Here is a 121896-nt window from a genome sequence, read left to right as displayed (position 1 = left end):
GTTAGTTACGGCCCTGTTAAAATAAAAGTGAGGTAAGGTTTCCAGAGAAATATACCTCAAATTAAATGAAACCGATTTTCAGACATTTCAATTATATTTAAATTATAGGACTATTCGCAACTTATATCTTTTGGAATTTTGTATACTCAATGCTCTTCAACTTTTTACTTGTTTGGCTTTATAAATATTTTGATATGAGCGTCACTGATGAGCCTTATATAGACGAAACGCGCGTCTGGCGTACTAAATTATAATCCTGGTACCTTTGATGACTATTTATATATATTCCTTATTCGTTATTTTACCTATTTGTTACTTATTCCTTGTTCCTTATTTGTTACCTATTTCTTATTATTTGTATTCCATTGGAATATTCTTTAATCGTAACTTAATCGATTTTAGTATGTTTCCACCTTTTCGTGCTTTACTTTCGTATTTATCTTGGTTTGTAGAGGTGAAATTACACTTTTGGCGCGAATCTATACTACTTTTTGCGCTTGACTGATACCCTGCTCAGTACTTATTCAAGTTATTGGTTCCTTAGATTCTCTCTCATAAATTCGTCCGAATCTAAAACATTAATAATCTATCTACATGGCTTAATAAGAGACAAGACGTCAAAATATAGGCTTGCATGTTTGTTCGCAGTAACGTCTACAAACCACAGTTACTAAAAATAGAAATAGATATAACGGAATAGAAATTATTTTTTTTGCGTGAAAAACGTATGTTCTTAACAATGTATGTCTTGTTTCTGTTCTTAGAGCTGAGCACAATACAAAGATTTTTTTTACTTCCAATCACTAACCTTTGAAATGCTGTAACTTTCTTATGAATGCATAGAAAATAATAAAAGAGGTATATATAGATAGATAAAAGATTAATCTTTTAAATGAATGCAATATTTTTATTATGCAATTAATATGTAATCCATTATTATGTAATTAGTGGCAAAATCTGGGTAAATTCACTTGAATGAATTGAGCTCTATCATCTCTTTAACTATACAGAAAATTTTAACGAAATCTTAAACTACACTTCATGGGCTTCAAAAGGGTGTCTCCGATTGTCTCTATGGTATTTCATTCTCTCATAAAGCTCTAATTAGTGTAAACATCCTAACCACATTAAAAGAAGATAATGTTTTATAAGGTGTAAAATTTGTTCTTTATATTCTATCTAAAATCTGAGACACTCTTTTGTAGATAATGGCCATAGGAACAACATATGATAAATTCAACTCTCTAGGGATACCTTTGCAGAAGCTAAATTCATTGAAAAGTGAAAATTTGGTGAAAAATATTTTAGAAACAGTTAACATTATAATTGGTTACATAATTGTTGCATAATACTAACATTGCATTAATTTGAAAGAGTAATCTGTTAGCTATCTAAAACTACCACTTTTGTAAATTTTCAAGCGTTATTAAGAAAGTTACAGCATTTTAAAACTTTGGAGTTGGAGTTATAAAATCTTTGTATTGTGCTACAAAAAAAACCAAAATTTTAGCAAATGAGGTATATATAGAAGAAGAGCGATAACTCTATTTAAACTTGTAGTATTCAGGGCTGCAATATAGAATTCTGTAAGATTGATTTAATAGTTTGATATGGGCGTTTTAAATGTTTCACTATACAATTTCATCCTCGAAAGAAATGTCACTTGTGATTACTTTAAAACTCACATTTTTGTACTATTTCTACCTTTACTGATCTACAGTTAATACACCAAGATTGTGTCAATGAGGGTTGGTTAAGAGCTATATTTTACTGACTAAGTCACTTTGTTTTGCAATATCATTGACTTTCAGGTACACAAAGTAAAAATAAGGAACAAACGCATTTGAAGATGTTTATGTCAGAACATTCAATATATATATATAGTTGTGTAGCAACATTCCGGCAGCAACTGCACATATGGTGTATATTTCCAAGTTGATAATATTTCTTGAACCAGCGTTTTCCATCGAGTTGTTTTGAAAGGCTCATGGTTGAGTCATAACACTTGTAAGGAGAAATGTTATTCACTAAATGAGAACAGTTATATGACTGCTTCGGATGGTCATACGGATTAAAAACGTTGTACAGTGAAGTGAATTCTGTATTCTGTAATTCAGTATATAACAATTCGCCATTATGTAATGAAAGGTTGAAATGAATCCATGGAATCAGTAATCATTGATTTTCTTTTGTAATTTCGGACTTCATCTGTTTCAATAAACACCACACATATGTGAAAGTAACAAAAAAGCAGGCTCCTCAGAACGGTCATTTACCAAAATTTTTAAAAAGATTCTTGATTTTCTTTCTGGTTTGAGATCCAAAATATAATGCAAATATAAGGGGTAAGTCCTAGTCATTCTTTGCCTACCATATTTTACAAATCAAATATCTCGAAAAGGTCAGCTCCATGACATATCAATATTTTTAGCTTATTTGGATCCATATATAGCTAATGTTCTTCCGTATCTAAAGTATCAATTTTAAATTCTTAATGCATTTCTAACATTTCACTTAAGGATGTATCATCTTCTGACGTTCCGTGCAGTCTCGTTGAAATCTTGAACATGTGATACACTGAGTGGAAAATATCAATGAATTTTAATAATATTATAAAAAATCAAACATAACTTTGTGAAAAAATTGTGTATTTACAATGAAAAGTGTTTCAGTAATCCAGTTTTCATATTTTAAGACCAATCAAGTTAGTCTTTTTAGCAAAATTTTGTGAAAATGGGTGAGGGGTACACAAAATGATTTTATAAGAATCATGTACATCCTATGTCATTGTTGTTTCACATTTCTTAGATATGTATTTTTTCAATCGTTTATAACTGATATGCATTTTGTTCTTAAAACTGAGAAAAATTCACGCATTTACAAAATTGATAGAACGGTAAATGACACAAAAAAATTTGTAAGGGTTCCGCGGAACCCAGTGTCTCGCCTACTATTGCTGTAAAAAAAAAAATCGCAAACTCAACAAAATTGAGGAAAAAAATCAATAAAAATATTCCTCTTGATACTATCTTTTGATTGTAAGAAGCTTCTGTCCAAGTTTGGTAAAACTCTAGGATAGTTAATGAATCTAATAAATGTTTTGAAAACTTTAACTGCAGACTGTATGTAATGTTAACTGGAAGCAAATCTAAGTCCATTTAAAAGTAAAATACAGAAAAAATGGAGTTATCTTTTTACAAAATTTACTTCTGAATACTATCTTATGATCATAAATAAGCTTCTGTCCAAGTTTGGTACAAACCCAGGATAGTTTAAGAAAGTTATTAAAATTTTAAAAACTTTAACCACAGAGTGAATGTAATGTTTCCCCGCAGAATAACTAAGTCCATTTAAAAGTAAAATATGGAAAAAATAGATTTATTTTTTTGCAAAATTTAGTTCTGGATACTGTCTTATGATCATAAGCATGCTTCTGTCCAAGTTTGGTACAAACAAAGGATAGTTTGAGAAAGTTATTAAAATTCTAAAAAACTTTAACCACAGAGTGAATGTAATGTTTCCCTGCAGAAAAACTAAGTCCATTTATAATTAAAATACGGAAAAAATGGAATTTTATTTTTACAAAATTTACTTCTGGATACTATTTATTGATCACAAACAAGCTTCTGTCCAAGTTTGGTAGAAATCCAGTATAGTTTAAGAAAGTTATTAAAATTTCAAAAACTTTAACCACAGAGTGAATATTTGTGGACGCCGCCGACGACGACACCGACGACGACGGAAAGTAGGATCGCTTAGTCTCGCTTTTTCGACAAAAGTCGAAGGCTCGACAAAAAGCATCAAAATATGATAAAATTTTCTTATATTAACACCTACATATAGTTTTGTTTATGTTAAATTTATTTAGATTGGTTCACTTTATCCTTCTTAAAATAAAAGTATGAAAAAAAAGTTTAATTGTGGAATTGTGTGTTTTTTTTCACAAAATATAACCCCAAAAAAGGTTTGAATTTGGGAAAAATGGAAAATATCATCAAAATGAGTATTTTCAAAGGGCCTTAGCAAAAAAAGAAGTGCACCACCATATGATCTTTCTTCACCAATTACTTTTTTACAGTCTTATATTATAAACCTCAAATTCAGGTAAAGAACAAAAGTTTACCTCCAGAAATTGTTTGCTCCTCAGAGGTGTACATCTTTCAAGTACATCCATAAAGTATTGTATTCTTTGTCTTGTAGCGTTAATTGAATATTGTAATTATGCTGCATTTATGAGTGTACTAACTTTAAAAGTCAGTTTTGAAGTGTTGAAAATTTTATTTATTAGTTCCTCTCTACTCGTGGTATCTTTTAGGTTTTGGGCTAAACCACATACTAAAAGAGGAAAATTAAATCTTTGCTGTTGATTGGTGGAAATTATAATACCGTGTGAGCGCCTCCATCTACAATTGTAAAATTAGTGAGACCCGTTCAAAACAAGATAAACATGTCATCGGAAGGAACTATAGATCGAAAAGAGCCAGAATTTGTTGCACCAGAACCCACAACAATGACGATAAAGGTAAAACATTCACCGTTTGTTTCGTTCTATGAGTAGATTCGGTGCAAAAAGTGATCTTTTTTCATCATTTTTTTTGGTTATATTTTTCATTTCTTAGGCATTTAATAATTTCCATGTTAGAGTTATTTCTTTCCACACGAGTTATGATGTTTAAAGAGTAAGTGAGTAATATGTTAGGTTGAGGTCATTCTGATCATCATTTTGTAGTGTATCAACACTTATTTCTCAAGTCAATATTGTGGAATTTGGAAAAGGTTTTACATCACAGCAAGAAATATACAACATCATCTTTGTAACTCCACAGTAACAGGGGGCAGTCTAGTCCAAATAATTATGACGTCTTGAAAGGCTATTATAATTTTTTTCTTTGACGCCTAAAGTCGAAGTAAGGCGTCAAAGAAAAAAAATATAATAGCCTTTCAAGACGTCATAATTATTTGGACTAGGGGCAGTCCAGTGTTCTCACATGAGAGTTTAAACTCGACAAAATAGAGAAAGCTGATGACATCTAGTACATGTACATTTACATGATGTAATTACAATAAAATGACAATATGTTTGCCTTGTTGATAAACAATTTTACAATCTTGATGTACTTTTACCAGTTTTGAAAATGATGAGTTGAACAGATTTTCATGGATTAGCTTCAGTTTCAAAGGACTGTTAGAACCTGAATTGGCAAGATACATAATTTTCTTGTTTGATGTGAGGATTAAAGGACAGATGGGCAGAGTTTAATTGGGGAATATTCTGTTATATTTTATTAGAATTCTAAAAGTTTTTATATTATAATTATTTTTCAGGTTCACAAAGTAGGTAAAATTTCAATCTGACAAGAAAGATTGCAAATTGGTCATTTCATGTACATGTCTAATGATTATTTTGGGAGCCTGTTACATGTATGATTGTTGTTTTTGTGTTCAGACAGATTAAGTCTTTATCACTTTCTAAAGTTGTTGTTTGTACTACATGTAGTACGTATCAGGATTGTAGGAAAAAGTTGGGCTTCCAAATTTGAATATTATCAATGTAATATGTATGTATTTATTTGTTCTTGCACTTTTATCATAATTATTACTAGTTTTATCCTGTTAATAAAACTTGATTTTTACACTTAAGTTTATTCATGTTATACATATATTGCACTTGCTTGATTATTGTGCCACAAGATAAATGTATGTGATTATGAATACCTGCTGTAAATTCATGCTAAGACAAAAAATGTTAAAACTATTTATTTTGACAATTCAAACAGTTTTCCTAATTTAATATTATCCATTTTATGTAAAACTAGATAATCTCTTAGTAGTCAAATTGGGTCTAAGGCTGTTGTGGCATTATGCCATATTTCTAAAAAAAAATTAAAAAATACGATTATCACAATCTTTAATCACACAGATACAATGTAGTACATATAAAAAAAAAGATGTGGTATGCATATGACAATGTATGATTGCAAATGAGACAACTCTTCACATAAGAGACCAAGTGACACATACAGAAATAAACAACTATAGGTCAATGCTCAGTCAGCATGCAAATATGAGCATAACCCATATATACTGTTTAATGAACTGTCAGCTATAAAAGGCCTTGAAGTTGAAATGACAAATGCAAAACAATTCAAACATTTAACAAGAAAACTAACTTAAGTTGACTTAAGCTATTTACATTTACTTGCATTAAGTGAGGACTTCCATTTTCTTGACCATCACATATAATCTTTCGAAATCAGCTTAAAATTACATACCAAAACGAGAAACATGATTAATAACTAACATAAATTATTTAATTTTGATAGGAGAAAATGATGATGGAAGAAGCCAAATTAAAAGCTAAATATCCCAATGTGAAACCAGGTGGACCATCAGGACTATTGGCCAAAAGATTACAGAGAGGGGTAAGTAGAACTATTCAAAAGCAGATGGACTATTGTCAAAATAATACCAAAAAACTGTAGCATTGAAAAACAACTACCTAAATGCGTAGTGCTGTACAAAATAAGTAATGTTCAGGCATTCCTTACAAACAGGGTTTCCCGTGGGTCAATTATTTTTTTCGCCACCTCTTTCGCCAAAACAATGTATTTTTCGCCACTCTATTTTTTTTTCGCCAAATAACATTAATATATTTTTTATTTAAAATTTCCATTTTTTTCTAACCCCCCCCCCCCCCTTTTTCCCTTGAATAGGATGATTTTGCCCCATTGTGTCTATGATTATTCGCTAAAACTTATTTTAGAGTTAACATTTTAATGAACATAATGAATAAACACTAAACATTTACTTTAAAAGCAACAGAATTTTTTTAACTTAAAAGGAAATATTCATTGTATTTTAAACAACTATTCTAAATGACGGGGCCACTATACTTTTGAATAATAAAGAATATATATGTCCTGGAATATAACTAAATTCGAGGACATGTTTTCATCATATAATACCAGTATAGTTCGTTGGGAAAGTTTCTTTTAAAGATAAATATTGATGTGCCCTTTTGTACTAAGAAGTGGTTTTTACAACAAAACAAAAGCTTTTATCACATTAAATTGATCCCTCATTTCATTTGTTGTCATTACATTGAAGGATTAATTTCATTAGAGGGGTTGTTCACAACCTTTTTGATAGATTTTTTCTTAACGAAAGTTTTCTTTTCTTGACCATCGTAAATGAAAAAGTTGAGACGTAAACCTATTCTTGAAACACATGTTTCTCCCTAATCAATTACCCACAGGGTATATCAAAGTGAAAGAATAATTAAAGTTTTAAATCGGAGATTTTTCTTGCTTTTGAACATTTTTCGTCACAACAACAGCTTTCTTTTCTAAACTATCTTTAAAAGGAGACTGAGGAGACGTCAAAAGTTTTCTTCAAACACGTGCGTCGCAAAGTGGTAAATAAATTCTTTATGTTACTTTTAGCCGAAGCCATTTAACTATATTATTTTGTCAAACAATTCAATCAACACCTTTATTAATTAGTCCTTAAAGTTTGTTGTCGATAGCTTAAAATGCAATCAGCTGATTATTGATTTTCTGTTCAAATCTTAATGAGGTCAAGATGAATTCCGAGTATTGTCTAATCGGATAAAGTCCGAGAAACTTGAATAAAAGTAAATAAACAAGATGAAGGAAAATAAACAGTTTTTTATATTTCTTTCGCCAAATTCTTTCGCAAATAAAGAATTTTTATCGCCATAATTATTATTTTTTCGCAAATTGCGAAAATGGCGACCGCCAGCGGAAACCCTGCTTACAAAGACTGAAAGAGATGGGCAAATTAAACTTAAGTTGAAAAAAGAAGTTATCTTTTTTAAGTTCCCTACCGACGAAGTTTTAGGGCACTCTACATGCTCTAGGTTTTCACTGTGTCTGTCTTTAATCATGGAAAATTTTAACTCTAATTTGCTATAGAAAATGATAGATATGTTTATATCTATTTAATAAGATGTATTTGAATTCTTTTTCAGCAAAAATATTTCGATTCCGGCGATTACAATATGGCCAAAGCTAAGATGAACAACCCAAAGACCCCTTTGGCACCCACAGAAAAGATGATATTACAGGAGTCCATTGGCGATGCTATCCCTACACCAGAATCCTTACCTCCCAGAAAACCCTCAATCATACAGAGTAAATTAGCAGAAGGAGAATTGTCATAGATGTTGAATTCATCAAGAGTCATAGAAATCAGGGATGCCACAATATTGGTAGATTTAAGTGATTGACAGTAACGGCACACAAAGTGTATTGTCTGACTGCTTCCACTGTATGCTTGCCAAGTTGTTCACGAGCATCACATTTCTTTAAGGTCCCTGTATACAGTATTTCTGGTGTAAAACAAAAATTACAAACATATGTTCAATGTTTTTTGAGAAGTAAAATAAATTTTTGGGGTATATATATATATACATGTACATTTTGATCAATTTTAGTTTTTCATTTTCAGAGAAATAGTATGACAATGTTGAGTGACTAATATAAGGCAAAACAAGTTGTGTCAGGCCTATAGAAAAGTATGATTAGTCAACAGTTCTAGCTTCTTTAATTTTTCTAATCAGAGAAACTGGTTTCTTGATTGCCATTACTTTTGGTATCTTTTACTGAGTCATATTCTGGCTTGAGTTTTAATTTATTATTTGATATAAGTACCATTATATACAGAATATATATATACTACAAAAAATATACTTTTGAATGCAACACATACATGTAATACTATCATATTTAATTGAGAACTGATTAAATGAAATGTAATTGAAACTATAACTGAACAATTTAATTTGTCTACCATCATTGTGTTCCTGTTACCATGGTAACTGGTCAATTTGAGACTCTACCAATGCTTTGTTAATGTTACCATGGTAACAGAACAAGTTAGAAAATCTGCCATCATTGTACTGATGTTATTCCTCTGACATTGACTAACAACTGACAGAATAGTGCAATATTTATTGAAGATAAAAATTGTCCCCAAGCATTTGCCAAGATATGATATTGTTACTGACAATAGCATACAATTAAAAACGAAATATGAAATGGGTGAATGCTGAAGTGTGCAAAAGTATTTCATATTTTTATAAAAAAAAAAAAAAGTGATTGTTTTTGCTGTTAAATGTAGTTTTGCTTTAAATTAAGCTTTGAATCTGATGCTCACAGTCAACTAGTTTTTAAAAGTAATTTTTCTTGACCAAAAATTCAATAACTAAGTTACTATTTATCAATTAATAAAACATTAAATATTGTTATTTTGTATTGTTTGTACATGTATTTATAGGGATTGTGTTTCAAACAATACTTTTATACTGGGAATTATGTATACTTCTCTTTATTTTTTGGTAAGAATTCTTAACTTTTCTGTTTTCATTTTGTTCAAGGACATGAAGGAGACAATATGTTTTTGTTTTTAATAATGTATGCATATATGACAGACAGTGGTTATTAATTGTCATATCATGATAATGGGACACTACTTATACAATGTAAATGTTTGTTGTGGACTGAACATGCTGAATAACAGACATAAACAAAAGCTTTCATACTTTTTATACTAATGATTATTGCTTTTTAAGAGTTTTAAGTACACATGTAATCACATACAAATTTCATCAATTGAAATGATTTTTACTGCGAAGATATTTTTGTTTTATTTGCTTTAAAAACACTTACAAATATACAAACACTTAAACAGATAAAGAATGGAGAAAATGAAGTTTGCAAATTAATCAAGAAGTAACTTGTAATTGTTTTCAAAGTCCTGTAGCGTATATATATTTGGTATTCCAAGCGTTATTCAAATTCTCAGTTGATATACAAAATAAACTTGAAAAGGATAAAAACATTCCACAAACCATGACACTGAAAACTCAATATTGATAAGTAAAACTATTATATCAATGACCTTGTTCAAGATATTTTTGACTCAAATAAGAAAACAAAAAAGAATTTGTGAAGTTTTGTATCTATATAATAGATCAACACCTTTGGGCTTGAAGCAGAGAATATTATTTATATGACCTTGTTCTCTTGTTATTTATGTTTGTATGTATTTAGAGTATGCATGGTTATGTTGTAAATTGATAAATCATTTCTTAGTCCATTTATAAATTTACCAAGCAAATGGTTGACTTGCAATGGCATTTCCTAGATGAGATCAAAATGTATTTGTTTGACTAATCTTTTTATACATTGATGGTTACATAACTATTTTGCAAAGGATTAGAAAATTTAAAAAGCTGACGGTTTGTAGGTATTGAAGACTAATACGATCTTTTGATGTGTTGACTGTATTTGCCATTCATCAAATTTGTTCTGGTAGAAATTTCAGAGTAATTGGTTAGTGTAAGTGCTATTATTTCTATTCTTGAAAAAAGCCATTTTTTTGCAAAGACCATTGCTTATTGTGTTTATTTACAAACATTATATATATATTTGTTAAATTTAAAAGTCATGTTTGTTTTATGTACATACAGAGTCATATTGTAATTATAAATATGAAACTTATTTTAGTTTTCTTTGCTTTTGGCCATGATGGTGGAAAATGACATAGGTTTCTTATATTGTTCAAAACAAATGATATGTTCATTATCACTGAACTGGTATATATATTTGTCTAGGGGCCAGCTGAAGGACGCTTTCAGGTGTGGGAATTTATGATTGGTGACCTTTTGCTGTTGTATGTTTTATGGTCGGGTTGTTGCCTCTATGACACATTCCCTATTTCCATTCTCAAATTTATTAAATGGTTTTCATCAATTGAAGTTAACCTTTTATATTGCTTATACATTTGTAGTGTGAAATCAGACTTTACCACAGTGTTAGTCAGATTTCTTCTTATTTTGACCTTATTTCCATGGTGTGTTTGTAAATGACATTATGTACAGTCAACTGCCTCAGTTAGCTTATGTTATTGTACTCAATTCAAGTGCTGCAAGTTCTGAGTTTGATTACCGGCCTGGTTAAACCAAAAACTTTAAAATTGATATTTTGATGCTTCTTTACTATGCAATCAACAATAAGGAATAAGAGCAAGTATTATAATCAACAAAAAAGTAATAAACTCCAAATCAAACATCAAAAAAGCAAAACTCAATCAAATTAAACAAAAGCGTGAGAATAAAACAGATGAAAAATTCTACTCAGGATTGATAAGGCCACGATTTTTTTTATTATCTGTTTAACGAGATCCGCCGACTCCACATTGTCCGATTTCAGAATAAAAATAAAAGTAGTGCTTCCTACTTTTATTTTTATTTTTTCCGCCGACTGTTACGAAATCCTCAAAAAAACAACAAAAAAAACGATTTCGGGTCTGCAATTATTAATTTATCTCTTGTCGCATGGTCAAACAAAACGGCGACTTCCGGGAAGGGACCGTTTTTTTACATTAAACTTTAAGTGCGATCACTAGAGAGAAGTTCGTGTTCACTCAAATTTGTTAAGTGTAATAGAGATGAGACAATCGGGGTCATGTTGTCCAATGAGTTACCGGAAGATGTTGGCATGAACCACATTATAACCAACGAGGCAGATGTTGAACCTGACATGCCGGTCAACGTTTTGGAAGAGTTTGGGTTTATATTTCTCCTTTGAAGTAGTATCGTAGTATGCATATTAAAATAATAACTAAGATATCAATTAAAATTAATAATGCTTTTTGAATTTTGAGTATGGATGGGACCAAATCATTTGAAAAACCACTTTTTTGATTCACGTTCACCCCTTTTCACTTTTGCAACCTACACGGATAAAACTTGTGAAACTCAAGCTGGTAGCCCAGACCAAATTATTCCTAAATGATGTTTGTATTTTGAACTAAATTTTATCAAAATTTTAGTAGCCCAGCTCAAAATCTAGAGGTCTGTTTTCTTCCATTGTTCTTGTATTTTGATAAATTCTTAAAAAAAAAAAAAAAAAAAAGGGTCACTTAGATTGGTTTTATTTTTAGTGTCCACTGGACCAATTTTGCACCTTTTTTTTTTTTTTTTTTCGTCCCCTCGACCCTATTTTTTTACAAATTTTCTCGTTAAACAGATAATAAAAAAAGTCTGGCCTAAAAAACAAAAATGCAATGTAAGGCTCCAAACAAACAAAAACAGGAAAACAAAAGGTTATAAAACTTACAATAAAAAACAAATAAGCTCTGAATTAAAGAACAAAAAAGCAAAAGCTCCAAATTACACTGGAAGATCAAAATGTTTATAATGAACAAAAGGCTCATGGTCAAAAAGTAAAAGCGCCAAATAAATTAAACAGAAATAACAGGCTCTGGATCAAAGGTACATGTTACAGAAGGAGAGTAAAAGGTGCAGTAACAAATAATAGTTTCAAGAAACAAGGAAGGTTTTTTTTAGGAATCAAAAACCAATAGTACCAAAGTCACAGAAGGCATATTTAAAGAAAAGAATATCTAAACTATGATAGTACAGAGGCATTTTGTTTCTGGTCTCTGTGTCCGTCTGTCCTGCTTCAAGTTAAAGTTTGGGTGGTGCTAGTTTTTGATGAAGAAGATGTACGATCAACTTGAAACTTAGTACAGATGTTCGCTATGATATGATCTTTCTAATTCAAATGCCAATTAGATTTGTAATCCCAATTTCATGGTCCACTGAACTTAGAAAATGATTGTGTGATTTTCAAGCTAAATGGTTAATGTAGCTTTTAATAAAATTGGAAGTCCAATCAAAATGAAACTTTTTTACTCCAATTCCACAATCCACTGAACATAGAAAATGATAGTGCGAGTGGGGCATCCGTATACTATGGACACATTCTTTTTTAAGCTTTATTTTAAATAGGGAATCAAACAATTTCTAGAAATCTAATTGCATGTGCCAACTATCTATTTATCTATAATGTTTAAATCTGGTTCTGAGACAATCGGCTTTCTATAGAGGTCACCTCTAGAAAAAATATGTAAGAAAAACTGACTTAAATTATAGAGAACATGACTTTTTTATAATTTGGATATACATTTTAAAAGTATGTTATAAATCAAATGTGATACTTTAGTCTAATTGGTGAACATGAATTTAACTGCTTATGCCCCAAAAACCAAGATGTTCAGATTAAATGGACATGAGAGATTAATGAACGAAAAAGTAAAGGTTTTGAATCCAACAACATCATATCCTAATGTGGACTTTAACCCTTTGTAACTGAATTAAAATCTAAAATCATTTTGAATACTAGTAGTTAAAGTACGATGTTGGATCAAACTGAGAAAGTATGTAGTTGAAAACAATATTCTGCAATGGCTGGTGTGAAATAAAGGAGTGGTTTGGACACTTTCTAAAATGTAATTCGAATTATATTATGATTAATTTATTGATACTGCAGATGAAAAGTTAACAGATGTCGCTTTGACCAGCGAATTTTCGAACAGTGCAATTCGTATCAAAATTTCCGTTCGGACGTTAAAAATAAATTTCGATCGAAAATCGAATTAAACTAATTCGAACTACGTGTCAACGTATATAATTAGTTAACTTGATAGAGGAAGAGTTATATGTATCATTTAGCGGGCTTCTCATATAAAAGACTTGAACAAAGATACGTCAAGCATACAAGAAGAGGACTTAAGTATGCCCTTTCGTCTTACAAGAGTTCCTTATGTCGGTCGTGTCAGATCACTTCATGTTTCTCTATTCACCATTGACATTGATACATGTATGTAAAAAAAATTAACCTACTTTTTTCACATTTTTGTAATAATAAAAAGCAAACATATAGTTATAAGTTCACCTTGCTGAAAAAATAAATTTAAAAAATGTCATTTAATTTATTGTAGACTAGTTCACACATTTCTTTTATCTGCGTCTTATTTGTCTTGACGTCTACCCTACTTTTGAATATTAGTAAAAGATATGATGTGCATGGTGTATATGTTATAATATTGAATCTACAACCTAACAACAGGTTACGCAAATAGCCAAGGACATCTATAGAGAGCAACACACATTTATTGGCTACTCAAGTTTAACAGAAAACTGAAGGTTTACATATAAATATCGTTTCATCTTAACTTCAACAAAGGTTCAACAACTAAGACTTTCTGCTCCCTTGCTAGTACTAGTATTATAAGACTTGGTAAAGAAGTCTTCAGTTGGACATAATAGTCCTACGATTCTCAGATTAACGCATATATATAAACAATAGTGGACTAATTTACTTTTATTCAGGTATATTAATCTTTTTTTAAATGATTCAATATTTATAGATTGAGATAATTGAAACAATCATGGCCTTCGAAAAATCTGAAAGCGTTATTTTCTGTAATTCATTTATAAACTTTTTTTGTGTGATCATCCTAGCTAGACTGTGGCGTACTTCACATACGCAACCGTGATTCGTGTTAGTATGGAGTCAGACCTTTACTACTTTAATAGTATTTTTTGAAAGTGTGGACATCTGCTATTGATACATGTATGTTTAACAAAAGTTTTTAGTATATTTATTGTACATGTATAGGGGCAGAAACATACGTATCTCTGGTATATATTTTTTTTCGTATAAACGTATATTTCTCACAAACTTAAAGGGTAAATGTGCACATTTATATTATTAATTTTAGAAATTCAGTTTGATGACATCAGGGAAGATTAGCTTTATTTTTGTCGATTGAAAATTAATATCGGATACCCTCTGAGAAATGACTATTCACCTAAAAAAATGCTGTATTCGACGGCAATTTATTTTTTTATTTTTATTGATCTTCCGTAGAATATCTCCAGAAGAGGTCCAGATCCATTTTTTTTTAACTCTTCACTAGAAAAAAGTAAAAACACAAAAATACTGAACTCCGAGGAAAATTCAAAAAGGAAAATCAAAAATCAAAAGGCAAAATCAAAAGTCCAAACACATCAAACGAATGGATAACAACTGTCATATTCCTGACTTGGTACAGGAGACATTCTGGAGATGTACAGAAGAGACCAATAAAACACGCCCCTATTTATTACTAGTAACTTCGTGACGTACTAAACTTACTCCTGCATTGTTATGGTCGAACACAATTATTTTTTAAACGTTCGCCTGAATTTCGTTTGAACATTTTCAGTAGTTTTACACAGTAAATTGTACACTTTTAATTTTATGGGGTTAAAGAAGGTGTTGGACATTTCGTTTCTTATCAGTGTTTATTCCAACTAAAGAGAATGGAAAGAAGATATCCGAAGTTATCTATTGAACATAGTCAAGCTTGTTTCTTGTTTAACAGTATGGTGGCCTCTATACTTAACTATGCGTCTGAAATTTGGGGATTTCATCGAGCCAATGAAATTGAACTCGTTCACAATCGTTTTTGACGTTTTATATTATAGCTTGGATATATAAAAATGTGCCAATCACCTCAGTTTTGTGTGGTGAACTTGGTCATCTACCTTTGTTCATTCTAAGGAAACATAGAATTATAAAGTTTAGGTTGCATATAATATATCGGATAAACCTAATATGGTGTATATGATATTTATAACCTCCTGCGCATTGATGCCTCAAATGGCAAGAGAAACTGGGTATCACATGTTCGTGATTTATTATTTAGTCTAGGTTTGCCGGAGTATCGGCAGTGGAATGATCAAGAGAACACTAATGTTGACTCAGATTTTGAATATATAAAATGCCGTATAAATGATCAATACTACCAGAACTGGTTTACTACTTTAAACGGTTGTGAAAAATTGTGTTTATATAGAAAATTGAAAAGTGAGTTTTGTTTAGAAGATTACTTAAAGTATGATTTTGATAATAGCTAGACTGCGTAGTGGAACATTAAAACTAAATATTGAAGTTGGTCGTTTTGGCAATATTGTTAGAGAAAATCGTATACGGTTTATGCCGTCATATGAACTGTATTGAAAACGAGTACCATTTTGTTCTGGTGTGTCCTGCCTTTAGATCATTGAGACTACAGTTTTTACCAAAATATTATTGTTCGTGGCCAACTAATAGAAAACTGTTATTTCTTTTACAGGCCAGCTCAAAAAGTCTAACTAAACAATTGTGTAAATTTCTTAATGCGACATGGAAGTAAAGATAACAAATAATCATTGCATAACATGTGCTTATTATGACCTTATTGTGTTGTTCTCTGTGTGTTTACTGTATTGTAATTGAATATTATGTTATTTTGCTATAGCATTATGTTTGCTTCTGCAATAAAATATATTCATTCATTCATGCAGTGCTGAACAAACAAGAATTAGAAGTTCAATAACCATAACCAGACAGAAAAACAAAAATAACAAACAAAACTGTTGTAAGTGACGCCCTTGTTATATCCCCCCTTTTTACCTTACGGTATGTGAGGTTTTCTCGATAATTTTTTTGTACTCAAATAAATAAGGTCCGTTTTATTTTGCCTGTAGGAAACATTTTTAATATCATAAGATACTGAGTCAGGCTAGTCGTCAAGAAGGTTTTTTCCGGCTTTCGAATTCGAATCATTAGAATTCGGTTTATTTTCCTATTTAAGGTTTCTGCAAAATATAAAGTCATTCCGTGCAAAGTCAGTTTTATATACAAATTGTAATTAATTCTAAATGATCGTTTTGTGAAAACTAATTCGTATAATAATCCATCTTGGTTCGTATCACATTATCATTCTGAAAATTGTATGGATTTTAAATGATTGTATCACGTGACAATAAAGATGGCAGACGAACGAGAACCACCCCCGATGGAGGAATCGAACGAAAACAACGAAGATGACATTTTTTCTGAAGCTATAGAGGTTATTTAACGGATGCAAATCTTAATCCTTTTAATCATGAAAATGAAATCTTCCTTTTACTTCTAATTGACATTTAAACACAGGAAATAACACCCTAAAGTTTTCCTCATAGTCAAACCGGCTCCGTTGACGTCTAAACTATTTTAGGGTGTTACTCATAAGCACATCATGCATTAACGACATATATTTATTTTTATAAGAAAAAATAATATCTGTTACCATTTATTAACATGACACAGTTGTTTGTTTGGAATGACAGTAATTGGCAAGGTTGTTTCTCAAGTTCCTGGTATCAAAATAATATGAGGCAGGCATTACCTGTTAAAGGGGACGATATATGTATGATTTTTTTTTTAATTCAGACATAGTTTAACTTCAAAATCTGTTTAAAAAGAAACGGTTATACTGTAACGTTTCCGATTTTGGTTTTGTTGTTTAATAGGGATTCTAGTTGTAATGCGTTATTTAAGTTTAATATGACATCATATGCAATGTAAACAAAGAAACGCGATCATCAGTTAAATTCTCCCTCGCCATGCTCGTCTGAATTTAAAACATTTCTTAACTAATTCCTTGGTATAATAAATAAAACAAAACTCTAGATATAGGTTTAATTGCTCGCAGTAACTTCGTTTTTCTTTTCTAGTAAGCAATGTTTAATAACATTATAAACCAACATATTACAAATACAAACACATTTGTCCAATACATTTAAATGGACTATAATTAAACAATTCATAATCATATATATGTACACATTCTTATGACACAATAAACTGCAAAAACTGTCGTAGTTACTGTGAGCGAGCACTTTCGATAAATGACACCCGTAAATTTTCTTTATATAATATAACATATAACGGGACCCCACCTTTTAAACCGCCAAAGTATTTCACGAGCATATTTTACCCATCTATATTTATAACCAAAACAAGAACTTGTTATACAACCACTCTCACTAACCAACCTTGAACTTATAAATAGTATCACAGGGGAAAAACCCCAAGTCTCAACGAAAAGAAATTTAAGTAACGTTTATTAATATCAATCACAAAAAATTATTAAAAATGAAATTGGTAGTGTGTTCCTCAGTTCCTATTTTTTACCAGACTACTTCACGTCTCAGACTTATATGACAACAGACCAGAAGAAGGAAGTAGAAAGTCATGATAGTGGGTAAATGGAAAGCCTGAAAAAAAGTTAAAGATTTCAAGTTCATTAGTGGACTAAGTCTAATAATTTCTGGAAATTTTCCCCAATTTTTTTTTTCTATTTTCGTCACCTTAAATAAGTTAGTCTGCAGGTGCTCGATAGAAAAACACCTTATGAGATAGTGCATTTGCATTGGCAAGTAATTATAAAAATAAAAATTGTACATTTTGTACCTGTTCAAGTGAATTTAGTCAATTGCAGGTGTTATCCTTAAGTACTTGTAAAATGGTATTTCATGTATTTGATATTAAATTGCCAAATTGGTCGGAGAAATAACTTGAGAAGGCTTGATTTTTTCCATTTCAAATGTTGATATGTTGTCTCTCAAGTCCAAATGAGGGTCAGGATAGGTTTTAATGATTTAAAAGTTTTGTTGATGAGTTGTTTTGGTCCTTGATAGCTTTTGATAAGCAAACTTATAGACATGATAGATGTAAGAAAAACCCATGTTTGCTTCTATTTTGACAGATTATTGTCTTATTGATCATGTTGATTTTTGATAAGACATGTATTGATAAATTTGACATATATAATTATCAACAAGCTGTTTTCCACAAGATCAAATTATGATATGATGTCTCTTTTTCAGACCAGTTTTTTCTTGAAGTAGTGGATCACTTTATTATACTTGATAACTTGAAGAGTTCACTATTCTTCCCTTTGTTATTTTAGCCAATAAACATGAAATATACGTATACTGATTTTAAGCTTTGATTTCAGAAGAAAACTACTGATGAATCAAAAACTGAGGTATGAAAAATCTGCACTCTCAAATATTCCTCTCAATACCAATCATGCCAATCAACCATTGCCAACAGTCCATATATCATATGTATATAAAAGTCTATGCAAATTTTTAATTACTTGGCAATCATACCACATCTTCTTTTTTATATTGATCTATATCATGTATATGTAAATTATTTATTTGATTTCATTGGTGAAACTTATAAACTATATTCCTATAAATATATAATTGTATACTTAAATAAATAACAGCATGCTACATTACAGCTGCAGTTATTTAATCATGATAAATAACATGCAGGTAAAAATCATAAATCCCATTGCTATACATACATTTGTACAATGACGTATACACATGCACAATAATGTACATGTGATAAGGAAATAGATAAAAGAATATGTGGTATGAGTTTCAATGAGACAACTCTCCATCCAAGTCACAATTTATAAAGGTAAACCATTAAATCAGATGTTACACTTATCACCAACAATTACCATGATTATAGGAATCAAAATCAGATACTTCCAATTTTTAAAAGTTTATTTTCACGTTATTAAACACAACTTATTAATTACTGATATATTTTGAAACTATCTTGAACATCATGAACATGTTGAAGGTTAAAGCCTCAGATATATACTAAATTTGATATGATTTTTAAATTTAATATTATATTATGATTAATGTCTCATTGGCACTCATACCACATCTTCCTAATTCTATAAACATCAGTCATATAAAGCTTCTAAAGCCTGGTTGGTATTAATATACCTATATTTTGACTATACATGTACATGTTATGATGTATGTTTTACAATGTTAAAGTTTTTAGAATTGTAAAATATTGTATTTCCTTTATATGTACATGTACACAGTTTTACATGTTGTACTTTACAATAAAAAAATCTGACTATATATCTGTTTCTCCAATATGCAGCTACTGTTAATCATGTTAATTGACTTGTGTTAGTTGTCACTTTGATACACACACTCAACATTATAATTTCTACTCAATTGGTGTTACTATGATATCCTGACATTGCTTTACCCATGCATACCACCAGAAGTCATTTTCATGTTATTTCTTTTCTTTTACGTTATATGATATACATATTTATATAATAATAATTTAATTTTCAATGTAACACTTCTTCTGATTGGCTGACGTTCTTTTGTCATCAGCCCATAGACATAATTTAGTCGTGTGACTGTAAAGTCATCAACGCTTTTTCATGGTTATCAACGGTTTAAAATGAAATCTAGAATTAGATTATAAGAAATGACTTAATATTGTTTCTGTCTCGATTTGAAATAACATAAAAAATATAAGTCATTCCTTAGTCCACACCAATTTGATTCCTTGTTTGACGGACCCGCCCGCACCTATTTTTTTCAAAACAGATTTTTTTTTATATTCCCGCTTCCCGCATCCGGATATGTAATCATGTCCATTTCCCGCACCGTTTTTTTTTGTAAATATTATACAAGGATATCAACATCTGTTTTTAAAATCACAGTCTAACTTGTATATAACGATTTTAAACATAAAAGCACCCCACCACACTGTGTAAATATCTGTGAGAATATTTGTTTTAGCATGAAGCCTATTTGTCCAAAGCGGGAGTGCTCCGATATAAATTTAGAACAGCAGAAATATCTTTTAAGAACAAAAAAATGGTTTTTTTCCCCCTTACTTATATTCCCTATCAACAAATGTTCGTTGTTAGAATAAAGTACAAAGAACTTCTGAAGGATTTGCCTTCAACTGCAGTTATATTGTATGCTGTCGAAACAAAACTATTCATAGCCGCTGCATGTTTATGCACCTGTCCTGATTGATTTATGGGCCTGTCGTTCAGTTATCGTTTGTTGATGTTGTTCCGATGATTGAACGACAGGCCCATAAATGATGATTGGTATTTTCCCGTTCGGATATATAAATTAGATCGTTGGTTTTCCTGTTCAAATTGTGTACGCTAATAATTTTGGGGTCCTTTTAAGCTTGTTGTTTGGTCTGTGTCAAAGCCCTGTGTAAAAGGCCGTACTTTGACCTGTGTTTGCTATTATCAGGTTAATTTTGAGAACAACCCACCCTCAGACAAGGGGTCATTTTACTGATGTAGAAAAGAAAAACAAACATCAACATGACATGACCAAGTATTTGTTTAGTTCTTATAGATCTATATACAAAACCTTTGAAAACTTAGAATTTTGTACTCAAAAAGAGGAGAGTTACATAATATTTTAAACAACTTTTTCTAGCACATTTTTCTAAAACAGTTTTCTAACACTTATTTTGAATAATTATTAAACTGTTAAATAAAAGTAATTTGTGTTAACATGGTTAAAGTCCAGAAATATTACAAAAAATCTTGGACATGTTTTGACCATTTAGTTCCAGATAGATATATAGTTCTTTGAGAAAATATGAGCCCTTTTGTACAAACAAATATATTATAACTTATATTGATCCCTCATAAAACATGTAAAAGGGATAAATAGACAACATTAAGGGTTGCCCCCAAACTAGATATGACTTGGATGGAGAATTGTCTCATTGTCACACATACATGTAGCTGCGGTATCAAGAGCTACCGCAGCTAACATACATGTAGACCAGATTTAATTATTTCTTGGTGAATAGGGAAAGAATACTTCAGAAATTAAAGAAATGTCAAAGTACAAGTGATCAATCAAGTTTTAATATTGTCAAAACCTACTAATTTATGTTTACAACAAAAATTATTATCACTCGCCTCTACTTTTCAAGCTTCGCCTAAAAAATTTGCAAATTAAATATTTTTTTATTAAAATTTTCAAATCGCTCGCTCGCCCCAAATTTTTTAGTCCAAAAATCTGTAGAACAAGAAATTAAATTGATGTGGCCTTAATTATTAATACTGACTTGTGAATTAAACATGTACATGTAAGTTTCATGATTTGTGGAAAAGTTATAGGTTCAATTAATAGTATTCTAAATTATTTGCTTTTCTTCAAGTCTTTGGGATTGATAAAGAAACAAATCAGTGTGCAATTCATTAAACTTGGGGTTGAATGGAACAAGAGATCCATGCTGATTGCGTAAAGACACATAATGCAAATATTATATGAGTAGATACTAGTTTTACATTATTATATGGTTTATTGAATTTAGACGTTTGAATTAACTAATTCATTGTGACAGAATATAACAGGTATAGAAGTAATTTGTAACAAAAATCTTCATAAACTGACAAATGAGTTGTTAGCTGTTAAAATGGAGAAAGTAGCACATCTTTATACTATTAAGTCATTAACATACTTAGGTCAGTTTTTTTTTTTATTACAGGAACAACCAGTTGAAGATTCAAAACAAGAACCAACAAGAGTGCCAATTAAAGCAGATATAAACACTGATGATTTGTTTAGTGGTAAATTGTTACATTATTAAGATATTTTACAAACTACAAAGAAATAAGTCTTGATATGTGGCACCAAAACAACTTTTATAGGAACCATACATGCTATAAGACATAAACAATGATAAAATTCAATAAACAAATGTCAAGCAGCTTTACATAGTTTTTACTCAATTGATATATATCACATTGAATATCATGAACATTGTATTTTACAATCTGTCCTAGTTATTGACAAAAGACTGAAAGTAAAGTTTATAAAAGATATGGATGTTATGATGCCTGTTTTTGGGCTTTGTTGATAACTGTAGTTTAAAGGTAATTTTTGGAGGGGAATGATATAGGGTTGATAATGCATTGCTGTTAAGTTAAGTTGTAATCTGCTTCACTCCATATGTAATGCTTGGTGTTACTGATTACAGATATTGTACATGTACTTCCCTAGCTCAACTGCTTAAGGCTGGCTAAGTATTTTGAAATAGATATTTCAGTTTTAATGCCAAAAAGGGCATTTGTTTGAATCAAAGGGAGATAATTGGGAGCTTTTTCAAATGATATGTATATTTTCACCTGGGCCAAAACAAATTCATTTTTTTGGGTAGATTATTGACCATATCATAAAGTAACAATTAATAGTGTAAAAAAACAAAATTTAAAATATAAAAAAAATATTTAATTTTTTTTGAAATTTTTGTACCCTAGAGCCTCCTTAAATTCAGTATACATGCATTGACATGTATTTATTTATAAAACAGGTGAAGGTGATGAGGTCAAACTTGATTCAGAAGAGGAAGAAGAAGAGGAGGAGGAGGAAGTCCCTGAACCAGAACCTTCAAAGAAGGATGAGTCCAACCCTTTTAATTCTGTAGAACCTCCAAAGCCCACAGAGGAACCAACACCTACTCCTCAAATATCTGTGTCCTCACATAGCTCCTCATCAGCAGTTAAAGTAACAGCTTCTAAACCTTCCAAGGAAGAGGCGAGTGTTGTATAGATATATATACCATGAAAACACTTCCACATGTTTTCTTGTTACAAAAAAGGAACATTTTCTTTCACCAGCATAGTTCTGCCATATCAGCTACATTACTACATTTTTGGCTGTTGAACCATAGTGTTTTACAATTCAAAACCTCTTCTCTTCAAGTCATATTTAGTTGGGCACAAGTCAGGAAGATCTTAAACCATACACGATTATCGATTTCAATTTTTATTTTTTCATTTATTACAAAACAACTTAAGAAAATATCCAAATGAAGTATGTACAGTCTTAATACATGTATATTCCCATTATGAGAAGTGAAGTATTTCATATTAACAATTAGACAGTGAACTTCTTTATTTAAATGAATTTGGTTAGAAATAGAATCAAACACTACGGTAAGTGCAAGATATGAACATTTTCTTCAGAAAGCTTAAGATTAATTCATATGCACCAATCAAAATAAAAACAACAATTACTACAAAAACATGTAAGTGTATGTCTTTTTCTGTGCAATGTCACAATGGAGTATCTATAGATACATTTCTTGTTGATAGTTCAGCCTCTTTTAACACTTATATAGTTTACCTGAGACAGTGAAGTGTCTTTCAAGTGTTAAATCCTCCATGGTCAAGTTGTTCAAAATATTGTAATCCATAGAGCGTTCATTTCTTTTTCAAAATAAAAGAAAAGAGAGAAAAATATGGTTGCTTAAATATATTTGTATACCATGTATACTGAGCAGTTTAGAGATATCATTTGAAAATATAATTCTTTTGAACACTCCACAACTGATCAGCCTAAATTCAAGACATATACATTTTCACACTTATCATGCATACATCATTATGTATATTGGTCTGAAAAAAATTAGTATAAGGTTTTATTGAAAACAATAGCATTGACAAATATTTTGGTTTTTTTTAGGAGGAGGAAGAAGATGAATTCACAATAGATATAAAAGTATCAGATCCCCAGAAAATGGGAGATGGTATGGGTGCTTATATGGTGTACAGAGTGAGAACTAAGGTAAGAATGTGATTTTATGTACATAAACTTAGAATCTTAATATATGCTCACTTTTCTCATTTAAATTTGGGATGGCAGTAGTTTCTAAATCCAGTTTTATTTTCTTTCAATATTTGATAAGATAATGAACACAATATATTGCTTTTACTAAATATATATATGGAAGTGTTTAACGACCTTGACTGGCTTTTCAGCCCTCGCACGGTCGGTATTTTTTTTTTTTTTTTTTTTTTTTTTTTTACTGAACACGCTATACAACAACATTTATACCCCTGCTTAAAAGGAGGGAGTTTAAAAGTTTCCCCCAATATGCCAGTTACATTTTCTCAGCAACTACAAGTCATATATATTCTGTTTCTCTAATTCTATGGAAATTTATCCCTTTCCGAACCCATTGTATAAAAAAATTTAATCAACGTGGTTGCTGGTGATCTCAAAAGATCATTGGATGATTTTAAGGGTCATGACCTTTTTAGCTAACTGGATGAATCAAAATATGATAACAGGTGTTAATGAAATTGACAACTTCGTGCAATGTGAAAGGCACTCGAAGGGGATTTTCGGTAAACAAAACAAGAAAATGTCTTTTTAATCATTAGAGAAACAGATTCTTACATATTTACTCGTGGATTATCGGATTTATCCAATCTCGATAGTTAAATTATAAATTAAAAAGTCCTCGCTGAGGCGGCTCAGAATTTAAAATTGATAATTTAACTATCTCGATTGGATAAATCCGATAATCCACTGGTATCAATGTAAGAATCTATATATATACATGATATATGACACCAAGCTCATATGGATATATATCTGAGACAGTTTTCAGTTTCTGGTGAAATTTTATTCTAGTAAAATGCAATGCACAAATTAAATATGCACTTTACTTTATATATTAACCAGTAACTAACCTACATGTGATACCTTTAATATATATTGGACCATGGAAGTAATATTGGAAGGAATAACATCGTCGTCACTTCAAAGGTTTCATCTGCGTTACCGCCCATCTTTCAATAGCTCGTTAATTGGTTCAATATCTAGCATGGAAGTTTATTCTCCGCATGTGATCGATCAAATCACAGACACTTATCAGTTATTTCGTGTTCACGGAGAACTACGAACAGACAAGTTTTTGTCGAATATACGTGCGAAGTAACCCGAATAGTCCATTCGTTACATTCCGTTGATGTACACTGCCGAAAAGAGTCATTCGTTCAATTTTTATTTTAGTCCAATTTTTCCATATTTTTGGTTAGTTTGATCTTAATAGTTAAAACCGACAGCTATCACATACAAAATTGGAGAACAATTAAAGTTGTGTCATTTCAATTTTAATATTTACAGACAATTAAAAAATCATTTCCGTATAAAGTTAAGAAGATGATTGTACAAAAATACGTTTGGACCCCCTTTATTAAATACGAAAAATCTAAATCTTTTGTGTATTTATAGTCAATTAAAATATTCACAATTCTTAACGGTTCTATCCTTCAATTTAAGTTCTTGATACATTTTACATAAACTAATTTGTGTAAATAAAGGTAACAGTAGTATACCGCTGTTCAAAACTCATAAATCCATGGACAAAAAACAAAATCGGGGTAACAAACCAAAACCGAGGGAAACGCATTAAATATAAGAGGAGAACAACGACACAACACAGAAACGGACCAAGCATCAGACAAAACACCATGAGAATAACAAATATAACATGATTAATTTACCGTAAGACAGATAGATTCAAGCCCATTTCGTCGGTTTGTTATATTTTTTGCTGTATAGCTTATTATATTAATACAAGCATTCCACAATAAACACTTTTTAAATATATTTTTACGAAAATATTATCCCCATTTTAGTTGTACAGTTTAAATAATGCAATCAATGACATTTATGACATATACATAAATTTAGAATACTTGAAAGTAAATATTATTTTATTCAATCTCGATAAACTTTGCACATTTCATTAGTAAAAAAATCTAAGCCTACATTTGCTTACATTATTTTGTTAAACATCTTGTGAAACCTGATCGATTCATCGGTATTTAACTGTTAAACTCGGGATCCGCTTTTAACCGGAAAATACTTTTAGAACAGTTTAAAACAAACCGTAAAAAGCAAAAATATGCTAAATTAAATACAATTTTCCATGTTAAACTGCTGTAGGTTGAACAATTCTCGTCCGTTTTTCAAGATTTTTACATCATACGACTTCATCTGAAGGCAGAGGTTTTATGTGATACAGCGCCACCTTCTTATTAATCAACCTCGGATTTCACACAGGTACTTTAAAATTACCGGACTCGATAAAATCATGTGACTGATAAGAAATTCCAGATGCCTTTTACAACCGCGGTAACGCAGATAGTAACCAAAGGGGTCTTACCGCTGAGACAATAATTGGATGAAATCGTATGACTTTAGTACAGAGCTCAGCATGCTATAAATACATGCTAATTAGTCGTTGTTATTCCTTCTAAGTATTACTTCCATGATTGGACAAAGTGAATAAAAGCAATATAGGGAACTGTAAGTTTATAAAAAACATTTATAATTTATTGGGAAAAAAACATCATTTTACTTTGTATGATAGGCAAAGTTTAAAAATTAATTTACATTTCAGACAACAGTACCTGCCTTCCGTAAAGCTGAGTTGAGTGTGTTACGTAGATTTAGTGACTTTTTAGGACTGCATTCTAAGTTAGCAGAAAAACATGTATCAAAAGGTGTTATAGTACCTCCCGCTCCAGAAAAAAGTGTAATAGGTAAGAACATTATAAAAACTGAGTATACAGAATCAGATTTAAAATGTCAGTTATAAGGAAAAGACATATGTGTAGTCCTTTTGTAGGGAAATGAAACTGGAATATATATGTATGATAAAATATGGAATGAAAAAAAAAACATTTTGCATGAGTTTTAGGAATATTTGCATAGATATTAAAATTGCTAAGAAACCAAACTCCCTCAACATGCTCAGGCAAAACTGATCTTAGCTGAATTTTGCTAATCCTTTTAAGTTTCATTCTGGTCATTTAGCTGCTAACATTTCTACAAATTCATACATCTCTTGCTGTGAAAAATTAAGGCATTACAGATGAATGTTAATCCTGAAAAGCTTTTAGAGCATGAAATCTGTTGAGGGTATTTTACTCTTTTTGATATGTTCCTAAGCGATGCTATTTCATTTATTTCAAGGTATGACCAAAATAAAGGTGTCTAAAGATGATTCAGGGTCATCAGATTTTATAGAAAAGAGAAGAGCTGCTCTTGAAAGGTGAATATTTTCAGAAAAATCCTCTGGGATCAAGGCTAATAGCCTGGATAATGTTCTGTATAATTTCAACTATGACTTCATTTTCATGGTTCATTGCATTAGTCTGTTTATCAGATGCTATAAACAATATACGTCAACTTCTTTGGATTTTGTATGATTTTAAGAGAGTTATGTCCATCTGGCAAGGTTGATCTGAACTTGAATCTATTTAAATAGATAATTGTGCTTAGTTCATGTAAAAGAAGATTTTTTTTTATCTAAATATAAAAAAGAAGATGTGGTATGATTGCCAATGAGACAACTATCCACAAAAGACCAAAATGACACAAACATTAACAAATATAGGTCACCGTACACTATAAAGACTTTCAACAAAAATTTCATCATGATTAGTAAAGAAAATGAGACATGATTTAAGCATGTGCACTATTGTGAAATGATATCTTTTTGAATATGATAATAACATTGTATGTTTTATTGGACTATAGATTCCTAACCAGAACAGCATCCCATCCTTTATTGAGGATGGATCCAGATTTCCGTGATTTCTTAGAACGTGAGGGAGATTTACCCAAGTCTACTAATACATCAGCTTTAAGTGGTGCAGGTGTGATGAGATTGTTCCATAAAGTAGGAGATGCTGTCGATAAAATATCATTTAAAATGGACGAGTCAGATGAGGTAAGGATAGGTACAGCCAATATCAGTATAGGGTAGGGGGACATGTATGTATATCCTAGTGATAAAACAATTTTGTTTATGACATCTTTACAATGTTCTCTCTATAAACTTTTCATTTGAAAACTCCAGTTGTCATGGTTTTGATTTGTTATGTCTTTGATAGAGATAACAAATAGTAGAAGTGCCTCAAAAAACAGTAATTACCCAGCTGTCAATCACCAATATGTCTGTCAAGAGTCAAGAACCTTTTATTGGATGTTGATACCTTTCCATTTTTGTCCTTCTTGGAAATTTTTTTTGTTACTGAAAGTTTGTTCAAAACCAACACAACTAACAACTAATAAAAAATTAGTCATGTTCTCCTAAACTAAAGGCTTATGTCAGATTAAAGACACAAAGACTGGTTATCCAGTTATAAACATGAACCCATATTGTGTCACTGATTTTGATTAGATTTTGATTTTGTTTTTATCTGAATATTTTTAAAGTTAGAGAAAACTCCATGTCCAACTTGGTAAATAATTGTATCCTATAAATTTATTTTGTAAAATTTGTTATTGTCTGTATAAAATGTAGGAATCCATATTCGGCATTGTTCTTTTAAATATGTTTTTATGAATGTGTCTACTTAGAAACATCCTTTAGTTGAAAGACCATATTTGTTGATCACTGTTTTCTTTGGACAACTTCAATGATGCCAGCTTATGACATTGTAATGTTCTCAATCTACTGGAACCAGAAAAACAGTTATTGTTCCAGTAGCTTGAGATGAAAATTTATCATAGTTTAAAATTAGATAATATTTTGTCCCATGTCATACTTCTGTCCATTCCGTAGATGATGAATATGCTAACATATTTGTCTAAGACATATTTCTGTCCATTTCTGTCCATGGATGACCAGTGTAATAAGGATATGGAGGTAAATCTACCTGTTGTTTTGTGTGTTTGCTGTAACCATACTTATGTTGCATTTATAGTCAACACTATTTTTTTATATAGAATTAAGTAGATTTTGTCTCGCCTGTGCAGAATGGAAACACAGAAAACCTTAGGGATTTGGCTCTTTGTATAAAACTTCATATGACAGTTGTTAGAAAGCTGGATATTCCATGTCTGGTATACAGAACCCTTACGGTCTGAAGATTTGGTCTGGCATATGTCTATTGTACTTCATATCCTTTTCATGGTTCAATGACCACTTATTTTTTTTATTTCAACTCACCTGGTCCTAAGGACCATGTCAGTTTATGCCATCATAGTGCAGTTATCATTTTCATTTATTATTCCATAGTCAGTCATCAACATTGAAACGATAAAGCAACATATTTTTAAACTTAACAGTACATGAAATGATTTATGGCATGTCTTCTAAAAAAATTGTCATTTTCTTTATATTGAATAAAAAGCATGGCCTCCATAGGTAAAGGTGAAACAGTCTGTTTCTCAGGTATGATAAGGCATAGGTCAACCATATGGGGTGTATAGAATTATTGTAAGTTGTACATTTTAATCTGACCTCTTTTTAAAGTTAAGTTTCTGTTATGCATGTAGGAATACTCTTAATCTTAAAGATTCTTTATTAGGATTTCAATCATAATCATTAAAGCAGGCGAGACATTTTATGCCGTGTGCACTCCCAATGTATTTTTTTTATATTTATTTTGGTAATTTTATTTTTTTTTGGTATTAAAATATTTTTAAACATTTGTAAAACTAGTCTTTGTATTGACATAAAGTTGAGAAAATCTTAAGAAGGTATGTTGGTAATCAGATATGTATAGTCAATAAAGTGTCCAAAGTAGAATCTACATATATTTTATTTATTTCCTAGTTGCACATTATATGTTGTTACAGTCTGTGAATATATATGTACATTATCCATGACCATATCATATGGTTTATAGTGCATGTCGATAAAACATACAGTGAAGCCTGCACCAAAAGGGTTGAATAATAGTCCTTTGATTCTGGGACTAGCTGATCACAATGTTAAATGATAATTTATAAGGCATTGATACCCAGAGTGGTCAATGTTCCCTATTATAATTTGACCTGTGCAGATCACATCAATCAACCTCAATTCTATATACCGGTACTAGTACATGTATTAAGTCTTTTCCCTACCTTTTTTGGTTTATTTGATTATACACTTCTTTCATCTTTTTATTTAATGTTCCCCATTTATTTGGTAGTTCATGCAACATACAAACAAGTTAGTATAGGTCTGGTATGTCTTAAATATTTTGTCTTAATTTACAAGAAGATGTTCATTTTTGTTTTCTTTGGTTTGAACTTCCCTTAAAATTGGCCCGAGAACACAGTTATTTCGTAGTGCATTTCTTGTAGACAATAAATTCAAATTAAAAAAATTGCACCTGCTCTTTCTCCAAAAGATATTTATAGTGTAGTGTACTACCAGTGGGACAAATAATATCAAAATTATAGAAACTTCTACCAGCTCTAACTCAAAATATTGACAATTCTGTGTTAAGGGGGTGTAAAATTCAGTTTGACAGCTTCAGACGTGATAAAATTTGACCTTTTGGAACTGGACCAAATCGCTACTTAACATAAAGAATCAGCACCCAATTTTTTTAAACATGTAATTACATCCCCCTACTTAATATTTCATGCATTTAATATCAAGAAATAAATTGGGAAAGTGTATCAAATAAAACATGCAAGTTACAGACTGTTTACACTAGGGACTATAGCTGTAGACAACGAAAAACCAAAGGACGATAACTGTGTCCTTGGACCTAATCTTATCTCATTGGAAAAGTAAGGACCATGGGTCCCAAGATGGTAATATTTGTCAGACATGACCCACAGTGAACAGTCAATGCCTGAAATGGTAAATTGGGATTTTGGTTAAAAACAGGGTGTTTTTTTAGAAATAATTTAGGCATTTTATAGAAATCAGCTATCACCATTTTGCACTTATTAGCTCACCTAGCCCAAAGGGCCAAGTGAGCTTTTCCTATCACTTTGCGTCTGGCGTCCGGCGTCGTCGTCCGGCGTTAGCTTTTACAAAAATCTTCTCCTCTGAAACTACTGGGCCAAATTAAACCAAACTTGGCCACAATCATCATTGGGGTATCTAGTTTAAAAATTGTGTCCGGTGACCCGGCCAACCAACCAAGATGGTCGCCATGGCTAAAAATAGAACATAGGGGTAAAATGCAGTTTTTGGCTTATAACTCAAAAACCAAAGCATTTAGAGCAAATCTGATATGGGGTAAAATTGTTTATCAGGTCAAGATCTATCTGCTCTGAAATTTTCAGATGAATCTGACAACCTGTTGTTGGGTTGCTGCCCCTGAATTGGTAATTTTAAGGAAATTTTGCTGTTTTTGGTTATTATCTTGAATATTATTATAGATAGAGATAAACTGTAAACAGCAATAATGTTCAGCAAAGTCAGATTTACTAATAAGTTAACATGATCAAAATGGTCAGTTGACCCCTGTTCAGGACTGTGTTCATTATACGTTCGCGGTACCGCTATGTATGTATTGTAACGTCATGCTACTTATGACGTTGAGATTTATGTGCAAATGGAGTTTAGAATCAATACAAGTAAAACCAGCTAGTATTTCTTATTTGTGCCTAAAAAGTCTGATTATACCACTCTAAGATATTGGTGCCGTAGGACCAGGATGAGTTCCAAACTACGTTCTATACGTGCAGGACACAGAAGCGTTATTTCCCGACTTTTGAAGAAATTTGAGGACATCCGAGACGACGGAGACGAGCCCGTGAACACTGAAGAGTTAACTAAAATTGTGAACAATCTGTTGAAGAAACAAGAGACACTACAAAAACTTAATGAGGACATTCTAGAAAATCTTGACGAAGGAGAAGTAGAAGCCGAGATCGTCGATTCAGATGAGTATGCTTACACATTAGATGGAAAAATAACGCAAATACAAAAGCTCATTCTTGTCAATACATCCACACTCAGTACTAATGCAAAAGATTTTGTCAGTTATAGCGGCCCTTCACATTGCGCCTCTGCTCAACCCGCCTCTGCTCAGCCCGCTCATGCTCAACCCGCTCATGATCAACCAAGTTATGCTCAACCTGCTCATGATCAACAAAGTTATGCTCAACCCGAGATATACAATAAACAGAATACATGTAATTCAAACTTCCGTGTACCGGAAACTCAGTTTTCACGTAGTAACACTAGATTAAATGAGTACAACAAGTTGCCCAAATTGAATCTTCCTACCTTTGATGGTAATATTATGCAGTGGCAGTCATTTTGGGATTCATACGAGACATCCGTTCACGAAAACACTACTCTTGGAAACGTTCAGAAATTTAATTATTTGAAGTCACTACTCCATGATGAAGCATTGAAAACCGTCACAGGGTTTGCGCTTACACATGCAAATTATGAGAAAGCTATTTCTTTACTGCAAGAAAGATATGGACAATCACATGTAATAAGACAGAAGTATATGCAAGCACTAGTTGATATACCAGCCCCTAAATACACGATATTTAGCATGAAAAACTTCTACGATGAAATTGAGATACACATTAGAGGATTGGAGTCATTAGGTCAAAGTGAAGACACATATGGAGCGTTTTTAGTGCCCATTATTATGAACAAACTACCTGGTGAAATCCGCAGAAATCTTGCCAGACAATATAGATCTACAGATTTACAACTGAATGAATTACGCCGTGGAATTTTCGATGAACTTTATATTATGGATGCAGGCAAAACTTCAGAACAGTTAGAACACCCTACAGCTACCGCCGCCTTTCTGACAAATACAAATTATAGTAATCGAAATAGAGGTAACAAGAATACAAACGCAACTAACACTAAACCCAAGCCACTCTGTGCGTACTGTAAGGAGCCACACTCGTCTGTTAATTGCACTAAAGTATCTGATTACAATGGCCGGATGTCAATCGTGAAAAAAAATCGTTTATGCTTTAACTGTCTAGGACACCATAGCTTGTCCGCATGTAAATCTACAAAAACTTGCAACAAGTGTCACAAACGTCATCACACCAGCATTTGCAAAGACAATGTTAAAACAAATGAAGACAACAAACCAACAGGGGATATAACCGTAGGCACAATTCAACACAACGCGGAGGAACCAGACACTGTTTTACACTCGCAATCGACAGATCGTGTTCTTTTAAAGACAGCAATTAACCCAGTAAGTGCAGGACATGAAATACTTGATGCAAAAATATTGTTTGACGAAGGCGCACAGCGCTCATTTGTCACAGAGGAATTAGCCGAGAAATTGAAACTCAAAGCTACTGGAACTGAAAGCGTTAACCTATCCGGATTTGGAGACAATGCAAATAGTACTAAAGTTCGCCATTTGAGAACAGGATTGGTATATCTCATAACTACAGAGGGTAAACTTCCGATTCGAGTCTTGATCGTTCCAGAGATCGCAGCACCGATGAGAACCTATGTACGCCAAGCAGCAAAACTTACATATTTGTCAGGAATCAAATTAGCTCACCCAGTAACAGCAGGTGAACATTTTGAAATTTCTATTCTAATTGGAGCTGATTACTTCTGGTCAATTGTTCAGAATGATATTATCCGAGGCGAAGGACCGACAGCTGTTCAATCAAAAATCGGATACCTGTTGTCTGGAACGCTACATTCACACAACTCTGACATAGATGGATACAAGAGAGCTTCAATGATGAACGTGATGATCGCAACAAAAACCGATGAGTACGACTTGGAGAAATTTTGGAAAATAGAGTCACTGGCTACCGAGAAAATTGACACCACAAAGTTAGAAGAACAGATGGATATTCAAAAGACTTATGAAGAGAAACAAATTCGTTACCATGACAACAGATATTTTGTAACGTTACCATGGAAAGAGGATCACCCTACGCTACCGACAAATAAAGCCATTGCACAACGAAGGACAGAAAGTGTAGTAAGAAGACTTAGCAAAGAACCCAAACTATTGGAAAAATATGGAGAAATAATGGCTGAGCAGGAGAAAAGGGGCTTCATAGAGAAAGTGCATACTACTAATGAGGCCGATGAAAAGAGCAAAGTACACTATATTCCGCATCATGCTGTGAGAAAAGATTCAACTACAACACCAATCAGGGTCGTATTCGACTGCAGTTGTAAAGAAACACCAGAATCGTCTAGTCTTAATGATTGTTTGATGACCACTCCACCCAATTTAAATGACTTAGTCGGCATTCTTTTAAGATTTCGTTTACACCAATTTGCCGTTACTACTGATATAGAGAAGGCGTTCTTGAACGTTGGATTAGAGACACAGGATAGAGATGTCACACGTTTCTTTTGGTTCGATACACCAACAGACCCATCAACTCCACTATCAACTTACCGATTTAAGTCTGTATTATTTGGAGCCACTTCATCGCCATTCATACTGAATTCCGTTCTACAAAAACACTTGAGAGAGAACCGTTGTGAATATACTGACACTTTAAAGAACGATTTGTATGTTGATAATATACTGTCGAGTTTTCCTACAGAGAGTGCATTACTGAAATATTTTGATACATCAAGAGACTTATTCATTAGAGCAGGATTTAACTTGCGCTCATGGGCTTCAAATTCTCAACTTTTGCGAGACCGCGCAAATTCACACAGCGTATTAGACAAAGATGAACTCATAAAAGTGCTTGGATTGAGATGGAACACTTGTAACGACACACTTACTTTCGCCAAACCGGAATACACCGATATTGAAGATACACGTATGACAAAACGAGAGATTTTAAGACAATCGTCAAAAATCTATGACCCACTCGGACTTATTGGTCCAGTTACTGTGCGTAGTAAGATGCTTATGCAGACTTTGTGGGAGAAAGGATTAAATTGGGATGAACCTTTTACATCTGAAATTACAACAGAATGGAAGCGTGTACTAAAAGATATTAATGAATGTTCACATTTGGAAATTAATAGACCGTATTTCAAAGAAAAATCAGACAATGTAGAATTACATGTGTTTACGGATGCAAGCTTGAAAGCCTATGGAGCATGCGCATATTTAGTCAGTGGAAAAGAAACCGTACTTATCATGTCAAAGAATCGAGTGACACCACTGAAACAGTTAACAATTCCGAAGTTAGAACTCAGTTCAGCTTTGATAGGCGCAAGACTCGTCAAGCATTTGAAATCGCACTTGGATGTTACAAGCGTCACATTATGGAGTGACAGTCAGATAACTTTAAGTTGGCTTACTACTGAGAAACAATTACCCGTTTTCGTTAGTAATCGAGTGAAGGAAATTAACGAAATTACGCAAGAATACACATGGAAGTACTGTCCGACAGATTCAAATCCGGCAGATATGCTATCGAGAGGAGTAACTGCAACCAAATTCTTAGAATTGGATCTTTGGATGAAAGGACCCGAATGGCTCACTGACAAATCAAAGTGGCCACAGTGGAAGAATAAAGAATCACACATTCTTAGCACTACCATTGAGCAAGGACAATCAACTAGTGAACCGCAACAGAAAATCAGATCTTATGAAGGAATAAGTAAAATTATGGATATACAACGCTACAGCTCATACCAAAAACTTTTGCGTATAACTGCATACATGTACCGATTCATAAACAACTGTAGAAATAATGACAAACTAACAGGAAATCTTAGTGTCAATGAAATTCAGACTGCTTCGACTTCATGGATTCGAGATTCGCAACTGCGTAAATACCCGGATGTTATTGAGAGTTTAAACAACAAATCAGAGAAAAATGCGCTAGTGAAGCAACTTAGATTGTACATGGATAAAATGAACATTATCCGTTGTGGCGGGAGAATTAACAATGCACCTATTGATGAATCAGCTAAATTTCCAGTACTAATACCGAACAAAGACAGATTTTGTAAATTAATTGTGATGGATGCACACGCAAAGAATTTTCACTCTGGATTAGAAAGTACAGTGACATTTATTCGCCAGTCTTACTGGATTCCGTCGATTCGACAATGTGTGAAATCAATACTCCGTAATTGCGTTACTTGCCATAAAATTACCGGAAGACCATATCATACACCCGACCCACCACCACTGCCGTCCGACAGACTTAATGATTCACCACCGTTTACCGTAACCGGTGTCGACTTCACAGGAGCATTGAATGTGAGAACAAAAAGCAACAGTATTAGTAAAGCATATATTTGTCTATTCACCTGCGCTAACACTAGAGCTGTGCATTTGGAAATCGTTGAAGACCTTACAGAACAAACATTCATTCTAGCGTTTAGGAGATTCACCAGCCGCAAATCGTTACCAAAAATCATGATGTCTGACAATTGTACAACATATACCGCAGCAGCGAAGGAAATTGAAATGCTTACAAAATCTACTACTATTCAGGAACAACTCAACATATATGGAACTCAGTGGAAATTTATTCTGAAACGTGCACCATGGTATGGTGGTTGGTGGGAACGATTGATGGGCTTGACCAAGAATTGCATAAAGAAAGTGTTAGGACGAGCACTAGTTACTTTTAGAGTGCTAGAGACAATTGTGATCGAGATAGAGTCTATATTAAATGATCGTCCGTTAACCCACGTATCAACGGACCTTACCGATGATGAACCGCTTACACCGTCTCATCTTCTCTATGGAAGACGGGTTAACACTTTACCGTATTCAGGAACAATTAATTTCAGCAGTGAGAAGAACGTACAAAACTTAACACATTACACAGCAAATAGACAATCTAGTGTTCAAAAACGCATTATTCACGACTTTTGGAACAGATGGCGACGAGAATACCTCACTTCACTTAGGGAACAACATAGAAACACCGGAATTAACACTCAAATCATTAAAGTGGGCGACATTGTACAGATTCATGATGATACCCCAAGGACAGTGTGGAATATAGCGATTATCGTTAAGTTAGTTTATGGGAGAGATGGACTTTGTAGGTCTGCCATTTTACGCACTAAAAATGGCACGACATCTAGACCAATAAGTAAGCTATATCCACTTGAACTCTTATCAACAGATAGTCCGTGTGATTCCAGTGACAATACTATTACTTCAACTAGAAAAGCAAAAACTGATGCCAAGGAGAAAATCAAAAGTTGGATTCAACCGTTCCGTAAAACATAAAGACTGTTTAAGTGTAAAAAGTTAAAGTTTTATTTCATTTGAGAGACAATAGTTATTTCATTTTAAAGTTTCTTTTCTTTATTTATTGCTTAAATTATCATTTGCGGGCCCCCAGGATGTTCAGGACTGTGTTCATTATACGTTCGCGGTACCGCTATGTATGTATTGTAACGTCATGCTACTTATGACGTTGAGATTTATGTGCAAATGGAGTTTAGAATCAATACAAGTAAAACCAGCTAGTATTTCTTATTTGTGCCTAAAAAGTCTGATTATACCACTCTAAGATAACCCCTTTAGGAGTTATTGCCCTTTAAAGTCAATTTTTAACCGATTTTCGTAAATCTGAGTAATCTTTTACGAAAATCTTCTCCTCTGAAACTACTGGGCCAAATTACACCAAACTTGGCCACAATCATTATTGGGGTATCTAGTTTAAAAATTGTGTCTGATGACCGACCAACCAACCAAGATGGCCGCCATGACTAAAAATAGAACATAGGGAAAAAATGCAGTTTTTGGCTTATTACTCAAAAATCAAAGCATTTAGAGCAAATTTGACTGGGTAAAATTGTTTATCAGGTCAAGATCTATCTGCTCTGAAATTTTCAGATGAATCGGACAACCCATTGTTGGGTTGCTCCCCCTGAATTTGTAATTTTAAGGAAATTTTGCTGTTTTTGGTTATTATCTTGAATATTATTATAGATGGAGATAAATTGTAAACAGCAATAATGTTCAGCAAAGTCAGATTTACAAATAGGTCAACATGACCGAAATGGTCAGTTGACCTCTTTTAGGAGTTATTGCCCTTTATAGTCAATTATTAACCGTTTTTTCGTAAATCTTAGTAATCTTTTACAAAAATCTTCTCCTCTGAAACTACTGGGCCAAATTAATCCAAACTTGGCCACAATCATCTTTGGGGAATCTAGTTTATAAAATGTGTCCCGTGACCCAGCCATCCAACCAAGATGGCCACCATGGCTAAAAATAGAACATTGGGGTAAAATGCAGTTTTTGGCTTATAACTCAAAAACCAAAGCATTTAGAGTAAATCTGACGTGAGAGATAATTGTTTATCAGGTCAAGATCTCTCTGCCCTGAATTTTTCAGACAGATCAGACAACCTTTTGTTGGGTTGCTGCCCCCCGAATTGGTAATTTTAAGGAAATTTTGCAGATTTTGGTTAATATCTTGTATACTATTATAGATAGAGATAAACTGTAAACAGCAATAATGTTCAGGAAAGTAAGATCTATAAATAAGTCAGCATGAACAAAGTAGTCAGTTGATCCATTAAGGAGTTATTGGTCTTTATAGTCATTTTTTTACAATTTTCATAAAAATTTTAGAAAATATTTTCCACTGTAATTATTCAGCCAAGTTCATTATAGATAGAGATAATTGTAGCATCAAGAATGTTCAGCAAATAAAGATCTAAAAACACATCACCATCACCAAAACAATTTTGTCATGAATTTATCTGTGTCCATTGTTTGATATGCACATAGACCAAGGTGAGCGACACAGGCTCTTTAGAGCCTCTAGTTTTTGTTTTCAAATACTTTTTTCGTAACTATTATTGAAAGCCTTACAGTCCCTATAATTGCTTTAATTAACATCCTTTGTTTTCGGGTAGATAGTGTCTCATTGGCAATCATACCACATTCCCTTGTGTATATGTAGCCTCAGTGTAAAAATTGTTGCTACTGTGTATTTACTACAATAAATCAATAATGATATCATGGTTCTCATGTAGAATTAACAGACCGTATAAGTCACCATAGAATTAACTTTCTTATAAAATATGTGAATGGATTTGACTTTATTCCAAATTTATGTTTGCAATATTGATATCAAATTGATATGTAAAACGTGTATATGTACTGATAGCATCAGATGTTTACTTCTTTTTAGTGGTTTGATGAAAGACACCAACAAGTAGAAAACTTAGATGTACAGTTGAGAAAATTACATTCCAGTATGGAGACTTTAGTGCATCATCGGAAAGGTAAGAAAACTAAGAAATATACTTGAATTCATCTTATAGATATAAGAAGATGTGGTATGAAGTTAATGAAACAACTTTCCATCCAAGTCACAATATTTGTAAAAGAAAAACCATTATAGGTCAAAGTACATTCTTCAACACTAAGCCTTGGCTCACACTGAACAGTAGGCTATAAAGGGCCCAAAAAATGACCATCATAAAACCATATAAACGTGAAAACCAACTGTCTATTCTATATAAAAAAACAAGAAACACTGATAAATCACATCATCAAAAACAAGTTCTGAACATCAGGTTCCTGACTTAGGACAAGTGCAAACAAATACAGCAGGTTGAAAAGTTTTATTATGTCTTGTATAGTGCATTCAACCAACTATATTGATCATAATGAAATATAGAAGTGTATTGTATTCTTTGAAACAGACTATGGTAATCATTTTGTCTCTATCCTCTCACTTTAAATATTTATTTCTAACATGACAAATACTGATATAAATGGAAACAATGGCCAATATCTTATAGCAAGAAAGCTCTTTGTTAGAGTTGTCAATATGGTAAAACTATGTATATGGTTATGAGGGTCATTATGGGGGTACCTTCATAAGTAAAAAGTAAAAATTTAATCAATTTGACGCTAATAGTAGAGGAAAAAGACAGTAAAGGGCATTCCTACCCTCAGCAAGAGCCAATTACAATAGCTAACAATTTATTCTTATTTTTGACAGAGTTAAGTCTAACCACAATGCACTTCTCCAAGAGTGCAGCAATGCTAGGGAATGCTGAGGAGCATACTGCATTATCAAGAGCCTTATCACAACTAGCTGAGACGGAAGAAAGAATAGAAATAATACAACACGACCAGGCTGATAATGATTTCTACCAAATGGCAGAGTTACTGAAAGATTATATTTCTTTGTTAGGTTCAGTAAAAGTAGGTATAATTAAGGGTGACATACATCATTGTATATGCATACTATTAACATATGCTATGCATATTTTAAAATTATACATATACTTTATAATAAATGAAATTAGTAAGAATGTTCATTATACACATATATTCAGATTTAGAAAAATGTCATAAAATTACATAAATGATAATGTTAGTGAAAAGATATAAAATATAGGTAAAAAAAATATGATATAGATATAGAAAATGTTGATGTTGGGTAAAAGTCAGTGATAAAGCAACCCCAAAAAGTTTTTTACTAAATTAGATATCTAGATTTCACCATGGAAGTAATATTTAGAAGGAATAACAACGACTAATTAGCATGTATTTATAGCATGCTGAGCTCTGTACTAAAGTCATACAATTTTATCCAATTATAGTCTCAGCGGTAAGACCCCTTTGGTTACTATCTGCCTTACCGCGGTTGTAAACTGGCATCTTGAATTTCTTATCAGTCACGTGGTTTTATCGAGTCTGTTAATTATAAAGTACCTGTGTGACATCCGCGGTTAATTAATAAGAAGGTGGCGCTGTATCATATAAAACATCTACCTTCCAAAAGAAGTCGTATGACGTAAAAATCTTGAAAAACGGATGAAAATTGTTCAAACTACAGCAGTTTAACATGGAAAATTGTATTTAATTTAGCTTATTTTTGCTTTTTACCGTTTGTTTTAAACTGTTCTAAAAGTATTTTCCGGTTAAAAGCGGATCCCGAGTTAAACAGGTAAATACCGATGAATTGATCAGGTTTCACATGATGTTTAACAAAATAATGTAGGCAAATGTAGGCATATATTTTTTTACTGTTGAAATGTGCAAAGTTTATCGAGATTGAATAAAATAATATTTACTTTCAAGTATTCTAAATTTATGTATATGTCATAAATGTCATTGATTGCTTTATTGAAACTGGACAACTAAAACGGGGATAATATTTCGGTAAATATATTTTTAAAAAGTGTTTATTGTGGAATGCTTGTATTGATATAATAAGCTATACAGCAAAACATATAACAAGCCGACGAAATGGGCTTGAATCTATTTGTCTTACGGTAAATTCATTTTTACACAAATTAGTTTATGTATTAAGAACTTAAATTGAAGGATAGAACCGTTAAGAATTGTGAATATTTTAATTGATAATAAAGGGGGTCCAAACGTATTTTTGTACAATCATGTTCTTAACTTTATACGGAAATGGTTTTTTAATTGTCTGTTAATATTAAAATTGAAATGACACAACTTTGTTCTCCAATTTCGTATGTGAAAGCTGTCGGTTTTAACTATTAGGATCAAACTAACAAAAAATATGGAAAAATTGGACTAAAATAAAAATTGAACGAATGACTTTTTACGGCAGCGTACATCAACGGAATGTAACGATTCACTATTCGGGTTACTTCGCAAGTATATTCGACAAAAACTTGTCTGTTCGTAGTTCTCCGTGAACACGAAAATGACCGATAAGTGTCAGTGATTTGATCGATCACATGCGGAGACTAAACTTCCATGCTAGATATTGAACCAATTAACAAGTTATTGAAAGATGGGCGGTAACGCAGATGAAACCTTTGAAGTGAAGTCGTTGTTATTCCTTCTAAATATTACTTCCATGATTTCACTATACGGCTAAGAACCATTCTCATATAGCAGACTCTTGACAGAATCTAGACAAGTTGTTACTGAAATTAATATGAAAGTAAAGTTTGTTAAAAGAAATCCAATAGAGGTTATTATTTCATTCTGTATTCTATTTACAGGAAGTTTTTCATGAACGATTTAAAACTTACAAAGTGTGGAAGGAAGCAGAAGCTACATTAACCAAGAAAAGAGAAAATAAAGCCAAGTTAGAGTTGGCTGGTAAAAATGATAAAGTACCGCAGGCACAGAATGAAATTACAGAGGTAAGATCATACACAAGAAAAAGAAAAATAATACTAAGAGAGAGTTGGTCATTAGAAATGATAAAGTACCTCAGGAACAGAATGAAATAATGTAAGTAATGGCAGGGAAGAGACCAATTTAAAATCTATGGAAATGAGGGAGGGAAGGTCATATGCTTATGTACATGGTAGCTGTAATAACTATGCAAGCTACTGGGTACCAGTGTTAGTTTCACAATAGTGGGTGTAAGTGATAACTAGTTGACAGTCACTTGGTAGCAATGCTGACTTGGCACCAGTAATTTGATAACTGTGATGGCTAGACAAAGGCTAGTGGGTGTGTGTGGTGACTGGGCAACAGTCAAAGGGTGACTGTGGTGACTAGACTACAGCTAGGGTAGGGAAAGACAACTAGTTGAATATAGAAAAGAAGATGTGGTATAATTGCCAATGAGACAACTGTCCACAAGAGACCAAAATGACATAGACATTAACAACTATAGGTCACCGTACGGCCTTCAACAATGAGCAAAGCCCACACCGCATTGTCAGTTTTAAAAGGCCCAGACATGACAATGTAAAACAATTCAAAAGAGAAAACTAACTGCCTTATTTGTATAAAAAATAAGTAGTTATAAGTTACATTGTGGCAATAAGGCAACCCTTACTTTTGAATAGTTCATACTTTTCAGCTAAGGAATGCTGTATAATAGTGCATTAAATTAATGGAGTAAAACAAACAAAAACTGTAGTTATAAAATGCCTTACTCTAAAATTATCTTTTTTCATTTTCTTACTCATATATATATATATATATATATATATATTAAAAATTAAATACACAAAAAGAGTTTTAAAAGCAGCACTGTCTAGCGCTTTCATCCATGTTATATATATATATATATACAACTCGTCTAAACATCAACCCAACAATGTAAGATCTGTAAATTTGCTTTCGTATATATATATGTATGTTGCTTTATATTTAGTGGTCAGAAAAGGTTGAGAAAGGAAAGGAAGATTTTGAAAAGATTTCACAGACAATAAGGAAAGAAATGGGAAGATTTGATAGACACAGAGTAGAAGACTTTAAAACAACTGTAGTTAGATATCTAGAGCAGCTTATGGAAAATCAACAAAAGGTAACTGCCTTATCAAATACTGGGGTCTTTAAAAAATTTATGATGAAAAATGGTCTTTAGTTATACAGAAATCTTCATGACTTGTAACCATATTTTTTCTCTGAAGATTTTTTTTTGTGAAACCGAAAAAAAAAAAAAGGGACGAAAGATACCTAAGGGTCAAACTCATAAATCCTAATTAAACTGACAACGCCATGGCTAAAAATGAAAAAGACAAACAGACAAACAATAGTACACATGACACAGCATAGAAAACTAAAGAATAAACAACACCAACCCAACCAAAAACTAGGAGTGATCTCAGGTGCTCCGAAAGGGTAAGCAGATCCTGCTCCACATGTGGCACCCGTCGTGTTGGTTATATGATAACAAATCTGGTAAATAGTCTAATTCAGTAGGTCACATTCATGAAAGGGAAGAGGATTGTAGTTACGACAATACAGGCATCAAGACATTGATTAATTGATTGTTGATCATTTTAATTTGCATCACTCAAAAAAAGCTGAATTGTGATGATTGACACATAAGAAACATGTGCTTTACCATGACTTGATTTATACATGTAAACAAAGCCATTTATATACAGCAAACAGGTTTTAATATTTATTTTAGATAAAGATTTAATATTTTAAACCCAGTTTTAAATATACATAAATAGAAAGTAAATAGTTGAATTTATAAAATACTGTTAAAAAAAAAATCTTTTACTTTGTTTTTGCTTTATTTTACAGTTAATCAAATGTTGGGAAGCCTTTTTACCTGAAGCAAAAGCCATAGCATGATAGTAACCAAGGCAATGGGAAGTGCAAAGGTCACTCATGCAGGTCATGAACTATTGTGAACAAAAAACAATGATAAACTTTTTTTATAATTTAGTTTTTCAATTAGTTCATAGATGAACCCGTCTCAATAATTATGGGCATGAACTGTAAATTATGGGTACATTTGGGAAAGATGAAAAAGCTAATATTTCTGAATAAAAGATATTGTGATATATAATATATATGTTAGTCTTAATAAACTAGTTGAAAAAAATATGTTCAAATCATGAAATTTTGCATTCAAATAGTTCTCCTAAAGCACTATATTACAATAATTGGATATTGCTTTAAACATTGATGGTATTATAATGGACCAAGAGGCAAGGATATGTCAGTTTGTACAGTTTGTGCAATTACCTATCTGATGTCACTAGATAATTATATCCTTATTTGCATATTTCCGTTTGTTTTTTTTTAAATTGTCATACTTAAGTCGTGAAAATGAAAGTATAAGTGAGATTGATTATATTTTTCCTTACTTCATAGATTATTGCACTCAATATACCTTATTTATAATATTCTGTACAGATTTCCTGGTATAATATTGTGATCTTACTGCTCATTAGAAGAACCATACATAACACAATATGTATGATACAGAGTGGGTGACCTTGAATAATACAGATTGCTTTAGTTGTAGAAATATTTTGTCAGCATTAATAGGCACTTATTCAAAGTAGTAACTTATAAAAAAAAATATTACACCAAACACTGTGATTAGATTGTCATTATATTCATATAGATGCATTAATTTAAAGCTTTAGAAATAGAGCAAATAAAAGCCAAAATCATCATATAATATATATATATATGTTAAATTTACAGAAATGAATAAAGAGAAAAAGGTATGAATTCAGTTAGATGAGTAAAAAGTGTGATCAAGAAATCATACCCAATCATATTTCTGTGAAATAGCAACTCATTTTAAGAACTGTTTAAGGCATGTAATTGGGACATGAGTTATACTGAAGATATCCTACACTTTAAGTTTTGTTAAAATCATGCATTCCTTTAAGTATATTAATACAATTTTTAGAAAACTTTTTATCATGTTGAAGAAAACGAAACATGTTTAAAATTTGCATATTTTATGGATTTAAATGAAATAGATCATTTGCTGTTTGTTCAGTCTGACTTTAAAAATTGTACTATTTTGTACCATTATTAAGGGAGATTGTGTTTATTTTTACTGTTTGTTAAGTGATGTTGACTTTGTTCTGAATAATATTAGTATAATCATATTGTCAAGGAACCAATAAATGCAGTGTATGTTATGTATTTTTACTGTGTGTCTGAAAACATGAAGAATTTATTCAGTTTGGTTCCCAAAGGATAATAAACGTGTGACATCATAAACTAGATAGTAGTAGATATTGAAAACTTCATAAAATTATTATTAATTTATTATATTGTATATTTCTTACTTCATTTGAGTAAGAAAACAAAAATATTAGCCTACATTTATGTCTAATTGATTTTTTGAAGAATATTTGATGAGTTGAGTCCTGCCATAATAATCCTTTATAATACTCTGTCATTAATGGACATCTTATTTTTTTCTTACAAATATCCAGTTAAACAGAAAAGCAAATTGTTGTAGTCTAGGGCTATCAAATATATTGTAAAACCAGTTTAAAAGTAATAATTTTTCTTTCTCTTTAAAATATTAACATTTAGAATTAAGATCTCAAATATTCATATTAAAATAATTTCATACCTTGCATTTTTATTTTGTTTGCAGCTAAACATTTTATATAGAGTAAGATAAAATACAATATCATGTCTAACAGATGTTTTATAATTTTATTGCTATAATGCAAGAGTTAGATAAAATATAACATCATGTCTAACAGATGTTTTATAATCTTATTACTATAATGCACATGTAAATATGGTGAAATAGATTAAACATGCATCCATTAAGTGAGGATCTCTAAATTATATTTTGTTTTAATTTTCTTAACTAAGGTGAAAAAAAGTTTGAATGTTTGGTTTTGTTTTGTAATTAATTAAATCATAGACCCGAAAGTACTTATGAACAAGTAGTTGGTGTCCAACAGATGTCCAGCAGATGTTTAAAGTGCTCACAAGATACAAATCTTCAGCTGCTGACCAAAGTTAAAGTCTTTCTGTTTAGTACCTGATAAAAGTGCTAGAATTATTAGTTGGACAAACGTAGGGACAGGCAAGGTGAATACAATATATGCCAGACTCCGCCCTTACTCCTAGAGTGGGAGTACAATATGTAGTCCACTTAGGTATTGTTATAAGAAAATCATGCACAGTTTTTAGTGTTTAATGATTTGTTTTTGTTTAAGTGCACAAGATAAACAATAAGCTCTGCAATATAATAAATAAAAGTAGGTTGTATGTTCATAACACAGATTTGAACCAAAAGATCCAGCCTTCAACTATCAAATTCTGTAATCTCCACTACAGATGATAGTAACTGCATATATGTAATGAGGTATCTTCACCAAGAGATTGATAGATTTTCATTTTATACATGTTGAGTTGTGACTGTGACTTATTCTTATTTTATAATCTTATATACCTTATGTTAATATTATCTGCCAAGACAGAATGCCATTAATGTAAAAATTGATAAAATTTTGCAATTTTAACCACATCTGCTAAAAGTGTATCAGAAATATGGAATTCCAACTTTTATCATATTTAAACAGAAAACACGAAATTCATAAAAGTGTTGTATTCAGACAGAATTGATAGATTAAAAATCATCACTAGATTGTGTTTAATATGGCTGTTTATTTAAGAAATGTAAAGTGTTCATTTATATGTGTATTTAACAATTTACAATAAGAAGAACTTTGCAAATAAATTGATTATTTTATTTATCCCAATCTTTGTATTTTTTGTATGTTTTAAAATTGCATATATAAGGTGTGTACATTTCAATGAATATTACATTAAAATAGGTATAACATTTAATGTGTGCTTCTAAAGCAGGCATAAGTAACATTTCATGGTGCAATGAGCATGATGAAGGGATATTTAAAGATGATGTAGAAGAATGAAAACCAAACAGAGCAATTATATAAATGGTTATTCAATGATCAGGGGCGGATCCAGACATTTTAAATGGGGTTCCCAACTCATGACAAAAAGGGGGTTCCAACTATATGTCCTCATTCAATTGCATTGATCATCCAAAAAAAGAACCCTCCCCCTGAATCCACCACTAATGATGAAAACTGACAATATTCTGACCGAGTGTTAAAAAAAAGGAATAAAGAAAGAAAGAAATATTTTCAAAATATACAGAAAACTAGAAAAAAGCAAGCTTCATCCTACTTAAAACCAGGAGTCCTCTTTATGACAAGCTGTATATGTAAGTCACATGACTAGTGACATGATGAAATCGTGTAGGTTAAATTAAGTGATGTCACAAAGGTACAAGGATTGCTACTTTGAAAAAGATTACACATCAGCGAAAATATAAAGGATTCAGGGTTATAAAATATATCAGTTGATTGATTGTAGTTTGTTTATTGTCCAGTGGCAACTAGTGGACCTCGGTGTCAGATGGATCTAAGTGGTTGAACTGCTGTATCAGTTGCATGTCAACAATGAGGTTGTAAGTTTGAATCACACACAACTTAGGTACACTCGACTCTAATCATAATTGACGAAGATTTTCTGATTTCCTACCAAAAGGTCTGTTGTTTTCTCTTGGACTCTGGCTTCCTCTGCCAAAAAAAAACTGTAATAAAAGGCTGAAATTTCGACTACCCATAGTAAGGGCATGTTGAATAGGGGGGAAGAAATGTTGTCTTGAAACAGGACACAAATTGGTCCCTGAAAGGAGATCTTTATTTTGTAGAATGAGGCACTCCTTAAAGTGCACAAAAATGTCGAAGATGCCATGGAAATATTCAAGACTCATTACTTGAAGAAAAACTGACCACGAAAAGACAAACAATGCACTACATATAACAGCCTGAGCACTATAAACCACACCAACAATAGGGAGAGATATAGTATTGCTAGTTTCTGTGTCATTTGGTCTCTTGTAGAGAGCTGTCCCATTGGTAGTCATATCACATCTTAATTTTTGTTTAGTCAAGCAAAATAAATGCATGAAATATCCAAAAAAAAAATAATTGTAAGAATTATTCCAGAAAATAAGCACAAATTGTAAATCTCTTTTATAATAGTTCCATACCTTACTCCTTTTGTTCAGAATCTAGCATTGTATCCTACACTTGTTTATTGACTACTAATACTAGTAATCGAAATAATGAAGCCAATCTGCATAGAAGCTGTTTGAAATAGCCACAAACATTTTAATTCTTTCATTTATTACAAAATTTAATAAAATATCACAGATTATGCTAGATCACATGAGAGCAATACTAGGTTCAGATGAGTATTTTAGTTGAATCCTGTCCATGAGAATATGATGATACTCATACAATAGATCTCCAATGACATATTTGAATAACATTGGACATTTGACACGGATTTCTTCCTCTATTTGAGTGTATGTCTTTGTACCTTTGTTCTTACTGTGGATTTTCCAATCAATAGAAACTAAAAATAAAAACGATACATGGGTCATATGTTTATCATTGTAAAGTGCTAAGTTATATTACTTTACATTTTTTAGTATGTGTATGTTGGAATGTCGTGTCAAATAAACTAACAAGAATAAAACAAAACTTCACAGGATAATGAACATGTAACCTAGTTTCAACTGCATACGACTATAACTACATAGGGATCATCCTTAACAAAAACTTTAATCTGATTTACACCAACACACAATTCCATTCAATGGATTATATGGCGACAGATGAATCCTCTAGGTTTAAGAAACAACTGAGCAATCATCGATACCTACTGATTAATTGACACAAGAACACCTCAGCAATCCTCTATACAAACTGTTTAAATGATTTGGGAACGACTGATAAATCCTCTATACTAACTGTTTAATGGATTCAAGAACGCCTGAGCAATTGTATTTACTAACTTCTGTATTGATTTGGTAACGACTTAGCAATTTTATGTACGCACGTTTACTTTAATTTAGATACGACTGAGCAATTATCTTTACTAACCTTTACATTAATTTGGAAACGACTTACCAATTTCATGTACTCTCTTTTACATTGATTTGGAAACGACTGAGCAATTATCTTTACTAACCTTTACATTGATTTGGAAACGACTTACCAATTTCATGTACTCACTTTTACATTGATTTGGATACGACTGAGCAATTATCTTTACTAACTTTTACATTGATTTGGATACGACTGAGCAATTATCTTTACTAACCTTTACATTGATTTGGAAACGACTGAGCAATTATCTTTACTAACCTTTACATTGATTTGGAAACGACTGAGCAATTATCTTTACTAACATTTACATTGATTTGGAAACGACTGAGCAATTATCTTTACTAACCTTTACATTGATTTGGATACGACTGAGCAATTATCTTTACTAACTTTTACATTGATTTGGAAACGACTTACCAATTTCATGTACTCACTTTTACATTGATTTGGAAACGACTGAACAATTATCTTTACTAACTTTTACATTGATTTGGATAAGACTGAGCAATTATCTTTACTAACTTTTACATTGATTTGGATACGACTGAGCAATTATCTTTACTAACTTTTACATTGATTTGGATACGACAGCAATTATCTTTACTAACTTTTACATTGATTTGGATACGACTGAGTAATTATCTTTACTCACTTTGACATTGATTTGGAAACGACTGCGGAATTCTATTAACTAACTTTCACGTGTATTTTGACACGTCTGAGCAATTCTAGCTGCCTACTTGGCATTCAGGTGTAGTTCAGTAATCTTTTATTTAAATAGCAATCTACAGATTTCACAGTTATATTACACTTTGAGTTACTGTGTTTTGAACTTGAGTAACAACCAGACAACTGGATTCAACTAGTGTTATCAAAATAACAATACACATGTATTTGTTAATGTTTTTGGTTATGAGTTCATTTATATGTTTTGGAGTTTAATTTGTGTGACGTCCATTTTCACCGAACAAGCACGTAATTTTAGCTGAGGACCACCTCTGGGTGCGGGATTTTCTCGCTGATTTGAAGACTCATTGGTGACCTTGGACTGTTGTCTGCTCTTTGGTCGGGTTGTTGTCTTTTTGACATATTCCCCATTCCCATTCTAAATTTTATTGTTAAATATACTAACTGTGTAATAGATCGAGGAATGTATTGACTTTGAGAGACACTGATCGATCGACAGGATTTGCCACCATATTAACCAGAGTTGTCGAATTTCCGAAGGATAACTGTTCTGTCATGTAAAACTCTGCAAAGTCCAGAGTCATCTGGGAATGTCTGTCTAGTATCTGTATTTCAACTCTAAAAAATGTACAGTAAAGTGCATGTTATACATTAAGAAATCCGAACAGATAAGATAAGATAAGATAAGAAAACTTTATTTTGATTCGGCATAAGTACAAATAAGCAACACAAGCTCTAAAGAGCTTTTGACCTAATATATATATAGATCAAACGAAAGCACTTCTAAAAAGATAGTTCAATTAAATATTTAAATTGTATGAAACGTCGCACGATACTGGTGTCACCTAACGTTACACATTCAAAGACGTAAGACAAAATAAAAACGTTGGAGTGCATGTTGTTCAGATGGCTTTTTACAATAAATTTTAAAGGATTGATTTGTTTTCCTAAGAAAAGATTATTTTTCTTAGATAAAAGATTTTAAGCTTTAGTTTTATTAACAAATTAAAAATAAACCAGATGCTCCGCAGGGCGCAGCTTTATACGACCGCAGAGGTTGAACCCTGAACGGTTGGGGCAAGTATGGACACAACATTCAAGCTGGATTCCGCTCTAAATTTGGATTGTGATTAAATAGTTGACACAGCATAGGTTTCTGACACAGAATGAATGTATTCAAATGAACTTAAAATTTTTGTTTTCTCTTAGAGCAATTCACTATGCTGTTGAATATTAATCCTCTCAAAAAAATGTTTGAAGAAATTTTCTTTTTATTTATGAAATTTCAAATGAGAAAAATTTAATCCAATTTTTTATTCACATCCCCCTTTCCCTTATTCCAAAACTAATTTCAATTAAAATATTCTAATGGAGTTTGCAACAATTACTACTCATTTAAATACATGATGTAAAAAAACTGCTTGTTATCACTGAATGGTAAAGATTATTTAAATTTATCAGTTGGTAGTAAAAAGTGAATATACATTGTATATTGTATATAACAAAGATTTAAGTTGATTCTGGACAAAGAAAGATAACTCCAATTAAAAAAAATTCTTGCAGATATTTCTTGCTTACTATACTGGACAAAGAAAGATAACTCTTAATTAAAAAAAATTTTGCTATTTCACAATATTGGGAAATTAGATATTTCTTGCCATTGCACAATACTGTGCAATTGAAAAGACTTGCTATTGCACAATACTTAATATAATAATTTTAGATCCCGATTTGGACCAACTTGAAAACTGGGCCCATAATCAAAAATCTAAGTACATGTTTAGATTCAGCATATCAAAGAGGCCAAAGAATTTAATTTTTGTTAAAATCAAACTTAGTTTAATTTTGGACCCTTTGCACTTTAATTTAGACCAATTTTAAAACTGGACCAAAAATTAAGAATCTACATACACAGTTAGATTTGGCATATCAAAGAACCCCAATTATTCAATTTTTGATGAAATCAAACAATGTTTAATTTTGGACCCCGATTTGGGCCAACTTGAAAACTGGGCCAATAATCAAAAATCTAAGTACATTTTTAGATTCAGCATATCAAAGAACCCCAAGGTTTCAATTTTTGTTAAAATCAAACTAAGTTTAATTTTGGACCCTTTGGACCTTAATGTAGACCAATTTGAAAACAGAACCAAAAATTAAGAATCTACATACACAGTTAGATTCGGCATATTAAAGAACCCCAATTATTCAATTTTGATGAAATCAAACAAAGTTTAATTTTGGACCCTTTGGGCCCCTTTTTCCTTAAATGTTGGGACCAAAACTTCCAAAATCAATACCAACCTTCCTTTTATAGTCATAAACCTTGTGTTTAAATTTCATAGATTTCTATTTACTTATACTAACGCTATGGTGCGAAAACCAAGAAAAATGCTTATTTGGGTCCCTTTTTGGCCCCTAATTCATAAACTGTTGGGACCGAAACTCCCAAAATCAATACCAACCTTCCTTTTGTGGTCATAAACATTGTGTTTAAATTTCATTGATTTCTATTTACTTTAACTAAAGTTATTGTGCGAAAACCAAGAATAATGCTTATTTGGGCCCTTTTTTGGCCCCTAATTCCTAAACTGTTGAAAATAAAACTCCCAAAATCAATCCCAACCTTTATTTTGTGGTTATAAACCTTGTGTCAAAATTTCATAGATTTCTATTAACTTAAACTAAAGTTATAGTGCGAAAACCAAGAAAATGCTTATTTGGGCCCTTTTTGGCCCCTAATTCCTAAAATGTTGGGACCAAAACTCCCAAAATCAATACCAGCCTTCCTTTTATGGTCATAAACCTTGTGTTAAAATTTCATAGATTTCTATTCATTTTTACTAAAGTTAGAGTGCGAAAACTAAAAGTATTCGGACGACGACGACGACGACGACGACGACGACGACGACGACGACGACGACGACGACGACGACGCCAACGTGATAGCAATATACGACGAAAATTTTTTCAAAATTTGCGGTCGTATAAAAAGTAACTTGAATTGAAACCTTTTAATTATATACATTTTAATTATAAGGGCAATCGATTTCTTTTTTTATGGATAAACTATGCACTGCAAATGCATTAATTTTTGCACTCCAGAATGTCAAAGCAAAAGGACTACGGCATATCTAGCATGGCAGTTCTGCACAAATATATGCAAGGGAATTAGCGGGAACAAATATTATAGCTGTTGTTTTCTATTAATTTGTATTATAGCGGATCCGACTATTATAGTCCGGAAAACACGTCAGTTCCGCGAGGAAATCTCTCTCCCCATCCCCTTTTTGTGAATCGGCAGAGCTTCAAAATAAAACATTAATTTGAAAGTTTTCTTATTAAGCAACACAATAAAATAGCCGTATTACAAATCATCTGTGAAACCGTAATCATGACAATTAGACGGAACGTTAGAAGCATATTTTATTAAATAACGTCAAAATCGTATGTGGGGACATTGTATCGGACATTTTAGTTTTATCTGATATCTTGTATATTAGATTTAATTTATGGGAATTTAATATCAAAATAGAGAAAAAAATATATACTTTTATCCATTATATAAAAAATTATGTAGCGAATGGCACTGTATTAAATAAACATCATGAAAACACAGAAAACGTAACTCTACGTTTAATTTGGTTTGAAGGGGACAAAATGTCGGACATTGCTAATCAACTCGAATAAAAAGAATTTGTTTTAAAATTTTCTGATTAGTGCATGAGGCGAAAGTGTGATCTTTGGACAAAATACTAGTATAAGAATTATTTACTTTCGACATGGGGATTGCTCTGGAATTCCCTTTTTTGGGACAAATAATTTTTTTTTACGGCAACCTTTCGTGCATGGGACACATAATTTGTATCATCTTGATCCCTTTTTCTTATATTTCCGTCTTTTCGAGAGAGAAAATCGACATTACGTAATCGCCCACTTATAAATTGCTTGTTCTAGACAAACTTTTATATCGTCTGGTAAAAAAAGATTATATGTTTTTTACGTTATTCAGAATTTCACAAAACTAAAAGTGTAACGCGGGACAAGGAAATAATATTGCAAAATAAAGGTTTTATTGAGTTTTAATTAATGAAAATGGTCTGTTACATATATACAAAATTGCAATAATCTGAAACAAGAGTTTAAAAGCTTTAAAATGATATACAACACTTTATAATATCATTGTTAATGTTTAAAAATTAGCAAGATGAATGTGTCTTGTCCGTGATTTCACCAAAGTAACACCATGCAGTAGCGTGCGACGTTTCTATACTAGTTTTATTCAGACGAAATTTGATTTTGGTCTAACAAAACAACTCTCTGATTCTGTGATTTGATAAATAAAATCCTCATGAATAGACGAAGATGCATTTTTTAATAGTTCCTGATGGTCATACATGTAGAAAGTGAAATAACAAAAATATCGAACTCCGAGGAAAATTCAAAACGGAAAGTCCGTAATCAAGTATAGATCTGTGAAATGGCAAAATTGAAGGCCCAAAAACATCGAACGAATGTACAACAACTGTCACATTCCTTACTTGATAAAATGAAAATTAAAAAAAGATAAGAGTGCGTCAGTAGAATTATTCAGTATCAAATCAACAACTTTAGGAAATTTTCTACTAATGAGTTGATGCACATCCTCCTATTAAGCATGTTAAACTTTGTTTTCGTTGGGATTGAAATTAAAGAAAGAAGATGGACATAATAGATGATACAGCAAGTCATAGCAGTCAAGTACACTCCGAATACAAATATATAATCACGGTGTAGTTGTAGAGAAGAGAGATTGGTTCAACGCAGCCCTAAGTTTAAATCTTTTGATAAAATGTCACGGCGACTATTTATTAACGCCATATCGTAGACTTCATCCAGTTACATGAGTTCTGGACAGAAAAGAGTGTTTCCACTTGGTTGTCCGGTCCTGTGGCTACCATTGACCAATTCCAGCATGATATATGATAAAACATGGGAATGGTGTTAAATATTTCAACTCAATACATTTTTAAAGCAGTCAATCTCATCATTATGGGTATTATAACTAAAGATGCATGCATATGTAACATATAGAGGGCAGGCTCGAAGCCAGAAATTTCCCAAAAAGGGGGGGGGGGGGGGGGGGGGGGGCGTTGGATACAATCATACTCAACTGTTACCATGTTTACAGTTACAATTCAAACAGAACGTCGAATTTAACAGTGATTATTTGTATTCAAAATGAGGGGGGGGGGGGTCAAACAAACCCCTCGATCCCCCCTCAGGCTACGGTTGTGGAGTATAGTTTAGATTCATAGAAATGTTTAACAGCTATATGATCATTATAGAGTTTATATATAAGAATACGTTTTCCTATAGAAGATAGTTAAGATTCTTTTAATGTTCCCCACAACTATAGGATCATAAAAGAGGTTATGAACAAGGAAGTTATAGGTCTTTGTCAATTTAAAAACTTTAAATAACTTAGGTAGAGTCTAAAAGAGGGTGTCTACAAGGTAGGTTCTGTAAACTTTCCTCAGCTTTCCGCTTGTCATAAATCTATAATGAAATACTTACACTTTAGGATGCAAAATGAGAAGGTTGACTGGATCTTTGAGGAGGTAGAAAACATCGTTGGGATCAGCTTCAACGAATCTAGACAAATTTTGGACATCAACAGATAGATGGAATAAATAACACACAACAGATACACTAAGAATCCAATACAAAGTTTTCCGAGTTATAATTGGCGATCGTTTATGACTTTTTGGCATATTTCATAGTCCTTTTTATAATAATTGATATCATTTTAAGTCGTTCCCTCGTGTTTACTATACTATATTATCGTCCGTACTATGTGAACTTTGAACCTAATTATCATGTTTGATAACAGTATTTTATATACCTTTGTACGAAGCTCTCTTAGATTTCAACTTTATGACACAGGTTTATAGAATCCATGTTTAACAGGTAAATATCATTGTTCGTGTGTATTGCTTTGCACAACTATTTGCTTTCTGGCTTATCTTAATACTAGCATATACCTTATTTGAAGTTTGTATTAAAATTCATCACAAAAACGTGACAGATAAAATGTAACGCTTCTATATGCATTCATTCTAACATTTTATATTGTTACTCATGTTATATGTTAGACATGATCGACACATGCATTTCAAACATGATAAAAAGTTTACAGGAACCTGTAATTCAGTGGTTGATGTTTGTTTATGTGTTACATATTTGTTTTTCGTTCATTTTTTTACATAAATAAGGCCGTTAGTTTTCTCGTTTGAATTGTTTTACATTGTCTGATCGGGGCCTTTAGTAGCTCACTATGCGGTATGGGCTTTGCTCATTCAGTGTTGAAGGCCATACGGTGACCTATAGTTGTTAATGTTTGTGTCATTTTGGTCTTTTGTGGATAGTTGTCTCATTGGCAATCATACCACATCTTCTTTTTTTTTTATATATAACTTGGTAGCTTACCGCGCCCGTACATTGAATCTCTAGATTATTATTTTGATGCGTTAATCGAGATATCAATGTGCTGCCGTTCCAAAAATGTTTGCCTTATATCTGTATATTTATGACAAGATATTAAAACATTTTCTTCTATCTCTACTTCAGTGCAGAATAGGTAAAAACGTTCTTCTCTTGAAATGTTGGGTTTATTATATATACCCCGTACGCATTCTATATGATCCTATATGTTAATATCATAATGACCAATGACTTATACATAGTTCTGTAATCTTGGTAAGATTGGTTTCAAGATTTAACGGAACACCATTGGAATAAAAATGTTACTGGAGATCTTAAAGTCATATGAATTCGTATGATTTTTCTTCAGCAAGATATACGAGGACTAAACTTGAATCAAAGTCAGATTTATTATCCTACAGTTTACCTGATAATGACTTCTTTTTTGTTTCTGCTAGTTTGTTTTACGTTTTGTTGTTGTTGTTTGTTTTTCTAGGGAGGGTAATTTCTCTATCTAAACAGAAGGTGTATTACTTTTTCCCTGGCTTACCTCCTCTTTTGGGGACTGCTTATTGCCGGTTTGATTAAAAAAAACCTACGAGGCAGGTAAAATGCATGATTATTAGGTGGCGTTAGTCATTTTAATTTCCATAATATTAAGTGTGCTGATAAGGTAAACATATTGGTGATTTTGAAGCAAATTCTTGCAATATATCTGGCGTCTTCTTTTTACCTAAGTCATACAAGACTCTCATATATGGTTGGAACAGGAAAATGTGTTTCAGAAGATGCAATCGCATATTTATTGAATATTTAGAGTATACACCCCACCCCTCCCGAAAGTCGCATTCAGTCGAAAGAGGGTTTTTTTTAATGCATGATCTAAATCGGTGGAATTTCGAGTATTGACCAATACGATTGTACATTATTATACTATATGAATGCCATCAAATTGGTGACCATCTCAACATCAAAACCATTGTTATTGTATTTTTCTATTGTCCTAAAAGCCTGAATTACTGGGATGTATCAATTAGTAATTCAAGCTTTTTGTCGAGCCTTCGACTTTAGTCGAAAAAGCGAGACTTTACGCGATCCTACATTCCGTCGTCGTCGGCGTCGTCGGCGGCGTCAACAAATATTCACTCTGTGGTTAAAGTTTTTGAAATTTTAATAACTTTCTACCAAATTTCTGGATTTCTACCAAACTTGCAATTGACAGAAGCTTGTTTATGATCATAAGATAGTATCCAGAAGTAAATTTTGTAAAACTAAAATTCTATTTTTCCGTATTTTACTATAAATGCCATGGACTTAGTTTTTTCTGCGGGGAAACAAAACATTCACTCTGTGGTTAAAGTTTTTAGTTAAAACAAAATTCCATTTTTTCCGTATTTTACTTATAAATGGACTTAGTTTTTCTGCGGGGAACCATTACATTCACTCTGGTTAAAGTTTTTAAAATTTTAATAACTTTCTTTAACTATCCTGGGTTTGTACCAAACTTGGACAGAAGCTTATTTATGATCATAAGATTGTATCCAGAAGTAAAGTTTGTAAAAAGATTACTCCGTTTTTTTCTGTTATTTACTTTTAAATGGACTTAGATTATCTTAAAATCATAGAATAGTAACAAGAGGAATATTTTTATTGATTTCTTTCCTCATTGTTGTTGAGCCTGCGATTTACAGCAAAAATAGGCGAGACACTGGGTTCCGCGGAACCCTTACAAATTTTTATTGCAAACCAGTCCACCAGACTATAACAGTCGAAAACATTGATTCTCCAGTGAAATATTTATTCAGAAACATATATACCACAAATATACATATTTTAAGTGGTATATGATTTTAAATGGTATATTTTAAAGATGTAAATTGTTTTATCTGGTTCTGTCCTGGCCTTTTATAGCATTTTTAATAGTATTAAACAATGTTGTTTTCTTATATGATATGTCTCTAATTTATGTCTAATCTTACGTACTTGCAGTATGTATTGTCATGAAAGCTCTTTATAGGGCCCTTTAATTGGAAATAAAATATTCTTATTCTTATTCTTATTCTTATTCTTATTCTTATTCTTATTCTTATTCTTATTCTTATTCTTATTCTTATTCTTATACCATTTGCAATTAATCCTTGCTTTTATGAAATTTCACTTGATCATACCATATGTTTAGGGATAACTTAAAAAACAAAACTTTATAGACACTGAAAAAGAAATAAACTGATGCTTGAATACCATTCAGAAGTAACAGGCCCCTTCTTTTTCAAGTATTTAAAAAAAAAAAATCTTTCATACAGTCAAGGATTTGTACTATTCAAATCATGGCATAGTGATGATTATATACAATTAAAACCGTGAGTAACTGAAAAAATGTTAAAAAAAAATGTGATCATAAAAATGTACGGAAATTTTAGTTGTTCCGTCTAGGATAAATTTTGTAAATATTTATTGACTTCCGGTCCTAGAAAAGGGGGCGTGCTTTCAAAAAGTAAATATGAAAATTCTAGTCACATAGAGTTCTACTCACTGAGGGCAAGGCACTAAGGCGTTAATACACAAACAATATATATTAAAGTTACCAAGACATCATATAACTATTTTACAGTTAATCATGAGATGAGGTCATAATGTAGGACGTGAAAGGTTATTGTTTTCCAAAATGTAAACAAAGATTTTTTGATAGATTTTAATTGACATAAAAACAGGTGTTTTATTCTTAAAAATGTAAAACTATTAGATTACAATATGATTGGACACTGAAACTAGTATCTGTATCGTTACTCTAAGATATCAATTCTGCTTTTTATTTGACTAAATATAGGTAAACAAATTCAACACAGGTAATATGCGGTCACAATGTAGACCTACCTGTACACTACAACTGTACAGTGCACGTTCATATGATAAGTCAACATGTCTCTCATATAGTCATCGATTAGGACATTTAGGCTAACAGTCGAGTAAGTTTTCATATTAAAGGTAGGATTTCAAATACGAGCAGATGATTGTGTTGTCCAAATAATTATGACATCTTGTAGATGTCTCAGATATCAGATATCAGATATTTCTGTTTTTCTTTTATTATAATAATTATACCAAAATGCTTTTAAAAAATATCCCGACAAGGCTATGTGATGGTTTTCCTCACCTATTAGTGAATGTGTGTTAACTTAGGGTTCACTGCTGATTAAATCAACACAGTGAGGAATAATGGGAATAACATTGCCAGAACACAATCTATACCATTTAGTGTCTACATTTTGTACACGAAGCTAGGTAGCTACCTGCCACATAACTGGCTTTAGATGACATTACAAGCAAAATTAAATAATAAAAATAAATTTCAATATGAACTTATGTTTTTTTCTGTAAAATTTCTATTTATTTTTGTAGATAGTATAATTGCTTATGGTAAAATAAATACAGACACAGCTAAGGATTGACAATGCCGCCAACAGGAAAAGAGGCAGCTTTGTTGGGAGTAGGAGGAATAGTAGGGGTATCATTGGCGGCCTGGAGAACTATGTTCCCATGGATTGGCTATGATTTACCAATATTGAAACTAGGAAGAAAATATGGAAAGAAAACAATGACAGATGCACTAAGTGGAAACTTTCTTGTTGATCTTTTTGAAATCTCTGCAAAAAATAATCCAAAAAAGCCATTTATAATATTTCAAGATAGAATTTTTACCTATGAGTTTATGAATGAACAGGCATGTAGAGTTGCCAATATAGCTTTACAGATGGGATTGAAGCTAGGAGATACTGTTGCTATTCTTGTATCAAATGAACCAGCATTTGTTTGGACATTTCTGGGTTAGTTTGGTGCAATTTTATTTTATAGACTCATGAACAATGAAGAAAGTTATAAAGATATTTTTAGGTCTGTTATAAAGTAAAACATTGTCATTCATTTTGTGGGTCTTTCAATGTAAACCAAACTTGTTGTGTGGACCTTTTGGTTGACTTATTAATCATGATTAAATATGTTTGATGTAAAAAAAACAAAAACAGAATGATTGATAATTGATATATATGTATTAATCTGACAGCACACTATGGGACCTTTGTACAATGTACTGTAGTAATAGTCTCTGGTTAATATGTCATGGTGTGCTATTTGGCTTATATTTGTGTAAGTGTTATTTTGGATAAAAAATATGTTTTCTTTAGAGATAGGAAATTTAACGTTTGTATTTTGTAAAAAAAATATTGATCTGTTTATTTTTTTTTTTAAAATACAGAGCATCCATATTTTATCCATTTTTATGCCCTATTTATGGGCATTATGTTTTCTGGTCTGTGCCTCTGTCCGACTGTTTGTTCATCTGGCCATTTGTCCGTCTGTCCTGCTTCAGGTTAAAGTTTTTGGTAGAGGTAGTTTTTTATGCCCCACCTACGATAGTAGAGGGGCATTATGTTTTCTGGTCTGTGCGTCCGTTCATCCATCTGTCTGTTTGTCCGTCTGTTCGTCCGTCTGTCCTGCTTCAGGTTAAAGTTTTTGGTCAAGGTAGTTTTTGATGAAGTTGAAGTCCAATCAACTTGAAACTTAGTACACATGTTCCTTATGATATCATCTTTCCAATTTTAATGCCTAATTAGATTTTTTATCCAATTTCATGGTCCATTGAACATGGAAAATGATAGTGCGATAGGGGCATCTGTGTACTTTGGACACATTCTTGTTATGCAGCTGAAGTTCTGTGAATCAACTTGAAACTTAGTAGACATGTTCCCTATGATATGATCTTATGCCAAATTAGAGATATACGGTCCACTGAACATTGAAAATAGTGTGGATGGGACATATGTGTACTTGAGACACATTCTTGTTCAACATATTTGATGCATTGTTGTCTTTATTAGATACATGACGTGTTTACTTATCATTAACTTTTACAGGTTTCTTGTATGCAGATATTTTCATTACTAGTATTATGTTGTTTTTGTCATGTCAACATGTACAAGTGAATGCAAAGCTTATCTCTGTCATCTATTATTGTCTTTCCACAGGTTTGCAGAAAATTGGAGTTGCCGTTGCTTTGCTGAACACAAATAACAAACATAAGCCATTACTACATTCCATAGAAATCAGTGAAGCTAAAGTACTGATTGTTGGTCAAGGTAATGTCTTTACAATGACATCAGTTTAAGCTAAAGTACTATTTAAAGCCAACCTAGGGCAAAAAAGTGAAGAACAGAAACAGTTGAGGAGCTATATCAACAAAAAGGACCAAATCCATCTTAGGTCAACACAAATTCCTTAACAAATCAATCAAGTTAGAATTGTTGAACAGACCAATAGACCAAAGAAAAAAAATATTTTCAGAACAAAGTGCTACATGTTTAAAAATGTGGTACTTAAGTCATATATAAAAAATCAAAATGGTTGCCCTCTTAACAAATTAAAGCAGACAAAAAAATAACTCCATAAAAAATTACATCAATGAAAATCATCTTTTAAGAAGTATCATACTTTTATCATGTTTATGGTAATCCAGATCTTTTTCAGCAATGTTATTTTGAAATAGTTCAAGAAGTAAAGAAATTTAACCATATTTTTGACAAATATTTAAAAATCAAAATACTTTTCACCTCAGGAAGTGATCTGTTTCATAATGTTGACGATATAAAACAGGAACTGCCCATCCCAGTCTACCTAATGGGAACAGGGATAGGAGAAGCACCAGTAGGGTACCAGTCATGGGACCAGTTGATGTTATCCGCTCCCCATGTAGAGATAAGCCGTACGGTGAGATCAGCGATGAATCTAATAACTCCCTGCTGTTACATCTACACCTCAGGAACTACTGGTAGGTTTTTGTGTGAAGATTGCATGAAATTCAATCAAAACCCTATAGGACTGACTTGATATAAAAATCATCCATTAGACTTATCACTACTTTTGAAATACAGTACAAAAACATAGTGCATTGATAATAATAGTGTAGACATTCTACTAACCATGATAATTTCAGATATTTATCATTGAAATATATGTTAAGATTTTCAAGTCAAAAAATAATATTTTGGTACTTGTCATAAAAATTACAATACTTTTGCAAGGTGCAGGAATATAAAATATCAGTAATGTCTGAGTGTAAAAATCCTGGATTTATCTTACTTTGTCCACAAAACAAGAAGAAACACTTGATGTTTGTATAAATAAAAGCATATGTAGGGATATAAAATGTAAATAATTGAGTAAACAGCTCTGAGTCGTAAAAAAAAGTTGAAATAAGCTACAAATCTAGTAGTCAACATATAATTCTGACAATTAAAAGTCAATTAACTTTTGTTCTTCAATTGAAAAAAAACCAACAGTATCTGTGTTTGTCTTTTAGGTCTACCAAAGCCAGCTATAATAAACCAAACAAAAGCTATAGGAATGAGCAAGTTTTTATACCTTGGTGGACTGGAACATGATGATATAGTGTATACTGTTACCCCTCTCTATCACAGTGCTGCTATACTAGCCTTGTTTACAACCATGGATTGTGGTAGGTATCACAACAATTATACACTGTTACCCTTCTCTATCACAGTGCTGCTATACTAGCCTTGTTAACAACCATGGATTGTGGTAGGTATCACAACAATTATACACTGTTACCCCACTATATCACAGTGCTGCTATACTAGCCTTGTTTACAACCATGGATTGTGGTAGGTATCACAACAAATATAAACTGTAACCCCTCTCTATCACAGTTCTGCTATACTAGCCTTGTTTACACCTATGAATTGTGGTAGGTATCACCACAATTATACACTGTTACCTCTCTCTATCACAGTGCTGATATACTAGCCTTGTTTACAACTATGGATTGTGGTAGGTATCACAACAACTATACACTGTTACCCCTCTCTATCACAGTGCTGCTATACTAGCCTTGTTTGCAACTATGGATTGTGGTAGGTATCACAACATTATTTATACAGTGTTACCCCTCTCTATCACAGTGCTGCTATACTAGCCTTGTTTACAACTATGGATTGTGGTAGGTATCATATTCAATTAAATTGTTATCCCTCTCTATCACAGTGCTGCTATACTAGCCTTGTTTACACCTATGGATTGTGGTAGGTATCACAACAATTATACACTGTTACCCCTCTCTATCACAGTGCTGCTATACTATCATTGTTTACAACTATGGATTGTGGTAGGTATCACAACAATTATACACTGTTACCCCTCTCTATCACAGTGCTGTTATACTATCATTGTTTACAACTATGGATTGTGGTAGGTATCACAAAAAATTATCTTCCCAGACAAACCCCTTATACTTTGAGGAATGAAAATAACACTCTTCACCCGCCTCTTGCTAAAACTAGCTCTTATTTTAATAGTTTCATTCCTTCCACTATAAGACTTTGGAATAGTCTTCCTTTGAGTTTACAAAAGTCACCAAGTTTGGGAATATTTAGAAGTGGAGTGGATAAGTTTTATAGGACTGATGATATATTTAAACCTTTCAACTATGGGATAAGGAAACTTAATATAAGTCATTGTCAACTCAGAAATAATGCTAGCAACCTTAAATCTCATTTATTTAATCAGTTCTTATCTGAGAACACTTTTTGCACAAACTGTAACCATCCTGTTGAGGATAACAAACATTTCTTTTTTATTTGCCCTAAGTATAATGATGTAAGACAGATCCTTCTTGATTCCATTTACTCCATTGTTGATAATGTTGACATAATATTGAATTACTACCTTTTGGAAACAGATTATTATCATATGATATGAATATTGCTATTTTTAAATCTGTTCAGAAATATATCAGTGACACTCAACGTTTTGTTTGAAACTTACTTAATTTATGTTTCATCTAGTTTTATTTTATTTTTTTCTACACTCCAATGTTAATTCATTTATTACACTAAGCAAGCTTAGTGTCTCCTTCAAGCCATATATATATTTCTAATGACTTATAAAGGATATTTGCATGTTTCAAGGTAATTTAAATAACTGATGATTAATTGCCTACATATTTATATATACTTTGCATTTATTAAGTAACACTGTTAACATATTTTGCTCGTGTGTGCTCACAAGTAGCATGCATGTTCCACTAAATTGCATTATTTTAAATACAGTTGTTGTAATTGAATCATACCTTGTACATGTATTATGGAGAGAGCTTTTATAGGCTGTGCCTGTTGCTCAATCCTTTTCATATCTTAATGAATAAAATATGTTTAAAATCAAATCAAAAAAATTATACACTGTTACCCCTCTCTATCACAGTGCTGCTATACTAGCCTTGTTTACAACTATGGCTTGTGGTAGGTATCATATTCAATTAAATTGTTATCACACTCTTCTTTAGGGATCTTTGACATTATTTTTACAACTATCTTGAATGAGATTAGACAATATAAAGAGATATTTGTTTCTGACTGTTGTTCAATGAGACCAGACAATATAAGGGTGATATTTGGTTTTAACTGTTGTTTAATGAGACCAGAGAATAAAATGGGACATTTGGTTTGACTCTTTAATGAAATCAGACAATATAAAGGGGATATTTGGTTTTGACTGTTGTTTAATGAGATCTTAAAATACAAGGGTGATATTTCATTTTGACTGTTGTTTAATGAGATTAGACAATATAAAGGGGATATTTGGTTTTGACTGTTGTTCAATGAGATCAGACAATATAAAAGGGATATTTGGTTTTGACTGTTGTTCAATGAGATCAGACAATATAAAGGGGATATTGGAATGTTATTGACTGTTCAATGTGAATTGCAATTGGAAAATGCTATTTGATATGATTGACTGTCATTGATGAGATTATTGGTATTTTTGACAATGTTTCCTAAGATTAGTAGATGTTAATCTGTTATATAGAACGTTAATCACCATTCTATGGTAGGATTAAGTGAATGGTAACCAGATATACTTTAAGTCAATGCCTAGACATTGTTTGATGAAATCCCCAGATATTTCATGTCATTGACTATTTCTAATGGATCACCAGGTATATGGTGACATGGAATGCTTCAGCTGGATTATATGTAAAGTTCTATCATTTTTTTTCAGGTAGTACAATGTTACTGCGGACAAAGTTTTCTGCTCATCATTATTTTGAGGACTGTAGAAGACACAATGTCACAGTCATTCAGTATATAGGAGAACTTTGTAGATATCTACTAGCTGTACCTGAGGTATGTTTGATTCACCTTTAAGAGTAAATTACTTTGGGTTTAATCCCAAAATCAGAAAGTTTTGTATCAAGGTATACAATTATATAAAGTTTTTTAGGGTTTTAAAGAAGATCCATTTTTTTTTTTTTTAATGTATGATGGAGTTGAAGTTCAAGCTGTATTTTTGTACAAGTGAACATAGTTTTTAGATTGATGAAGATATTTCTTGTTTTCTTCCAGGTGGTAAAAACTGTTTAGTTGTTGCATTAAGGTGAACACAGTCAGTGATATATGGTGTCTGCAGTTAATTTAGATCAATTAAAGTAATTATGATCAATTATTTCATGTTAATCATTGTCTTTAAAATTAAGGAGATAGACATTGTTCATGGCCTCATATCGTCTTATATTTGATCAGAAAATATTTGCCAAGTTACAAAAATTTACATTTTTTCTGTTTTCAGCATCCAAAAGATAAAGTCCATAAGATAAAGGTAGCTTTGGGCAATGGACTTAGGAAAGACATTTGGGAGAAGTTTAGGGATAGATTTAATATACCACAAATTGTAGAATTTTTTGGTGCCTCAGAAGGAACAGCTGCTACATTCAACGTTAACGGTAGAGTTGGTGCTTGTGGAAGACTTTCTCCACTTCTTGTAAGTATGTCTTTTCATGACCCAAATAGGACAACAGAATAATGATTTAAGTAAATACAAAAACAAAAACTTTTCTATTACATGTATTACATGCTGGTTTTTGATTTATTTCTAAATTGTTTTAGACCCTCAAATAAGTATGTCATGCACTTACCAACATAAACATTTCATAGTTTTATGAGCATTAACACCTTTCTTGCATATATTTCTCTTAATGAATATGAATACAGACTATGTATTGTTGTTTATCCTTTTTTAAGAACATGTTATAAATGATTTCTTTTACCCTACAAATCTTAGCAATATAGTATGTTTGAAAGTTTTTTTTAAGTTAAACCCATGCACATAAAAAAAAACAACAGATTTTTGTAATAATATATATTTTTTTGTCAACAATTATAAATTAAAAGATATCTTATCTCATATATAGTTTATAATAAACTCTTTTTTGGTTAACAATTTTCAGTCCAAACTACATCCCTCTGGAATGGCTATTATTAAATATGATCGTTTGAAAGATGCTCCATACAGGGATAAGAATAACAGATGTCTTCCTGTGGAATTTGGTAAGAATTATACATCAGATATCGTAGTTCAAAATCTGTATTTTGTTTTAGGTCAACTTTTGCTTCACATATTAAAAATAAATGTAGGTTTGTGTTGTTCTACGTGTTGATTGTTACAAACCAAGATATACGGTTTCAAGTATTTTTGCTTTTTCTTTTGATATGTCATAAGCCAAGCTATTGTGTGAAATGTTATAATGATGTTCTGTTTGCTGACATGTCATAATATAGGCTGATCCAGGGGGCTTGGAGGCCAACTGGAGTGGGACCCCCTTTAGGTCAGTCAGTCCCCCCCTCACCCCCTTATGAAAAGTTCTTGATCCAACACTGCATAATATACACTTATATATTGGTGATGAGAGAATATCAAGTTTATTGTTCCTGAGACATTAAATGGTGGAGGGAACTTGGGAACTTAGGGAAGTATATATACAGTGGATGTCAAGGGAAAAATAAACTTACTATGGTTTACATAGTCAGTATTGAGTCTTTTATCTTGCAGATAGAACAGGAAATTGTTTAACTAAATAAATAGTTTTTAAAAGTTTCAATTTTTACTTGTCTTTAATTTTGTACAAAAAAGTATGCAATGAGGTATACTTTGAGCAAACTATTGTGTTACATGGTATATATTGTGTTGATTTCTGTCTGTTGAAATATCACAATGAAATTGAAAATGGAACTGGGGAATGTCTAAAAGAGACAGCAACCCAACCAAAGAGCATAAAATAGCTTAAGGCCAGCCAACATGAATGGGGTAGTGGTTACAATTTTTGTGTTGTTTTCTCCTTTTAAGGTATCAATCAAAATATTATGTTGCAGGTTATTTTGTTATTTTGTATTTTGAAATGTCATAAAGCAAGGAATTGTATTACAGCGTAGTGTGGTTATTTTGTTGTTTTGTATTTTGAAATGTCATAAAGCAAGGAATTGTATTACAGCGTAGTGTGGTTATTTTGTTGTTTTGTATTTTGAATTGTCATAAAGCAAGGAATTGTATTACAGCGTAGTGTGTTTATTTTGTTGTTTTGTATTTTGAATTGTCATAATGCAAGGAATTGTATTACAGCGTAGTGTGGTTATTTTGTTTTCTGCTGATACAAGATATTTTGTGACAATATTTTGTTTTTACTGTTGACATGTCATTATCTAAATATTCACTTACTGGAATGAGTAGATGTTGTGTTGAACATAATTATAATAATTAAGATGTTATATAAAGTATGTACATTTTATATTAATTATTTGCCAGATAAATATTTTATATTTTTTAAAGAGGGTCAAAAGATACCCGTCAAACTCGTAAATTGAAAATAAAGTGACAACACCAAGGCTAAAAATGAAAAAGACAAACAATAGTACACACAACATAGAAAACTAAACAATAAGCAACACGAAACCCCATTAAAAAACTAGGGGTGATCTCAGGTGCTCCTGAAGGGTAAGCTGATCCTGCTCCACATGTGACAGCCATCATGTTGCTCATGTTATAACGTGATTACAAGCAAAGATGTCAAAGAAGTTGTATTGACAAGCTATATATAAATAGATGAATATTTTAAGTTATTTATGTAGTTGTCTATTTTATGTAAATGGATTGTTTTTACTAGATGAACCAGGATTGTTTATAGCAGGAATACCAGAATATTATAAAGATAAATTCTACAAAGGTCCTCAAGAAGTAAATGAGAAGAAAGTCCTGAGAAATGTGTTTAAAGATGGTGACTCATTCTTTAACTTTGGTGATTTGATGTACATGGACAAAGATTACTTTATTTACTTTCAAGACAGAGTTGGGGATACATTCAGGTATTTTTATCTATTTTGACCAAGCAAAGATGTGAATGTCTGTTTTAACATGAAAGTAAAAAAGTTGTAAGTGATACATGATTTGTATCCAGTATATATTAATTTTATTTTAACAGGAAAATGTGGTATGAGTGCCAATGAGACAACTCTCCATCCAAGTCACATTTATAAAAATATACCATTATTGGTCAAGGTACGGTTTTCAACACATTAAAGCTCTTGGCTTTAGTTTTTGCGTAAAATTCTTTTATATTATGACAGTAGATGTCAAAGGATACAAGTTTGCCATGCTATTGGATGCCCCTTTATTTTTCAGGATTTTTTATGGTGCTCAAACAACAAAATTTTGAAATAGGGTGGGGGGAGGGGTATTTTACCATTGTCAGTTTCTTCTATCTGTCAATATTTCGGTCTGTCTATATATTGAGTATATGGTTTTTACAGCCTTCCTCAGTTTATGTTTTACATTTCAGATGGAAAGGAGAGAATGTGTCCACCAATGAAGTAGCCAATATTATAACTTTCATGGACTTCATTCACGATGCTAATGTTTATGGTGTTACTGTTCCAGGTAAGTGTCAGTTATTCTGATGTCATAAATTGATAAATGCAGGGTTAAATGCATAATGTTGTCTCTTTGACACATTCCCCATTTCCATTCTCTTTTTTATTTTATAATGATAATACATAAAATGAACAAGGTAAAAATACCAGTATATATGATTCAACAGACCACACAAACCAACAAATAACTCCTGGGCAAAAAATAACAAACTTACAAAGACAAACATCAACTACCATTTCACGGTACAGATAGCCAGATTTGGTACCAATCTGAAATTACAATAACAGAAATACTGATCTCCAAGCAAAGTTAAAATTAGAAAGTCCCACATCAAATGGCAAAATCAAAAGCTCAAGCACATCAAACAAATGGAAAACAATGGTAGTTTCCTTGACAGGGTACATGCATTTATTCATGTGGAAAATGGTGAATTTAACTTATTTTTATTGATAGCTAACCTTTCACATGAATGACAGTGGCATACGATACTACAAAATTATAATGTGATATTGTTGATCTGGTTTACGTGAACACAATTATAGCTATTGTCTATCTAGAACATATGTCACTATATTCATTACTGTAAATAGATCCAATATTGCCATTCATAGTTAATGCTATAGGGTTTTGGTTTTGCTCATAGTTAAAGGCTGTACTATGACCAATAGTTGCTAACCTTTCAAGTCATTTAGTCTCTGGTGGAGAGTTGTCTTACAAGAAATCATACAACACATTCTTATTTTTATATTGAGGTCAATTCATTATTTAAAGCTTAATATAAAGTGCAGATATTGCACAATCTCTCGCCAAATAAATACCTAGGATTGGACTCAAACTAGAGTTGATGGTAGCATGTAATTGGAGGATGATTCTTGATTTTAGCTCAATGTTATGGCAATTTATGGTGTGGTAAATTTTAATCTTGATCATTTAGATACTTCGTGTCCAGTTGTTAATGTCCATTCTTGATGTTAGTTATTGAGATTATTTACTATTGTAAGTTTTTCAGGTTGTTAACTGTGGTATGTATTTGTTGTTGACATTGACATTGTTCCAGGTTTAGAGGAATCCTGCTTACATACTTAACCCTACCACATTCTGTATGTATGTGCCTGTCTCTAGTCACAAGCCTGTAATACATGTACAGTGTTTGTCGTTTGTTTATCTGTTACAAAAATTGTTTTTTGTACATAAAATAGGCTGTTGGTTTTCTCGTATGAATTGTTTTACATTTGTCATTTCAGGCCTTTTATAGATGATTAAGGGGTATGGGATTTGCTCATAATCAAAAGAGGCACAATGACCGATAGGTATTAATTTCTGTGTCCTTTTAGAATCATACCACGTCTTCTTTTTTATATTGAAGTAAAAAACTGAGATGCGTCTTTTCATTGCAGTCAAATACTGAGATTCATCATTAAGGTCAAATATTATGGTCAGTAAATGAGGTCAGTTGGTGATCTAAGTTAATGTTGTCAGTTAATCGGATTCATCACTATATATATATAAATATATATATATAACTGCGGTGCTGCATAAGGGTCATTGGGATGCCTCATTGAGTTCAGTTGTGGAGGTTATTAAAGTAAGATTTTTCTCAGGTGACAAGAATACAGTGACTTGATTAATTCAACCTTATAGGAAAAGATCAGATATATAATAGGCTTATTTTTAAAATCAAGATTTATTTTGTAGGTCATGATGGAAGAGCAGGCATGGCAGCATTGCATTTAAATGAAAATGAAAAGTTAACTACAGAAAGACTGAAACAAATTCATGACCATTGTTCTGAAAATCTACCTAGTTATGCCAGACCACTGTTTCTACGATTGGAGGAACAAACAAGAGTCACAGTGACCTTCAAACAACACAAGGTTGACCTTGTCAAGGAAGGTTATGACCCTAGGATCATATCTGAGCCATTGTATTATTTGTCAAATGAAGCTAAGACTTATGTCCCATTAGATGCCAGCAGTTTTGGAAGTGTGCTCAAATCAAGGCTTTGATATATATAATTTACTGAACAAAAGTTGTTTAAGTGCTATTAATCAGGAAGTAGATTATTTTGAATATTAAGCTTTATAATGAACAGTCATGTTGTAAGGGTAAAGTTCTTGGATATGTTTTATTTTTTTAATAATAAGCTATACAATGTATAATGAATGGTCCTCTTGTAAGGGAAAAGTTCTTGTGTTTTGAGAATTTTGTAAAAAGAAATCAATTGTGTTGTTAATTGATGTAGTTCAGGAATTATATTTTTATTAATTTTTATAATATGACTATAGGTGAGTCTTGCAATAATACCTTGCATAATGATATCTGATACATATATCTGTATGGTGCTTTACCTGAAACAACATTGCTTAATACTATCACAAATTTGGTCAATATTGAAAAATCACAACGATAAATACACACAATAGTTTATTAATATACAATACATACATGAAATTGATAACAAATTCACATTTTATACAAAGTTTTTTTTTACTGCTGAAGCAGGTTAAGAAATCCTTATTCCATTACATGTTTACTTTATACTAGGGCTGTTCTTGAGGTTATTTTTGTTTTAACCAAAAAATCCCAACAAATTGGATATGCCAGTCATTTAAAAATAATCTATCAGACGCAGATGTACTTATTATATCATTATGATTGTGTCGACTATAACTCCATTTTAGGAGAAGACTAGAATTTTTATTTAAGTTATGAGAACATTCTAGAAATATAGTTTACATAAATTTATTTAATATTATATATAACTTTTATTGAAGAAAAAACATGTGAAAAAATTGCAGGATAATTTATAATATTTGTATGGTTGTATATGTTTATACTATTGGTACATTCCTTTATTTTGATCAGTAAGACTCACTGCATGTCAGTTGTCTGACTGTGAAAACAACTTTTACCTCATATTTTTCTTACTACCATGATAAAAAAATCAGTATTTTCTGTTATTGCTTTGTTTAATCAGTATTTTTTATTAAAATGTAGAATTTGAGTATTTTATTATATAAAAATGTAGAAAATCATTACCAGTCACGTAGCTTGGAATTTTCAAGGGGGGTTCGTTGGACTCACAAACTCGACTTTAACAGTCACAATTCGAACAGAACATTGACTTCAACAGCGCTTATTCGTTTTCAAGGAGGGGTTCGTCTGAACACCCCAAACCCCCTCGCTATGGGTATGATTACTGTATATAAAGTCTCTTTTATCAATAAATAAGCAGAATAAGGTGGTTTATTTTAACATGTCGGACAGGTATAATTTAGAACGATCAATTTTAATACCTTCCAAATTAATCTAGACATTTCTTGAATTACCAGAAAAACAGAAACTGAAAACCTACCATTGACAATGCAAACGTTTACTACAAATAGAATGGTTAGTTAGGTCTGGTTTTTTTTCCATCATTTTTTTTTCTTCTTACAAAGCATGGCACTTATTTGACCTGTTTACACCTTTAAAAGGAAGTGATGGGTGTTTTCTATAATGAAGGGGAGATAATAAGACGAGAGCAGATACATAAGTGTATTGAACAAAATATACACTTATCTGTGTGGTAATAACTTTAATTAAATCAGATTTACACCTTTGAAATAAATGGTGCCATATTATCTTTACATTCTATAAGCATGAACAATATTATGTATAAAGCAGTATAACTTATGACTAATTCAGGGTTTTATTATATTGTTGGTCTTAATGTAAGTTGTTGATTTTTATAGATTATTTAAAATAAATTTAAACAAATAGTCATGTTCGTCTTATTAGTGAAGCATGTGTAATTTAGTATACAAGTATGACAGCTGCATGCTAGATATTAATACTCCTTACAAAAAATATTATTAAGGGCATACGATACAGTTTCAGGGGAGGTGATGATGTTGCTAACATAAAATGTTCTCTCTTCTTTTTCTTGAATTGTAGCACCGAATAAGAAGTAGTACTGAATTCGTCCTTACCATGGACAGCATGGTATATGCTGGTAATGATACAGGATCTATTTACCCCATTATATTACCAGTCTGAGGGGTTACCACCAGTTTATAATTGGTTTGATATAATTTTTACTCCATCTTTAGATTTCTGTAGGGACTTTGTGTTTTCGTTGTATATTTGTTTTTGCCATGTTGTCAGTTTCTCTTTATTTTACTTATGAGTTTTTTTGATTTTCCACTGGTTTCCTTTGTATATTTTCAATGCTCTTAAGGAAAAATATAGAAATCATTTCAACATTTATTGAAGTAAAGTATGTATAGTTGTATATAGCTACTGGTCACTGATTAATAGTATGGAAGGTGTTTGAAAAAGATCTTCAATACACAGCTAAAAGAGCATGCCTTTTTTGTTTGTTTTTTTTTATCTTCGTGTGGCATAAAATTCAGTTTTACTATAATGGCAACCTTCAAAATATTGGAAAGTATTGTTAGCAATTACATTTATACTCTCCAACAGTGAGGGCTTTGGGAATTATATGAATGATCCCAATTCGAATATTTATAGAAAATTTTAGCACCAACAATCACCAGAAAAAAAATTAAAAAAATATGTATATGTACACCTCTTCCCGTCAGTGATAATTTCATGGCTTAAATGGGTCTCGAAATTGAGATCAAATTTCCTACTAAATCCAACTGATTTTCTTTTTAGAGAAAACAAAATGCCAGCAAGAGCTGATTGACCGTTATGGAATATATGTGTCACATATGATCACTGATATTTCCATATTGTCATGACTACAATTCCATCTTAGTTTCCTCGATTGTGACATTACAGAATTCAACTAATCACTGGATGTTCAATAAGCAACACGACGGTTTAACTTACTTACCATTTAAGCTTGTCTTAGATATCCTGAAGGTGAATATAAAAACACATATTTTTTATGATGTATAACTACATTGATACGTAAGAAGTTTTATAACAAACAAAACAAGGAATAACATTAAGCATCATGGATCATGTACATTTAAAAATGGATGAACTTTATATGTTTACTATGATAATTGATGCTTTTGGTGATTGGTGATTGATGATGAATTAAGTTTGAGATTTTATACTTTCTGATAAACGTTACACATACCATTTTACAACCCTTTATTCACACTATTCAATTTATTTTACCCACTAATTATTAATATTTCAAGTAACCTTTAAAAAAAATGATACACAAAGCAACAAAATTTCTCAAGGTCACGTACAAAATCATAAAATGTAAATAAAAAAGTTATTTTTATTGAACTATTTTTTGTTGATTTGTCTATTGTAATATGATTGTAAAATATAAAATAAAATTGAGAATGGCATTGGGGAATGTGTCAACGAGACAACGACCCGACCACAGAACAGACAACAGCAGAAGGTCACCAACAGGTCTTCAATGTAGCGGAACATTCCCGCACCCGAAGGCGTCTTTCAGCTGGCCCCTAAAGAAATATATATTGACTAGTTCAGTGATAATGAACGCAATACTAAACTCAAAAGGTGTACACAAGAAACTAAAATTAAAAATAACACAAGATTAACAAAGGCTAGAGGCTCCTGACTTGGGACAGGCGCAAAAATGCGACGGGCTTAAACATGTTTTTGAGATCTTTACTCTCCCCATATACCTGTAGCTAATGTAGAAAAGTAAACGCATAACAATAGGCACATTATAAATTCAGTTCAAGAGTTGTCCGAGTCTGATGTTAGAAGATGTAACCAAATAAAATAAACAAAATGACAATAATACATAAACAACAACAGACTACTTGCAGTTCACTTACCTGCCAGCTCCAGACTTCAATTAAACTGATTGAAAGATTATGTTTTTATCATATGAATATCAGACACAATCCTTCCCGTTAGGGGTTTAGTATCATACCATCATAATATATATGAAATGAACATAACCCGTGTCATGCCAACAACTGGTTTTTAAATAAATGTGTTTAGTTCCGATGCAAAGACGCTATAAGTGAATCAATATAAAAGCCAAAAAATGCAATCTTTAATGACCTGTCAACAGTTTCGTAACTATATCCCTTCTTAATAAGTTTATTTAAAGGTTTTGTAAGCTTCTAGGGTAAATACGGACATTTTTGTGCTTTATAAATAATATTTCCATAAAAGATTGGATGTGAAATTCCTGAACGTATAAGAAATCTGGATCTTGAGCTATATATTTTCTAATGATGTCCTTTTACCAATGATAAAATTTAGCAAATGTTTTGACTTTTTTAAGATATCGGAAACCCTGGTGTAATAATTGTTCAGTTATACTAAAATTTCTCTCGTTAAAATCTAAAACATTGTTACATAAACCAGCGAATACTACAAGTTCAGATATATAAACACCGTAAGATGGTGACAAGGAAACGTCACCATCCAAAAATGGATAATAACGAATGGAAATGAAAAATCATCTCTTTATTATAAATTTAAGTATGTTATTTCTATTATTTGATTGACAAAAGAAACGTGAAACTAATATAAGATACTTCGATACCTGTTATCACATTTCAAGATATTTAAACAACTTTTAAAGTACAGCTCTTTATAACAACCAGGCAGTGTGCCATATACATGTGATACATGGGGGTTTCAGATTTTATCTATAATTGGCCTAGTGAAAGCAATAAATAAAAAATGCTCAAAAAATAATTTTGAGTGGGAAAATATGAGTGGTTGCCATGGTAATGGACACACAATTTTTCGGTTGTTAAGCGTTATAAAATCTTTCAAAAATCAGCTAAATCACCACATTTCAGAGCCTGATTATGAATAGAATAATGCATTTTTCATTGATTTTCATATGTAACATTGATAGAACTTGGTTCAAGCTTCATTTTAGTGAAGATTGCATGTTAACCAAATTTGTAATTTTTTTGAAAAATTTTGTGAAAAAATGCAAATTTTCAACTTTTCTGAAATTGGGATTTTTGCTGAATTATCACATTTTCTCTGGTGTTTTTTAGAAAAGTGCAAATGTGTACAGAATAGTTAGCACTGTAGTTATAATGTTTGGATACTACTTTACCAAATTTAATAGAAAAATGTGTGGGATTTTTTTTAGTTATATCACCATAGCAACCGATTTTTTCCTTGGAAACAGAGATTTCATTTGCAGAATATTGCAGTTTAAGAGCTTAAGTGTCCTGAATTTTTCATAACCGATAAGAAAATTACATAAAAGCTAACGCAAACTTAAACTACAATCGATAAGTGTGGTTGACTTCAATTGTTACCACGGAAATACATATTATCCATAGCAACATCAACTAAAAAACTGCATAAATAGAAATTTATACCAAAAAATATATAAATAAAGGGTACAAATTGGAATATGACATCATTCTTTGCTTCACTCACAGTCTTGTCTGGGATTTTTTCTTCAGATTGTTCAATAAATGTAAAATGTCATGAAACATTAGGGTTTAGGGGGGGGGGGGGCGCTTGGAAAAAGGGGGGATGGGGGTAAGTTGATTTTTTTAAATATTGCATACAAGTAGATTCTTGAAAAGATAATTGCGTTTCGTCGTCCAAAGAAACATTGGTTTTCACACTTTAACTTGAGTTTAAGTTAATATTAAATCTATGAAATCTAAACACACAGTTAATTACCACAAAAAGAAGGTTGGGATTGATTTTGAGAGTTTTGGTCCCTAGGGGCCAAAAAAGGGCCCATTTAGACATTTTTCTTGGTTTTCACACAATTACTTCAGTATAAGTAAATAGAAATCTATAAAATTCAAGCACAATGATTAAGAACACAAAAGAAAGGTTGGGATTGGTTTTGGGAGTTTTGGTCTCTAAAGTTTAGGAATTAGGGACCAAAAAGGGCCTAATTAAGCATTTTTCTTGGTTTTCCCACCATAACTTTAGTAAATAGAAATCGATGAAATTTTAACACAAGTTTATGACTATAAAGAAAGGTAAGGATTAATTTTGGGAGTTTTGGTTCCAACAGTTTAGGGTATGCATCATTGGGGTATGTAGTTTGAAAAATGGGTCCGGTGACCCAGCCAACCAACAAAGATGGCCGCCATGGCTAATAATAGAACATAGGGTTAAAATTCAGTTTTTGGCTTATAACTCAAAAACCAAAGCATTTACAGCAAATTTGACAAGGTGTAAAAGTGTTTATCAAGTCAAGATCTATCTGACCTGAAATTTTCAGATTGCTTCCCCTGAACTGGTAATTTTAAGGAAATTCTGCTGTTTTTGGTTATTATCTTGAATATTATTATAGATAGAGATATACTGTAAAGTGTAAACAGCAATAATATTCAACATAGTAAGACCTACATATAAGTCAACACGACCAAAATGGTCAGTTGACCTCTTGAGGAGTTATTGCCCTTTATAGTAAATTTGTAACCGTTTTTCGGAAATCTTAGTTATCTTTTACAAAAATCTTCACCTCTGAAACTACTGGGCCAAATATAATCAAACTTGGCCACAATCATCATTGGGGTATTTAGTTTAAGAATTGTGTCCGATGACCTGGCCAACCAACCAAGATGGCCGCCATGGCTAACAATAGAACATAGGGGTAAAATGCAGTTTTTGGCTTATAATTCAAAAACCAAAGCATTTAGAGCAAATCTGATAGGGGTTGATATTGTTTATCAGGTCAATATCTATCTACTCGAGGTGTGTTTGGTTAACAAACCATATTTTTGTAATCAGAGTAATATAGCTGTTATACAAAAAGTTGTATTTCCAATGATGTATTGATTGTTCCTATCTTATCAATAACATGTAATGTGTATGTCCTGTTACGATTGCGGATAATACACCAAGTTTCCGACTAGTGATAATAAGGTGATACTATGAAGTGAGTTAAAAATACGAGAATTGTCGTACGTTAGGCTTAACTAAAACTTTACTGATTCAGTAAAAAATATATTAAACCTGAGTCTCAGATTAAACTACAATATATTTCTATGAACTATTTTACTACATACATCAAAATTTAATGAAAACTTTGCGGAATTGTTAGACCAAGGTTTATTCTGTAATACAAAACATAACGATTTCATTTTGTAGTCAGTTCAGATTAGCAAATGTTATCAATGGCATTTGACTACGATTACAAATAACGACTATTCCACCTCTGTGTATTACACAATTTAAACTCATCTAAATTATACCTCGTTTTTTTATCAATATACTTTTTTTAAAATTTACATGTGTATTTGATGATAAGAGTAATACCTTAACTAAAAAAAAAAAGGATAAAAGATCTTGGGGTGATTTACCCCAAATTACTTGTTTTTGCATTGAACTAATATATATTAAAAGAAACTATTTGTGGTAGTCTGAAACCACATTCAATGGATAACTACTTACTGACAACCTGAAGCTTTGCCCGACCGAAGTCATACATATCACATGTATATAAGCCTTTGTCTTCAAGTGTAAGATTGTAAATGTGAAGATCTACATGTAATGTAAAATTGCTGAATCTTCGGGACTTGTCTCCTAGAAAGGGTCCGTCTCTTATATTGCTATAGTAAAGAGGTCCTCCGAATATAAATGTTAATACTGATGATGATCCCTCAATGGCACACACTTGTTCAATAGCACGAAGTGGACAGGAAGTTTCTACAAATAAAAATAATGGTACCAGTATACAAGTCTATGTTCGGGTCAAGTAGGATAAACGGTACTGTAGTTCCTTTCGGAAGAACAGAGTTATAAATCGGTTTAACTTTAGAAGTAAATCGGTTTATATGAACATAAATTGACAGACTGACAGGTCGACAGATTGACACTATAAAGGTCGACAGGTTGACAGGTTGACAAATGTTAAGGTCGACAAGTTGACAGGTTGACAAATGTTAAGGTCGACAGGTAGACAGGATGAAGGGTTTAATTTTACAATTAAACAAGTAAATAAAAGTACATCTTCATTAAGTAAAATAAAATTAACTTCAGTTTTTAACCTTTTTTACAAGTATTAACTTATAACTTTTATATCTGTTCGCTGTCAATCTGCTTACCATTTGTACATTTTACATTTCTCAAAATGAATTTGTCAACCTGTCGACTTGTCGATCTGTCGACCAGTCACTAATACTACTATTTTACACTTTATAAATGCTCTCAAGTTGACAATCTGTCATTTTGTCAACTTGTCAACCATAACTTACTTGTTATTATATTAAATTATCAACTTATCAACCTGTCAACCTGTCGACTTGTCAACCTGTCAACCACTTATTTCAACCATAACATTTTTTAAATTGTCAACCTGTCGACTTGTCAACCTGTCAACCACTTATTTCAACCATAACATTTTTTAAATTGTCAACCTGTCGACTTGTCAACCTGTCAACCACTTATTCCAACCATAACGTTTTTAAAATTGTCAACCTGTCGACTTGTCAACCTGTAAATCACTCATTTATTTCAGTTTAATGTAAAACTATAGTACCGTATATCCTACTTGAGCCCTTTTTTGCTATCAAAAACGAAAATTTCCAACAAAATCATTTAGCATGAAATGAACATGATAAATAAAAACGAGAGTCTTTCATAACTTCGTTGTCATTTCAGACACTTTCGTAGTCTTTGGTGGATTTCTAAGTTATGTTGGGTGAAACATATCAATCAAACATTTTGATAAAAATGCTTGTTTGTCTTTTTTAACACGACGGTGACGTGTCGGTCGTATTGTAAATTTCATCGAATTTCCATGTCTATTTTTTACTGACGAGTCCTACATCAAATATATCAGTAGTGCATAGCTTTGGATCATTACTATCATTTTATGATAGACAATTAATAGGGAGAATACAGCATAAAAAATGTCCAACCCTTACACTTAACATCAACTATAAAATATACATGCCCCAAGCCAGGAACCGTTTAAATACGGTGCATATTACACTTATTTTATGTTTTTTTAGTCCCAAAAAAGATCCAAAATTTTTTCGCATCGCTCCGCTCGGCAAATTTAAAATATTCGCACCCCCTTTTCCAAAATCCTGGATCCGCCCCTACCAATGAGGGGTGTCTCATGGTGACAGTATGTATTTATGTAATATATTTTTTTAATATTTATTGTTTGACGAAAAGAAAAAAATGATGGGTACTGTTCCCTTACACTCAAATTCAGTTTAAAATAGCCTTTTTTCAATGACATGTACGCGTTAAATTGCCCTTTTTTCTGACTAGCACACTGCCCTTTTCAAATCCTGACTAGAACACTGCTATGTATGCACAAATCATATATGTGGCTATGTTTCAATAACCTTTTAGTCTTTGTCTTGCCTTCCTGGACTTGGTTTATTCACTCTCATTAAATCACATGCCGACATGCAAGTGACCTTCATAAATTGGAGACGACAATTTGTTCGACTTGTTTTAATTATATATATTTTCAATTCAATTTAAATATTATTGCCATATAAACTATATCAACATTAAGTTTGTGACAAATACAAAATAAGTAGATGATTATAAAACTAAAATTCACATAATAATATATATACACAATCATTTAATTACAGTAAATACTCCAGTGTTGTCTGTTCTCAGTTCTAATGACTTTTTGATACATTGGACCCCAATTTATTTACTTGTGACTGATGAAGTTGATAGATTGAGTATATAAATCATCTTTTTTTATCAGACAAATCTTTTAAAGAAAAGTTTAGTTTCACTTTGTCAAAAAAGATGTTTCTAAGTTCCCTATTTAATATACAATTTGCGTGGAATGGGTGGATCATATATTCAAATTTATGACAATACGATATGTTGTCAACCATTTAGCAAAAAGTAGGCATACTATTGTAGATTTATCCATTTATTCTAGCATTAATATAAAAGTTTTAGAATAAGTGATACGAATTGAGAACAATGTATATAAAATTACATGCATGCCATACACGAAATTTCTAAGCTCCTCAATACCCCCTAAAAATGATCCTTTGACAATTATAGAATTTTCGAATGTAGAATTTTAGCATGTTACATTGAATAGCTGCTATGGAAACAAACATACTAGAATGGCAATAATTTTTTTTTATACATTTTTGAATAGTGAAGTGTTTGATATTGTATATTTTAACTTTCCCTTTTTTAATTCCAAAGACATTTCATATATTACTCTCCACATGATTCTTACAAAGACCAACTAAAATGCATTGGTCAATATTACATGTATATATGCTCTATGGTCGGGTTGTTGTCGCTTCGACACATTCCCCATTTCCTTTCTCAATTTTATTTATAGTTTACAAGAGTTTAATGCAGGTTCTCGGGGCCTCGTGATTGTAGGTTTACGGCTGTCTTACATGTAGATTAAAACTTTTACTTTAGGGGTATGCTTTAATATCTGAACCAAAGTCTGTTACATAATTTAACCAAATTCTGTTACATAATTTGGTGAAATACCTTTGTCAGGTAAAATTATTTTTGTACACAGCCAGAGTTACTCAAGTGTGAAGTGAGTAAATGTGAGTGAACAGATTTATTACTAATATGAACATGTGATCGAAAGGCTAGAAGATGGCTCCATTTTAGTTTGATCTTTACTTGGACAATAACTGAGATATGCATTTCATATTAAGAGTTTTTTTAGGAGTTAAAGGTAGTTACAATGTAAAAATAAAATGAGTGGGTTCAAGTTAACTGTTAAGAATTTTAACTTGTTTAGTTTGAAAAAAAAAATGCTTTTGAAGGAACAAAATATTTCACAATTTGCCTTGCCCCCATTACGAAACTACATTTATGGTTAATGATAACTTTTTGACAGTTCTACTCCAATTTTTTCTTGTTTTTGTAGTGGTTAAGAACAATCTACTGAAAAATATTTTGGCCTTTTTCAGTAATATTAAACACAGTGGCGGATCCAGGGGGAGGGTTCCGGGGTTTGGAACCCCCTTTTTTGGACGATCAATGCATTTGATTGGGGATATATAGTTGGACCCCCCCCCCCCCCCCCCCCCCCCCTTGTCCTGGGTTGGGAACCCCCTTCTTAAAATGGCCGGATCCGCCCCTGAAACATTTCTGTAAAGGATATAAGCCAATTACAGTCCATTCTGTAAAGAAAATGATTTAAGAATAAACTTTCTATCCTACATGTTGGCCCCTTTAAACACAGTAGCTCGTCTTAACCAATATATGAAAAGAAAGTACAGCTGAGAGTAAACAACATGAATATATACGCCTAATGCTATGTTACATATAGGTAGATATCCGAACACGCCCTAAGACACAAGGTATGTTTATATTTCTGAGTGCGCAAGGACCTAAATATTTTCAGTGAAGACCTTTACATGCGTTTTATGTTTTAGAATGGATATAGACAATGGAATTATATTCTTGGTGCAAAAAAAGTAGAAAGTGATGTCGTTATTAGTGATTGTGTTGCTTTAAACTGTGGATTAAAATCAAATGTGTGTTCAGATATATTCGATTTCATTGTGGATTACAAAAAAGGATATAGTTCTAGCAGCTAATAATGGTAAGTTTTATCAATTTTATATTAAAAAATGCAGTCCTCTGCTTGTTTACTCGGGGTTTATTTCTGACAAGGTGAATGAGTGACAAAAAAAAACCACCGTGAATACATGTTCACGTTTAAATCATATCGAGTGCACCGCATTGTTTTTTCCCCATTTCAAATAATTATGCACAAAGAAGAGATAACAAGTTGCAATCATTTTGAATTGTTTTGCTGTTCATCAAAATTTTCGAGAGAATGTTATTGTTTTCAAAAACAGATCCAACTCAATAAACCCCATTTTTTTTTTAGCTCACCCTCACCTGTCCTGCATCCGTCTGTCGTCCGTAAACTTTAACAAAAATGGCCCCCATTTTCCTCTTGGTTGTGAGGGCTATGTTGGGCCGTACAAGGTATATATGTTATTGTTAAGGTCGTTGTGTATGCTGATGTGTCCCTATTTGCCCAACATTTTCCTCTAGGTTGTGAGGCCCAGGCCGTGCCGTACCAAGTCCTATTTGCCCCCAATTTCTTTCCTTTAGGTTGTGCAGCTCAGGACTTGGCCATACCAGGTATATATGTTATTGTTAAGGTTTTTGTGTATGTCTCATGTCCTCCTTGCCCCCATATTTTTTCCTTTAGGTTGTGCAGCCCAGGAATTGGCCATACCAGGTATATATGTTATTGTTAAGGTCTTTGTGTTTGCCTCATGTCTTTTTTGCCCCCATTTTTGCCCTTTAAGGTTGTGAAACCCAGGACTTGGCCATACCAGGTATATATGTTATTGTTAAGGTCTTTGTGTATGCCTCATGTCTTTTTGCCCCCATTTTTGCCCTTATAGGTTGTGCAGCCCAGGACTTGGTCATACCAGGTATATATATGTTATTGTTAAGGTCTTTGTATTTGCCTCATGTCTTTTTGCCCCCATTTTTTTCCCTTTAGGTTGTGCAGCCCAGGACTTGGCCATACCAGGTATATATGTTATTGTTAAGGTATTTGTGTTTGCCCCATGTCTTTTTTGCCCCCATTTTTTTTTCATTTAGGTTGTGTGGCCAAGGACTTAGCCATACCAGGTATATATGTTATTGTTAAGGTCTTTGTGTTTGCTTCATGTCTTTTTTGCCCCATTTTTTTTCCTTTAGGTAGTGTGGTCCAGGACTTGGCCATACCAGGTATAAATGTTATTGTTAAGGTCTTTGTGTTTGCCTCATGTCTTTTTTGCCCCCATTTTTTTCCCTTTAGGTGGTGCGGCCCAGGACTTGGCCATATCAGGTATATATGTTATTGTTAAGGTCTTTGTGTATGCCTCATGTCTTTTTTGCCCCATTTTTTTCCTTTAGGTTGTGCTACCCAGGACTTGGCCATATCAGGTATATATGTTATTGTTAAGGTCTTTGTGTATGCCTCATGTTTTTTTTGCCCCCTTTTTTTTTCATTTAGGTTGTGCGGCCCAGGACTTGGCCATACCAGGTATATATGTTATTGTTAAGGTCTTTGTGTTTGCCTCATGTCTTTTTTGCCCCCATTTTTGTCCTTTTAGGTTGTGAAACCCAGGACTTGGCCATACCAGGTATATATGTTATTGTTAAGGTCTTTGTATTTGCCTCATGTCTTTTTGCCCCCATTTTTTTCCCTTTAGGTTGTGCAGCGCAGGACTTGGCCATACCAGGTATATATGTTATTGTTAAGGTATTTGTGTTTGCCTCATGTCTTTTTTGCCCCCATTTTTTTTCATTTAGGTTGTGCAGCCAAGGACTTAGCCATACCAGGTATATATGTTATTGTTAAGGTCTTTGTGTTTGCTTCATGTCTTTTTTGCCCAATTTTTTTTCCTTTAGGTAGTCTGGTCCAGGACTTGGCCATACCAGGTATATATTTTATTGTTAAGGTCTTTGTGTTTGCCTCATGTATTTTTTGCCCCCATTTATTTCCTTTAGGTTGTGCAGCCCAGGACTTGGCCATATCAGGTATATATGTTATTGTTAAGGTCTTTGTGTTTGCCTCATGTTTTTTTTGCCCCCATTTTTTTCTTTTAGGTTGTGCGGCCCAGGACTTGGCCATACCAGGTATATATGTTATTGTTAAGGTCTTTGTGTATGCCTCATGTTTTTTTTGCCCCCATTTTTTTATTTTAGGTTGTGCGGCCCAGGACTTGGCCATACCAGGTATATATGTTATTGTTAAGGTCTTTGTGTATGCCTCATGTTTTTTTTTGCCCCCATTTTTTTCTTTTAGGTTGTGCCGCCTAGGACTTGGCCATACCAGGTATATATGTTATTGTTAAGGTCTTTGTGTTTGCCTCATGACTTTTTTGCCTCCATTTTTTTCCTTTAGGTTGTGCGGCCAAGGAGTTAGCCATACCAGGTATATATGTTATTGTTAAGGTCTTTGTGTTTGCCTCATGTCTTTTTTGCCCCCATTTTTTTTCCTTTAGGTTGTGCAGCCCAGGACTTGGCCATATCAGGTATATATGTTATTGTTAAGGTCTTTGTGTATGCCTCATGTCTTTTTTTGCCCCCATTTTTTTCTTTTAGGTTGTGCGGCCCAGGACTTGGCCATACCAGGTATATATGTTATTGTTAAGGTCTTTGTGTTTGCTTCATGTCTTTTTTGCCCCATTTTTTTTCCTTTAGGTAGTGTGGTCCAGGACTTGGCCATACCAGGTATAAATGTTATTGTTAAGGTCTTTGTGTTTGCCTCATGTCTTTTTTGCCCCCATTTTTTTCCCTTTAGGTTGTGCGGCCCAGGACTTGGCCATATCAGGTATATATGTTATTGTTAAGGTCTTTGTGTATGCCTCATGTCTTTTTTGCCCCATTTTTTTCCTTTAGGTTGTGCTACCCAGGACTTGGCCATATCAGGTATATATGTTATTGTTAAGGTCTTTGTGTATGCCTCATGTTTTTTTTGCCCCCTTTTTTTTCATTTAGGTTGTGCGGCCTAGGACTTGGCCATACCAGGTATATATGTTATTGTTAAGGTCTTTGTGTTTGCCTCATGTCTTTTTTGCCCCCATTTTTGCCCTTTTAGGTTGTGAAACCCAGGACTTGGCCATACCAGGTATATATGTTATTGTTAAGGTCTTTGTATTTGCCTCATGTCTTTTTGCCCCCATTTTTTTCCCTTTAGGTTGTGCAGCGCAGGACTTGGCCATACCAGGTATATATGTTATTGTTAAGGTATTTGTGTTTGCCTCATGTCTTTTTTGCCCCCATTTTTTTTCATTTAGGTTGTGCAGCCAAGGACTTAGCCATACCAGGTATATATGTTATTGTTAAGGTCTTTGTGTTTGCTTCATGTCTTTTTTGCCCAATTTTTTTTCCTTTAGGTAGTCTGGTCCAGGACTTGGCCATACCAGGTATATATGTTATTGTTAAGGTCTTTGTGTTTGCCTCATGTATTTTTTGCCCCCATTTATTTCCTTTAGGTTGTGCAGCCCAGGACTTGGCCATATCAGGTATATATGTTATTGTTAAGGTCTTTGTGTATGCCTCATGTTTTTTTTGCCCCCATTTTTTTCTTTTAGGTTGTGCGGCCCAGGACTTGGCCATACCAGGTATATATGTTATTGTTAAGGTCTTTGTGTATGCCTCATGTTTTTTTTGCCCCCATTTTTTTATTTTAGGTTGTGCGGCCCAGGACTTGGCCATACCAGGTATATATGTTATTGTTAAGGTCTTTATGTATGCCTCATGTTTTTTTTTGCCCTCATTTTTTTCTTTTAGGTTGTGCCGCCTAGGACTTGGCCATACCAGGTATATATGTTATTGTTAAGGTCTTTGTGTTTGCCTCATGACTTTTTTGCCTCCATTTTTTTTCCTTTAGGTTGTGCGGCCAAGGAGTTAGCCATACCAGGTATATATGTTATTGATAAGGTCTTTGTGTTTGCCTCATGTCTTTTTTGCCCCCATTTTTTTTTCTTTAGGTTGTGCAGCCCAGGACTTGGCCATATCAGGTATATATGTTATTGTTAAGGTCTTTGTGTATGCCTCATATCTTTTTTTGCCCCCATTTTTTTCTTTTAGGTTGTGCGGCCCAGGACTTGGCCATACCAGGTATATATGTTATTGTTAAGGTCTTTGTGTTTTCTCATGTCTTTTTTGCCCCCATTTTTTTTCCTTTAGATTGTGCAGCCCAGGACTTGGCCATATCAGGTATATATGTTATAGTTAAGGTCTTTGTGTTTGCCTCATGTTTTTTTTTGCCCCCATTTTTTTATTTTAGGTTGTGCGGCCCAGGACTTGGCCATACCAGGTATATATGTTATTGTTAAGGTCTTTGTGTATGCCTCATGTTTTTTTTTGCCCCCATTTTTTTCTTTTAGGTTGTGCCGCCTAGGACTTAGCCATAGCAGGTATATATGTTATTGTTAAGGTCTTTGTGTTTGCCTCATGTCTTTTTTGCCTCCATTTTTTTCCTTAAGGTTGTGCGGCCAAGGACTTTGCAATACCAGGTATATATGTTATTGTTAAGGTCTTTGTGTTTGGCCATGTCTTTTTTGCCCCCATTTTTTTTCCTTTAGGTTGTGCAGTCCAGGACTTGGCCATACCAGGTATATATGTTATTGTTAAGGTCTTTGTGTTTGCCTCATGTCTTTTTTGCCCCGATCTTTTTCCCTTTAGGTTGTGCGGCCCAGGACTTGGCCATATCAGGTATATATGTTATTGTTAAGGTCTTTGTGTATGCCTCATGTTTTTTTTTGCCCCCATTTTTTTTTTAAGGTTGTGCGGCCCAGGACTTGGCCATACCAGGTATATATGTTATTGTTAAGGTCTTTGTGTATGCCTCATGTTTTTTTTGCCCCCATTTTTTTTCATTTAGGTTGTGCGGCCAAGGACTTAGCCAAACCAGGTATATATGTTATTGTTAAGGTCTTTGTGTTTGCCTCATGTCTTTTTTGCCCCCTTTTTTTCCCTTTAGGTTGTGCAACCCAGGACTTGGCCATATCAGGTATATATGTTATTGTTAAGGTCTTTGTGTATGCCTCATGTTTTTTTTGCCCCCTTTTTTTTCATTTAGGTTGTGCGGCCCAGGACTTGGCCATACCAGGTATATATGTTATTGTTAAGGTCTTTGTGTTTGCCTCATGTCTTTTTTGCCTCCATTTTTTTCCTTTAGGTTGTGCGGCCAAGGACTTAGCCATACCAGGTATATATGTTATTGTTAAGGTCTTTGTGTTCGCTTCATGTCTTTTTTGCCCCATTTTTTTTCCTTTAGGTAGTGCGGTCCAGGACTTGGCCATACCAGGTATATATGTTATTGTTAAGGTCTTTGTGTATGCCTCATGGTTTTTTTTGCCCCCTTTTTTTCCCTTTAGGTTGTGCGACCCAGGACTTGGCCATATCAGGTATATATGTTAATGTTAAGGTCTTTGTGTATGCTTCATGTTTTTTTTGCCCCCTTTTTTTCCCTTTAGGTTGTGCAACCCAGGACTTGGCCATATCAGGTATATGTGTTATTGTTAAGGTCTTTGTTTATGCCTCATGTTTTTTTTGCCCCCTTTTTTTTTCATTTAGGTTGTGCGGCCCAGGACTTGGCCATACCAGGTATATATGTTATTGTTAAGGTCTTTGTGTTTGCCTCATCTCTTTTTTGCCTCCATTTTTTTCCTTTAGGTTGTGCGGCCAAGGACTTAGCCATACCAGGTATATATGTTATTGTTAAGGTCTTTGTGTTTGCTTCATGTCTTTTTTGCCCCATTTTTTTCCCCTTTAGGTAGTGCGGTCCAGGACTTGGCCATACCAGGTATATATGTTATTGTTAAGGTCTCTGTGTATGCCTCATGGTTTTTTTTGCCCCCATTTTTTTCTTTTAGGTTGTGCGGCCCAGGACTTGGTCATACCAGGTATATATGTTATTGTTAAGGTCTTTGTGTTTGCCTTATGTCTTTATTGCCCCTTTTTTTTTCCTTTAGGTTGTGCGACCCAGGTTTTGGCCATATCAGGTATACATGTTATTGTTAAGGTCTTTGTGTATGCCTCATGTCTTTTTTGCCCCTTTTTTTTCCTTTAGGTTGTGCGACCCAGGACTTGGCCATATCAGGTATATGTTATTTTTAAGGTCTTTGTGTATGCTTCATGTTTTTTGGCCCCTTTTTTTCATTTAGGTTGTGCGGCCAAGGACTTGGCCATACCAGGTATATATGTTATTGTTAAGGTCTTTGTGTTTGCCTCATGTCTTTTTTGCCTCCATTTTTTTCCTTTAGGTTGTGCGGCCAAGGACTTAGCCATACCAGGTATATATGTTAATTGTTAAGGTCTTTGTGTTTGCTTCATGTCTTTTTGCCCCATTCTTTTTCCTTTAGGTAATGCGGTCCAGGACTTGGCCATACCAGGTATATATGTTATTGTTAAGGTCTTTGTGTTTGCCTCATGTCTTTTTTGCCCCCATTTTTTTCCCTTTAGGTTGTGCAGCCCAGGACTTGGCCATATCAGGTATATATGTTATTGTTAAGGTCTTTGTGTATGCCTCATGTTTTTTTTTGCCCCCATTTTTTTCTTTTAGGTTATGCGGCCCAGGACTTGGCCATACCAGGTATATATGTTATTGTTAAGGTCTTTGTGTTTGCCTCATGTCTTTTTTGCCCCCATTTTTCCCCTTTAGGTTGTGCAGCCCAGGACTTGGCCATATCAGGTATATATGTTATTGTTAAGGTCTTTGTGTATGCCTCATGTTTTTTTTTGCCCCCATTTTTTTCTTTTAGGTTATGCGGCCCAGGACTTGGCCATACCAGGTATATATGTTATTGTTAAGGTCTTTGTGTTTGCCTCATGTCTTTTTTGCCCCCATTTTTTTCCCTTTAGGTTGTGCAGCCCAGGACTTGGCCATATCAGGTATATATGTTATTGTTAAGGTCTTTGTGTTTGCCTCATGTCTTTTTTGCCTCCATTTTTTTCCTTTAGGTTGTGCGGCCAAGGACTTAGCCATACCAGGTATATATGTTATTGTTAAGGTCTTTGTGTTTGCTTCATGTCTTTTTTGCCCCATTTTTTTCCCCTTTAGGTGGTGCGGTCCAGGACTTGGCCATACCAGGTATATATGTTATTGTTAAGGTCTTTGTGTATGCCTCATGGTTTTTTTTGTCCCCATTTTTTTCTTTTAGGTTGTGCGGCCCAAGACTTGGCCATACCAGGTATATATGTTATTGTTAAGGTCTTTGTGTTTGCCTCATGTCTTTTTTGCCCCCTTTTTTTTCCTTTAGGTTGTGCGACCCAGGACTTGGCCATATCAGGTATATATGTTATTGTTAAGGTCTTTGTGTATGCCTCATGTCTTTTTTGCCCCTTTTTTTTCCTTTAGGTTGTGCGACCCAGGACTTGAACATATCAGGTATATATGTTATTGTTAAGGTCTTTGTGTATGCTTCTTGTTTTTTTTGCCCCCTTTTTTTCCCTTTAGGTTGTGCAACCCAGGACTTGGCCATATCAGGTATATATGTTATTGTTAAGGTCTTTGTGTATGCCTCATGTTTTTTTTGCCCCCTTTTTTTTCATTTAGGTTGTGCGGCCCAGGACTTGGCCATACCAGGTATATATGTTATTGTTAAGGTCTTTGTGTTTGCCTCATGTCTTTTTTGCCTCCATTTTTTTCCTTTAGGTTGTGCGGGCAAGGACTTAGCCATACCAGGTATATATGTTATTGTTAAGGTCTTTGTGTTTGCTTCATGTCTTTTTTGCCCCATTTTTTTCCCCTTTAGGTAGTGCGGTCCAGGACTTGGCCATACCAGGTATATATGTTATTGTTAAGGTCTTTGTGTATGCCTCATGGTTTTTATTGCCCCCATTTTTTTCTTTTAGGTTGTGCGGCCCAGGACTTGGCCATACCAGGTATATATGTTATTGTTAAGGTCTTTGTGTTTGCCTTATGTCTTTTTTGCCCCTTTTTTTTTCCTTTAGGTTGTGCGACCCAGGTTTTGGCCATATCAGGTATATATGTTATTGTTAAGGTCTTTGTGTATGCCTCATGGTTTTTATTGCCCCCATTTTTTTGTTTTAGGTTGTGCGGCCCAGGACTTGGCCATACCAGGTATATATGTTATTTTTAAGGTCTTTGTGTATGCTTCATGTTTTTTTTGCCCCCTTTTTTTTCATTTAGGTTGTGCAGCCCAGGACTTGGCCATACCAGGTATATATGTTATTGTTAAGGTCTTTGTGTATGCCTCATGTCTTTTTTGCCTCCATTTTTTTCCTTTAGGTTGTGCGGCCAAGGACTTAGCCATACCAGGTATATATGTTATTGTTAAGGTCTTTGTGTTTGCTTCATGTCTTTTTTTCCCCATTTTTTTTCCTTTAGGTAGTGCGGTCCAGGACTTGGCCATACCAGGTATATATGTTATTGTTAAGGTCTTTGTGTTTGCCTAATGTTTTTTTTGCCCCCATTTTTTTTCCTTTAGGTTGTGCAGCCCAGGACTTGGCCATACCAGGTATATATGTTATTGTTAAGGTCTTTGTGTTTGCCTCATGTCTTTTTTGCCCCCTTTTTTTCCTTTAGGTTGTGCGACCCAGGTCTTGGCCATATCAGGTATATATGTTATTGTTAAGGTCTTTGTGTATGCCATATGTTTTTTGGCCCCCTTTTTTTTTTCATTTAGGTTGTGCGGCCCAGGAATTGGCCATACCAGGTATATATGTTATTGTTAAGGTCTTTGTGTTTGCCTCATGTCTTTTTTGCCTCCATTTTTTTCCTTTAGGCTGTGGGGCCAAGGACTTAGCCATACCAGGTATATATGTTATTGTTAAGGTCTTTGTGTTTGCCTCATGTCTTTTTTGCCCCCATTTTTTTTCCTTTAGGTTGTGCAGCCCAGGACTTGGCCATATCAGGTATATATGTTATTGTTAAGGTCTTTGTGTATGCCTCATGTTTTTTTTTGCCCCCATTTTTTTCTTTTAGGTTATGCGGCCCAGGACTTGGCCATACCAGGTATATATGTTATTGTTAAGGTCTTTGTGTTTGCCTCATGTCTTTTTTGCCCCCATTTTTTTTCCTTTTGGTTGTGCAGCCCAGGACTTGGCCATATCAGGTATATATGTTATTGTTAAGGTCTTTGTGTATGCCTCATGTCTTTTTTTGCCCCCATTTTTTTCTTTTAGGTTGTGTGGCCCAGGACTTGGCCATACCAGGTATATATGTTATTGTTAAGGTCTATGTGTTTGCCTCATGTCTTTTTTGCCCCCATTTTTTTCTCTTTAGGGTGTGCAGCCCAGGACTTGGCCATATCAGGTATATATGTTATTGTTAAGGTCTTTGTGTTTGCCTCATGTGTTTTTTTGCCCCCATTTTTTTTCTTTTAGGTTGTGCCGCCTAGGACTTGGCCATAGCAGGTATATATGTTATTGTTCAGGTCTTTGAATTTGCCTCATGTCTTTTTTGCCTCCATTTTTTTCCCTTAAGGTTGTGCGGCCAAGGACTTAGCACTACAAGGTATATATGTTATTGTTAAGGTCTTTGTGTTTGCCTCATGTCTTTTTTGCCCCATTTTTTTTCCTTTAAGTAGTGCAGTCCAGGACTTTGCCATACCAGGTATATATGTTATTGTTAAGGTTTTTGTGTTTGCCTCATGTCTTTTTTGCCCTGATTTTTTTTTCTTTAGGTAGTGCGGCCCAGGACTTGGCCATACCAGGTATATATGTTATTGTTAAGGTCTTTGTGTATGCCTCATGGTTTTTTTTGCCCCCATTTTTTTCTTTAAGGTTGTGCGGCCCAGGACTTGGCCATACCAGGTATATATGTTATTGTTAAGGTCTTTGTGTATGCCTCATATTTTTTTTGCCCCCTTTTTTTTTCATTTAGGTTGTGCGGCCCAGGACTTGGCCATACCAGGTATATATGTTATTGTTAAGGTCTTTGTGTTTGCCTCATGTCTTTTTTGCCTCCATTTTTTTCCTTTAGGCTGTGCCGCCAAGGACTTAGCCAAACCAGATATATATGTTATTGTTAAGGTCTTTGTGTTTGCTTCATGTCTTTTTTAACCCCATTTTTTTTTCCTTTAGGTAATGCAATCCAGGACTTGGCCATACCAGGTATATTTGTTATTGTTAAGGTCTTTGTGTATGCCTCATGGTTTTTTTTGTCCCCATTTTTTTCTTTTAGGTTGTGCGGCCCAGGACTTGGCCTTACCAGGTATATATGTTATTGTTAAGGTCTTTGTGTTTGCCTCATGTCTTTTTTGCCCCCTTTTTTTTCCTTTAGGTTGTGTGACCCATGACTTGGCCATATCAGGTATATATGTTATTGTTAAGGTCTTTGTGTATGCTTCATGTTTTTATTGCCCCCTTTTTTTCCCTTTAGGTTGTGCAACCCAGGACTTGGCCATATCAGGTATATATGTTACTGTTAAGGTCTTTGTGTTTGCCTCATGTCTTTTTTGCCTCCATTTTTTTCCTTTAGGTTGTGCGGCCAAGGACTTAGCCACACCAGGTATATATGTTATTGTTAAGGTCTTTGTGTTTGCTTCATGTCTTTTTTGCCCCATTTTTTTTCGTTAAGGTAGTGCGGTCCAGGACTTGGCCATACCAGGTATATATGTTATTGTTAAGGTCTTTGTGTATGCCTCATGGTTTTTTTTTGCCCCCATTTTTTTCTTTTAGGTTGTGCGGCCCAAGACTTGGTCATACCAGGTATATATGTTATTGTTAAGGTCTTTGTGTTTGCCTCATGTCTTTTTTGCCCCCTTTTTTTTCCTTTAGGTTATGCGACCCAGGACTTGGCCATATCAGGTATATATGTTATTGTTAAGGTCTTTGTGTATGCTTCATGTTTTTGTTGCCCCCTTTTTTTTCATTTAGGTTGTGTGGCCCAGGACTTGGCCATACCAGGTATATATGTTATTGTTAAGGTCTTTGTGTATGCCTCATGTCTTTTTTGCCTCCATTTTTTTCCTTTAGGTTGTGCGGCCAAGGACTTAGCCATACCAGGTATATATGTTATTGTTAAGGTCTTTGTGTTTGCTTCATGTCTTTTTTGTCCCATTTTTTTTCCTTTAGGTAGTGCGGTCCAGGACTTGGCCATACCAGGTATATATGTTATTGTTAAGGTCTTTGTGTTTGCCTCATGTTTTTTTGCCCCCATTTTTTTTCATTTAGTTTGTGCGGCCAAGGACTTGGCCATATCAGGTATATATGTTATTGTTAAGGTCTTTGTGTATGCCTCATGTTTTTTTTGCCCCCTTTTTTTTCATTTAGGTTGTGCAGCCCAGGACTTGGCCATACCAGGTATATATGTTATTGTTAAGGTCTTTGTGTTTGCCTCATGTCTTTTTTGCCTCCATTTTTTTCCTTTAGGTTGTGCGGCCAAGGACTTAGCCATACCAGGTATATATGTTATTGTTAAGGTCTTTGTGTTTGCTTCATGTCTTTTTTGCCCCATTTTTTTTCCTTTAGGTAGTGTGGTCCAGGACTTGGCCATACCAGGTATATAAGATAAGATAAGATAAGATAATTTTTATTAACCAATCATGGTGCCCAAAATTTGAGCTATACAATCAAATGAATGAATTACAAAATAAAGCACAGAAAATGATTAGAATGATTAAAGTACATTTAGACAACAAAAAACAAAAACAACACATGAATACACATTTACAGTAATTAACCTGATATAAACCAAGTTATTAACAAAACATAGTTGTTATGGGTGCCACTGTGACCTGGAGAAATAACATAATTCTTTATAGTACTAGGTCTATGGGAGACAACTCCTGATCAATTTTATTTCCTATAATTATATATCTATCTATATTTTTCTTCTATTTATTTCTTTTTTTGTTTTTGTTTTTTTAAACAACAATATTTTCTGTAATTTTCTTTCGTTCTTCAAAAAGGGAGTGCAATAAATTAGATAAGTTTGAAGTTACACACAAATCTTCAGATGAAAGAATCCAAACAAATTTCATTTCATCAGATAATCTTGAAAAATTTTTGAATTTTGAATTTAAATTAGATAGATGTTGAGATCGAGTATCTTTTAGAACAGGACATTTTAAAAGAAAATGTAGTTCGTCTTCAACTGCGTTCTTACATAGCTTACACTTTCTGTCTTCAGCTTTAATCCCAAAATACCTCCCTCTTTCGATTTCAAGATCATGACAGCTAGTTCTAAATCTTGTGATTATTTGCCTGTCTTTTTTTGAATTCATTTTTAAATATGGTTCAAACATAAAAATATTTTTAAATTTTCTGTAAGTTCTTAATTTATTGCCAGATTGTAAATTAGTACACTTCCCAGAATTGCTTTCTAAACTAGCTAACCAGCTTTCTTTAAATTTAATAGTTAAAGATGTTTTTACCTTTTTTTTATATATGTTATTGTTAAGGTCTTTGTGTTTGCCCCATGTCTTTTTTGCCCCCATTTTTTTCCCTTTAGGTTGTGCAGCCCAGGACTTGGCCATATCAGGTATATATGTTATTGTTAAGGTCTTTGTGTATGCCTCATGTTTTATTTATTCCCCCATTTTTTTCTTTTAGGTTGTGCGGCCCATGACTTGGCCATACCAGGTATATATGTTATTGTTAAGGTTTTTGTGTTTGCCTCATGTCTTTTTTGCCCTCATTTTTTTTCCTTTAGGTTGTGGAGCCCAGGACTTGGCCATATCAGGTATATATGTTATTGTTAATTAAGGTCTTTGTGTATGCCTCATGTTTTTTTTTTGCCCCCATTTTTTTATTTTAGGTTGTGCGGCCCAGGACTTGACCTTACCAGGTATATATGTTATTGTTAAGATCTTTGTGTATGCCTCATGTTTTTTATTGCCCCCATTTTTTTCTTTTAGGTTGTGGGGCCCAGGACTTGGCCATATCAGGTATATATGTTATTGTTAAGGTCTTTGTGTTTGCTTCATGTCTTTTTTGCCCCATTTTTTTTTCCTTTAGGTAGTGCAGTCCAGGACTTGGCCATACCAGGTATATATGGTATTGTTAAGGTCTTTGTGGTTGCCTCATGTCTTTTTTGCCCCCCTTTTTTTCCTTTAGGTTGTGCGACCCAGGACTTGGCCATATCAGGTATATATGTTATTGTTAAGGTCTTTGTGTATGCCTCATGTTTTCTTTGCCCCCTTTTTTTTTCATTTAGGTTGTGCGGCCCAGGACTTGGCCATACCAGGTATATATGTTATTGTTAAGGTCTTTGTATTTGCCTCATGTCTTTTTTGCCTCCATTTTTTTCCTTTAGGCTGTGCGGCCAAGGACTTAGCCATACCAGGTATATATGTTATTGTTAAGGTCTTTGTGTTTGCTTCATGTCTTTTTTGCCCCATTTTTTTTCCTTTAGGTAGTGCGGTCCAGGACTTGGCCATACCAGGTATATATGTTATTGTTAAGGTCTTTGTGTTTGCCTCATGTCTTTTTTGCCCCAATTTTTTTTCATTTAGGTTGTGCGGCCCAGGACTTGGCCATACCAGGTATATATGTTATTGTTAAGGTCTTTGTGTATGCCTCATGTCTTTTTTGCCCCCTTTTTTTCCATTAGGTTGTGCAACCCAGGACTTGGCCATATCAGGTATATATGTTATTGTTAAGGTCTTTGTGTTTGCCTCATGTCTTTTTTGCCCCCTTTTTTTCCCATTAGGTTGTGCAACCCAGGACTTGGCCATATCAGGTATATATGTTATTGTTAAGGTCTTTGTGTATGCCTCATGTTTTTTTTGCCCCTTTTTTTTTCCTTTAGGTTGTGCGGCCCAGGACTTGGCCATACCAGGTATATATGTTATTGTTAAGGTCTTTGTGTTTGCCTCATGTCTTTTTTGCCTCCATTTTTTTCCTTTAGGTAGTGCAGTCCAGGACTTGGCCATCTCAGGTATATATGTTATTGTTAAGGTCTTTGTGTATGCCTCATGGTTTTTTTTGCCCCCATTTTTTTCTTTTAGGTTGTGCGGCCCAGGACTTGGCCATACCAGGTATAAATGTTGTTGTTAAGGTCTTTGTGTTTGCCTCATGTCTTTTTTGCCCCCTTTTTTTCCCTTTAGGTTGTGCGACCCAGGACTTGGCCATATCAGGTATATATGTTATTGTTAAGGTCTTTGTGTTTGCCTCATGTTTTTTTTGCCCCCTTTTTTTCATTAAGGTTGTGCGGCCCAGGACTTGACCATACCAGGTATATATGTTATTGTTAAGGTCTTTGTGTTTGCCTCATGTCTTTTTTGCCTCCATTTTTTTCCTTTAGGTTGTGCGGCCAAGGACTTGGCCATACCAGGTATATATGTTATTGTTAAGGTCTTTGTGTTTGCTTCATGTCTTATTTGCCCCATTTTTTTTCCTTTAGGTAGTGCGGTCCAGGACTTGGCCATACCAGGTATATATGTTATTGTTAAGGTCTTTGTGTTTGCCTCATGTTTTTTTGCCCCCATTTTTTTTCATTTAGGTTGTGCCGCCAAGGACTTAGCAATACCAGGTATATATGTTATTGTTAAGGTTTTTGTGTATGCCTCATGTCTTTTTTGCCCCATTTTTTTCCTTTAGGTTGTGCGACCCAGGACTTGGCCATATCAGGTATATATGTTATTGTTAAGGTCTTTGTGTATGCCTCATGTTTTTTTTGCCCCCTTTTTTTTCATTTAGGTTGTGCAGCCCAGGACTTGGCCATACCAGGTATATATGTTATTGTTAAGGTCTTTGTGTTTGCCTCATGTCTTTTTTGCCTCCATTTTTTTCCTTTAGGTTGTGCGGCCAAGGACTTAGCCATACCAGGTATATATGTTATTGTTAAGGTCTTTTTGTTTGCTTCATGTCTTTTTTGCCCCATTTTTTTTCCTTTAGGTTGTGGGACCCAGGACTTGGCCATATCAGGTATATATGTTATTATTAAGGTCTTTGTGTATGCCTGATGGTTTTTTTGCCCCCTTTTATTTTCATTTAGGTTGTGCGGCCCAGGACTTGGCCATACCAGGTATATATGTTATTGTTAAGGTCTTTGTGTATGCCTCATGTTTTTTTTTTGCCTCCATTTTTTTCCTTTAGGTTGTGCGGCCAAGGACTTAGCCATACCAGGTATATATGTTATTGTTAAGGTTTTTGTGTATGCCTCATGTCTTTTTTGCCCCATTTTTTTCCTTTAGGTTGTGCGACCCAGGACTTGGCCATATCAGGTATATATGTTATTGTTAAGGTCTTTGTGTATGCCTCATGTTTTTTTTGCCCCCTTTTTTTTCATTTAGGTTGTGCAGCCCAGGACTTGGCCATACCAGGTATATATGTTATTGTTAAGGTCTTTGTGTTTGCCTCATGTCTTTTTTGCCTCCATTTTTTTCCTTTAGGTTGTGCGGCCAAGGACTTAGCCATACCAGGTATATATGTTATTGTTAAGGTCTTTTTGTTTGCTTCATGTCTTTTTTGCCCCATTTTTTTTCCTTTAGGTTGTGGGACCCAGGACTTGGCCATATCAGGTATATATGTTATTATTAAGGTCTTTGTGTATGCCTGATGGTTTTTTTGCCCCCTTTTATTTTCATTTAGGTTGTGCGGCCCAGGACTTGGCCATACCAGGTATATATGTTATTGTTAAGGTCTTTGTGTATGCCTCATGTTTTTTTTTGCCCCCATTTTTTTCTTTAAGGTTGTGCGGCCAAGGACTTGGCCATACCAGGTATATATGTTATTGTTAAGGTCTTTGTGTTTGCTTCATGTCTTTTTTGCCCCCATTTTTTTTTTCCTTTAGGTTGTGCGGCCAAGGACTTAGCCATACCAGGTATATATGTTATTGTTAAGGTCTTTTTTGCCCCCATTTTTTTCCCTTTAGGTTGTGCAGCCCAGGACTTGGCCATATCAGGTATATATGTTATTGTTAAGGTCTTTGTGTATGCCTCATGTTTTTTTTTGCCCCCATTTTTTTCCTTTAGGTTGTGTGGCCCAGGACTTGGCCATACCAGGTATATATGTTATTGTTAAGGTCTTTGTGTTTGCCTCATGTCATTTTTGCCCCCATTTTTTTTCCTTTAGGTTGTGGAGCCCAGGACTTGGCCATATCAGGTATATATGTTATTGTTAAGGTCTTTGTGTATGCCTCATGTTTTTTTTTGCCCCCATTTTTTTATTTTAGGTTGTGCGGCCCAGGACTTGACCATACCAGGTATATATGTTATTGTTAAGGTCTTTGTGTATGCCTCATGTTTTTTTTTGCCCCCATTTTTTTCTTTTAGGTTGTGCCGCCCAGGACTTAGCCATACCAGGTATATATGTTATTGTTAAGGTCTTTGTGTTTGCCTCATGTCTTTTTTGCCTCCATTTTTTTCCTTTAGGTTGTGCGGCCAAGGACTTAGCCATACCAGGTATATATGTTATTGTTAAGGTCTTTGTGTTTGCTTCATGTCTTTTTTGCCCCATTTTTTTTCCTTTAGGTAGTGCGGTCCAGGACTTGGCCATACCAGGTATATATGTAATTGTTAAGGTGTTTGTGTTTGCCTTATGTCTTTTTTGCCCCCATTTTTTTCTTTTAGGTTGTGCAGCCCAGGACTTGGCCATATCAGGTATATATGTTATTGTTAAGGTCTTTGTGTATGCCTCATGTTTTTTTTTGCCCCCATTTTTTTTTTAAGGTTGTGCGGCCAAGGACTTGGCCATACCAGGTATATATGTTTTGTTTAAGTCTTTGTGTTTGCCTCATGTCTTTTTTGCCCCATTTTTTTTCCCTTTAGGTTGTGCAGCCCAGGACTTGGCCATACCAGGTATATATGTTATTGTTAAAGTTTTTTGTGGTTGCCTCATGTCTTTTTTGCCCCCTTTTTTTTCCTTTTAGGTTGTGAGGCCCAGGACTTAGCCATACCAGGTATATATGTAATTGTTAAGGTCTTTGTGTATGCCTCATGTTTTTTTTTGCCCCCATTTTTTTCTTTAAGGTTGTGCGGCCCAGGACTTGGCCATACCAGGTATATATGTTATTGTTAAGGTCTTTGTGTATGCCTCATGTTTTTTTTTGCCCCCATTTTTTTATTTTAGGTTGTGCGGCCCAGGACTTGACCATACCAGGTATATATGTTATTGTTAAGGTCTTTGTGTATGCCTCATGTTTTTTTTTGCCCCCATTTTTTTCTTTTAGGTTGTGCCGCCCAGGACTTAGCAATACCAGGTATATATGTTATTGTTAAGGTCTTTGTGTTTGCCTCATGTCTTTTTTGCCTCCATTTTTTTCCTTTAGGTTGTGCGGCCAAGGACTTAGCCATACCAGGTATGTATGTTATTGTTAAGGTCTTTGTGTTTGCTTCATGTCTTTTTTGCCCCATTTTTTTTCCTTTAGGTAGTGCGGTCCAGGACTTGGCCATACCAGGTATATATGTAATTGTTAAGGTGTTTGTGTTTGCCTTATGTCTTTTTTGCCCCCATTTTTTTCTTTTAGGTTGTGCAGCCCAGGACTTGGCCATATCAGGTATATATGTTATTGTTTAAGTCTTTGTGTTTGCCTCATGTCTTTTTTGCCCCATTTTTTTTCTCTTTAGGTTGTGCAGCCCAGGACTTGGCCATACCAGGTATATATGTTATTGTTAAAGTTTTTTGTGTTTGCCTCATGTCTTTTTTGCCCCCTTTTTTTTCCTTTAGGTAGTGCGGTCCAGGACTTGGCCATACCAGGTATATATGTAATTGTTAAGGTCTTTGTGTATGCCTCATGTTTTTTTTTGCCCCCATTTTTTTCTTTAAGGTTGTGCGGCCCAGGACTTGGCCATACCAGGTATATATGTTGTTGTTAGAGTCTTTGTGTTTGCCTCATGTCTTTTTTGCCCCCATTTTTTCCCCCTTTAAGTTGTGCGGCCCAGGATTTGGCCATACCAGGTATATATGTTATTGTTAAGGTCATTGCGTTTGCCTTATGTCTTTTTTGGCCCCATTTTTTTTCTTTAGGTTGTGCGGCCCAGGACTTGGTCATACCAGGTATATATGTTATTTTTAAGGTCTTTGTGTTTGCCTCATGTCTTTTTTGCCCCCAGTTTTTATCCTTTAGGTTGTGCGGCCCAGGACTTAGCCATACCAGGTATATATGTTATTGTTAAAGGTTTTGTGTTGGCCTCATTTCTTTTTTGTCCCCATTTTTTTTCCTTTAGGTTGTGCGGCCCTGTCCCCTCAGTCATAGTCTATTGACTTCGATTGGTTCCATGGAGATTATATAGCCCCAACCCCTCTTCATGCTTCATTGACTTTGAAATTTTTACATAGTTTTCAAGTTAATTTTCGTATTTAGATTTGGGAACAACTTACAAGTCAATGGTATTTGGTATGCAGTTGTGTTAGCATTGGCACATCTCATTTACATGGAGATTGTTTAACATGATGATGTTACTCAGTCATGGTTCATTGACTTTGAATATTTGCATAATTTGTTAAAGATGCTAATTTAGTATTGCTACATTTGTATAATCAAAATTACAAAAAGGCGAGACATATCTCTGGGATACTAGTAACAGTTTATTAACACATGTCTGTTTCCATAACATATCTTTAGTATTAACTATGACCTGACAATAAAAACAGCAACAATTGGGTAGTGTCAAGTCCCATCAACATATATGTTCCTAATTCAACCTATAGTACCACTGTAGATTTTTCATGTTATAACTGTATATAATTTTGAAGGAGGTATCAAGATAAAAATTAAGGATACTATATAAATAACACATAGATGAGAGGGTGATAGAGCAGATTTGGTACCCTGAGAAAACATTGTCAACCGCGGCGAAGCCAAGGTTGACAATGCCTTTTCGAGGGGTTCCAATCTGTTCTATCACCCTCTCAGCTATGTGTTATTTAATTTATTATACTGTATGTCCTATCATTATTGGCTTTTACAGATTACTTTTATTTTAAAAGTATTTTCTATGACGTCACGTTCATACCAACGTTACGGGCATTAGAAAAAAACAACAAGAGTCAAGCAAGATGTTTTATTTTATTTATTTTAACGGTCGATAATAAAATAAAACATCTTGCTTGACTTCTGTTTTTTTTAAGCTAAAACGTAGAACTTAAGCATTGTATTTAATTCCTTGATGTAAATTCAATTCATTGTTCTTTTATTTATCGATTTCTGATTGGTCTAGATGAGTGGGTAACATTCAAAAACATTGTCACCCGCTCAGCCATGTGATAGAGTAAATTGACACCCTCGTCTTAATTTGTTCCCTTATATATAGAAATTAAGAGGTATGGTATGATTGCATTTGACATTTATCAAGCAGAGACCAAATGGCAAGGAAAATAACAACTAAAGATCACACAGTCTTCTACAGTGGGCAAAACTTATACGGTATAGTAAGCTGGGTAAGTCCCCAACATGACAAAAATATGAAACAGTTCATGCCAAACTCCAATGGCTTGAGATATGATCAAATGAAAACCATAACAAATATGATAAACACTGACAAACAATGACTTTTTCCATCGTTTTGTGCTAACAAAGACTGGTAGTTTAAAAGATATGTCAACATGTCACTTAAAGCATTTAGTAAAGAAATGATAAATTGTATATTTACTCAGTTTATTATTCTTTTGCATTAAATATTGTTTCAATTATTTTTCATCTAGATTTTCCATGTCGCAGCCAGCAGAGCAATTCCATTGAAGATGGTTAAAGAAATCTTCAACCAAGTCAGAAATTACTCTACAGCTTTATCTAGAAAATAAGGGAGACAAGTTTATCTAAGCCTTACAATTTCTATACATGTACCAGGTATATCAACAAGATTTACTATTAAAAGTATAAAAAGTAAGCCTGCAGATTGGAATATTACATCCAAGGGGAAACAATTTCAACAAAGATTTGTTATTTCAATAAGAGATATTAACTCAGTAAAATATTGAGATTTTTGTGCAGTTGAAATTCAAGTCATTATTCTTTTACTACTTTTTTGTATATACATCGTTATATGAATTTTACAAACTTCAGTGTTGATATAATAGATTATTCTGATTATGTATTAAGAATTCAAAACAATATTTAGTAAATATTATGTTGACAAGTGAAATGGATTTGTAAAATATTTAATGTATCCATTTTATTTTATTTTTAGGTTCTTTCAGTAAGATGTTTTCATGGTGTTGGCAATAAACTTGGTAGTCTTATACAGCTAATACAAAGGTACGTACAGTGAGTTTGTTATTTTGTTAAAAAAACCAAATATATAGTTGGTCAGAAGTTTTACTCTCCATTATATGAGTAAATTAAAGGATATCTTCTAATTGCATATGTAATTGCTGTGTTGCTGGATAGCTGTCTAATCCATATATTCTCAACAATTATTACACATTTATATACACAGGTACTTGTCTCAGAAAAAAAATGTCCTATATACCTTAATATAACACAAGGTACTTAACTAAATTTTTTGAAAAATGACACCCAGTCCCGAATTCCCGTTATTTTTCAATTTCTCAATTTCTCAGTTGTCTAACCTACTTAAACTTATTATACCATAAAATCTAAATTGATTTATCTACACCAGAAAAATCAACCATGGATGTACTGACAGAGAATACTTACACCTCAATAATCCTGAAGATCAAGATCGCAATGTAATATGTGATAGAACCACAGGATTGCATAAATACAGTATAAACCACTACTGCTATTAAGTGGAAGAAGAACAAAAATACCAGACTACCAATAGTTATAAAACATACAAGGGACCAGTTCAAAGCTCAAGCCCGAAACAGTATGCAGAGATAACTCTCCAAGGATAATTGGATGACACATTAGTAAATTAACAGTATGAGGAATATATAACACCTTCAACGGTGGAAAACAGTGCATGGACAATAACATTTTAATTTCTAAATTATTTTATTTTGAAAACTTTGCAACTTTATTAACATATTCTTTTAACTGAATACATTCAACACATAAGTAACCCATAATAACAGAGACAATAGATAGCACATTATGATGTAAAAAACTTTATACCATTTTTATAGCTTTAGATTTTATAATAGACATTTTTACATTTTGTATTTAATATGCATATTATGTTTGTCATTTTTATTACACATGTTACTGTACATATGTTTATTTCATATCTTTTTTTTTCAATTTGTCCCTTTATTTGTAAGTAAACAAACTAGCATCTTTTCTCATATTAATTTTATTTAATTTTATCAAATTATTTCTCACAATATCTTTTGATTTTTGCTTTAAATCAAGTACCAATTGCTTTTATTTGTTTTAAATTATTCCACATTTAGTAACCATTCCGTGAAAAGTAATACAAGAAAAAACTTTCAATAAAACTAGACTACATTGTTCTTTAAACTCTGGAAATCTCAAGCAGGTAGATGTAAACTACAACAAATTATGTACATTCGAATTACCCGATGATGTCAAATAACATATTAAAGTTACCTAATTAACTACAGAATATAATCCTTTTCCTTCTCAAATCACAGTATAATCTATTTAAAACACAAATTACGCAGAATGTAATATAATTTTTAGTTCCAAAATTTTCCTGCCACTTCTAACTGGAACTGAAGCACCTTGTGAGGTCATATGACATGATCAGGGGGAGGTATAAGTTAGTATTTGCGTTTCTCCCAAATAAGGACAAAGAGTTATGCCGCTTTCCATGGCCTAGTTTGCTAAAAAATCATTTTTAATAAAAATTAGCATAATACTATCAAGCTTCAGTTTCCACAGAACTTCCTTGAAATTTGATCTCTGTACCATTTATTACATCTCTATTTTTGGCATCATGTCAGCATTAATTAAAATCTGACTTCCCCTAAAAAAACTGATTGTCCATCATGCAAAAATTGAAGTTACTTGCATTTTTCATAATAATTTATTTAAGATAAAACTATGCCTTTCAATGAAATAAAAAAGATTGGTCATTATTTAAAAAAAAACATGTATAAAAAATTCTGCTTATTTTTATAAAAAAATTATAAACTGACTACCAACAATCTAAAACTTAGGACAATCCTATCAATTAATACATGTAATTAGAAATACATTGTACTAAGGAACAAACTTATTATTATCAAACATAAAAAGCTATAACCATACAAAATCAGAACCTTTATCATATTTATAGAGTCTATTATCTTTTGATCAGTTAGCAGTAATATTCCTTCAAAGAAAATTTGAATTATTCTAATCATATAATTCATTCATTTTGTTTCACATAAACTCTTAATAAATCATCCAGAAGTACTGCTACAATCCTCTATTCAACCATATTTTATGTATACAAGCCACGTTTTGGTTAAACTAAAAACTTAACTAAATGAGCCATCTAATCTATAAAAGCATTTAAATGTAACTTGAAAAGATGTACTAAAGGGACGAAACTCACAAGGCCATACCGACACATTAAATTGATTTTTTCATTTGAATATTTTGTTCATTAATAATGAAATTCATTTTATCAAATATTCAAAATTATCACTAAAACAACTTTTCACAATTTAGACTCAGTCAACCTGGCCTTAGGGGTATAGGCAGTACTAACTTTTCGAAGTTTGCAATCAAATTTTTATATGAGGAGTCACCAGAAACTCATTCTCTGGATTTCAACCAATTGAGTTTCATTTTTTTGTTGTTAATAATATTGATGTGTGAAACACCTACTGATGAGTCCTATTCACACATTCATATTATAATACTTTGTTATCAATTTCTATTCATTCCAGATTTTGATCTTTTACAACCTTACTACCAATAAGAATGCATAATAAAACAGTACCTAGTATAGTCTGACATATAGTCTATTAATGCCATTTAACAAGTATATATCAATAACTGCATTAAACAGTTTCTAATCATTTTTCATTCAAAACCACATTTTTTTTTACGCCCGTCTCATACAGGATGTATTATTAGTTGCATGGTGTGTTAGTGACCAAATACAAGATATATGGGGTCAGTAAATTGCATATGGGGTGAGAGCGAAGCACACAGTGTAACAAATTTATCTTACCGACTATCTACACATATGGTATTTTGACTAGCAGCCTATCAAAGTGATGAAGTCATCAAGATTTAGTATATTTTAAGATCCTATACTTCTATTAATTTTGTGTATACAGAAAACAAATGCCAACAATAACAACTCTTTAGTTTTTATTTTGTTGTATGAATTTGTTTGAATCTTATTACACATATTTATTTCTTCGTCTGTTGAATCCTTTCAGATTTCTTTTTTTGTTTGTTTTGAAAGGGAAGAAACTCTGTTAGGCCAACAGTAACAACTTGTTAGCTTTAATCATGTTTCATGAACTTATTTCAACCTTTCATCATCAATTTCTTTGTCTGTGGAATCTTTCAGATTTTCCCTCAACATCAAGTTGTTTTTATAAAAGGTTAATGTGGCAACTTTTGTTTTGAAAGGGAAGTAACCCCTTACTAACCCCATATGGTTGCCGACCCTTTTTGGTAACTATAAACCATGTATTATTTAGAACACCCTATACAAAATATACATAGTCACCATGTGTAGTCGATTAACCAATCATATCCCTATAAATCTATTTTAGGTGTCAGACCACCAATTATTCCCTCTAATTTAGAACCTATGATAAAGTAGTCCTACTCTGACACAAAATAGTGCTTTTGATGTCATTTTTAGCTCACCTGGCCCGGAGGGCCAAGTGAGCTTATGCCATCACTTGGCGTCCATCGGCGTAAACTATTTCAAGAATCTTCTCCTCTGAAACTACTGGGCCAAATACTTCCAAACTTTAACTGAATGTTCCTTAGGGTATCTATTTTATAAATTGTATCAGAAGTTTTGATCTATCAATAAACATGGTTGCCATTGCTAAAAATAGAACATAGGGGTGAAATGCAGTTTTTGGCTTATATCTCAAAAACCAAAGCATTTAGAGCAAATCTGACAGGTAGGAATTATGTTCATCAGGTCAAAATCTATCTGTCCTGAAATTTTCAGATGAATCAGACAACCCGTTGTTGGGTTCCTGCCCCTGAATTGGTAATTTTAAGGAAATTTTGCTGTTTTTGGTTATTATCTTGAATATACTTATAGATAGAGATAAACTGTAAACAGCAATAATGTTCAGCAAAGTAAGATTTACAAATAAGTCAACATGACGGAAATGGTCAGTTGACCCCTTTAGGAGTTATTGCCCTTTATAGTAAATTTTTAACCATTTTTCGTAAATCTTAGTAATCTTTTACAAAAATCTTCTCCTCTGAAACTACTGGGCCAAATATTAACAAATTTTAATTGAATGTTCCTTAGAGTATTTAGTTTGTAAATTGTATCCAAAGTTTTTATCTATCAACAAACATGGTCACCATTGCTAAAAATAGAACATAGTGGTCAAATGCAGTTTTTGGCTTATAACTCAAAAACCAAAGCATTTAGAGCAAATCTGACGTGGGGTAATATTGTTTATCAGGTCAAGATCTATCTGCCCTGAAATTTTCAGATGAATCAGACAACCCGTTGTTGGGTTGCTGCCCCTGAATTGGTAATTTTAAAGAAATTTTGCTGTTTTGGGTTATTATCTTGAATATTATTATAGATAGAGATAAACTGTAAACAGCAATAGTGTTCAGCAAAGTACGATTTACAAATAAGTCAACATGACGGAAATGGTCAGTTGACCCCTTTAGGAGTTATTGCCCATTATAGTAATTTTTAACAATTTTTCCGTAAATCTTAGTAATCTTTTACAAAAATCTTCTCCTCTGAAACTACTGGGCCAAATACTTCCAAACTTTAACTTTTAAATTTTCAGATGAATCAGACAACCCATTGTTGGGTTGCTGCCCCCTAATTGGTAATTTTAAGGAAATTTTGCTGTTTTTGGTTATTATCTTGAATATTATTATAAAGATAAACTGTAAAAAAAAATATTCTCCTTTGAAACTGCTGTATCAATTTCAGCCAAACTTAGGATAAATGTGTTTCAGAGTATCTAGTATAATTTTGTATTTTATTTCCTTGTATGTCAAGAAACATAGCTCCTATGGCTAAAATAGAACAGGAGAAAATGATTATTTTTTTTAGCTTTTGAAGAAAATAGGACGATCCAAAGAACATTTAACCAAAAGAATTAAGGTGAGCGATTTAGGCTCTTGAGAGCCTCTTGTTTACTTAAACTAACTGAATAATTTGCAGAAATGAAACTTTTGGTGAAAGGGAAATATTTTAAGACCATTTTGAGCCAAAGTTCACTTGTCTATGATTTTGCGTTAAAAATTCATGATTAATGCGCTACATAGTACACTAATTTAAAATTTCCAGAAAACCGGGAGTTATTTTGGTAGTACCTGTGTTTTCAAGATCAGAAATTTCTTATAAGGCTTAAAACAGGGGTTGAAAATTAGCATGTAGAAAGGTGATACATTTACAATTCAGGATATATCTGGTTTCTTTGAAGTTAAACTTAAGGTAAAATATTTAGAAAGCTGTGAAAATTGCAAAATTTGGTTGAGTAGATAGGGATTTTTAATTGGTGGTCTGACACCTAGAAGGTAAGATAATAAGATATACTGTAACTTTTCCATCCGTCCGTCGTCCACACTTCAGACAATTACTAGAAAACAATTCCACCTACTTTCATGAAACTTCATTGAATTGTTTGTATCTATTGACATAAGTCTGACAATAAGTCTAGTGTATTTGGTGTATGAAAGGGTTGTAAGATGTAAACATCCAACTGGCAGGTGTCATCTGACCTTGACCTCATTTTCTTGGTTCAGTGGTTATAGTTTAACTTTTGTGTTTTGGTCTGTTATTCTAATTCTGTATGAACAACAACAACAACAATACTTTATTTTAAGAGGGTTATGCAATTATTATAGTGACTAAAGTCTATTATATTAGGTGTATGAAATGATAGTAAGATGTACATGTCTAGCTGGTTGACAGGTGTCATTTGACCTTGACCTCATTTTTTATAGTTCTGTGGTCAAATTTTAGTTTTGGAGTTTTGGACTTTTTTCTGATACTACTTCTGTATATGCAATAGGTCAACTTCATTTGGTGTATGGAAATATTTTATGATGTACATGTCAAGGTGTCTTCCTCGAATGCCAACATTTTATATGGTACCTATTCCTTGAATGCCAACAAAAATATTTCAATAGAATCTGATGTTTATATAATAACAATAGGTGTTTTTATAAGTATTTAACTGTTAAAAATAATTAATGAACTTTTAAGAAATGCAACATTTTATCACTTTCTCATAAGGAAAAATAGAAGATTTTAGGGGTAAAATTATTATGAATTTAAAGAAATAAAGAAAATTAAAATGTTTCATTACTTTTATTAAAAAAAATATGTTTGGAATGAATATATGTTAATATTAACATAAGAAATATTGAAAAAAATAATGAAATTTTAGTTTAATACAATTATCTAAACTAAATAAAGGATATAAGAGATTTGTTTAGATCCATATCAATTTAAATATTTTATTATTTAATATAAACTATATGAAGATTTCAGTTGTACAAATAATGAAATTAAAAAAATAATTAAGGTTATTTGATAACTTCTAAGCGGGAAACTCTACAAAAGTTTCAAGAAATTTCATGAAATATGGTATAAAGAATTCAGATAAGTTGCAAACATGACAAACAACTAAACAATGTTTTTTTAGGAATCACTTAAAATAAAAAAAAAAAGAAGATGTAATTGTATATCCAAGAAAAATATCCTGAACAAACTGTTATAAACAAAATAGTATAAATCTAACACACATATACAAAGTTTCAAGCAATTTAATCAGCAATATGGAAGGATATTACAGCACACACAACTATAGAAATATTGAAAAAAAACACCTGTAAAGTCCAAAGAGTCTATTGTAGAATTTGTGCAAACTGGAATCCTCACAGTCCTGTCTTTGTGATGCAACACTTTTGAAAGTTTCATTTTAAGAGAATCCATATTTGTTCAAGCAGGAGCAGCAAAATATGATTTTTAACAACTTAACAAACATGAACTATATTTAGCTACCTGTATTTACCTATTTGTTAAATTAGTATGATTGTTTTGATAAGCATGTACTTTTGTTGTGATAACTACTTGCACCTATTCCTTGAACCCAACATAATTTTACAGGTAAATTGTCGGTAGAACAAAGGATGTTGGCATTCAAGGAATAAACCCATGTCAGTATCACAGGTTTTATTGACCTCGACCTCATTTTTATGGCTCATTGCTCAGTGTAAAGTTTTTGTGCTTTGGTCTGTTATATATATTTGTTGCATTGAAGGAATGTAATCTGTACATGTCTGCCTGGCATGGTTCATCTGACCTAGACCTCATTTTCGTTGTTCATTGGTCAATTTTCAGTTTTATTGGATTTAAGGTTGCCATTCTGTAAATATATATATAGGCAATGCAATTTCCCATAGGAACTTGGAACTTTGCGACTTTTGTGACACTCAGTTTAGTAGAAAGTTTCTTGAAAAATAACATCCCAGAACAGAAACTTTATATGCACTGACTACTATTTTATTCAAAGTTAAAAATACAGGGCTGTGCAGCATATTCTCAACATTTATACAACCTGAACTTCTAAAAAGTTTAAACTAATATTAAATTTCTATCTTTACCTTCATTTTTTGACCTTATACACTACAGTGAAATATTTTTTAAAGAATAATATGAAAAGAAATTAACTTCCAAAAATTAATATAAACTTATTTAAAAGATCTTAATCTTTTAGTGTTTTTTTTTTGTTTTCTAAAGAGAACTTACTAGTACCCTGTTGGGCCAGCTTCAGCTGGTCGAAACAGAAAACCAAAGTTTTTGAAATTTTACCAGTCACAGTTTCCATCTGTTTTATTGAATTTTTCTTTTTTTTTTCTTTTCATTTCTTAATCTTCATTATTCGTATTTTAAAAAAAAATAAAAAATTGAAACTTTACTAAATATAAATTTGAAGCAGGGTCACAAAAGTCATATACACAATAATGTATTGGGTGTTTTCTTAAGGGAGTTCGCTTCTCAGTTTCTAATTAATAAACTTTTCAAAACACTAGTTTATATTGATATGGGATTATTAAAGGAATTCAATTGGCAAAAACAATATATAGGTCATTGTGCTTGTTTTCGAGATAAATGCCATTGAAATTTTGGCAGGAAAATATTCTCTCTTGACTTTTCATAGCTTTATTACAAAATGTATTGACAAGTTGAAGTTCTCAAAACTCTTAAAAAATAATTAAAAAATTTGAAGACCTCATACATGTAAAAGATTTACAAAAAGAAATGTTAAAGTTGTTCAGCTTAGCCAGAAGTGCCAGATCATTGAGAACAACAAAGAGAGCTGTGAAAAGGGTGTGTATTCATGGTATTATCAATATGTAATAGCAACAAACAATATACAAAATGTATATATATATATGTAGCATAAAACAATAACATCAAGAAGGCAACATATACATTTTTTCAAATGATTTCAATAACAATTGTATTTGTTTGAAAACAATACCTGATTCTGAATAAGAAGAAGTAATTTATAATGTTTTCATTATTAGCAGTTCTGAATGTGAATGTTAAAATAACTTTAATAATTTAAGTTTATGTTCTGTAATTATTTCAGTATGGGAAAGACCTCTTTATTATAATTGAGGTTTATCTTTTTCTGCGGAAATGAAACATTAACTTGATTAACGACAAATCAACGGTCTGAGAAACTTAGAAAATTTCCACATTTATTACTTTATTATTTAAGAAATATTAAATATTCAAAAGTGAAAAAGATTCTCCTCATATTGGTGCCTTTATCTTCATTTTTAAATGGATATTGGCATTGATGTACATTGAAGGGTTGCGTGATGCATGGGATCGAATTCCTTTGAGGTCAAGCCCTTACTTCTCAAACTGAACAAATTACTAATCTATGTATATAATATAGTCATACAGGAATCACTTAATGCCAGTATCATTCTGACACACACTGAGGGACTGTTTGCTGCAGAAAATGTTGTTAAATTGTTACAAGCATTAGAGGGAAAAGTTGGTGCAATTGTCATTGATAAATGTCACAAAATTGATGACTGGTAATTCAGATGTTTCCATTGTTGAACATTAGGTTTTTTCCTAGGCTTTTGTATTTTTTATAATTTCTGAAATTGTTATTGACAGTTGAAATGTTGTTTGTTAGTTATTTTGAAGTTTTATGCACACTTTTGTAGTTTAGATTACCAGTAGCCATAAAATCACTCTTATCAGAATTCTGATAATTAAACAAAATTAATTTAATTCAATTTCAAGTGTAATACATTATTCTTTTTCGATTTATTACTGATTAGCCGTTGGCATGTTTAATACACAGTAAAAAAATTAAGATAACATTATAGACTAAGGGAAATAACTCAATTTTAATTCTCAAAATGTGTCCTTTTCTTTATAATAACAGAAAGTCTTCAAGTTGAGCCTTTCATAGATATAGGAAGATGTGGTGTGAGTGCCAATGAGACAACTCTCCATAACTTCCATAACTTCTCTTTGAACAAGGAAAATAATTTTATTAATTTTTGGAACGCATTTTGGTTTCTTAAGTGTTTCAGTTGTTGTAATTTCAAAGTTTTGAAAGTTAACTTAACTTGGTTTGTTATAGAAATTTTCAATGTTGTTAACAAAAAGAGGTTTTCCAACCGCCATATTTTAATCATATATATATACAAAAGTTTTTTTTAACAGATTTATAACTTGTTAAAGTATCTATAGGTACAATATCTTAAATCATACAAGTTACATGGGAAATTGAGTACACAATGATTGTTTATTTACTATTTTATACATGTACAAATATTATTAATTCATATTTGAACCACATCAAAATATATAGTGTCACAGATAGAAAACCAATATATTCATGTATGCACCACATAGAAATAATTAGAATCACAGAAAATCTTTTTTTCTTATTCATATAATCACTTTATCACATACCATTTTATATGATTGAGGGCAATATTTATTTACATAGTTTCTTAGATAAAGATAATATACCATGTTATAAACATGTTAAATAGATTGTAAAATTCTTTATATTATACCTATTATTACATTAACCTATAGCTGTACAATGTAACCTATGGAAGTGCAACCCGAGTATAAATCTCAATAACCAAAACCTATACCATAGCTATCCATGGTATAATTTTCACAATTATACCATGGTTTTGTTGTATAAGGAATTCAAAAGAAAAAAAAATGTCAAGACCTGGCCGCTGCCGCTGAATTTTTTTGATAAAAACAACAAAGTTAGTGTGGGGCCACTAAGCTAAACTGCCCGCTTTGCACCAGCTGAAATAAATGATTGCTTAGGGTGGGAATCGAACCCACATACACCAACTCTGTTGTCCTATTTATTAAATGAACCAAGATTCGCTCCCAGAACCAACAAATAAAGTTTTAATGATATGATGATTTTCGATTATTAAATAGTAAACTTTCTATAGGCTCCACTGTACAGCTACATTTACATGAATCACACCTAAGTTTGTTTGGCAAGGCGGGTTAGCTTTTAGGGGGTTTAAAAGAACTTTAAATATGGTAAACAAATTAAAATCTATTTAATAGTATTTTCAAATGTTGGCTTGCTTTACCCCCACCCCACTTGTAAAAGTGTTTGATCCACACCCGGTTTATTAAACACTGCTGACATCTAGACTTTTAATGGGGCTACTCTGTTTGACCGTCAAAATTAGTTAGCGTTTGTTTGCTCTAAACAGGAATATATATGTTAGATATACTATTCCCAGCTCTAAATCCACTGTTTTTTTTTGGTAAATTATATCGTCGCATGTCAATGAATTTAATCGTGAACATTTTGAAATCCCGTTTAATTAATGGTACGCCATGGGCGAGGGGGATAGGACCTTAAACGGGACTCCGAGATTGGGTGTTTTAAACTCGGGTTTTCGGGATTGACCCTTTCGGGATTTCGTGTTTTTAAGCCCGGGATTGCTGGATCAGGACCTCTCCTTCCCTCCCTCACGGTCTTCTGGATTCTAGTTCAACGTGAAATAATTACAAACTTTCAGACAGGTTCTTGTGAAATTAATTTCCCCAAAATCATTAATTAATATAAAAAAAATGCAATATTTCTAACATTTTGAAAACAAATAATAAAATTAAAAAAACCTACCTTTAGCGGTTCAATTGTACGTAAGTTTGGGATTGCAGCAATCTTCCAAAATATCAGAAATCTATACTAGAAGTTTCTTGTGTCCTTATCCAGAACATCTTAAACAGTTTTTTCGGCACCAATGTAAAGATGCATCAATCGCTGTTGAAAAATCTTTTCAAACTGAGTACCCGCTGTTTCTGAAGCTCGTGCTAGTTTTAACAAGAAGGCGGAGCCTTTAGTGTAAGGTCTGAAAAGGGTTATTTTACAGATTCTTATTTAAATAATTTCGAAGTAAACTAACAAAATACAACATTTTTAACAGCGAAAGATGCAATAGGTTAAAACAGATATTTCATATCTTTTGGACAGTTTTGTTGTTTTTCGTAAATTATACCATAGTTTTTGTTGAAACCCCTCAGCAAACTCACTCGACTTCGTCTCATGAGGTTATTGCTGGGGTTTCAACAAAAGCTATGGTATAATTTACGAAACACCACAAAACTGTCCAAAATATATGAAATATCTATAACTTAAACATCATAGTCAAGCAATAAATCAACACATTAATGTACATCAATGTAGTAGCATATTCAGTGAAAATGGTATCTCATTAAATTAAAATATCATCACTTTAAATCAATACTGCACCACATTCTACAACAAAAAAACAACACATTCAGTTATACATTGTGTAATAGAATAACATTCCATTAAAATAGCAGCATAATCAATCAATATAGCATCACAATATAAAAATTAAATAAGCATTACATTGTAATAAAACAGCAGCCCATTCAATCAAAATAGTATCATTATTAAAACTAGAGGCTCTTAAAAGCCTGTGTCGCTCACCTTGGTCTATGTGCATATTAAACACAGGAAACAGATAAATTCATGACAAAATTGTGTTTTGGTGATGTGTTTGTAGATCATACTTTACTGATCATACTTGCTACTTACAATTTTCTCTATCTGTAATGAACTTGGCTCTTTAAGGCACAGACAAAAATATTTTGTAAAAACTTACCAAAATTTACCAAATTAATGAAAATTGTTAAAAATTGACCATAAAGGGCAATAACTCCTTTTCTCTGTAAGGACCAGAATTTTAATGAGGGGGCCAGACATGCGTAGTCTCAGAATTTGGTCATACTTGTATACAGAGTCTATTACCACCCTTCAATAACTTAAACAATAAAAAAATTCAAAGTTTCAGTACTGTTGCCATGGTAACAACTCATGCTTATTTTCATCCATTTTACATGAAAATAATACCCTTTTTTGGCCATTTTCTGTAATTCAAATCTCATTATGCATAACTGATAGGGCAATAACAAAGAAAACATGAACTTAATATAGTTTAATCATGACATAAATACATCTATTGGTAAACATCGATATTTCCTTACTATAAAAAAAATATAGAAGGTCACCCCTCCTTTTTCATTTTTTTAAAATGTCAAATATTGAATGGATTTCTAAGGCTAATTTAGAATTTTACACCAAATCAGTGATAAAGTTATTACTCTTTTTAAAGAACATTGTTATTATGCTGTCCAAAATTTAAAAAAAATTAGTGGGGTAAGAAGTATTTATACTTTAACATGAACCCCAAAAAGCCCCCACCGAGTTGCAAATTTTCTTCATTTGACACATATCAAGGTAAGTTTTTTTTCATTTTCTTAAATTCAATTATTAACCAAAATTTTCAAAAAGTAAAGGCCAATGAGATGCTATTAAAAGAAAAAGATTGATAAGGACTTTTAGATCAATACTCCAAAGGTCAAGGTCAGAGGTCAATGTCAAAGATCTGAAATATTGACATTTTTGCCAAAATTTGTAGATTTTTAATGATATTCCTGGCTGTTTCTTTAATGTAATTAATCTCTTCAGCAGATCTGAAATCATCATGGTTGGTCTTTCTGTCTTTGAGTGCCAACCTTGAAAAATATGCTGTAATCTGCTGCCCAGTCAAATATTCCTTCCTTGAAAAAACATATTTCCCCTCTTCTTGCAGCTGTCTCATCTCATCAGCTGCTTGATAGGGATCGACTTTTCTTCCTGATACCTTCCCAATATCAAATTTCTCTTTCATGTTATTCACTTGAGATTGAGTAAATAAAAACTGTTCTTTTCTTTTTACCTTTCAGTGCCCATCCCTTTGCTGATTCTGATGTACGGCAGTCATTAAAGTTACAATCCAGTTGAACCTTTGTTCCGTGAAACAAAGAATTAACTTTTTGTCCATTCATTGACTTGGCTTTATCTTGAGTTGTTTTTTCATTGTGATAATCACAATTACCAACAATGATGTGTTGCTCCAGTGCACATTGAGTATTAAAAGCTCTTGTGCAGCCATCTTTTGGGCAATCATATGGCTAATTGATGGAGTTCTTCTTTTGTTTTTTGGGGTTTGGTTCTACAAGTTCTTCTTCTTGAGCCATAACTGAAATGATTAAAAAAAACATATTATTTTCTAACACAATTTTATAATTTTATTTCATGTTCAAATATGATGAAAATTATCAATAAATAATAACAGTCAACTGCAGTAATTCTCTTACTGAGAAAAATGCAAAATGTATTACCCTTTAATTTTACTGTTTAGTCTTACTTTCCATAGAAAAAACAGATAAAGAAATCATAAGCATGCAAAATGCCCTCTGTTTTCAGGATCATTATATGTTCTGACTCTTCCACAATATTTTTTTTGTTTGAATTTTTTAGGTTGAATTTGTGGTTATCTTATTATTAGTTAACTCTTTTAAAAGTACAATACACAGGTGATATATCCTGTCCAGTACTATATATACAAATTTACAAAAACCTTAACAATAAAACTTTCACCTTTTTTCTTCCTGTGTACAAGGTTTAGCATTGCATGCAACCTCAAGCTTCCAAAACATTTTGTAGAATCACCAAATAAAATAATAATAGACCTTTGAAACACCAAGATTTATGTCTATGACACAGGTTATTTTTACTGCAATGAAATGTAGGATAGATTTCTAATGATTTTTTTGTGTACCCTTTTTAGGATGTGATGATGGTGTTACACATAAAAAAAAAGATCATGCAATTCTTAGGTTCAAAAGAAAAAAAACTGTTTAAATTTAAATTGTTAAATTGTTTAAATAAATTGTAAAAAAATAAAGTAAAATTTAGCTGGAAGTTGATTACTGTAAATTCAGAAAGTATTGCGTGCATTTATTGCCTTTTTTAATTTGGGACTTTATGCAATTTTCATTTTTAACATTTTGAGAGAAAAAAATGTTAAATTCATATAAAATATCTCAACATTCGAGCTTAAATTATTGCGTTAACATCTCTGTTGCATTTTTCAAAATGATAAAAACCTTGCAATAATTTCTGAATTTAGAGTAGCTGGTTATTTTCAAAACAAATGGATTACCTTCTACTTCCAACAAATGAGGAGCTGTAATTTTTCAATCAACTTTAACCAACAGATTGGTTCTTTGCTCTGTGGTTCCGATGTTTTCCCATGCTATCTGCTTTCCTACAATAATTATATACTTATTAGTCACCATTTCCTATGGTCAAATTGATACAATCTCAATGTATTGCAACAACTAGTTTAAACTTCAGTGTCAGACAGAAATACTGTGACAAATTTTTGAAAATAACACATGAAAGACACTTATATTTGAACAGTTTCTCCATAATTATCAAGATGAAACCTAGTTACTACTTTATTTGACATTTCTTCAAAAGAGTAGAAAAATAGATCAAAATGTTGCACAGGCTTCATCAGAACCATACCAGGAGCATTATACTGATTTTGATTGTATTTTTGTTGGTTGGTAATGAAATGCCACTTTTTAGCACCTTTTTGGGGCTATTTTGGGGCAATCTGGTTGAATGGTTGGAGGAAGCAGGGGTGACCTAAAAATACCACTAACTTTTTATAAGGAATCTTATCTAATATATTGGTGTCTATAATGCACGATCAGAGAATGAACATACAAACTTAGTGCTGACGGGCTAGTGATTACAGTAGCAGTTTAGACAATTGGCCACCAAGGTCAAAGCAGTAACTATTGACTATTTGTTTAAGCATGAAAAAGTGCAATAAATTAAATGTACACCTTAACCATGTTAACCATGGCAAACAAGCAGATGATATTCTTTGAGACACCAAACTACATTTGTTAGTAATTATTCAAAGTTCTGATTCATAATTCTGTTTATTACCTTCTCCTATTCCATATGCCTTCCAAACTGTTATTCCATTGACGTCAAATGAAAAATTATGCAATTGAGTAATTCCAGTAATTGGTTTAATCTGTGACTTCTCTGCATCCAAATTAGTAACAATGTCAACAACTCTAACCCTAAATGATCCTTTCTGTTTAACATCTATAGCCTGTAAAAATAAGCAGAAATGAACATTAGAATTGCTATGTTTATAACAGGTTCTTACTTACTGGGTATGCATAATAAATATCAATTCTCTTATCATATAACTATGCATAACATCTTGGCTGAAATTAATGCATACCAATTCTCAAATGATGATTTGTGTTCTTAGTGTATTGTTGGTTGTTCATTATGTCGTTTTGGTGAGGTATTTCATTTTAGTTGATTTTTACTGTTACGAGTGTACACACTGATATGTTAAACCTTGCAATGTATAACATGTGCCTGTCCCAAGTCAGATGCATTGTTATTTTGGAAATTTGTGTTTTACAATAATTAGGTTGTAAGTTTTCTTAAGGTGTTTAAAAATAATTTTTCACTTATTTCAGCCCTGTAAACCATTCAATGCAGTAATGACTTTTTTTTTCTATTAAAGGTCATACAGTGACTTTAGCTGATTATATATCTCTTTATGGAGATTTGTTTCATTGACAAGACGTTTAACTTACTCTTTATGTTTGCATATAAAATTAGTATTTTATTCAGACTCACCTTTTTCATCTCCTCTGCAGATGTGACATCATGTCCCTCATTAATGTATCTTCCAACACATGCCTTGATATGTGAAGCTCTGCGGTCACATGGACCTACAACACATGTGTAAACTGTCAATACATACAATGCAATGTTTGCAAATCAATATGAATATATATACATTTTATATGTGAGAAACTACCAAAAGAAATTATTCTCCAAATATCAGGATCAGAAGACAAGACCTTTAAAATTGCTTAAAATAAGTACCATTATTCCATTATACATGCATATAATTAGGACAATACATTAATGCAGTTGTAGGTCACAAAATATAAATTTTGATAATTCTTTTCCCATCTGAAGACAACAACAAAAAAAACTTCAATCTAAAATTGACTTGTATGTATGTGCCTATCCCAAGTCAGGACCCTGTAATTCAGTGGTTGCCATTTGTGTATGTGTTTCTCATTATTTTTAATTTATAAATAAGGCCGTTAGTTTTCTCGTTTGAATTGTTTTACATTGTCATTTAGGGCCTTTTAAAGATAACTATGCGGTATGGGCTTTGCTCATTGTTGAAGGTCTTACCATTACCTATAATTGTTAATTTTTGTGTCATTTTGGTATCTTGTGGAGAGTCATCTTTTTTTAATATATTGAAATATTTTTTATTTTGAAAAATCAAGTTGAAAACTGAAATTTTACCTTTGCCATCCTGTGCTCCACTGAAGTTGTATGTTTTCAACTTATCTCCTAATTCATCTTTAAGTGCTACCATCATCATTGTGTTCTTATAACATCCTGCATTATCTAAGAAGAAGTTCACCTCCTGTATGTTTGGTAGTTGTTTTCTCAGATCATGAACTACATCACACAACACAGAAGCAGAAACAGAACCATCTTGAGATATCTAAAATATAAAATGACAATGTTTTGTTACTTGTAAAAAGCCATTTGTATGGCAAGCAATTTTGCTATTTATTCTTACTTCAAGATATCTCATGAACTTTAAAAGATATCTTATAAACTATCTCATATAGTTTATAAGATATCTTATATAGTTTATAAGATATCTCATAAACTATATAAGGTATCTTATAAACTATATAAGATATCTCATATCTCATCTTATATAAAAATTGTTTATAAGATATCTCATATACTTTATAAATATCTTATAAAGTATATAAGATATCTTATGATTTTTTTGAAGATATCTTATATAATATATAAGATATCTCATATAATATATAAGGTATCTCATATAAACTGTATCTTACATTAATTTGTAGGATCCTTTACTATAGATAATTTAGCTGATCTGTAACAATAACATCTTCATGCCTAATATATCATGTACTGTAGTACGCCGCTAGATTAAAACTGACGTGGAAAGGTAACATATGGCCACCGAAAGCTCTTTTTTTTGAGAGCCCAGGTGGTCGTGTGGTCTAGCGGGACGGCTGCAGTGCAGGCGATTTGGTGTCACGATATCACAGTAGCATGGGTTCGAATCCCGGCCAGGGACGAACCAAAAATTTGCGAAAGCAAATTTACAGATCTAACATTGTTGGGTTGATGTTTAGACGAGTTATATATATATATATATATAAAAATGAAATTATATAAGATATCTTATATATTATAGGAGATATCTTATTTAGTTTAAAAGATATCTCATAAAGTTTATAAGATATCTCCTAAAGTTAATAAGATATCTCATAAAGTTTTTAAGATATCTCCTAAAGTTTATAAGATATCTTATATAGTTTATAAGATATCTTATATAGTTAATAAGATATCTTATATAGTTTATCAGATATCTTATATAATTGTCTTTATAAGATATCTCATAAACTATATAAGATATCTCATAAACTATATCAGATATCTTATAAACTATATAAGATATCGTATAAACTATATAAGATATCTTATATAAAAGTTGATTATAAGATATCTCATTTATTTTATAAGATATCTTATAAACTTTAGGAGATATCTTATAAACTTTAGGAGATATCTTATAAACTTTAGGAGATATCTTATAAAGTTAATAAGATATCTTATAAAGTTAATAAGATATCTTATAAACTATCGTATGTGACGTCACAATTTTTTAATTATGTTGACGCCAGGACTGATTCGGATGTGTCTATTCTGTGTTAATCTTTAAAAGCATTATGTATTCGGGTTCAGTTTTCTGTAATTAGTTAATACTTCAGTTTCATTATGTATATCTCTTTAATATTCATTTGTTAAAATTTACTGTTTGCAATAGCATGAATTGTTCTATATAATAAGGATGTTCTTATCCCGGGCATAAAAACAATGCCGTATCTGGCTAAACCTTTTCAACTTTTGATCTTTAGTGCGGTACAACTTTGTACCTTTTTCACTTTCGATCTTTTATATCTTGGCGTTATGTATTCGGGTTTAGTTTTCTGTAATTAGTTAATACTTCAGTTTCTTTATGTTAACTCTTTCATATACATTTGATAAAATTTACTGTTTGCAATAGCATGAATTGTTCTATATAATAAGAATGTTCTTATCACTGCATAAAAACAATGCCGTATTTGGTGAAACCTTTTCAACTTTTGATCTTCAGTGCTGTACAACTTTGTACTTTTTTCACTTTCGATCTTTTATATCTGGGCGTCACTGTTGATTTTTGTGTGGACAAGGCGCGTTTTTGGCGTATTGAATTTTAAACCTGATGCTTTTTGTTATCTATTAATCATGTTTTTCTTTGTCTAATATGTTCTCCTATTTATTTGTATTGTAGTCCTGTAATATTATGTTGTAATCTCAATGTTATATTTAACTTTGCCATTAAAGTGCGAGGTTTGGCATGCCACAAAAACAGGTTTAACCCACCACTTTTATTCCCCTTTAAAAGTGTCCTGTACCAAGTCAGGAAGATGGCCATTGTTATATTATTGTTCCTTTATGTGTGTGTTGCATTTTAACATTGAGTCGTTTGTGTTTTCTCTTATTTTTGAGATATTGAGATGAGACGTGGCACGGTACTTGTCTATCCCAAATTCATGTATTTGGTTTTCATGTTATATTTGTTATTCTCGTGGTGTTTTGTGTGATGCTTGGTCTGTTTCTCTGTGTGTGTTACGTTTCGGTGTTATGTCGTTGTTCTCCTCTTATATTCAATGCGTTTCCCTCGGTTTTAGTTTGTTACCCCGATTTTGTTTTTTGTCCATGGATTTATGAGTTTTGAACAGCGGTATACTACTGTCGCCTTTATTTATAAACTTAAGGAGATATCTTATATAATATATGAGATATCTTATAAATTATATGAGATATCTTATAAATTATATGAGATATCTTATATATATTATATGAGATATCTTGAAATTCGAATAAATAGTAAAACAGCTTGCCATACATTTGGATAAATCTTCTTAATCTGTGATGTATTATGTTAAAACAATGCAGCTCAAAAATGATACAGA

At 32.6% G+C, this 121896-nt stretch overlaps 4 protein-coding genes and 1 long non-coding RNA gene across 13 annotated transcripts; 4 read left to right on the top strand and 1 right to left on the bottom strand.

Annotated features, from left to right (window-relative positions):
- Positions 1 to 4328: 4328 nt before the first annotated feature.
- Positions 4329 to 9504, top strand: LOC134715668 (cAMP-regulated phosphoprotein 19-like). The gene is made up of 3 exons (XM_063578003.1): positions 4329 to 4522; positions 6324 to 6422; positions 7991 to 9504. The coding sequence occupies exons 1-3, from the start codon at positions 4448 to 4450 to the stop codon at positions 8180 to 8182; spliced, it is 366 nt and encodes a 121-aa protein (XP_063434073.1). The 5' UTR covers positions 4329 to 4447; the 3' UTR covers positions 8183 to 9504.
- Positions 9505 to 16636: 7132 nt separating this feature from the next.
- LOC134715667 (sorting nexin-2-like) lies at positions 16637 to 46888 on the top strand. 2 transcript variants are annotated; one of them, XM_063578001.1, is made up of 13 exons: positions 16637 to 16749; positions 18682 to 18711; positions 22038 to 22119; positions 22863 to 23086; positions 24017 to 24118; positions 26748 to 26889; positions 27323 to 27401; positions 27890 to 28082; positions 39136 to 39229; positions 39955 to 40160; positions 41945 to 42088; positions 43057 to 43209; positions 43941 to 46888. In XM_063578001.1, the coding sequence occupies exons 1-13, from the start codon at positions 16669 to 16671 to the stop codon at positions 43989 to 43991; spliced, it is 1581 nt and encodes a 526-aa protein (XP_063434071.1). In that variant the 5' UTR covers positions 16637 to 16668; the 3' UTR covers positions 43992 to 46888. The 2 variants fall into 2 exon arrangements, with proteins under 2 accessions (XP_063434071.1, XP_063434072.1); XM_063578002.1 differs by lacking the exon at positions 18682 to 18711 and having other exon boundaries at positions 16638 to 16749.
- A 1428-nt stretch (positions 46889 to 48316) lies between these two features.
- LOC134715666 (uncharacterized) lies at positions 48317 to 55804 on the bottom strand. The gene is made up of 3 exons (XM_063578000.1): positions 55364 to 55804; positions 50253 to 50425; positions 48317 to 48584 (listed from the first exon to the last, which is right to left on the bottom strand). Exons 1-3 carry the CDS (start codon positions 55558 to 55560, stop codon positions 48391 to 48393), a joined length of 564 nt encoding a protein of 187 aa, XP_063434070.1. The 5' UTR covers positions 55561 to 55804; the 3' UTR covers positions 48317 to 48390.
- Positions 55659 to 71472, top strand: LOC134715665 (long-chain fatty acid transport protein 2-like). Of its 8 annotated transcripts, none has more exons than XM_063577995.1 (11): positions 55659 to 55756; positions 59669 to 60093; positions 61291 to 61401; positions 61878 to 62090; positions 62622 to 62781; positions 65340 to 65460; positions 65903 to 66094; positions 66561 to 66660; positions 68271 to 68469; positions 68943 to 69040; positions 70730 to 71472. In XM_063577995.1, the coding sequence occupies exons 2-11, from the start codon at positions 59721 to 59723 to the stop codon at positions 71038 to 71040; spliced, it is 1878 nt and encodes a 625-aa protein (XP_063434065.1). In that variant the 5' UTR covers positions 55659 to 55756; positions 59669 to 59720; the 3' UTR covers positions 71041 to 71472. The 8 variants fall into 8 exon arrangements, with proteins under 8 accessions (XP_063434065.1, XP_063434067.1, XP_063434062.1 ...); XM_063577997.1 differs by lacking the exon at positions 55659 to 55756 and adding an exon at positions 58718 to 58763; XM_063577992.1 differs by lacking the exon at positions 55659 to 55756 and adding an exon at positions 58734 to 58918.
- A 10055-nt stretch (positions 71473 to 81527) lies between these two features.
- Positions 81528 to 102316, top strand: LOC134714044 (uncharacterized). The gene is made up of 3 exons (XR_010106477.1): positions 81528 to 81626; positions 82333 to 82502; positions 101978 to 102316. It is a non-coding gene; the product is annotated as an uncharacterized LOC134714044 (long non-coding RNA).
- The last annotated feature ends 19580 nt before the right edge of the window (positions 102317 to 121896 follow it).

Source organism: Mytilus trossulus, chromosome 4 (genome assembly GCF_036588685.1).
Source record: "Mytilus trossulus isolate FHL-02 chromosome 4, PNRI_Mtr1.1.1.hap1, whole genome shotgun sequence".
NCBI lineage: Eukaryota > Metazoa > Mollusca > Bivalvia > Mytilida > Mytilidae > Mytilus > Mytilus trossulus.
Note: the sequence above shows the minus strand (reverse complement) of the source record. Positions and strands in the feature narration are given on the sequence as shown.

Bases quoted from the DNA above. Each gene is read 5' to 3' on its own strand.
- LOC134715667 (XM_063578001.1), top strand. From the start codon at position 16,669: ATGGCAGACGAACGAGAACCACCCCCGATGGAGGAATCGAACGAAAAC. The intron at 24,119-26,747 runs GTAAGAATGTGA...TTTACATTTCAG, and splicing joins TGTACAGAGTGAGAACTAAG to ACAACAGTACCTGCCTTCCG. The intron at 40,161-41,944 runs GTAGGTATAATT...TTCTATTTACAG, and splicing joins CTTTGTTAGGTTCAGTAAAA to GAAGTTTTTCATGAACGATT.
- LOC134715668 (XM_063578003.1), top strand. From the start codon at position 4,448: ATGTCATCGGAAGGAACTATAGATCGAAAAGAGCCAGAATTTGTTGCA. The intron at 4,523-6,323 runs GTAAAACATTCA...TAATTTTGATAG, and splicing joins CCACAACAATGACGATAAAG to GAGAAAATGATGATGGAAGA. The intron at 6,423-7,990 runs GTAAGTAGAACT...ATTCTTTTTCAG, and splicing joins CCAAAAGATTACAGAGAGGG to CAAAAATATTTCGATTCCGG.
- LOC134715666 (XM_063578000.1), bottom strand. From the start codon at position 55,560: ATGCCAAAAAGTCATAAACGATCGCCAATTATAACTCGGAAAACTTTG. The intron at 50,426-55,363 runs GTAAGTATTTCA...TACATTTTTTAG, and splicing joins CTCATTTTGCATCCTAAAGT to AGTTGAAATACAGATACTAG. The intron at 48,585-50,252 runs GTTAGTATATTT...TTTTATTTTTAG, and splicing joins ATTCCTCGATCTATTACACA to TTTCTATTGATTGGAAAATC.
- LOC134715665 (XM_063577995.1), top strand. From the start codon at position 59,721: ATGCCGCCAACAGGAAAAGAGGCAGCTTTGTTGGGAGTAGGAGGAATA. The intron at 66,095-66,560 runs GTAAGTATGTCT...AACAATTTTCAG, and splicing joins GAAGACTTTCTCCACTTCTT to TCCAAACTACATCCCTCTGG. The intron at 69,041-70,729 runs GTAAGTGTCAGT...TTTATTTTGTAG, and splicing joins TTATGGTGTTACTGTTCCAG to GTCATGATGGAAGAGCAGGC.